General features: G+C 30.2%; 3 protein-coding genes across 4 annotated transcripts; 2 read left to right on the forward strand and 1 right to left on the reverse strand.

Annotated features, from left to right (window-relative positions):
* The first annotated feature begins 22,675 nt into the window (after positions 1-22,675).
* On the forward strand, positions 22,676-36,797 carry Tango11 (transport and golgi organization 11). The gene is made up of 3 exons (XM_016067141.4): positions 22,676-23,047; positions 25,490-25,685; positions 36,556-36,797. Exons 1-3 carry the CDS (start codon positions 22,849-22,851, stop codon positions 36,764-36,766), a joined length of 606 nt encoding a protein of 201 aa, XP_015922627.2. The 5' UTR covers positions 22,676-22,848; the 3' UTR covers positions 36,767-36,797.
* Positions 36,798-55,262: 18,465 nt separating this feature from the next.
* LOC107451144 (PRL-1 phosphatase) lies at positions 55,263-102,872 on the reverse strand. Of its 2 annotated transcripts, XM_016067153.4 has the most exons (6): positions 102,759-102,872; positions 95,607-95,995; positions 71,452-71,544; positions 71,249-71,379; positions 68,556-68,630; positions 55,263-56,701 (listed from the first exon to the last, which is right to left on the reverse strand). In XM_016067153.4, exons 2-6 carry the CDS (start codon positions 95,721-95,723, stop codon positions 56,593-56,595), a joined length of 525 nt encoding a protein of 174 aa, XP_015922639.1. In that variant the 5' UTR covers positions 95,724-95,995; positions 102,759-102,872; the 3' UTR covers positions 55,263-56,592. The 2 variants fall into 2 exon arrangements, with proteins under 2 accessions (XP_015922639.1, XP_042911360.1); XM_043055426.3 differs by lacking the exon at positions 95,607-95,995.
* Positions 102,873-104,686: 1,814 nt separating this feature from the next.
* Positions 104,687-117,056, forward strand: LOC107451078 (uncharacterized). The gene is made up of 5 exons (XM_016067067.4): positions 104,687-104,900; positions 105,806-105,889; positions 106,841-106,924; positions 111,811-111,975; positions 116,798-117,056. Exons 1-5 carry the CDS (start codon positions 104,766-104,768, stop codon positions 116,945-116,947), a joined length of 618 nt encoding a protein of 205 aa, XP_015922553.2. The 5' UTR covers positions 104,687-104,765; the 3' UTR covers positions 116,948-117,056.
* Positions 117,057-125,583: the final 8,527 nt, after the last annotated feature.

Raw genomic sequence — 125,583 nt, forward strand, 5'->3', positions numbered from 1 at the left:
CAAACTTCTTTACCCATGGCGCTAACAAACACACCACGACTCACACGTTGCTTCCACGAATATATAGCTTAAAAAACTTCCTTCCGGTTCATGAACAAGATCTATTTTGGCCCATTATGTGCCTCCTAATTAGTGTATAAAAATTTCCTTCATTACGATTGTTTGGTATATAAAACTCTAATTTCTGGCAGAGTTTGAAAATTATAAGTTAATATTAAAGGGAGTTACGTAGTGAGTCGTGTGCGTAGCTCCGGAGTCGAAATTTATCCGTTTTTAAGCTATTATTCCCTCTTTCCCAAAGAAAAATAATTATTTCTATATATATAACACTTTATTCTCGTTGAAATATCAAAAAATAAATTTTAAAAATAAAATAAAGTAAATAGAAAAAAAAAATAAAAATTAATCCGTGACCAGGACCGAACCCCTGACCACCGAGTCTACAAACTTCTTTACCCATGGCGCTAACAAACACACCACGACTCACACGTTGCTTCCACGAATATATAGCTTAAAAAACTTCCTTACAGTTCATGAACAAGATCTATTTTGGCCCATTATGTGCCTCCTAATTAGTGTATAAAAATTTCCTTCATTACGATTGTTTGGTATATAAAACTCTTATTTCTGGCAGAGTTTGAAAGTTATAAGTTAATATTAAAAGGAGTTACGTAGTGAGTCGTGTGCGTAGCTCCGGAGTCGAAATTTATCCGTTTTTCCGCTATTATTCCCTCTTTCCCAAATAAAAATAATTGTTTTTATATATATATAACACTTTATTCTCGTTGAAATATCGAAAAATAAATTTTAAAAATAAAATAAAGTAAATAGAAAAAAAAATTAAAAATTAATCCGTGACCAGAACCGAACCCCTGACCACCGAGTCTACCAACTTCTTTACCCATGGCGCTAACAACCACACCACGACTCACACGTTGCTTCCACGAATATATAGCTTAAAAAACTTCCTTCCGGCTCATGAACAAGATCTATTTTGGCCCATTATGTGCCTCCTAATTAGTGTATAAAAATTTCCTTCTTTACGATTGTTTGGTATATAAAACTCTTATTTCTGGCAGAGTTTGAAAAGTATAAGTTAATATTAAAAGGAGTTACGTAGTGAGTCGTGTGCGTAGCTCCGGAGTCGAAATTTATCCGTTTTTCAGCTATTATTCCCTCTTTCCCAAATAAAAATAATTATTTTTATATATATATAACACTTTATTCTCGTTGAAATATCGAAAAATAAATTTTAGAAATAAACTAAAGTAAATAGAAAAAAAAATTAAAAATTAATCCGTGACCAGAACCGAACCCCTGCCCACCGAGTCTACAACCTTCTTTTCCCATGGCGCTAACAACCACACCACGACTCACACGTTACTTCCACGAATATATAGCTTAAAAAACTTCCTTCCAGTTCATGAACAAGATCTATTTTGGCCCATTATGTGCCTCCTAATTAGTGTATAAAAATTTCCTTCATTACGATTGTTTGGTATATAAAACTCTAATTACTGGCAGAGTTTGAAAATTATAAGTTAATATTAAAGGGAGTTACGTAGTGAGTCGTGTGCGTAGCTCCGGAGTCGAAATTTATCCGTTTTTCAGCTATTATTCCCTCTTTCCCAAATAAAAATAATTATTTTTATATATATATAACACTTTATTCTCGTTGAAATATCGAAAAATAAATTTTAGAAATAAACTAAAGTAAATAGAAAAAAAAATTAAAAATTAATCCGTGACCAGAACCGAACCCCTGCCCACCGAGTCTACAAACTTCTTTTCCCATGGCGCTAACAACCACACCACGACTCACACGTTACTTCCACGAATATATAGCTTAAAAAACTTCCTTCCAGTTCATGAACAAGATCTATTTTGGCCCATTATGTGCCTCCTAATTAGTGTATAAAAATTTCCTTCATTACGATTGTTTGGTATATAAAACTCTAATTACTGGCAGAGTTTGAAAATTATAAGTTAATATTAAAGGGAGTTACGTAGTGAGTCGTGTGCGTAGCTCCGGAGTCGAAATTTATCCGTTTTTAAGCTATTATTCCCTCTTTCCCAAAGAAAAATAATTATTTCTATATATATAACACTTTATTCTCGTTGAAATATCAAAAAATAAATTTTAAAAATAAAATAAAGTAAATAGAAAAAAAAATTAAAAATTAATCCGTGACCAGGACCGAACCCCTGACCACCGAGTCTACAAACTTCTTTACCCATGGCGCTAACATCCACACCACGACTCACACGTTGCTTCCACGAATATATAGCTTAAAAAACTTCCTTCCGGTTCATGAACAAGATCTATTTTGGCCCATTATGTGCCTCCTAATTAGTGTATAAAAATTTCCTTCATTACGATTGTTTGGTATATAAAACTCTAATTTCTGGCAGAGTTTGAAAATTATAAGTTAATATTAAAGGGAGTTACGTAGTGAGTCGTGTGCGTAGCTCCGGAGTCGAAATTTATCCGTTTTTCAGCTATTATTCCCTCTTTCCCAAAGAAAAATAATTATTTTTATATATATAACACTTTTTTCTCGTTGAAATATCGAAAAATAAATTTTAAAAATAAAATAAAGTAAATAGAAAAAAAAATTAAAAATTAATCCGTGACCAGGACCGAACCCCTGACCACCGAGTCTACAAACTTCTTTACCCATGGCGCTAACAAACACACCACGACTCACACGTTGCTTCCACGAATATATAGCTTAAAAAACTTCCTTCCGGTTCATGAACAAGATCTATTTTGGCCCATTATGTGCCTCCTAATTAGTGTATAAAAATTTCCTTCATTACGATTGTTTGGTATATAAAACTCTAATTACTGGCAGAGTTTGAAAATTATAAGTTAATATTAAAGGGAGTTACGTAGTGAGTCGTGTGCGTAGTTCCGGTGTCGAAATTTATCCGTTTTTCAGCTATTATTCCCTCTTTCCCAAAGAAAAATAATTATTTTTTTATATATATAACACTTTATTCTCGTTGAAATATCGAAAAATAAATTTGAAAAATGTAATAAAGTAAGTAGAAAAAAAATTAAAAATTAATCCGTGACCAGGACCGAACCCCTGACCACCGAGTCTACAAACTTCTTTACCCATGGCGCTAACATCCACACCACGACTCACACGTTGCTTCCTCGAATATATAGCTTAAAAAACTTCCTTCCGGTTCATGAACAAGATCTATTTTGGCCCATTATGTGCCTCCTAATTAGTGTATAAAAATTTCCTTCATTACGATTGTTTCGTATATAAAACTCTAATTTCTGGCAGAGTTTGAAAATTATAAGTTAATATTAAAGTGAGTTACGTAGTGAGTCGTGTGCGTAGCTCCGGAGTCGAAATTTATCCGTTTTTCAGCTATTATTCCCTCTTTCCCAAATAAAAATAATTATTTTTATATATATATAACACTTTATTCTCGTTGAAATATCGAAAAATAAATTTTAAAAATAAAATAAAGTAAATAGAAAAAAAAATTAAAAATTAATCCGTGACCAGAACCGAACCCCTGACCACCGAGTCTACAAACTTCTTTTCCCATGGCGCTAACAACCACACCACGACTCACACGTTGCTTCCACGAATATATAGCTTAAAAAACTTCCTTCCAGTTCATGAACAAGATCTATTTTGGCCCATTATGTGCCTCCTAATTAGTGTATAAAAATTTCCTTCATTACGATTGTTTGGTATATAAAACTCTAATTACTGGCAGAGTTTGAAAATTATAAGTTAATATTAAAGGGAGTTACGTAGTGAGTCGTGTGCGTAGTTCCGGTGTCGAAATTTATCCGTTTTTCAGCTATTATTCCCTCTTTCCCAAAGAAAAATAATTATTTTTATATATATAACACTTTATTCTCGTTGAAATATCGAAAAATAAATTTGAAAAATAAAATAAAGTAAATAGAAAAAAAAATTAAAAATTAATCCGTGACCAGGACCGAACCCTGACCACCGAGTCTACAAACTTCTTTACCCATGGCGCTAACATCCACACCACGACTCACACGTTGCTTCCACGAATATATAGCTTAAAAAACTTCCTTCCGGTTCATGAACAAGATCTATTTTGGCCCATTATGTGCCTCCTAATTAGTGTATAAAAATTTCCTTCATTACGATTGTTTGGTATATAAAACTCTAATTTCTGGCAGAGTTTGAAAATTATAAGTTAATATTAAAGGGAGTTACGTAGTGAGTCGTGTGCGTAGCTCCGGAGTCGAAATTTATCCGTTTTTCAGCTATTATTCCCTCTTTCCCAAAGAAAAATAATTATTTTTATATATATAACACTTTTTTCTCGTTGAAATATCGAAAAATAAATTTTAAAAATAAAATAAAGTAAATAGGAAAAAAAATTAAAAATTAATCCGTGACCAGGACCGAACCCCTGACCACCGAGTCTACAAACTTCTTTACCCATGGCGCTAACAAACACACCACGACTCACACGTTGCTTCCACGAATATATAGCTTAAAAAACTTCCTTCCGGTTCATGAACAAGATCTATTTTGGCCCATTATGTGCCTCCTAATTAGTGTATAAAAATTTCCTTCATTACGATTGTTTGGTATATAAAACTCTAATTACTGGCAGAGTTTTAAAATTATAAGTTAATATTAAAGGGAGTTACGTAGTGAGTCGTGTGCGTAGTTCCGGTGTCGAAATTTATCCGTTTTTCAGCTATTATTCCCTCTTTCCCAAAGAAAAATAATTATTTTTATATATATAACACTTTATTCTCGTTGAAATATCGAAAAATAAATTTGAAAAACGTAATAAAGTAAGTAGAAAAAAAAATTAAAAATTAATCCGTGACCAGGACCGAACCCCTGACCACCGAGTCTACAAACTTCTTTACCCATAGCGCTAACATCCACACCACGACTCACACGTTGCTTCCTCGAATATATAGCTTAAAAAACTTCCTTCCGGTTCATGAACAAGATCTATTTTGGCCCATTATGTGCCTCCTAATTAGTGTATAAATATTTCCTTCATTACGATTGTTTGGTATATAAAACTCTAATTTCTGGCAGAGTTTGAAAATTATAAGTTAATATTAAAGGGAGTTACGTAGTGAGTCGTGTGCGTAGCTCCGGAGTCGAAATTTATCCGTTTTTCAGCTATTATTCCCTCTTTCCCAAAGAAAAATAATTATTTTTATATATATAACACTTTTTTCTCGTTGAAATATTGAAAAATAAATTTTAAAAATAAAATAAAGTAAATAGAAAAAAAATTAAAAATTAATCCGTGACCAGGACCGAACCCCTGACCACCGAGTCTACAAACTTCTTTACCCATGGCGCTAACAAACACACCACGACTCACACGTTGCTTCCACGAATATATAGCTTAAAAAACTTCCTTCCGGTTCATGAACAAGATCTATTTTGGCCCATTTTGTGCCTCCTAATTAGTGTATAAAAATTTCCTTCATTACGATTGTTTGGTATATAAAACTCTAATTACTGGCAGAGTTTGAAAATTATAAGTTAATATTAAAGGGAGTTACGTAGTGAGTCGTGTGCGTAGTTCCGGTGTCGAAATTTATCCGTTTTTCAGCTATTATTCCCTCTTTCCCAAAGAAAAATAATTATTTTTATATATATAACACTTTATTCTCGTTGAAATATCAAAAAATAAATTTGAAAAATGTAATAAAGTAAATAGAAAAAAAATTAAAAATTAATCCGTGACCAGGTCCGAACCCCTGACCACCGAGTCTACAAACTTCTTTACCCATGGCGCTAACATCCACACCACGACTCACACGTTGCTTCCTCGAATATATAGCTTAAAAAACTTCCTTCCGGTTTATGAACAAGATCTATTTTGGCCCATTATGTGCCTCCTAATTAGTGTATAAAAATTTCCTTCATTACGATTGTTTCGTATATAAAACTCTAATTTCTGGCAGAGTTTGAAAATTATAAGTTAATATTAAAGGGAGTTACGTAGTGAGTCGTGTGCGTAGCTCCGGAGTCGAAATTTATCCGTTTTTAAGCTATTATTCCCTCTTTCCCAAAGAAAAATAATTATTTCTATATATATAACACTTTATTCTCGTTGAAATATCAAAAAATAAATTTTAAAAATAAAATAAAGTAAATAGAAAAAAAAATTAAAAATTAATCCATGACCAGGACCGAACCCCTGACCACCGAGTCTACAAACTTCTTTACCCATTGCGCTAACGACCACACCACGACTCACACGTTGCTTCCACGAATATATAAAGCTTAAAAAACTTCCTTCCGGTTCATGAACAAGATCTATTTTGGCCCATTATGTGCCTCCTAATTAGTGTATAAAAATTTCCTTCATTACGATTGTTTCGTATATAAAACTCTAATTTCTGGCAGAGTTTGAAAATTATAAGTTAATATTAAAGGGAGTTACATAGTGAGTCGTGTACGTAGCTCCGGAGTCGAAATTTATCCGTTTTTCAGCTATTATTCCCTCTTTCCCAAAGAAAAATAATTATTTCTATATATATAACTCTTTATTCTCGTTGAAATATCAAAAAATAAATTTTAAAAATAAAATAAAGTAAATAGAAAAAAAAATTAAAAATTAATCCGTGACCAGGACCGAACCCCTGACCACCGAGTCTACAAACTTCTTTACCCATGGCGCTAACGACCACACCACGACTCACACGTTGCTTCCATGAATGTATAAAGCTTAAAAAACTTTCTTCCGGTTTATGAACAAGATCTATTTTGGCCCATTATGTGCCTCCTAATTAGTGTATAAAAATTTCCTTCATTACGATTGTTTGGTATATAAAACTCTTATTTCTGGCAGAGTTTGAAAATTATAAGTTAATATTAAAAGGAGTTACGTAGTGAGTCGTGTGCGTAGCTCCGGAGTCGAAATTTATCCGTTTTTCAGCTATTATTCCCTCTTTCCCAAATAAAAATAATTATTATTATATATATATAACACTTTATTCTCGTTGAAATATCGAAAAATAAATTTGAAAAATAAAATAAAGTAAATAGAAAAAAAAATTAAAAATTAATCCGTGACCAGAACCGAACCCCTGACCACCGAGTCTACAAACTTCTTTACCCATGGCGCTAACGACCACACCACGACTCACACGTTGCTTCCACGAATATATAAAGCTTAAAAAACTTCCTTCCGGTTCATGAACAAGATCTATTTTGGCCCATTATGTGCCTCCTAATTAGTGTATAAAAATTTCCTTCATTACGATTGTTTGGTATATAAAACTCTTATTTCTGGCAGAGTTTGAAAATTATAAGTTAATATTAAAAGGAGTTACGTAGTGAGTCGTGTGCGTAGCTCCGGAGTCGAAATTTATCCGTTTTTCAGCTATTATTCCCTCTTTCCCAAATAAAAATAATTATTTTTATATATATATAACACTTTATTCTCGTTGAAATATGGAAAAATAAATTTTAAAAATAAAATAAAGTAAATAGAAAAAAAAATTAAAAATTAATCCGTGACCAGAACCGAACCCCTGACCACCGAGTCTACAAACTTCTTTTCCCATGGCGCTAGCAACCACACCACGACTCACACGTTTCTTCCACGAATATATAGCTTAAAAAACTTTCTTCCAGTTCATGAACAAGATCTATTTTGGCCCATTATGTGCCTCCTAATTAGTGTATAAAAATTTCCTTCATTACGATTGTTTGGTATATAAAACTCTAATTACTGGCAGAGTTTGAAAATTATAAGTTAATATTAAAGGGAGTTACGTAGTGAGTCGTGTGCGTAGCTCCGGTGTCGAAATTTATCCGTTTTTCAGCTATTATTCCCTCTTTCCCAAAGAAAAATAATTATTTTTATATATATAACACTTTATTCTCGTTGAAATATCGAAAAATAAATTTGAAAAATAAAATAAAGTAAATAGAAAAAAAAATTAAAAATTAAACCGTGACCAGGACCGAACCCCTGACCACCGAGTCTACAAACTTCTTTACCCATGGCGCTAACATCCACACCACGACTCACACGTTGCTTCCACGAATATATAGCTTAAAAAACTTCCTTCCGGTTCATGAACAAGATCTATTTTGGCCCATTATGTGCCTCCTAATTAGTGTATAAAAATTTCCTTCATTACGATTGTTTGGTATATAAAACTCTAATTTCTGGCAGAGTTTGAAAATTATAAGTTAATATTAAAGGGAGTTACGTAGTGAGTCGTGTGCGTAGCTCCGGAGTCGAAATTTATCCGTTTTTCAGCTATTATTCCCTCTTTCCCAAAGAAAAAAAATTATTTTTATATATATAACACTTTATTCTCGTTGAAATATCGAAAAATAAATTTTTAAAAAAAATAAAGTAAATAGAAAAAAAATCAAAAATTAAATCCGTGACCAGGACCGAACCCCTGACCACCGAGTCTAAAAACTTCTTTTCCCATCGCGCTAACAACCACACCACGACTCACACGTTGCTTCCACGAATATGCTTAAAAAACTTCCTTCCGGTTCATGAACAAGATCTATTTTGGCCCATTATGTGCCTCCTAATTAGTGTATAAAAATTTCCTTCATTACGATTGTTTGGTATATAAAACTCTAAATTCTGGCAGAGTTTGAAAATTATACGTTAATATTAAAGGGAGTTACGTAGTGAGTCGTGTGCGTAGCTCCGGAGTCGAAATTTATCCGTTTTTCAGCTATTAATTCCTCTTTCTCAAAGAAAAATAATTATTTTTATATATATAACACTTTATTCTCGTTGAAATATCGAAAAATAAATTTTAAAAAAAAATAAAGTAAATAGAAAAAAAATCAAAAATTAATCCGTGACCAGGACCGAACCCCTGACCACCGAGTCTACAAACTTCTTTACCCATGGCGCTAACAACCACACCACGACTCACACGTTGCTTTCACGAATATATAGCTTAAAAAACTTCCTTCCGGTTCATGAACAAGATCTATTTTGGCCCATTATGTGCCTCCTAATTAGTGTATAAAAATTTCCTTCATTACGATTGTTTTGTATATAAAACTCTAATTTCTGGCAGAGTTTGAAAATTATAAGTTAATATTAAAGGGATTTACGTAGTGAGTCGTGTGCGTAGCTCCGGAGTCGAAATTTATCCGTTTTTCAGCTATTATTCCCTCTTTCCCAAAGAAAAATAATTATTTTTATATATATAACACTTTATTCTCGTTGAAATATCGAAAAATAAATTTTAAAAATAAAATAAAGTAAATAGGAAAAAAAAAATAAAAATTAATCCGTGACCATGACCGAACCCCTGACCACCGAGTCTACAAACATCTTTACCCATGGCGCTAACAACCTCACCACGACTCACACGTTGCTTCCACGAATATATAGCTTAAAAAACTTCCTTCCTTGTCATGAACAAGATCTATTTTGGCCCATTATGTGCCTCCTAATTAGTGTATAAAAGTTTCCTTCATTACGATTGTTCGGTATATAAAACTTTAATTTCTGGCAGAGTTTGAAAATTATAAGTTAATATTAAAGGGAGTTACGTAGTGAGTCGTGTGCGTAGCTCCGGAGTCGAAATTTATCCGTTTTTCAGCTATTATTCCCTCTTTCCCAAAGAAAAATAATTATTTTTATATATATAACACTTTATTCTCGTTGAAATATCGAAAAATAAATTTGAAAAATAAAATAAAGTAAATAGAAAAAAAAATTAAAAATTAATCCGTGACCAGGACCAAACCCCTGACCACCGAGTCTACAAACTTCTTTACCCATGGCGCTAACAACCACACCACGACTCACACGTTGTTTCCACGAATATATAGCTTAAAAAACTTCCTTCCGGTTCATGAACAAGATCTATTTTGGCCCATTATGTGCCTCCTAATTAGTGTATAAAAATTTCCTTCATTACGATTGTTTGGTATATAAAACTCTAATTTCTGGCAGAGTTTGAAAATTATAAGTTAATATTAAAGGGAGTTACATAGTGAGTCGTGTACGTAGCTCCGGAGTCGAAATTTATCCGTTTTTCAGCTATTATTCCCTCTTTCCCAAAGAAAAATAATTATTTTTATATATATAAAACTTTATTCTCGTTGAAATATCGAAAAATAAATTTTAAAAATAAAATAAAGTAAATAGAAAAAAAAATTACAAATTAATCCGTGACCAGGACCGAACCCCTGACCACCGAGTCTACAAACTTCTTTACTCATGACGCTAGCTACCACTCCACGACTCACACGTTGCTTCCACGAATATATAGCTTAAAAAAACTTCCTTCCGGTTCATGAACAAAATCTATTTTGGCCCATTATGTGCCTCCTAATTAGTGTATAAAAATTTCCTTCATTACGATTGTTTGGTATATAAAACTCTAATTTCTGGCAGAGTTTGAAAATTATAAGTTAATATTAAAGGGAGTTACATAGTGAGTCGTGTGCGTAGCTCCGGAGTCGAAATTTATCCGTTTTTCAGCTATTATTCCCTCTTTCCCAAAGAAAAATAATTATTTTTATATATATAAAACTTTATTCTCGTTGAAATATCGAAAAATAGATTTGAAAAATAAAATAAAGTAAATAGAAAAAAAAATTAAAAATTAATCCGTGAGCAGGACCGAACCCCTGACCACCGAGTCTACAAACTTCTTTACCCATGACGCTAGCAACCACACCACGACTCACACATTGCTTCCACGAATATATAGCTTAAAAAAACTTCCTTCCGGTTCATGAACAAGATCTATTTTGGCCCATTATGTGCCTCCTAATTAGTGTATAAAAGTTTTCTTCATTAATATTGTTTGGTATATAAAACTCTAATTTCTGGCAGAGTTTGAAAATTATAAGTTAATATTAAAGGGAGTTACATAGTGAGTCGTGTACGTAGCTCCGGAGTCGAAATTTATCCGTTTTTCAGCTATTATTCCCTCTTTCCCAAAGAAAAATAATTATTTTTATATATATAAAACTTTATTCTCGTTGAAATATCGAAAAATAAATTTTAAAAATAAAATAAAGTAAATATAAAAAAAAATTAAAAATTAATCCGTGACCAGGACCGAACCCCTGACCACCGAGTCTACAAACTTCTTTACCCATGGCGCTAACAACCACACCACGACTCACACGTTACTTCCACGAATATATAGCTTAAAAAACTTCCTTTCGGTTCATGAACAAGATCTATTTTGGCCCATTATGTGCCTCCTAATTAGTGTATAAAAATTTCCTTCATTAAGATTGTTTGGTATATAAAACTCTAATTTCTGGCAGAGTTTGAAAATTATAAGTTAATATTAAAGGGAGTTACATAGTGAGTCGTGTGCGTAGCTCCGGAGTCGAAATTTATCCGTTTTTCAGCTATTATTCCCTCTTTCCCAAAGAAAAATAATTATTTTTATATATATAAAACTTTATTCTCGTTGAAATATCGAAAAATAAATTTTAAAAATAAAATAAAGTAAATAGAAAAAAAAATTAAAAATTAATCCGTGTCCAGGACCGAACCCCTGACCACCGAGTCTACAAACTTCTTTACCCATGACGCTAGCAACCACACCACGACTCACACGTTGCTTCCACGAATATATAGCTTAAAAAAACTTCCTTCCGGTTCATGAACAAGATCTATTTTGGCCCATTATGTGCCTCCTAATTAGTGTATAAAAGTTTCCTTCATTACGATTGTTTGGTATATAAAACTCTAATTTCTGGCAGAGTTTGAAAATTATAAGTTAATATTAAAGGGAGTTACGTAGTGAGTCGTGTGCGTAGCTCCTTAGTCGAAATTTATCCGTTTTTCAGCTATTATTCCCTCTTTCCCAAAGAAAAATAATTATTTTTATATATATAACACTTTATTCTCGTTGAAATATCGAAAAATAAATTTGAAAAATAAAATAAAGAAAATAGAAAAAAAAATTAAAAATTAATCCGTGACCAGGACCAAACCCCTGACCACCGAGTCTACAAACTTCTTTACCCATGGGGCTAACAACCACACCACGACTCACATGTTGTTTCCACGAATATATAGCTTAAAAAACTTCCTTCCGGTTCATGAACAAGATCTATTTTGGCCCATTATGTGCCTCCTAATTAGTGTATAAAAATTTCCTTCATTACGATTGTTTGGTATATAAAACTCTAATTTCTGGCAGAGTTTGAAAATTATAAGTTAATATTAAAGGGAGTTACATAGTGAGTCGTGTACGTAACTCCGGAGTCGAAATTTATCCGTTTTTCAGCTATTATTCCCTCTTTCCCAAAGAAAAATAATTATTTTTATATATATAACACTTTATTCTCGTTGAAATATCGAAAAATAAATTTTAAAAATAAAATAAAGTAAATAGGAAAAAAAAAATAAAAATTAATCCGTGACCAGGACCGAACCCCAGACCACCGAGTCTACAAACATCTTTACCCATGGCGCTAACAACCTCACCACGACTCACACGTTGCTTCCACGAATATATAGCTTAAAAAACTTCCTTCCTTGTCATGAACAAGATCTATTTTGGCCCATTATGTGCCTCCTAATTAGTGTATAAAAATTTCCTTCATTACGATTGTTCGGTATATAAAACTTTAATTTCTGGCAGAGTTTGAAAATTATAAGTTAATATTAAAGGGAGTTACGTAGTGAGTCGTGTGCGTAGCTCCGGAGTCGAAATTTATCCGTTTTTCAGCTATTATTCCCTCTTTCCCAAAGAAAAATAATTATTTTTATATATATAAAACTTTATTCTCGTTGAAATATCGAAAAATAGATTTGAAAAATAAAATAAAGTAAATAGAAAAAAAAATTAAAAATTAATCCGTGAGCAGGACCGAACCCCTGACCACCGAGTCTACAAACTTCTTTACCCATGACGCTAGCAACCACACCACGACTCACACATTGCTTCCACGAATATATAGCTTAAAAAAACTTCCTTCCGGTTCATGAACAAGATCTATTTTGGCCCATTATGTGCCTCCTAATTAGTGTATAAAAGTTTTCTTCATTACGATTGTTTGGTATATAAAACTCTAATTTCTGGCAGAGTTTGAAAATTATAAGTTAATATTAAAGGGAGTTACATAGTGAGTCGTGTACGTAGCTCCGGAGTCGAAATTTATCCGTTTTTCAGCTATTATTCCCTCTTTCCCAAAGAAAAATAATTATTTTTATATATATAAAACTTTATTCTCGTTGAAATATCGAAAAATAAATTTTAAAAATGAAATAAAGTAAATAGAAAAAAAAATTAAAAATTAATCCGTGACCAGGACCGAACCCCTGACCACCGAGTCTACAAACTTCTTTACCCATGGCGCTAACAACCACACCACGACTCACACGTTACTTCCACGAATATATAGCTTAAAAAACTTCCTTTCGGTTCATGAACAAGATCTATTTTGGCCCATTATGTGCCTCCTAATTAGTGTATAAAAATTTCCTTCATTAAGATTGTTTGGTATATAAAACTCTAATTTCTGGCAGAGTTTGAAAATTATAAGTTAATATTAAAGGGAGTTACATAGTGAGTCGTGTGCGTAGCTCCGGAGTCGAAATTTATCCGTTTTTCAGCTATTATTCCCTCTTTCCCAAAGAAAAATAATTATTTTTATATATATAAAACTTTATTCTCGTTGAAATATCGAAAAATAAATTTTAAAAATAAAATAAAGTAAATAGAAAAAAAAATTAAAAATTAATCCGTGTCCAGGACCGAACCCCTGACCACCGAGTCTACAAACTTCTTTACCCATGACGCTAGCAACCACACCACGACTCACACGTTGCTTCCACGAATATATAGCTTAAAAAAACTTCCTTCCGGTTCATGAACAAGATCTATTTTGGCCCATTATGTGCCTCCTAATTAGTGTATAAAAGTTTCCTTCATTACGATTGTTTGGTATATAAAACTCTAATTTCTGGCAGAGTTTGAAAATTATAAGTTAATATTAAAGGGAGTTACGTAGTGAGTCGTGTGCGTAGCTCCGGAGTCGAAATTTATCCGTTTTTCAGCTATTATTCCCTCTTTCCCAAAGAAAAATAATTATTTTTATATATATAACACTTTATTCTCGTTGAAATATCGAAAAATAAATTTGAAAAATAAAATAAAGAAAATAGAAAAAAAAATTAAAAATTAATCCGTGACCAGGACCAAACCCCTGACCACCGAGTCTACAAACTTCTTTACCCATGGGGCTAACAACCACACCACGACTCACATGTTGTTTCCACGAATATATAGCTTAAAAAACTTCCTTCCGGTTCATGAACAAGATCTATTTTGGCCCATTATGTGCCTCCTAATTAGTGTATAAAAATTTCCTTCATTACGATTGTTTGGTATATAAAACTCTAATTTCTGGCAGAGTTTGAAAATTATAAGTTAATATTAAAGGGAGTTACATAGTGAGTCGTGTACGTAACTCCGGAGTCGAAATTTATCCGTTTTTCAGCTATTATTCCCTCTTTCCCAAAGAAAAATAATTATTTTTATATATATAACACTTTATTCTCGTTGAAATATCGAAAAATAAATTTTAAAAATAAAATAAAGTAAATAGGAAAAAAAAAATAAAAATTAATCCGTGACCAGGACCGACCCCCAGACCACCGAGTCTACAAACATATTTACCCATGGCGCTAACAACCTCACCACGACTCACACGTTGCTTCCACGAATATATAGCTTAAAAAACTTCCTTCCTTGTCATGAACAAGATCTATTTTGGCCCATTATGTGCCTCCTAATTAGTGTATAAAAATTTCCTTCATTACGATTGTTCGGTATATAAAACTTTAATTTCTGGCAGAGTTTGAAAATTATAAGTTAATATTAAAGGGAGTTACGTAGTGAGTCGTGTGCGTAGCTCCGGAGTCGAAATTTATCCGTTTTTCAGCTATTATTCCCTCTTTCCCAAAGAAAAATAATTATTTTTATATATATAACACTTTATTCTCGTTGAAATATCGAAAAATAAATTTGAAAAATAAAATAAAGTAAATAGAAAAAAAAATTAATCCGTGACCAGGACCAAACCCCCGACCACCGAGTCTACAAACTTCTTTACCCATGGCGCTAACAACCACACCACGACTCACACGTTGTTTCCACGAATATATAGCTTAAAAAACTTCCTTCCGGTTCATGAACAAGATCTATTTTGGCCCATTATGTGCCTCCTAATTAGTGTATAAAAATTTCCTTCATTACGATTGTTTGGTATATAAAACTCTAATTTCTGGCAGAGTTTGAAAATTATAAGTTAATATTAAAGGGAGTTACATAGTGAGTCGTGTACGTAGCTCCGGAGTCGAAATTTATCCGTTTTTCAGCTATTATTCCCTCTTTCCCAAAGAAAAATAATTATTTTTATATATATAAAACTTTATTCTCGTTGAAATATCGAAAAATAAATTTTAAAATAAAATAAAGTAAATGGAAAAAAAATTAAAAATTAATCCGTGACCAGGACCGAACCCCTGACCACCGAGTCTACAAACTTCTTTACCCATGACGCTTGCAACCACACCACGACTCACACGTTGCTTCCACGAATATATAGCTTAAAAAACTTCCTTCTGGTTCATGAACAAGATCTATTTTGGCCCATTATGTGCCTCCTAATTAGTGTATAAAAATTTCCTTCATTACGATTGTTTGGTATATAAAACTCTAATTTCTGGCAGAGTTTGAAAATTATAAGATAATATTAAAGGGAGTTACATAGTGAGTCGTGTGCGTAGCTCCGGAGTCGAAATTTATCCGTTTTTCAGCTATTATTCCCTCTTTCCCAAAGAAAAATAATTATTTTTATATATATAACACTTTATTCTCGTTGAAATATCAAAAAATAAATTTTAAAAATAAAATAAAGTAAATAGAAAAAAAAATTAAAAATTAATCCGTGACCAGGACCGAACCCCTGACCACCGAGTCTACTAACTTCTTCACCCATGGCGCTAACAACCACACCACGACTCACACGTTGCTTCCACGAATATATAGCTTAAAAAACTTCCTTCCTGTTCATGAACAAGATCTATTTTGGCCCATTATGTGCCTCCTAATTAGTGTATAAAAATTTCCTTCATTACGATTGTTTGGTATATAAAACTCTAATTTCTGGCAGAGTTTGAAAATTATAAGTTAATATTAAAAGGAGTTACGTAGTGAGTCGTGTGCGTAGCTCCGGAGTCGAAATGTATCCGTTTTTCAGCTATTATTCCCTCTTTCCCAAAAAAAATAATTATTTTTATATATATAACACTTTATTCTCGTTGAAATATCGAAAAATAAATTTTAAAAATAAAATAAAGTAAATAAAAAAAAAATTAAAAATTAATCCGTGACCAGGACCGAACCCCTGACCACCGAGTCTACAAACTTCTTTACCCATGGCGCTAACAACCACACCACGACTCACACGTTGCTTCCACGAATATATAGCTTAAAAAAACTTCCTTCCGGTTCATGAACAAAATCTATTTTGGCCCATTATGTGCCTCCTAATTAGTGTATAAAAATTTCCTTCATTACGATTGTTTGGTATATAAAACTCTAATTTCTGGCAGAGTTTGAAAATTATAAGTTAATATTAAAGGGAGTTACATAGTGAGTCGTGTGCGTAGCTCCGGAGTCGAAATTTATCCGTTTTTCAGCTATTATTCCCTCTTTCCCAAAGAAAAATAATTATTTTTATATATATAAAACTTTATTCTCGTTGAAATATCGAAAAATAAATTTGAAAAATAAAATAAAGTAAATAGAAAAAAAAATTAAAAATTAATCCGTGAGCAGGACCGAACCCCTGACCACCGAGTCTACAAACTTCTTTACCCATGACGCTAGCAACCACACCACGACTCACACATTGCTTCCACGAATATATAGCTTAAAAAAACTTCCTTCCGGTTCATGAACAAGATCTATTTTGGCCCATTATGTGCCTCCTAATTAGTGTATAAAAGTTTTCTTCATTACGATTGTTTGGTATATAAAACTCTAATTTCTGGCAGAGTTTGAAAATTATAAGTTAATATTAAAGGGAGTTACGTAGTGAGTCGTGTGCGTAGCTCCGGAGTCGAAATTTATCCGTTTTTCAGCTATTATTCCCTCTTTCCCAAAGAAAAATAATTATTTTTATATATATAACACTTTATTCTCGTTGAAATATCGAAAAATAAATTTGAAAAATAAAATAAAGTAAATAGAAAAAAAAATTTAAAATTTATCCGTGACCAGGACTGAACCCCTGACCACCGAGTCTACAAACTTCTTTACCCATGGCGCTAACAACCACACCACGACTCACACGTTGCTTCCACGAATATATAGCTTAAAAAACTTCCTTCCGGTTCATGACCAAGATCTATTTTGGCCCATTATGGGCCTCCTAATTAGTGTATAAAAATTTCCTTCATTATGATTGTTTGGTATGTAAAACTCTAATTTCTGGCAGTGTTTGAAAATTATAAGTTAATATTAAAGGGAGTTTCGTAGTGAATCGTGTGCGTAGCTCCGGAGTCGAAATTTATCCGTTTTTCAGCTATTATTCCCTCTTTCCCAAAGAAAAATAATTATTTTTATATATATAACACTTTATTCTCGTTGAAATATCGAAAAATAAATTTTAAAAATAAAATAAAGTAAATAGAAAAAAAAATTAAAAATTAATCCGTGCCCAGGACCGAACCCCTGACCACCGAGTCTACAAACTTCTTTACCCATGGCGCTAACAACCACACCACGACTCACACGTTACTTCCACGAATATATAGCTTAAAAAACTTCCTTTCGGTTCATGAACAAGATCTATTTTGGTCCATTATGTGCCTCCTATTTAGTGTATAAAAATTTCCTTCATTACGATTGTTTGGTATATAAAACTCTAATTTCTGGCAGAGTTTGAAAATTATAAGTTAATATTAAAGGGAGTTACATAGTGAGTCGTGTACGTAGCTCCGGAGTCGAAATTTATCCGTTTTTCAGCTATTATTCCCTCTTTCCCAAAGAAAAATAATTATTTTTATATATATAAAACTTTATTCTCGTTGAAATATCGAAAAATAAATTTTAAAAATAAAATAAAGTAAATAGAAAAAAAAATTAAAAATTAATCCGTGACCAGGACCGAACCCCTGACCACCGAGTCTACAAACTTCTTTACCCATGGCGCTAGCAACCACACCACGACTCACACGTTGCTTTCACGAATATATAGCTTAAAAAAACTTCCTTCCGGTTCATGAACAAGATCTATTTTGGCCCATTATGTGCCTCCTAATTAGTGTATAAAAGTTTTCTTCATTACGATTGTTTGGTATATAAAACTCTAATTTCTGGCAGAGTTTGAAAATTATAAGTTAATATTAAAGGGAGTTACGTAGTGAGTCGTGTGCGTAGCTCCGGAGTCGAAATTTATCCGTTTTTCAGCTATTATTCCCTCTTTCCCAAAGAAAAATAATTATTTTTATATATATAACACTTTATTCTCGTTGAAATATCGAAAAATAAATTTGAAAAATAAAATAAAGTAAATAGAAAAAAAAATTTAAAATTTATCCGTGACCAGGACTGAACCCCTGACCACCGAGTCTACAAACTTCTTTACCCATGGCGCTAACAACCACACCACGACTCACACGTTGCTTCCACGAATATATAGCTTAAAAAACTTCCTTCCGGTTCATGACCAAGATCTATTTTGGCCCATTATGGGCCTCCTAATTAGTGTATAAAAATTTCCTTCATTACGATTGTTTGGTATGTAAAACTCTAATTTCTGGCAGTGTTTGAAAATTATAAGTTAATATTAAAGGGAGTTACGTAGTGAGTCGTGTGCGTAGCTCCGGAGTCGAAATTTATCCGTTTTTCAGCTATTATTCCCTCTTTCCCAAAGAAAAATAATTATTTTTATATATATAACACTTTATTCTCGTTGAAATATCGAAAAATAAATTTTAAAAATAAAATAAAGTAAATAGAAAAAAAAATTAAAAATTAATCCGTGCCCAGGACCGAACCCCTGACCACCGAGTCTACAAACTTCTTTACCCATGGCGCTAACAACCACACCACGACTCACACGTTACTTCCACGAATATATAGCTTAAAAAACTTCCTTTCGGTTCATGAACAAGATCTATTTTGGCCCATTATGTGCCTCCTAATTAGTGTATAAAAATTTCCTTCATTACGATTGTTTGGTATATAAAACTCTAATTTCTGGCAGAGTTTGAAAATTATAAGTTAATATTAAAGGGAGTTACATAGTGAGTCGTGTACGTAGCTCCGGAGTCGAAATTTATCCGTTTTTCAGCTATTATTCCCTCTTTCCCAAAGAAAAATAATTATTTTTATATATATAAAACTTTATTCTCGTTGAAATATCGAAAAATAAATTTTAAAAATAAAATAAAGTAAATAGAAAAAAAAATTAAAAATTAATCCGTGACCAGGACCGAACCCCTGACCACCGAGTCTACAAACTTCTTTACCCATGGCGCTAGCAACCACACCACGACTCACACGTTGCTTTCACGAATATATAGCTTAAAAAAACTTCCTTCCGGTTCATGAACAAGATCTATTTTGGCCCATTATGTGCCTCCTAATTAGTGTATAAAAGTTTCCTTCATTACGATTGTTTGGTATATAAAACTCTAATTTCTGGCAGAGTTTGAAAATTATAAGTTAATATTAAAGGGAGTTACGTAGTGAGTCGTGTGCGTAGCTCCGGAGTCGAAATTTATCCGTTTTTCAGCTATTATTCCCTCTTTCCCAAAGAAAAATAATTATTTTTATATATATAACACTTTATTCTCGTTGAAATATCGAAAAATAAATTTGAAAAATAAAATAAAGAAAATAGAAAAAAAAATTAAAAATTAATCCGTGACCAGGACCAAACCCCTGACCACCGAGTCTACAAACTTCTTTACCCATGGGGCTAACAACCACACCACGACTCACATGTTGTTTCCACGAATATATAGCTTAAAAAACTTCCTTCCGGTTCATGAACAAGATCTATTTTGGCCCATTATGTGCCTCCTAATTAGTGTATAAAAATTTCCTTCATTACGATTGTTTGGTATATAAAACTCTAATTTCTGGCAGAGTTTGAAAATTATAAGTTAATATTAAAGGGAGTTACATAGTGAGTCGTGTACGTAACTCCGGAGTCGAAATTTATCCGTTTTTCAGAAATTATTCCCTCTTTCCCAAAGAAAAATAATTATTTTTATATGTATAAAACTTTATTCTCGTTGAAATATCGAAAAATAAATTTTAAAAATAAAATAAAGTAAATAGAAAAAAAAATTAAAAATTAATCCGTGACCAGGACCGAACCCCTGACCACCGAGTCTACAAACTTCTTTACCCATGGCGCTAACAACCACACCACGACTCACACGTTGCTTCCACGAATATATAGCTTAAAAAACTTCCTTCCGGTTCATGAACAAGATCTATTTTGGCCCATTATGTGCCTCCTATTTAGTGTATAAAAATTTTCTTCATTACGATTGTTTGGTATATAAAACTCTAATTTCTGGCAGAGTTTGAAAATTATAAGTTAATATTAAAGGGAGTTACGTAGTGAGTCGTGTGCGTAGCTCCGGAGTCGAAATTTATCCGTTTTTCAGCTATTATTCCCTCTTTCCCAAAGAAAAATAATTATTTTTATCTATATAACACTTTATTCTCGTTGAAATATCGAAAAATAAATTTTAAAAATAAAATAAAGTAAATAGAAAAAAAAATTAAAAATTAATCCGTGACCAGGACCGAACCCCTGACCACCGAGTCTACAAACTTCTTTACCCATGGCGCTAACAACCACACCACGACTCACACGTTGCTTCCACGAATATATAGCTTAAAAAACTTCCTTCCGGTTCATGAACAAAATCTATTTTGGCCCACTATGTGTCCCCTAATTAGTGTATAAAAATTTCCTTTGGTACGATTGTTTGGTATATTAAGATTGATTTATAAAACGTGAAAATTCAATCATTAGATCGAAATCTATTCAGGGTGGTCTGGCTTTTATTTTGTACACAATACATTGAGTTCTGTGAACAAAATGTTCTTAAATTCACTCCAAAGATATGATGAAAAGAACTGTGGGTCTAGGTTTTGAATCCACCCTGCTGTAGAGCGGGTACCAGCTTGTCAGGGAAATAAAGGTGGTAGGTGCACAATGCTGATTTTATTTTCACCATCACTCCTCGTTAGTCATAAATCGTGGAGTCTTAATATCGATGACCCTCTAGCTCACAATAGACTGTTGGGCGAATTTTTTCTGCACATAAATATTTTAAATAAAATTCTCTTCGCGCGAATATTTTATTGCTATACCATAATTAGGTTTGCAATAAGGTAAAATGAACGAGAGAAGGCCCCACATTTTAAAGGAACCGCAACGCATAGAACCCCTAAAGCCAAATTCGAGAAGGAAAAAAAATATGTAACAAAATATTGAAGAGTCAATTTTAAACTCCAGATTCAAATTTTATTTATTATTTTAATGAGATTGTTCGAATGAAAAGTTTCTAAAAAAGAACTATTACTTGTACTTGTGTCGAGAAACCTTTCAAAGAAAGTTTTCGTATTGTACTTTCGCAGACGTTAAGAAAACAATCCAAAATCATGATCTTATGCTCGTTTATTTGCTTTCCTTTAAATGAGGCCCTTTGCAAAATATTTTCTAATTGTTTATTAATATTTTCGCTGAAAAGGTTAATATTTGCTTTATTTCGTTTCCTTTGAAAAAGGTTTTCGCTTAATATTTCTGCTAATCTAATCATGACAGCAAACAAAAATGCAAAAAATAAGGTTTACAATTTGCTTGTTTTTTAACCTAAATAACAATATTTTTAAAAAAAGATTTAAAAATCATTAGTTTTCCTTTAAGGAGGAAAGGTTGGAAATTGCAATATTTTTACGTCATTGAAAAAAGGTTTTTTCCGCAAACCTTTTCGTAACAATGAAAGTAAAGTTAAAACTCAAGGTTGTCGTAAGGTTACATGCTTTCTGGGCATCTCTCCAGATAGCGTATGATTCATTGTGATCGTGATTGAAAATATCATCCATTGATGACGGTCTGGGTTGTTGTAGTACATTTACGTCGCACTAGAGCTGCACAATGGGCTATTGGCGACGGTCTGGGAAACATCCCTGAGGATGATCCGAAGACATGGCATCGCAATTTTGATCCTCTGCAGAGGGGATGGCACCCCCGCTTCGGTAGCCCGAGTACCTGCAGGCGAAGTCGAGCACTTTACGGTAGAACAGTTTAACGAGGACCAATACCGCACACCCTCGGTCCCTACGCATACTGATCCAAGTGGTCACCCACCCGCACACTGATCGCAGTCAGTGATGCTTGACTTCGGTGATCTGCTGAGAACCGTGTCTTAACGATCATTCCACTGCGGGACGATGACGGTCTGGGAGGCATCCCTGAGAATGATCTGCTGGAGACAACTTATATACGTCACATCCCGTTTTACAGGGAGGACACATTTACGCACACCATCCATCCACAGACCGTAATTTTGATTTATATCCGAGCACGATCTGTCTCCGATTCATTACCTCCCTTGTTTTTTTAAGCTGGTTACAACTAAACTTTATGCATTAAGATTTCATAATCATGAACTCGCTTTGACTTTGACCGTATCGGAGGACAACTATAAACATCAAATGATAAAAAGAAAGAAAAATTCCAGATCCAGTTTTTAATCGAAAATTTACTAATTAATTTATTTAGGCCCTTTTCCAAATTTCTTAGCACTTTATTATTAGTCTTATCCATTAATAAAATGTCTCATAATAGCAGTCCAGGTCACACATCTCCTAATTCTTTCTACGATCCAACTTTTACTGCTGAAATGACATCAAAGATGCGAGTTCCGGATAAAATATGCGTTGTTGGAGGAGCTGAACCACCAGATCTCATTTTACCTCAACATTCTGAGATGAAATCAAGAATGAATGTTCCCGAAAGGATAATTGTAGCCGGTGATAATTCTCTTCTTTTGTTGTTTTTCTACATATACTAAGTCGATTTTATTTTATTTATCGTTCTTTCGAGTAACGAAGTGGTTTAGTTTTTATTGCCAGTGCGAACTTTGAATCTTTTTTAGCATATTGAACTTTAAATTATCGTATTGCTTCAATATGTCAATTTCATATAAATTAATTATTTAAACGATGGTACAACCTAACTGAGTTACAAAAATACAAATCATATTGTTTGGTTAGATTGATAGAGAGATTTCCGTATTGTGATCTGTGGCAGAATAATCGCCAAGTCTTGGAAACTTCCTGGCAGTAGACCACGAGAAACTAAAAAATATTACAGCAACAGGAGCAACTGGAAAGGTGTAACTCATAGCCACCCTTGGGCAAACATGTAAATGTTTTTTGTTTTTTTTAAATTTGCAAGTTTAAAATTTATTTGTCACCTTGGCGACAGAAACATCCTCAGACTGATAATGGCGATAAAGTAAAGCAAATGATTGAGAAAATTTTAACACTTTAATTTAACCAGAGATAAAATTATGGGGCGATATTTCTGTATTGCAATCTGTCACGCCGACTACAATCACTAAGTTGTCACATAGATTTTAAGCTCACTAATGTTTTTAAAAGAAATATGTAGATGTTTGCCCAGAGTTGGCTACCTTTCAAGTTTGATTTTCTCTGTGTAATGTTTTTTTTTTAGTTTCACGCAGACCGCTGAAGTCAAGACCTAGCTATTATTCTGTTACAGAACACTGTGCGGAAATCTCCCAAATAATTGGATGTAACAGGGCCAATAATTTTTTTTAAAAAAAGTACTTGCTTCTTTCTAGTGTTAGCTGTTAATTATGAAATTTGCTGTGTAAAATTTTAATATGTTTTAACATTCTCTGTGGTTAGGTTTATAAAATTACAAATCTAATGTTTAAATTCTACCTAAATGGATATATCTTCCCAAGTTTAATCAATAAAATTAAAACCCCAATAAATGAGTCATTCTTTGAAATAAAGGATATTTCACTGATTGCTATTACAATCTTTTAAAATATGACTGTATGCAATTTTTATTTCATGTATACAGTCGGACTACTATTCAAGTAACTTCTATTTTGCAAATTTGTCTATTTGTGGTTTTTTTTTTTTTTTTTTTGAGGAACTAAGAACATTATGGAAATTTCTTCGTAAAATAACTTCAAAATAGCGATGTGAATTTTCTGTTTAACGAACTTTTCTTCGAGATCCACTTTCCCTATTTCCCAAAATATTTCAGAACATTTCAACAAATTTAATGGGGGAAATAACCTTAAATTGATTTTTACAACCACTTAACTTTTAGGGGAAGCAGTAAAATTTGTTTGCATTTCATACATGAATCCATGTCAAAAATCAGTTTACGAGAAAGCATAACAAAAAATTTAAAGCACGAAACTAGATCTTACAGATCGTACTTTTCGTAAGAGTTTTGCTAAAGCTGAATTCTTAGTCAATGTGGAAAATTTTTATAGTGCAGAGGACCAGTGGGATATTCTTTTAGAAGAACTTTTAAAGAATGTGGTAACAGCTAATAGAGAACCACGAAATGAACAATAGGATGCGTAGCATAATTGTTGAAAGGTACTTATTTTTTCTTTACATTTTTTAAAACGCTATCTCCTGTTTACCAATATATTCTCCAAGTTCTCCGTATTTGTTGAAGAAATTAGAAATAATTTTTTTTTAATAAAATACTTCTCTTATTCCTCAACAGAAGGTGCTATTACAGTATGTTAAGTCTTTATATCTTAAGTAATTATGAATAATGTTTTTAAAAAAAATCTTCTTTAGATTAAGATTTATATACATATTTTTACTATGCTAAATGTAAGTGCTTATGTATGCTATTCTAAATGTAAGTTCTCTTCAAGTTAAATCATAAGTCTGTCTAGGTTTATCTGAGAGGTGCCACCTATATTGTGAAAACTTAGACATAATTTGTCAAAATTAAAAATTATGTTACAAAATCAACACAAAAATACGGATCTATCGTTTCCTATGGGATACAAAGAAAAAGTATTTTATGAAACTACCGTTTTTCCTAAAGTTGAATTTGAGAAGATACCTCTAAACGGTAGTAAATTTGGCCTGGACAGACCCCTGTATATGATTATGCATGATGTATCAGAACTTTACTCGTAGCCTGAAAAATGTTGCTAGTGCAATCTACGTTATTTTATTTTCCAAATGTTGGCTGGTATGTAATGGCTAATATAATCAAAAAAGTAGTTTTTTCTCAGAAGCTAGTTATTTTATCATAATCTGGTTAAGTCTTTGAAAATTATTTTGCTTTTTTTTTAATGTATCTAGTGCTTAAAAATATTTTTTGAGTGATTAAAAGGTGCTTATTTTTTGTTGAAAGATTGCACCCCTGTTGCCTCTTCTAATGTCTATTCATCTCTTTAGGTGATAATAAGCACATAGCTGTGAGAGAATCTGTCCCAGAATTGAAGTTTGATACTCCATTTCCAAATTATTTGCCTAACCTCGTACTTGCACCTCCCCCGAATGTGTTGACGGTAGACGAGTATCCTGCCGAGGTTAGCAAACCTCAGAAGCCTGAAACAAGGAAAGAATATGACACTAATAAGGATGATGTAGGGTAATATATTTTATTTAATTTCACGCTGTGTCTACTACTACAAAAATACAATTCCAATTCACTAGTATATAAGACACATTAACTCGATTCTATGTTGTCCACCCCTAGGGGTCTGATCAAGGTGAAGTTAGTCCCTGTAACTGAGTGTAGGGAGCAACCAACACCTCCTAGATAAGAGCAAGCCTCAGCATGGGTTACCATAAATATCCTTTAGTAGTCCAAACGTAATGACATATTTCGTATTTTCAACCACTGCGCAGCTTAGTAATGACATCTTTCTTATTTTTCATCTACTGCGCAGTTAACTTCGTTTGATCGGACTACTAAATTCATCCATACTGAGGCCTTCCTTCTTCTAGGAGGTGTTGGAGAAACCTGGCAGGAGTAGTAATTACCAGGATGGCCGGGTCTCTACTTTAACAGAGCCACACCTTTGTACACTCACAAACATTCTCACTCACTTTTAACTCACCAATTTTTATTGTATATATTTTTGATCTGTATATATATGTTATCTATTCTTTAGTGTATTTTATTCTTTACAACATTTTTTCACTTGTATTTTTCACCCAATTTTTGACTTTGCCCAATAACTTGGCAAGGCGCCATACATTCATGAACTCCATTTTGCGCCCTGTTACTTTAACTGTTATCATGCATCTTTTACTCTTTTATTTTCAAGATAAATGGGAAAAGGGCCACAAGGCCTCAGATGCCCAGTTCCAATGCAAATTATGATGATCTATGTTGTTTACCTTTTCATAGATGAACATTGACATTGTAGATAACTACTCGCCTAACACACTGTACAAAAGTTTAAACTTTTGTTTTCAAAGTTACATTTAAATTTCTTTTTCTACCCTCTCCTCCTAGTTCATTATTTTAAAATCGTATAAATTTTTTTCTTCTATAATATGTCGTTGATTTTGCTAGATTCCAGGTTCTTTAGACCCAGGGTATATTAATTTACTAATATATCCTTATAATAGGAACAGTTCTCTATTCAAAATAATACAAATCTTTATTCTATTTTAAAATATTATATTGGGTTGTTCTGAAAGTAATTTAGTTTTTTTTTTTTTGGAATAATGAAAGACAATTTTTGTAAAATGAATAAATATTTTATTTAATTATATATTGGCCATTCTGGTCCAACACATTTTGCCATCTTTCTGGTAGTAGCATAATTCCACGCTTATAAAAATTTTGGTCTTTGCTGGCAAAAAACTGACCCGTGTGATTTTTGACCTCTTCATTTGAGGTAAAGGTTTTACAGTCCAAAAAATTTTGCAATGACCAGAACAAATAATAATCCTAAAGCGTCAGATTTGGAGAATATGGTGTTTGTGGCAGTGTATCTCATTCAAGCTGTAAAAACTTTTGGCGAGTGACCAAACTTGTATCAGGTATCGCGTTATCTTGGTGGAACCCTTTTCTGTTGATTAATTTTGGACTTTTCTGTTGATCATTCAGTATGTCCAGCTGACGACAGTAGACTTCCGAATTAATTGTTGTGTTATCCGCTAAAAGCTTTAAAATATATATAAATATATTTCTTTAAAATCCCACCAAACATACAGCATCACCTTTTTTTGAAGGATATTGGCTTTCGAAATGCTTTGAGCCGGTTCATCTTTTTTGCTCCATGATCTTTTTTGTTTGACATCGTTATAGGCAACCCATTTTTTGGCCCCAGTAATGACCTTTAAGTGGTCATAAACAAGTTGCATTCAATAAATTGAACTTCTCACCGATCTCACTTGTTGTTATTTGCCGATTTGCATCAACTAATGCCTTTATCGTGTCTTTATCAGCTTCAACCGGCCTTCCAGAATGTTGTGCATCGTCGACATCAAAATTTCCAGGTCGAAATTTTACAACCATGTTCTGGCACTGGCGTACTATCAACTCGTCTTCTCCTTACACATCGGTTCATTTCTTTCTGGCATGATTACCTTTTCTATAGTAAAAAAGTAAAATATGACAAAAATGTTGCTTCTTGCTCTCCATATTTAAAAGGGCAGCAACCAAAAACTACTGTGTAGAATTAATTGAACTTTTTCACTCACAAGCCTTGCTATATCAGCTCTCAAAGCATATAATGATAATGCGGCTTAAGTGAGAAGTTGGGTTCGAAAAAATACAGTTAAATCCACTGTCGGAAAAATGAAATTACTTTCCGAGCATCCCGATAAATCTCTGTGAATAGTGATTGATTTAAATGATAATTGAACTAAGAATTAAAACCAAAATTACTATACTGTATCGATTCAACTCAAAATAATTTTAATTTTCTTTAAAAAAAAATTAAAAAACTACAGTTCAGTTTAATTTTGCCTTTATGAATCTGTTGCAGTGCTGATTTCTTTCTTTCTTTTTCATGGTTGAAAATTTAACTTCACAGAGACGCGCCATAACTGTTTATGGCATCCCATCTGTATTCAATTTTCTGGGTGTTTGAAATGTTTAAGTGGAATCATTGATATGCTTAGAGTTTATTGTGGATGTATTGATTAGTATTTAAAAATCAAATTATTTTTATTACGTAATAAATATAATGGTGCTTTTTTTTGTACATCTAACTTGTGTGACCCAAATTTATGGTACTGTTGAATTTTTAAAGTTTAAGCAATATCCTTGTACTCTGTATCATTTTAACGGAAATTTGTTGTAATTAATGAATTCAAAAGTTATTTTTAGCAGTTATGCATGATTATAGTAAAATTTATCATAAATACAGAGCATATTCATGATTTTGACTTATTCTGTCAAAAAAATTTGTTTCTTAAAATTTTAAATATGTCTATTTTAAAGAAGAATAAGTTATTAAAAATATTCCGATTTTACATATTATTTGATTTGTATTGTAAAATAAATTGTTCCCGAGTCTAATTAAGCAGTGATTTCCAGCAGAAAAAAAATTTCTTATTTTTTAAATCAAAAATTATCTTAAATATATATTTGTCCCTTCTGTTACAATTATTATTTTAAGTTTATTTAATTCATTACACAAGAAACCTTTTAACTGAATAACTGGCTAAGCAATAAAGTTTATTAGTACAATCATGTTATATTTTCTTATTTATTTTTGTTTAATAAAATTTTAAAGTTTCTCATCTAACAGAGGAGAAGTAACAGAGGACGAAACTAAGTGTCCCCTCAGTTACACAAAATGTAAGCAAAGCTGATTAGTTGACTATTAAAAAGGAACTCTAGGAATGTAAACAAGTGCTAATGCATCCAGATTTAACTAGTTTAAACCAGTTCCTCCACTGTTAGAGCACACTTTTTATACAAAGATGTGCCATTTCTATTTGATAGTATGTTTAGTTTATAGTTAAGTTTTTTGAGTGAGTAATCAATATGGGAAAAACTGCAGCAGAGAGAATATAGAATTTGAATGTACCTAGAAAAAAAGGTATTTGTAATAAGAAGAACATAAAACGAAAATTTATGATAACAGAAGTATTTTCAAGAGAAATCTAAACAGAGAAATAGATAAATTGAAAATAAAAAAAGCACTGATACAAGCAGTAGAAATTCAGGAAGGATATTCTCTTTATAATACTCCTTAGACATTGGAAAAAGCTTTTAAGAAAGCCAAATGTGCATCACCTGTACCTCCAAAAAAACATTGTACAGTTCTGCACATACTCTGTACCTTACTACCAAAACAAAAGAAACAGCTTAGTAACAAAGCTTCTGATGAAACAAAAAAACTTGTAATAAATTTCTAGTCCTCTGGTAAGCTTTCTTACCAGACATCTGGTAGAGCTGAGTGTATGATTGTCAGAGAAAATGGACAGAAAGTCACAAAGCAAAAAAAAATTATTTGCTGTGCACCTTGATGGAAGCATATCAAGTTTTAAAGCAGATGCATTCAAACATGAAATTTGGCAAATCTAAGTTTGCTGTACTACCACCTATTTATATTTTATGTGTAGGTAAAACACCATATTATTTGTGTGTGCTATTTGTGAAAATGGGAATTTACTATTAAAAGCACATGGTTGATTGTCTAATAATTACATAGTATTACTAAATGTAGCGACTTGCAACAATTGCTCAATTAATTTATTTTATAACAGTCATTGGGCAGCCAACCCAATTTTGAGTTTACGGCTACCAATGTTCAACTCTGTAGCCTTGTAATTTTGAACCCAATCCAAAAGATGTGGGGACTCCTTGATCAGTAACCCCAGAGGTACTGATTTGTTTGGGGAACTTAGAGGACTTTGTGACCTTACAGATTTAACATGTCCCAGTCCCCATTTAAACATGAGGATTCTTTTGATGTTGCAATAGATAGTTTTGCTAGTGTAAAAAGCTCAAAAAGAAAAGGTTAGTTGATTTTGTTGCCCAAATAACTGAAATTGAGAAAGAAACAAACAATGTGAATGTTGTTTTTTTAACATAGTTTGATAAAATCAAAACTTTCAAAGATAACTACAAAGATGTAGCATGATTTCACATGTCAGATATTATAGCAGTTCTGCCAACTCTAACTTTAAATAACCGAAGAGTCACTTTTGACAATATTAACTATTTTTCAAATTTGTGTGACTCTGTTACATTTCATGTCGTCTCTATTATGACACATTATTTAGACTTCATAAAAATGTGTTGCAATTTTGAAAGTCTTATAATAATTTATTTTACTTTGAAATGGGATGATTTTAAAAAAAAATTACAGATAATGTTTAGGATGGTCCAAATTAAAGAATTTAGTATAAATAGCATGCATGTCAAAAATGTAGGATTTTATTTATCCACTCTTTTACAAGTACTTTTAATTAACTTGCAATTTAATCTTGAGGCTCTTTTATAATCTTATGTAAACAGTAGCATATTCTTATACAATTTTTTGTTTTCAGAAAAATTTAATGTATGTTTTAGAATTAAATGCTTGTGTGATTTCCCCTTTATTATGCTTGGAATTCAACAGTATTTATTTAATAGAAACTTTTTTGGTGTACATCACGCTCTGTTAACAACATAAATCCCTAAAATAATGACTTCTTTTTAAATTGTTTTGATATATAATGAAAAACTTTTCAAAAATTTAAGTTGATTTATAATTGTTTAGTAACAGGAATTTACTCTTAAAATTTTACTGTGAATTACATTTAAATTCAGTTGTTGTCTGATCTTAAAGTTTAGATCTATATTGTGCTCACACCTATTGAGAATGATGTTTGAAAAAGGCCAGGTCACTTAGGCTTTTAATGAAAAATCTGGCTCTTTCTTTTTCTACTGGCCTTTTTGTCTTTCAAACTATAAATTTTTTACATTTTTATAAAGTCCTTAATGAGTTTGCTGGATTTGCTTCTAACATAAAAGTTTAGTGTTTGTTATCACTTGTTTTGTTGCAACTATATCCATTTTTTATTTTTAAAGGTTGTGTTGCTATGTTATTTTTATTTTTCTATGATTAACAGATTGATACATAAAAATTTAATGTTATTCAATTAAAGATCCCAAAAACTTTTTATTGCATTATCAGAGATATATTTCCCAAATCTATTGTGATAAATTTAAACTTAAGCATTTTGCTTGATAACCATGGCAACATAATCTACAATTTTATTTTCTGAATTTTTATTCAACTTTTGGTTAATCATGATTAGTTAAATATTCTTCTCCAACCAAATTGTTTAGTGAATATTTTAAAGTTAGTTATTAGTAAATTAATTTATAAAATAATTATAGTTTTATATAAAGCTTATTATAAAAGTAAATATAGCATATTTACTGTTTAATAATAGTTAAATACTTTTTTTTATGTGTTTTTGTAATTTTACAGGATTACTTTACCATAAAAAAAGTACCATATTTAGTTTTCAGCCTTTAATTTGGAATAATAATAAAAATCAAGTCTTAATAATAGTGAAAAACTTCTTGAAAGGATGATTAATAAATATTGCAAGTAAATATTTAAATAATAAATAAATAATTTATAGGTAAAAAAAATACCTATATGTTTTTAACTAATGTATTGAATTTTTCTTTTCTTTTTTTAATTGATTTTTACTTATTTTATAACAACCAAAGAAATCTAGATCTTTGTTAATTTAGGAACTGTACTATGCAATTTTCTGGCCAGTTGTTTTGACCATTTTATTTACAGGTTATACCTTGATAAACAAAACATTTTGAATATTAATTACACCTAGAAATTCCCTAAATGTGAAACATATTGTTTCAAAAAATAAATTTTCTTATGTCATTTTCATACTGTAAGGGATACTATAAAAATATTTATTGCAATGAATTTAAATAGTTTTAAACTTAACCTAATGGAAAAAATTTTAAAAAAAAAGTTATAGTGATTTGTAGTGACTGAAAATTGATAAAGCCTGCATTTACCTGGGATAAAACTTTATTTATCATAACATAGTTAAGTAAAATCTTATATTAAAAATTTTAATATTACTTTTCATCATAGTTGTTTTAATATGCACTTATGAATAAACTCTTTTATTTAAAAAAAAAAAACATTATTTGTCTAACCGAATATTTAATAAGATTGGCCCAAAACATAAGTATTTGGTGCTTTGTTTCCATAGCAGTAAAATAAAAAAAATGTGTGCGTTTTTGCTTATAAATTTTTCGATGTTTTCTTTTCTAAACTTCTCTCTTTACACTATTTTTAATGTGCAAAATTGTGGATCTCAATTTCCCCATTTAGCAATAGAATTCAGAAAAAATTCGTAAGATTTTAATTCGATTTCAATAAAATCATAAAAAATGAAATGCTACTTATGTTTCATGGATGATTAAAAAAATATAAAAGCAGTTTTTTTATGTTCTATAAAAATATATAAACTTACATTTTTGCATTTAATGTATTTTCTTTAGCAAACTCTTATTAAGAATTAATAAGAGTTTGCTTAAGAAAATTCAATAACTTTTTCCAGCTACATAAATAATTTATTTTATAAAAATTGATGACTTTTCGAAAATAAAATCAATCTATTTTAATTATTTAAATCGTTACAGTCTGTCTAGAAATTCTGCAATTTATATCATATTGAAAGTAGGAAATTTTGATATAAAAACATAATAGTAATAATTTCATGTAAATAAAAACAAATTCCTAAGGTTTTACCAATCTCCAATGTGTTCTTCATCAATTACATATCCATCCGTATTAAATAGAAGCATGTCCCGTTTCAGAATTGTGTTGACATTGTTGCAAAACATTACAGACTTTTTGCAAAAAGATTTTTCATTTGGTAGGGTGAAAATTTCCATTTTCCTTTCTGCATAGTTTTTTGAATTTTTTTCAGAGATGTCTTTCTTGCACATCAGAGAGAATATAAATAATCATGATTTTTCTATTCTTGTTTGAGATTTTTAAACAAAATTGGAAATGACTGGCTTCAGCTAGAATTTCAAATTAATAATTTAAAATAAAAAGTTCAGAAACCACACTGGGTTCAATTGGACAAATCCTAATTGAGACTCCTTTATCGTAGTTTTATTAAGAGACTGAATTGATTCCATTATTTTTTTTTAATTGCCAAATAATGATGCCCCTGCAAAATTTGTGTTTCGAAAATTTCTGGAACAATACCTACCTATATAAAAGTGCCAATTTTTCAAACTAGCTATCAGTAATTAGAAATATATACAGTAATCGTTTACGAAATTCAAATCTATGCAATCTCAAGGTGTAGTAATTATTCCATATAGATATGATATTAATAAGGTTATACAGTACTTATTTTTTGATATGCACCAGGGCTCGAAAAACCATCCGCCTGTCCTCGGCGGTCAAAAATTCCCCGCAGACAACTAATTTTTCGAATCCGCCGTCCGCCCGGAAGGCCATTTTCCCGTTAATGTTTGTGATGCATTTTCAATTTTTATTATCTTACAAGAGCTCCTCACTTCTAAAATGACCCTCTAATCTAGAAATACAGCAGCATACTGCGCATGGTGGAATTGATGTTTTCTCTGTCTGGGACTGCTGCAGTGGTTGAAAGGGGCTTTTCAGCAATGAACTTGAAAAAAAAAACACATTACCTACTGGTCCTAAACAAGAAGCGTTAAACGCAATTATAAACATCTACCTAAATGGAAAACCCCTTTCAGCTTTCTGTGCCGAAACCTCTGTAAATCATTGGCTTGATTGTGGAACTGGCAAACATATTTGATTCATTTAAACACAGTACCCTCGGATAAATTGACCTTTGTCATTTAAATTATTTCATAAAAGAAATACTAGGTTACTATTAGTAACCTAGTATTTCTTTTATTACTGTATATTGTAATTCTAGTACAGTAGAACCCGTTTAAGAAGTTTTTCAAGGGAGTGGAAAGAAACGACTTATTAAACGGGAAAACTTATTAAACGGTGAAACTTAAAAACACATTAATAAAAAACTAAAAAATTTGAAATTGTGTAACTTATATTAAATTCTCAGCCTAATGAAATAAATATTGAATTTTAATATTCATTTAGAAAAAAAATTGCTAATAAATAAAAACAAAGTAACCTACTTTATTTTTTGTTTCATACAATGTAATATACGTTGTTACAATAATTGACTAGATTTCTGTGAGAAAAAATCGTGTAAAGTGGTTTGTTTTTGTCTTTTCTCACCTACCTTTAAGTGAAAATTGTCCAACTGCTGTAAAAATTTAAACATTTCCGGGGGTACATTTTCAACAGTGTAAATAAATTTCCTAAAAGTATCCAGCCCTTTCCTGGCATCAGAAAAGCTAGGTGGTTTAGCAATATCTTCTTCAGTTTCACTGAATTCTTCTGTATCATTTGTAACATCACAAATATCCTCTAATGTCAGCATATCACAAGGTAAAATTTCGTCGTCAACGGATACATATTCTTCAAACGATGCTGTGAAATTAAGTTTATTTTTGAATGACTTCCAATCATTAACAAAATTTACGTTTGTTTCTTCGTCTTCATCTGATATTTCATATTCAGCTTCTAAGAGATATTCTTCAGTTGTATCTCCGTCAGAGAATCCAGCTTTCCGAAAACAGTTAGCAATGGCAGATGGTGTTATTAATTCCCATGCTGATACAATTAACTCAATCGCTTCTAACATATTGACTTTTTTTAGCTCTCCAGTATTTTCAAGTCCTTCCAGCATCCGTTTCACAAGTCGCATTTTATAATGCTGCTTAAATACCTTAATAACTCCCTGATCCATTGGTTGTAGAACAGAAGTAGAATTTGGTGGTAAGAACTGCAACTTGATGTTAGTGTACTTATTCTCCTTGGAATGAGCAGCGCAGTTGTCTACGAAGATTATGATGTTTCGTTTTTCTTTTCGCATCTTACTGTCTAATTTTTTCAAATACGTTTCAAAAATTTTAATTGTCATCCAGGATTTTTGATTAGTGTCATAATCACAAGGCAGTGACTTAACATTTCGAAAGCATCTTGGTTTTTTCGATTTACCGTTAACTAAAATCGGTAATTTTTCTATACCATTCATACTGGCCCCAACTAAAATTGTCAAACGTTCTTTACTGTTTTTTCCGCCATGACAGGGTTCACCTTTAAAGGCAAAAGTTTTATCTGGTAAAAGATTGAAAAACAGTCCACATTCATCCATGTTAAAAATGTTCTTTGGTTGATACCCTGAAATAATTTCAGGTAATTTAGCTTTCCATTCTTCAGCTTCTTGTAAATCAACGCTGTTACAATCTCCTTTAATTGTTTTATAAACTAGACCAGCTCTTTTTTTCATCCGATCAATCCATCCATTGGAAGGCGTAAAATCAACATTCAATTTCTCCGCAATCTCTAATGCTTTTCCTCTAAGAAGAGTTCCGTTGACAGGTATGTTGGCGGATCTTGCTTGTTTAAACCATATCATCAGTTTCTCTTCAATATTTTCGTATTTTCCTTTCTTCACTTTTTTTACTTTCTGGGATGCACCGGAACAAGAAGAGTTTAAGATGATGTCTTTCTTAGCAATAATGCCATTTAACGTAGTAACAGGAAGATCTAAATTTTTTGCTATTTGAACTCGTGTTAATTGAGGATAGCTGTCAACAGCTTTTAAAATTTTTACTTTGTCATCAATAGATAGAGCTTTACGCTTAATGCCTTTACAGGACATTTTCCACAAAAATCAAACTTTTTACGATGATTTTTAAGATAACAAAAGCGCCTACACTAAGAAAATTTTCAACGAAATGCTGCTAAATGTTTAGATGTATCTTTCTCTTCAGTTATTGAATGGGTGTGGACAGCAGTGAAGTTCGTGAGTCACCAGGCTATTCATTTAAGGTGGACACAATGACAAAGCTATTCCCTACATTCTTATCAGTTTCATAGTTCATCTAAAGGTTCACATTCCTTTGCTCACACCTGTTCCTGATAAGTCACCTTTTTTTGTAACAAAGGAGTGATGAAGGTCAGTGGTCAGTACCCATACATGTGTTTGTAAGGGCAAGTTAAAACTAAATAAGACATTTTAAATAAAATTTTAAAAAATTGAAATTAGGAGTGGAAACTTCTTAAACGGGAAAAAAACTTCTTATAAAAGTAAATTTAACATTATGGTAATTGGTTTTTTTAAAAAATAACTTCTTACGCGGGAAAACTTCTTAAAAGGGAACTTTTTAAGCGGGTTCCACTGTATTTGTAATCCTAGTAACTACTAATTCATTGTGCAATTTATATAAATGTTTGTAATAAATAAGGGAAAATTATATTTTTATTCATATAGAAGCGACTGGTTAGTTTCAAGGAGGACGGGTACATTGTTGGACAAGCCGTCCTTTGGGACGGGTAAAATTTCTGAGTTTTTTCAAGCCCTGATATGCACCCTGCTTTATCTTAAAGCTGTATCAACACCCTTTTGACACAATTCTTCTCTTTTATTAGATTAGGTGATTTGCAAGATACTTCATTAAGCATCTACGCTGCGGATGACGATCTGACCAAGCTCCGTGTGCAGTTGCGCCACCTTTCTCGAAGAGTCTTAGCAATTGAACAAGAGAACCAACAAAGACAGCAGAGAGAAATAGTTATGTATGCCATCGGGGTAACTTATATACTAATGAAAAGTCTTCTGTGGATCCATAGACATTTGTAGTCTCTTTAATAAATAAATATTGTAATGGTGACTTTTAGCAGACTACATTTTGATACAATGTATTGCGAACCAATATAATTGTAGATTAAGATTTATTTTATTCTGCTTCTTTATTGTGTCTGTTTGTAGATAAGTGACCGAAATAGTTCTCTTTTTTATTTATGAAGTAGAGGCTTTTATATATCGAATTCTTTTCTATATTTTCCCTTAAACATTTATTAAAAATATGTACACGGGGTTGCCACTCCACAGGGAAAATACAGGGAATTTTGTTTCTTATTTTATTGTAGATTAAGAATTTTCTTTATTTTATTCTACTTCTTTATTGTCTGCTTGTAGATAAGTGCCCGAAAATTCTATCTTTATAAAGCAGATGCTTTTAAATGTCGAGTTCCTTTTTTTCTTAAAAATTTATTAAAAATATGTACACAGGTGTGGCTTGCCACTCCACAGGGAGAACCTTGAAAATACAGGGAACTTAAAAATAACAGGGATTTTTGTCTTTGTAAACTGGGAATTTTGTTTCTTATTTTAAAAAATGTGCAATCTATGGGATATTTAAGGATGATATTTCAGCTATATTAAACTAGTTCATTAACTGTAGCATTAATTGTTTTAAGTACGTTCAGCTGTTCCTTTTTTTCTCTAAGTTTTTTTTAACAATTATAACAAGTATAGTTAGCCTAATATAGCTCATACAAGAGCATAGTAATTGTTGTGTTTCTGCTTAATGTATTGTATATAATATGTACAGGGAATTTCTTTACTCCAAATTTGAGCGGCAACCCTAACACCAACACTATGAAACTCTTACTGCAGAAAGGAGACTGAAAATATAAAAATTGTTCGATTGCCTTAAAAGAAGCTGGGGGGGTAGTGATTATTAACAATATCACCTTTATTCCCTACATAAATCTAACCGGTTTTGATGATTTCAGTCCCGGCTTTGATTTATTAAATTTTTTTCCTTGTGTTTTCCAATAATAACTTGATGTGCTACCTTCTTTTTTTTTTTTTAATTTCATATTTGAAAAGTATTCTAAAATTATGCATTAAGAATATACATCCTGTATTACATATTTATCTTGATTTATTTATTAGAGCAGTTACTTATTATGTACTTAACTTAAATACTTGTGTTTCGATTCAAATGATGTTTGTTAGTTTTCTTACTGTCTGATAAGTTGAGTTCATATAGTTGCGCTGTATCGGTTCTGAGAATTTTTCTTTTTAAGATCTGTCTGTTTAAAAAAATATATAAGTGCTATTAATGTCTGTCTAAATAATTTTACAATAAAAAGCCAACTGCACTAATATTACAGCAAGTGACTGGGGGGGGGGGAAGCAGTGTTAATTTTTTTTTTTCTGATACAAGTTTTGGATTTCTTATTGACCTCTTGATTATTGTGACACTCTATGCAATTTCTAGACAATCCTAATTTTTCACTTTTTTTCATTGAAAATAAATTTAATCTAGTATTATGAACATTTTTTTTTAAAACTTAATACTGTTAAATCTCATCTTGTTGTCTGTGATAAATAAACTCCCACTTTTAATCAAATATATTTTTCCTTTAGTTTATAAAAATATTAATTGGGTATAGAATCGCATTGTTCAAAAAAAAATCTGATGTATTTGGTGTGATTTCTTTATTTTTCTAGTTGTAAGAATATTAGTAAGATTCAAGATATTTAATAATATTTCACAATTATTCAGCATGTTGGTAATTTGAATAGAAAAGCTCTTGGCAAACATATAATGTACTTACCATTCTGAAATATATTTGATGTTATAACTTCCATTTTTATCTTGTTAAAGAATTTTTGTTATGAAATTTGATTAATTATTTATCACAAAAGGAATTAACATCTTATAATAATTTTTAATCATAAAAAAATTAGATATAATTTTTTTCCCTTCATATATCGTTCAAAATATACACATCATTTTGTGAATTTAACTTCGACAATTGCTGATGTGAATATTTTGGGCCTTCTATACAAAAAAGATAGTTTTTTTGTTTTGTTTTTGAAGCGTTTAAAGTAAGATAGTGTAAAAAGTATATGCTCCTATGCTACACTTATATTATTATAAAAGCTTAGTAACATAAGTATTAAGTGTTACGTACAACCAAATTAAATTTTAACTAAATATTTGTGTATTTAATTGAGTCAGGGTTGCCACTCTGCAGGGAATTTAAAAATCATATAAAATAAGTGGGAACTTAGAGTTTTTCCTTACATGCTGCAAAAATGCAGGGAATTTTAAGTTTTTCCTTACATACTGCAAAAATACAGGGAATTTTGAGTTTTTCTTTACAGACTAGAAAAATACAGAATATTCTTATAATTTTCGAGTTAAAAAAGAACATACAGTAATGGAACAGTGAGCCAATTTATAACCAATAATTAACATCTTTTCACTTTTTACTAGCAATTGGCATTGTTTATAAAGAAATAAAATCAAAATTCTTCATTACTTTCTCGGACTGGAATGTGTGGTTTTGTATGCACATGAAAAAGCGAATTGCGTTTACTAAAATTATTGTGTTTAATTTCCTAGTTGAATAAAAAAAAAATCATATTGTTGCATTGAAATTTCCTAATTTTTATTATATAGAAAGAATGCAAGTAAAAGTATTTTGTGAAATTATTAGAGGGATGGTTCGGTGGTTAAAAGTTATAAAATACAAATACACAAATTGAGAAAATACAGGGAATTTTTATTTCTTATTTTCGTCTTTTAAGAAATGGTGACTACTCAAAGGTCAACCTATGGGATATTCATGGATATTTCAGCAATACTAAACTATTTTATTTACTATGGCATTATTTAAGTAAGCTCAGCTGTAAGTTTTTTCAACAAATAAAACTAGTATAATTAGCCCAATACAGCTCACACAAGAGCACAGTTATTGTGTTTTTCCTTTTTACATTGTGTAAAATATATACAGGGAATTTTTTATTACAGATTTGAGTGGTGACCCTGAATATGTAGTGATTCATATTCAGGAAAACTTTTCATGCAGGTGGCCTTCTGTATGGAAGTTTGTTTTTTTTCCCAAACGTTTAAGGTAGATAGGTAGTGTAAAAAGTATTTGCTCCTATGCTGCACTTATATTATTATAAAAGCTTAGTAACATGAGTATTATATAAAACCAAATTAAATTTTAACTAAATATTTGTGTATTTAATTGAGTTTATATGGTGAATTTTGTTTTCAATTGTAGCATTTTTCTCTGTTACGGAAATATTTGAATGTTTTTTTTAAATAGTTATTTGTATATGATGCCTTTATGTATAAACAATAAATATAAAACAAATATTCTTTTCCATTGTACAGAGAAATTTTTTTTTTTTAAATTGAATTGTTTCAAGCTTTTTATTCTTCTAATGCCATCGTGATATTTCATGAAAGTCATTTTTATGAAATAAAAAATATTTTTTAAAAATTATTACTACCCTCAAGTTTTTGTAACTTGATTTTTGCAATAACTTAGTCTACTTTTCAATGACTGGGATATTTTTTGAGTTTCAAATACGTTCATTTGTATAGAATATTCATACGTTGATAATGTTAAAGATTTTTTTTTTATAATTGACGAACAATAAAGGATAATAACATACCATATCTGCCAAGTCTACTGTTTTTAAAAGAAGACTCCCTTATTTTACGACAATCTGTCCCTTACGTATATATTCTTGAATTTCTCCGTATCGACCGAGAATGCTGCTGCGATTCATCATGTGTAATCGTTTTTTCTCCAATAACAAACTCCTTTATTTATCTACGAGAGTCTGGTCATAACTTCGTTTGTTTGCATTGTATTTTTACCATAAACATAAATTTCTTTTTTTAAAAGTATGACAGATATTATGTTATGTATCCTATGCATTCCGCTTAGTAATGTAGAGTACAAGATAATTTTGGCAAAAGTTTAAAAAAATTCTCTCAAAATTTCGCTTATCATTATCGTCATAGGCTCGACAGCCCAGGGTGGGCCTTGGCCTTCTCAAGAAGTTTTTTTCCCTGCTAGCGTTTCCCATTTTTTACGACCAAAAGGTTTTTTCTTAACCATCTATCCATCTCAAATGTGGCCTGCCTCTTTTCTGTGTGCTAACTGGTCTGGCATTAAAAATGCTTTTTGTGGTACGGTTTTCATCCATTCGGATAACGTGGCCTGCCCATTTTATTCTTTGTCGCTTAATAAAGTTAATAATGCCTGGTTCATTGTATAAGTGATAAAGCTCTAACTTTGTTCATCTAAGCACCACACTATTTTTATTTTTAATTTCTCCAAAAATATATCTCAAAACCTTTCTCTTAAAGGTACCCAACATAACCTTATCCATACAAGATATGGTTCAGGTTTCACAACCATATGTTAAAATTAATAATCTTAAAAGATATTTATGTAATAAAACGTTTGTTTTTCTATGAATTACATTAGATTTAATGTATTGATTAATATTGTTCCTGTTGTTGATAACAGAACTACCCATTACTTTCTGACGAAACGCTTGAAAGCTTTTTTTTTTTTTTTTTTATGATTTTAAGTAATTCCCCCTGGTAACTTATGTACAGAACTTTGATAAATATTTCCTATGCAAAGCCAAATCAGCTACTTATGTTTGAAATATGAATTTGTAAAATAAAGCTAATTATTTAGATGTTGAGTGTTTATACTTTAAGTAATTGTGAAAAAAATCACTTCTTTTTTTTAGATTAAGATTTATCTACTTATTTTTTACTTCACTAAATGTAAGTGCTTCCATTATTTCCAAATTTGAATTTCACTTTTTGACTTACATGATGTATCAAAACTGTACGTGTAGCCCAAAAAATGTTGCTAGTAAAATCTCTGTTGCTTTATTCCTCCAATGCTGGCAGATGTGATATACAAACAGTTAATTTCATTAGATTGCATTCATTAAATCTGATATTTTAACACTTTTCTGAAGCTTCAAAACTGATTAAGTGAAAAACTTTTAGAACAATAGATAGGACAAGATCCTATCAAGTTTCTATCCCTTTGTCTACGGGGTGCACAACTTTTTTTCAGTGAAGGGCCACATGAGCATGTTGGCAAATATGATCATTTTTGTGTAAACATTGGTACTCTTAGAACTAAATTTTTTTATCAGTCAACTTGCAGAAAAGAAGTTATAAGAATTTTTTTTCTTCAAAAAATTGGCGATAAAATATCCACTGATGGCAAAAATACTTCTCTTATTGCTCAACAGATAGTGCTGGTCACTCAATGAGATGACCCCGGTTTCGATTTCCGCACCCAGCTTGAACCAACCACAATGCCGACATAAATTTTTCTCAGTGGATCATGGGTTCCTTAGCCGTCAGGCTAACCGTGGGGGGTTTTCTTTCATGTAACACAAATGCGGGTTATTCTTGATCCCATAGTTCCCTTGTCTTTTGGATTGTGTTCAAAATTACAAGGCTTAGGAGTTGAACATTAGCAGCCAGAAGCCCAAAAATTGGGTTAGCGGTAATAAAATAAAATAGTTTAAATAATTATAAATAATGGTTTTTAAAAAAATCTTCTTTAGATTAAGATTTATATACATATTTTTTACTAGGCTAAATGTAAGTGTTTATATTTCCTCTTTCTACAGAATTATATTTTTAAAAAAATTCTTTTTTTGCATCCAAGAGGTGGATTAAACGCCATGATGAATTTTTATTTATTAGAAAGGATTAGCTATACAAATATTTTTTAAAACAGGAGAATATCGTCAAAAATATAAGAATATGTATTATTGTATAATTAGATTTTAAAAAAAATACTTGTATTTATAAAAAATATATATATATATTGTTCTATTCTATACACGAAGGCTTTTTTTTTTTTTTTTTTTTTGCAAACAGGAAGCGCTTCTGTTACTTTAAATTAGTAACATATGTATTTGGTACTATTAAAAATGTCTTTCAGAAAGGTATTAGTACTGGAGAAAATTCTGCCATGGGGATTATACGATCGACGTGTAAAATTTGAATCACGCACCTGAATTTTTTTGACTTGCTCGATTTGCACAAAATTCATGAGAAAATCAGCAAAAGCCAAAGGAATCAAATAGGCGGAAGAATCGCATCTATGTAAATGTCTAGTTAAAGAGATTTAGCGTAAGTTTCAAAATTTTGTCGGATTACAAGTTTTTGATTCGTAGAAGTCCGCTAACCAGTGGTCTTGAGATACGTGGGAATCTGCGATATTCGAGAGAAAATCACATGCCCTGCTGATCCTAGTTCTTGGACCAGTCCTAGGTTGAAAGAAATCGGCATAAGAAATGAAAAGGCGCTAGAATACAAAATAAATAAATCAGAACATTTTGACCTAAAATCATATTTTCGGAAAAAGGTTAAAAATTCCGAACAAATACGATTTAATCAGAACAATTGGCAGCTACGTGTTTGATTGTTCCGTTAAAGTACATTTTTAATTAGAATATTTCAAACTAAGTTTGCACATGAAAATCCAATCATTAGTACAAAAATTAATTAGGGTGATTTTTTTTTTTAAAGTTCAGTACACAATGCACATAAAAACTTGAATAATTTCAATCCTGTCCTAATTATTAAAAGGATACTTTAATATGTTTTTATATCTGTTTTGTTACAGTAATATTTTTTCTGATTAAAAAAGAAATTTTTTTTTTAATCTTCAAAATAAAAAATATGATTGAGTGAGCAAACATTTCAAGTCCCCCAAGTGATATATTTAATTGTAGTGTTTCTTACAAAATCTCTCATAGCTATTTTAGTTTACACTCAGGGCCGGATTAACCACTAAGCACGTGCGAGTACGGCACCTGAGGTAAAAGGGCACAACAGAGTATTAAGGAAAAAAGCATTTTTTTTCTATAAATATATTTTTTTTTGTTGCACATTTTAATTCGATTATAAGTTCTAACATGAGCCGACAGGTCTGTGTAGGGGACAGGGAACTGTCCTTGCATCAGAAAGGTTCTGGGTTCGAATCCCGGGCAAGGCATGGATGTTCTTTCCTTTTCTGCACTATAGTACAGAAAAGGAAAGAACATCCATGCCTTGCCTGTCCTCCCTGTGAGAGTGACGTTGGCCAATACCTCCTAGAGGAATCAAGCCCCACAACGGGTTACTATAGGCGATGATGACGTAGTAGAGTTAGGCCCAGAGGAAAACCAGTCAGGGTAGCTATTTTTTCGAAAAAATCCGAATCTGATCAAACGAGCCATTGGCGATATTCTGAAGTATTGTAACCTGTGTACGCATTCAGCCAATTGGCGAATATTTTTGATTAGAATTTGTAAACAACCGTCGGTGTTCTGATGTAAACGTTCTTCGTAAAATTTATATTTATTCTACAAATGTTATAAATTTCAGCATTAATTTAATTCTTAGTGTTATGAATAATGGTATTTAAATGCTGTGTACCAAACTGTAGAGGAAATTACAAAGTTGATGGTACAAAAGTATCTGTTTTCGGATTTCCCAAAGATGAAGAATTACGTAAGAAATGGCTTGCCGCCATACCAAGAGATTTTGAAGTTACAAAGAATTCTAAAGTGAGTAATATTTGTTTTTATTTTTAAAAATGTAATTATAATTCTTTATTATATTTTTACTTAGAGTAAATTATTTTAAATTGTGGATAAATTAATCGTAATAATTAAGTTGTTCTTATCAATCATATCGAAACTATTGTAATAAATTTTGTGTATAATGACAAAATAACTATATAGCTATTTTTATATATATATATATAGTTATTTTTATAGAGTTTTATTTTATAAAAATATTAATAATTTTAGTATTTTATTAAATTTTTGCTCAAACTTTAAAACATTTTTGTTTGACCGTAATATAATGTAACTGCTTAAAGCAAATTTTTTTTTATTTGATTTTGAAATTTAAATCTCTTAATTTTTCTACAAAAATCTATTAATTTTTCATGCATGAATATAGTATATAATATTTATTTTAAATGCACATATAAATAATGTATTCATTTTGTTATAGGTATGTGAGATGCATTTCAAGGAAAATGACATTAGGAAAGCTGTGGAATTTGTTCGTGAAAAAACTGGAAAGAAAACAGTTGTGCCCTATGAACAACCAAGGTCAACAAAGGAGGCTATTCCATCTATATTTCCTGGATGTCCAGAATATATGACCAAAAATGAGCCAATTCGAGAAGAGCCAGAGGCAAAGAGAAAAAGAATAGAAATGTGCCAGTTGGAAAGCGTCCTTGCTGAAAGTTTAGAACTTTATGAACAGCATAATGTAAAATTTAAAGTAGATACTCTAATAGAACTGATAGAAAAATCTAGTTTAGTGGATTTAAATGGTGTTTTTAATCCGGTAAGTATTGAAAATAGTTTTTCTTTTGTGAAAATCAAATTTGTTGATCAGGTTCCCACATATATTACTGTAATAGTTGATCAAAATCTATCTTTAAGTGTTTTTATTGATAATGTAAAGATTAAGAAACTTCATGATTTAACATTTCCTCTAATCATCAGTAATGTTCAGCAAATTTCAAATGTTTTATGTTATTTAAATAAGTCTAATGATCTAAAGTTTGATAATATTCCAAATCTTATTAACTCTATAACTGTCCAACTTACAGAATTAGAAAACTTAAGCTCAGATAATCAAAAATTAGGTATTAACTTTCTAAAAGAGCAGCTATCTTTACTTTTTACTCAAAAAAATCAAAACCGATACTCTACAGACTTTCTCATTTTTTCTTCATTGTTTTTATCTATATCTCCTCATGCATATAATTTTTTGAGAAGCAGTGGTTATGTTATTCTACCGCATCATTCAACTATAAAAAAATTGATTATGTCATATATTAGTCCTAAAAATGAATCCACTGAGGAAAACTTCTTATCTTACATTAAACAGAAATTTGATTATTTAACTGATGCAGATAAAACCGTTACTGTTATGATAGATGAAGTCCATTTAAAACCTTTTTTTGACTTTAAGGGTGGCGATATATTAGGAGCATCATATAATTCTATTGAGGCTGCTAACTCTGCCTATGTTTATATGGTGCAGAGTGTGGAATCAAGTTTCAAAGATGTTGTAGCAATAATGCCAGTAAAAACCGTGAATGCTGATGCACTCTATGAGTTTATTAAAAAGACATTAATTGGTCTTGAAACTATAGGTTTTCATACATTTTGTGTCATAAGTGACAATAATTCTATAAACCGCAAGGCAATGTCCAAATTTTCAACACCTCCTAAAGTTCAGGTTGAATATCCACACCCATTTGATAGCAGTAGAAAATTATTTTTTATTATTGATAGTGTTCATATAATTAAGTGTGTTAGGAACAATTGGCTAAATCAAAAAAATTATAATTCTTTTATGTTTTATCCAGAATTTCAGGTAGATGTTACTAATGATATTGCCACTAATGATAATGTAAAAAATGTACCATTAAAAACTGCTTCATTTCAAGCTTTACGTAAGTTACACGAATTTGAAAGGTCTAATTTGGTTAAGTATGCACCCACATTGATTACAAAATCTCTTTTTCCTTCTAACATTGAAAGACAAAACGTAAAACTTGCTTTAAATATATTCAATAGACAGTTAATAGGAGCTATAAATTCACTTAAGGAAAAATGTAATATTTTAGATCTAATATCAACAGCAGAATATATAGAAATTTTTGTAAATTGGTGGGATATTATGAATGTTAGAACAGTAACTAAAGGATTTCATAAAAGGAATGAATATCAAAAGCCCTTGAGATTAAACGATTTTTCTTTTAGATATTTAAGCGCATTTCTTGAATGGTTATCATTATGGGGCAAAGCTATTTCTGATACTGGTAGATTAACCTCTGAAACTCACTTAGCCTTATCTTTAACAACACAAGGCATACAAAAAATTTGTCGCTATTGCACTGAAGAGTTAGGTTTAAAATTTATACTGGCAGGTAAATTTCAAACTGATAGTTTAGAAGCAAGATTCGGTAAATATAGACAATTAGCTGGCGGCCAGTATGATATATCAATAACTCAATTATATGAATCAGAAATGAAGCTGAGGCTTCAATCTACTTTGCCATTGATTTTAAAATCAAATGTTTTTGGCTATGTTAAAATAGATTTAAACAATATTGAGAACGAATCTGAATTTCTTAACAGTAATTTACTATGCAATAACAAATTTGAAATAAATGTAACAGAAGAGGATTTGCAACAATCTAATAGAATTATGCCTGTTATTGTTTACCTTGCTGGTTATGCCGTTCATTCTACATTAAAATTCCTTAAAAATTGCCCTTTTTGTAAGTTATTGTTAACAAGAGATGAAGAAATTCTTTATCTTGAAAATAACATTTTGATTCACCATCAAGATCGTGGTGGACTAAAGTACCCTGTGGAGGAAGTTATAACTATTGGTTTGTACTCTTATGTAATTATTTCAAAACTATTAACTGAATTTGAAAAAAATTTTTTAAAAGTTCATAATCAGAGAATTATTTCTTTAAACATAATCAAAGCTGTATTGAATGATGAAGAGAAACACTTAAATTTTGATTATTGTGATAATGAACATTCTTCAGATGTTGTCATTCATTGTATTGTAAAGAAATTTGTAAACATCTTATTAAATAACTATTGTAAATTGAAAAATGATAGCATTTGTTATGCCTCCCATTCAAAAGCTAAAGAAAGAAAATTAAAAACACTTATGAAATCCACTAAATATCTAAGTTGATAGGTAAAAACTATACTTTTTTAAATGTTACTCAAAGTTTAACATATTTCAGTAAAATTTGTGTTTACATTTTATTTATCATTTTTTGAATTTGCTACTTAATAAAATATTTGTTATGTAAGGTTGTGATGGGTAAAAATTATTCTTTTTTAAATGTTACTCTAAGTTTAACATATTTCGGTAAAATTTGTGTTTACATTTTATTAATCATTTTTTGAATTTGCTACTTAATAAAATATTTGTTATCTAAGGTTGTGATGGGTAAAAATTATACTTTTTTAAATGTTACTCAAAGTTTAACATATTTCAGTAAAATTTGTGTTTACATTTTATTTATCATTTTTTGAATTTGCTACTTAATAAAATATTTGTTATCTAAGGTTGTGATGGGTAAAAATTATACTTTTTTAAATGTTACTCTAAGTTTAACATATTTCAGTAAAATTTGTGTTTACATTTTATTAATCATTTTTTGAATTTGCTACTTAATAAAATATTTGTCAAAGGTTGCTTACTTTATTTTAATTTATTAGTGTGATGGGTAAAAATTATACTTTTTTAAATGTTACTCTAAGTTTAACATATTTCAGTAAAATTTGTGTTTACATTTTTATTTATGATTTTTGAATTTGCTACTTAATAAAATATTTGTTATCTAAGGTTGCTTACTTTATTTTAATTTATCACTTCTAACAATCACACTTCCACAGGAAAAAAATACAAATTATAATCATGCTTTTGATATGTTTTTTTTTCTATCTAAACCTTGTTTGAAGACTGCATTTGATTTTCTAAATTTTCCTAAGCTCATTTTATGTCATTGTTTAGATACAATTTCTAGTTCTAATAACATGCAAAACATAATCATTAAAATCCGAAATAATCATCTACTAAAAATTTAAGTATCGTATTATAAAAATTAGATCCCTTCTTAGTTTTATGTCAAAACTATAATAATAATAAATGTGCAAAATCCCTTGAAAAATATATTTCCTTGTTTTTAATCCATACATTTTAAAACAAAAAGCTAGATAAAATTTTCCAATTTATAAAATAAAACTGGTATTTAATGCTTAAAAATATATATTTTTCATTCACACATCAGTTATTTTTGTTAGAGTTGCTTTATTTTTATTGTTAATCATTTCTGAAAACAAATAAATTAAGCATTTTTACACAATTTAAGAACATTTAATCTAGACAAAAAAAAAAATATATATATATATAATAATTTGTAGCAAGTAAAAATTAGTAGAAGAGTAACGAAAAAGTGTCGAGAAACGGAAGAAAAAAAAACCCGTCATCGCCAGAAGTGATCAGCGAATCTGGGCCTAACTGTATGAGTCATCGTTTTGCGTCCTTCGGCTTTCTTCCCATCTAGGAGGTATTGCGTTGGCCCACCTAATATGGTGCCCCTGAAAGAGAGGCCAACAAAATCGCCCTGTAAATGCCTGAAAAAAGTTCGAACATGTGTTCATGGTTTAAACTAAAATGCTATTGTGTTATAATCATTTCAATCCCGCGGAAACGGAAAAAAAAGGTTATGTATTGCCCATCACAAAATGACCATTGCTTTTTCTTAACAGACGGACCATCTACATAGTCGGCGAATAGCTGAGATCTGAAATACAAAACTAGAGCAAGAAGAAGCTTTTTTTTTTTTGTAAACAAGCGGAACAAATTGACTTTTCACACAAACGTGCCAAAGCATCCTTTTTTTTCTTCTCTGAAATATCTTGGGGGAAGAGTAATGCCTTTTTTTTCCAGCGAAAAATACTATTCCTCTGTATACTGAAGATAAGAGACAAGCTTGAAATTTTTAAATTGTGCTTCATTGTGGAACTCCTGTTACTGAAAAGTGGGGTTTAGGATGGCTAATAAAATAGAGGTTAATTGATTAATAAATTTTTTTAAAAAACCAATTACATGATTAGGCAAATTGAACACATAAAACGTTGACAGATTTTAGAGTGCGACTCAGTGAGTGTTTTGTTAATTTCAAGGAGACTTGGCCAGGGCACGACTTAGCCTAATTGGAGACCTCTGCTTCAGTAAAGAACTTTATGGAGGTATTTAAATTTTTAACCTCATTACACATATATAACAAGAAAATTGACTAGAACCTAAAACAGCTATAAAGTCCCACCTCCAATGATAAGAAGAAACATCGTTCTGTGTCCATTTGATTAATTTTCTGACAATTCCATGAATATCATCATGCCGAGTGCAGCCTTGTGATTGTTAACTTTGTCCTCCTCTAGCTGCGAAAAATTCATATCCTTTCTGACATTAGAGCGGAATTCAGCTAAATTTTCGCAATGACAATGGCTCACTTAAGCCAATCAGAAGCCTGCATTTTAGTAAACACATCGCATTTTGCTATATGTAAAAATACAGGCTTTTGATTGGCCAAATTTTTCCAATGTAATTGCGAATATTTAGTCGAATTCCACACTAGAAAGCCATGGATTTACGAAATATAGATTTTTCGTGTTCATACCATAGATTAATGAAGAAGCTAACATAAAACTGACGGAATTTTTTACACTGTATTGATATTTTGTTTAAAAAAATTTCATTAACGAAGGAAATCTAAAATAAATTTTCAATTCGATTTGGGGGACCCCCTCTGATGTGGGGCCCGGGACAACTGTCCCTGCATTTGCCAGGCTCTGGTCTTAGCTTGCTATATACTGTGCTCAAAATAAAAAGCGAAAACTCAGAATTACTTTGGGGCCGTTCAAAAAGTACGTACATCCCGAAGGGGGGGGAGGGGATTTGCTATTATGTACGGTTTTGTACGATGGGGAGGGGGGGAGGTATTATACAAAGTACGTACTTTATAAACATACACCAAATTTAAATTTGACTTTATCCAACACATTCCTTAAGTAAATATTTAATTTTATTTCAAACATAATTATTTTAATTTTTATGAAAAAGGGGGGTAGACTAATAAAATGTACGTACTCTAAGGGGGGGGAGTAAGACCTTATGTACGGTAATGTACGAAGGGGGGGGAGGGGTTTAAAATTTCTCCATTTTTGTGTACGTACTTTTTGAACGGCCCCTTTTGGTATAATCTAACGACCGGATTTTCACCTACTCAATCTTAAAAGTTAGAGGACTATAATTGTTAATGAGTAATGCTGACGATATTTTAAGATGTGAAATCAGACAAAAAAAAAAAAAAATTATAATCTCGACGAATTTGGTTTTTTGACCCTTGAAGTGTATGAAAGGGTTAGCCACAATTCGGAAAATAGGGTCCCAATAATTTATACAAGAGAGTGATTAAAAGTTTTGACCCCTTCAAAATAATTTCACTTTTTACGTATTTCGCTTTATCTCTGGAGATAAGAGTTTTAGCACATAATTATAAAATTCATTTATCCGAATGTAATTCTATGTAAAATAATAATTATAATAATTTATTTTATCTAGTGAAGGGAATTTGAATTGCAAAGTATTTTATTGCTAAGTATGTAATTTTTATCGGCAAAATACAAAAATTTAAAAGATGTTGTTGATTTGCGTCGCAGCTGCACATTGGGCTATTGGCGACGGTCAGGGAAACATCCCTGAGGATGATCCGAAGACATTTAAATGTAAAGCTTTTCATTCTACCAGCACTGAATTAAAAGAAATAATAAAAATTGCTTTTGTCTCTAGTTGGTATTAAAATCTACTTCTAGATTAGTTACATGAAGTATCTGTATTAGAATATTAAGTAAGTTTTCCCCTCGAATTTCAGCAGGAAGTAAGCTTGATTGTGGTCAATTTTAAATATTGTGAGTTGCCTCGACCAACAGCGTTATGTCTGATGATACTGAATACAGTTAAATCTTTATTTTAATGGGATAACATGTTTTGCTAAATCTAACAATGTAAAATTCAGAAGGGCAACAAATAATAAATAAAACATTTGAACAATTTTAGTTTTATTATTTGTGTTGATATTTGTCTAAAAGTTTTGTGCTGCATTTTGTAGTGTTGTTCAGTATTAATTGCTGCTGACTTCGCCCCCCCCCCCATGTGAAGAGCGGGTATTCTGATAGTTAATTAATAAATAGTTTTTTGTTAATATTTCTACAATTGCGTTTTGTTATTTGTTAAATGAAAATAGCGTTTTAAATTATGTTTCTATTTTAGTACTTACTTTTTTAAAGGGTAGATGTTATATGACATATGGATCATTATTCTGCCAATAAAAGATGTTTGTGTTTTAACGTACTTAGTATGTAATTATTTTTACCAGTATCATTACAGTCAACAAATAATAGTATGATAAAATAAATATCAGAAAAAAAATACCAAAAATAAAGACAGCAAAAACGAAGTACACAACAAATTGATCTATCTCTTTCATTAATTTTTGGTAAATTTGATCTTAAGAATTAGCAGTACAGATATTCAAAAGAAGATAACGTTAAAAAACATGTGAAAATCAATCCTTATTAATAAAAAAAATATTATTAAATAAGGAAAAGAAAATATCTTTAATGAAAACATTTATAATTTAACCACCTGAGAGCTTACATACCTTGAACTTTTCGCAAGGCAAAAGGCCCAGAACAAACAAAGTGGCTGCTTCCACCTACTCACTACCTACTGGTATAACTACTAGGTGGTTATGCCTGTTTAGGGCTGGACTGGAACGACATTCATTCCTCTCCCATTCTGGTTTCGGACTTCCTAAATGTCAACGGATTTATTGATCTGATCCGATTCCGTCAGACCAGAGGAGAATTAGCAACAACATAATTTAAATCAAAACAAAGCCCATCAGGAGGTGTTTATTTTTTTTCCTTTCTTTTACATTCATTAATATTTTATTCCTCTCACTGAAATTTGTATTTCTTTATTTGCTCTTATCTTTTTAACAATTCTTTAAGAGTGCTTATTGGAGTGTAAATGTACAAACCACTACATGATTGTTTTTAAAACTTTGCTAGTTAAAAAAACCCTTTAGCACCTAAGCGATGATTGTTGGTATGCACAGGGACTGTTACGGAAATATTCTCATAGCACTAGAATCAGAAATATACATGGGAATTTTTTTTCATTGCATCTTCATCAAACGCTAGAATAATGCATATAAAACGGCGGAGCAAACAAAATCTGGCTTATCAGGAAGTTAAAAAAAATTTTAGATTTAATATTTAACAAAGCTTTAAATCTTAAATAGCGTCTTAGATTCATTTTTGCTTAAAAACTTTATTAAGAAAAGTTTATTTTTCTTATCCAGCCATGAATTTTAAGCACACCTTTTTTAAAAACAAGTAAATATTTCACAGAAATATAATTATTATTATTTAATAAAATAAATTATTTTATGTTAATTTTTTGGTCATTCTACCTAACGTAACTCTTTAATAAGCCCCCAAAAAGGCAAATAAATGTGAAAAATACTTTTTATGGAGCATTGCAGCAATTTTTTTACAACCTAGTTGCGTTTGTGATCATTTTTATTAATTAATAGTAGTATGAATTAATCTTCATAGTTTTCTGGTGGTTACCAAAAATCAATTAAGGGTCTACAACCAAGTATTTTAATTGTTTGTTTACATTTATCCTTAATATTTCTTCCAAAAAACAGACATCAAAATTAACAAAATATAAATCTCTATTAATACATTTCTGTCGTTGGCAAAACTCTGCAGCCGCAGATAATAATTGGGCACTTGCACTCTAAAAAGAAGACAACCAATATCCATGCATGCTACCTATGGCATCAGCACCAGCTTATCTTTATCGGCAATATGGATGTTTGAATTATTTTACTCGAATCCCAATAACGGATTACTGGTACGGACAATTTTAAGACTAGTTATTTTCCAGGTACAATGTATCAATATTCCAGGTTTTTGTACAAAAATTGCAGCTTTCCCTGATTTTTAGAGTTAAAATAAAATTTCCTGACGCTTTAGCATAACAAGTGGCGTAAATCGACATAAAAAGAAAAGAAAAATCTCATTTTAGAAAAGGGAAAATTAAGCACTTTTTAAAAACACCAAATGAAAAAATGCAACTTTAAGGGGCCACGGTACCCGTGCAACATATTTTTTAAATAAAGGTGTAATCATTCATTTTGGGGATGCTTTACATGCTCATTTAACTTATATTCAATAATTTATCTTAAAAATAGTTAAACTGTTAAATTTTTAATTAAAAAAAAATTGAAAAAATTTAAATCGTAAGGCTTTTTTATAAAATTTTTTTCTTTCTTAGTGCTTACAATATTCATCTTAGTAATTTTGTGCATTCATTTGTAGATATATCAATTAGAACATTTTTTATAGATTATTTTGTAAATAAGTAGAAAAAAAAGGTTATGCTGTAAAAATTGCTATACCTCATTTATTCCATGCACAGTTTAAATAAGTGTGTTCAGATAAAAAAGTTTACTTCAAATCCCTAAGGAAGTATTTCAGATTGAAACACAAAATTATCACCCATGAGAAAAGGCACTATATAAAGCCTGTCTGCTGATCAAGTTTCTGTATCAGGGCAATCTAAAATCTTTTCATACATTTTTTAAAAATTAGACAGAGAAATGATTTCCTTCATAGTTGCCAACCTTAGGAATCAAAAATTTGGAACACTATATGCGACGCACCAATTACGAGAGCAAGACAAAAATTTAACTATTAAATAATAACATTAATAGACATATATTTAAATATCCTATGTAAATTAATAAAACAAAACTATAAACACTATCTTTTGTGGGAAATTTATATTAATATTTTATAATTAGGAATACCGGTATAATAGTTTAAAAACAACCATTACCTATTAATATATAAATATTCTCCAAATTATAAAACACAGGTAAATAATAATCTACATCATAAACAAATATTTCTGATGCAAGTGTTTAAGTACTACAATAAATTTTTTTAAAAATAATAATAGTTATTTAAGATTCAGTTTAGTGAAATGATCAGTGCGTAACAAAATCTTTGAATCAAAAATAAGCACTTTTTAAAAACTTTTCAAGCACTCAAAAAATTCATATTCAATCAATGACATTATTGAAAAACAATAACTTTTTATAAAAATTCAATTTTATGAAAATACGGATTTTTTATAAATTAGGAACAAACTGAAAATTCTGAACAGTTGGCAGCTATGTTTTCTTCAGTGCATATGAAATAGTTCGAAGTTTTATTGTAAACAATAATAATAATAAAAAAAAGATATATTGGGTACTGAGACCCCCTTAAAAAACGAAAATTAGCACATTTAAACACATTTTTTTAAAAAACGCTACACACCATGATATGGCATTTAGAAGGATAGTCTGAAGACACAAAATTGAGACAATGTTTTTTACTCAACTATGTTTATTAAAATACACAAAAACATGTTGCAGTTACAGAGATCCAAATTAAATGTGAAAAAGCTGACAACATGTTAGGGGGATAGCTACACAGTAATGAGTACAAGTATAGCTTTGCCTTTTTGAGTCATGAATAGAAATTCTATGTCGGACAATTATCAAAATTTTTTTTTAATGCTTTTACAAAATGTAGTTACAAATTCGTAAAAACGGATGACTGCTTTATATAAAAAAGAAAAAAAAGTGTTTTACAAATTTATTGCGCACTACATTCAATAAACATTGTATTTCAACAGAGTTTTCAAAGTCTTATTAAATGCCCTTTTTTTTTAAATATTTTTTAACTTATAGTCACTCTTCATTAAAAAAAAAAAAGATACACAGAGGTTATAAACACAAAAAGGAAAAAATTATTAAGACTAAAATAAAAGCCCGATTTGAAGCTTTGTAGAGTTACTCACTAGTTCACATACATTTAAAATATTCAGAAAAGCTAAAGCACATATGAAGCTTCTAAAACGAACACGTACCTATTTGCAGTTTTTACCTATTTTTTTTTTTTTTTAAAGACCACAACATGCAAGAACATACATTTTAAAAAAGTCCAAGAAGAATTAAAAAAATTCATTAAGATCTGGATCTTTAACATATTAAGGGTGGCTCAAAACTCAATTAGATATCTAACATATTCATACAAATTAGTTTTTATGAATTGCAATTTATCATCTTTAAAAGTTGGAACTTCATATGAAAATTAGTATAACAAATAATGACACATTTTGAATATGACTGAAAAACTAGCTGAATTAGATTGACAGGGGTCTGCCTAGGTTTCCCCCCCCCCTTTTTTTGAGAGGTACCTATTATTTACTTTACATGATCATGATAAAAAAAAAACCAGTTCCTGACAAGAACTCTTTTCTCGATTATATTAGCTATCGTAAGATGACCGAGAGATTTTTCGGTTTCGACATCAGAGACTGGAAAATGAAGCCTGAAATTGAGAACATCAAGCAAAATGCGGCAGTTGCACAAGAGAGTGCAATAATCTCACCGAACCCAACTCGGTAGACGCACATACGGACTATGAAGTATTTTCATCAAACACTTTAAATGAATGGCGCATTCATACGCTACGGACCGACAGTACGCCAAAATGATTTGTGGTTGAATGAATTGTGAAAACGTTGAATAGAACAATGTGAAAAACATAGTTGTGTAAATCAAAAATAAATACTTTAAGCACATTTTAAGAAATCTACGCTACATGTTATTTTATCCAACAAAAAAAATTAATTTATTTATATTTCTTTATAGCAAACAGAAATAAAAAATTAATAATAAAAACAAACAGGAAAGAGATTAATTGAATTACTTAATCTCAAGACAGTCCTCGGAGAAGTGAAGAGTTGCACCCATGTTTGTAATCCATAATGAATGAAAAGATTTTAACAACGGTTCAAGAACATAAATCGGTAGTAAATACATAAACGTACAGGACAAGAAATTAATTCCCCTAAATAGAAATTTGAGCCACCCATAAAAGTTCTGATGGAAAAAAGAAAAAAAAAACATATTGCAGAAAAAGATGAGAAATAAGAGAACAGCAGATCTAGGCAGAAGAAAATGAACTACAATAGATATACATAAGTAATAAAATACATCAACATTACATTTATTTCTGAGTACGATGATCGATCGGGGAGCCTTGATTATTTACACTTAAGGTAGAAAATAAATTCATTGGATAACACACTGTTTGTGGCCGTTCCTTATCTTCAATCGAGATTTTGGACGATACTTCTCCAAGTATTGCAACTGTTTGGCATTAATTGCACCCCTTCTCTTCCTACAAAAGATAACAACACAATCAATATCCAAACAATGAAACAAAATTATTACCATTCATTTATTCAGGGGTGATCAACTCAAAAATTCTGAAAATTTCATGAGTAAAATCATTAACGACCCATTTCAAAAAAATAAAAACCTCTGTATAAATTTAAATCAGTGATATTTTCAAAACACTTAGTTCTAAATAAATCATATGTAGCATAATTTAATTCCTTATATAATTTTTTAAAATTTTATACCTGTCAATGAACGGGAGATTTGATCCAACGTGCGTATCTTACTGTGAATGACTGATATAGGTGACGTTGACTTCCACCGGTAAATGTTGAGAATCGCTTTGGTAAAAGTCAGACACATTTAATTTTATAACCAACGTTGAAAAGCAGACCCAATTTCGGGTTTACGGCTTCTTATGTTCGACTCAGTAGCTTAGTCATTTTGAAGCAATCCAGGAGACAAGGAAACTCCTGGATGAGTTTCCCCAGAGGTATTGAGCTGTTACGGGAACATGGAGGACTCGGTGAGATGACAGATTTAATGTGCGACTCGACAGATTTAATGTGCATCCGTCACCACTTACTGCACAGGGAGTCTTCTGCCGGCGGGGATCGACCCATGCAGCATAATTTAAATGAATATTTATGTATAAGTTTACTTTCATTTCTAGTCGCATTTATTATTCCACAGGGTTGGGTTTTTGACGTCAAAAAGTGGTTTTTGACATGACCCAAGAAAATATATTAACTTCAAAACTACCAACAGTTGCCATGCATTATATTGAAATTTAATTATACTATAGGTAATCAGCAGGTTTTAAAATATTTTTTTATTAAAATTAAGGTAAAATAACAGATTTAAAATCTCAGAAATTTATATTCAAATGCATGTACAGAAAAATTTTGCACAAAAATTGTTTAAATATTTATATTAAAAAAAATTTTTTTTTTCTTTTTGATACTTAAGAAAATTAAAAGTTTATTACTATGCATTTTTGACATATAAGGAACATATAACTAATATTTATAAGGAACTTACAAGTTATGTTGTATAAATACAAACTTGATATAAGATACAAGTGTATAAAAAAAAATTTTAATGTTATACCGAATATCTTTATTATCCAGTATGTTAATTTGAATTTAAAAGTAGTTAAATTTATGAATAATGATAAATATAATTCATATTGTTTATTATATTTATTTATAATTATTACACTTATCATTTTAAAACAATTTTTATCTCTTAATTTTTTTTTCTCCACTTGTATTAAGAATACAAATAATGCATATCTTGAAAGCAAGAAGTAATTATTCAACAGCTGAATATTTAGATATTCAACAAAACTACATCGTATTCAGCAAAATGAAATTCACAAGTATTTGGATAAACTAAATTTTCAGCATAGTAAATGAATAGGCTGAATATACTGTAAATCGACACTAACTACTCTGTGTATTTAACAGAAAGCACTTAAATTTGTATTGTCTTATGTTAAAAAGATTATTAAGAAGATTTAAAAGAATATTAAAAAGAATTTTCTTTAAAAGAAGATGTCTAATGTACAAAACTGCTAATGTTTATCTTTAAAAATGTATAATTTTTAGTATAATCTATACTATACACTAAATTTGGTTATAAATAAATTTCTTAATAATATCACTGCAGATTTTCAATAACACATGAAAATGAATGCAGAATATTACAAAAGATGTGAGTTTTAATAACACATGAAAATGAATACATAATATTACAAAAGATGTGAGTTTTCAAAAGTACAAGATTTTGGTTACTATTCAAAATATAAGTGTTTCTTCAAAATTTTAAATTTATTTTTTCTAGAACATATTTAGAAACACTATCCTTTAAAAAATATATAAATTTTATGTATTAATTAAATTTCACATATGAATATAGGTTTTTGACATTTTCGACATTTTTGACAGTGAGGTTTTTGACGTGACGGTTTAAACCATGGTTTAAACTGTCAAAAACTGTCACATGTCAAAAACCTGCCAACCCTGTTATTCCACCAGAAAATATATTTACAAATGAAAAAGATGCCGAGCATAAATTCTAATATGTGTAAATAAAATATACAAGAATTTTTATATGTAAATGTGATCGATGATCTCTTGAACTTTCTGGAACTTTGATTTCCGGATTGCGGTTAGAGAACCGCAATCCGGAAATCACAATTATCTTTGTATATTGAATTGGCAAGAAAGTAATTTTAGGATTTGAAACCAAATTTCACTTTTGTACCAAAAATGAAGTTTAATCAGTCATATATATGCTTGCTGATCATATTCGAATGAATAAATAGAAATAATAAACAGACAGAAGTCAAATAATCGTTTAATTAAATTTAATGTGCAACGCAAGAAAAATATTACATATACATAATAGAGGAATTCAAAACTTGAAAAAAATTCAAAGAGATTATGTATTCAATTAAAGATGAAATTCTTTAAAACTAACAGAGATAAGGGAATATTTTTTAGGAAATGTTTTGAAACATAAAAACTAGAAACAAAACAATAAAAATTACAACTATTTGAAATTAACTGAATCGCAATGTAAAAATATAAATAATGATGCTTATTTTTATGCAGACTCTAATGTTATAATTAAAATAACTTGTTTTCTTTAGTAAATCTTTTAAACAAAATAAGTTTCAGCATAAAAATGAAATGATAAAGCTGTTTAAACTATAATTTCTTAAAAAACTGAGGTAGATTATTAATAAAAACTGTATAATAGTCCAAAAAGAAAAACTCAACTAAGGAGGTGAGATTATATTATAAGAAATTGTCCAAAGTTTTTTTTTTCTTCATAAAATGTTTCACTACTTAAAAGCTTGATAATTTTGTTTAGTTTTAATAAAGCTTTTACAACCAATCAATTCAGGGCTGGAGTTTTGGACGTCCTAAACTGGTTTTGGACATGAGGATTTTACTGTCCAAAACCTTGAACATTGGCAAAAATTCTATATGTGTAACCATTGTACACATAATAATTACATATATTAATAATTATTTAATACTTTTTATACAATTTGCTTTAACTTACGAAAGGAAAATAATATAATAGAATAGAAAAAGATTTATAACTTTTAAAGCTCCACAATTCATTGAACAACAAAAGTGAATATCTTATCCCTTAAATATGAATAAATATGCTTTTAACACTGATAAATAATGTTTTTGCATACGGATAAATAAATGCAATATTAAAAATAATAAACTTTTTTAATAAAAACAAAAACTTGCCTGCTTCTTGTTCAAAAATTAACCTTTTATTTTTCATGATATTTTTTTGGACAGGACGGTTTAAGCCACGGATTAATCCATTCAGTCCTAAACCTTGCCTACTCTGGATATAGTACAAGGTAGTTTTCATTTTATTTAGTTGTCTGCATTGTTATTATTATTAAATAAACATATGTTAAGTTTTTATATTTAATTATGAATGTTGTTACTTTCCATTCTTTCATATTTTATAATAAACTTATATTAATTAGAAACTTTTATTATAATATTAATAATAGATATTTTTAATAAAACAAAAACTTTTCCTCATTCTGCTTTTTTTTTTTTGAGCAAAAATTAACTTTTTCTTTCTCACAATATTTTTTTTAAATTGTGACATAATTTAATTAAAAGGGTTTTGGACAGAACGGTTCAAACCGTGGATTAATCCATTCTGTCCTAAACCTTTCCATTTCTGAATCAATTTGTTTTAACTATATTTAAAATACTGAGCATGATTAATAATAAATAAAATAAATTAATTATTTACATACTTCGGTTAAAATTAAAATAAATATTTGACCAAAGTACTATTTGTTGCATCAATAGAAGCACTTTTCAGATAAAAATGAGTTTCTTGAGATTTTCAGAGTAAAATTCTAAACATAGATTCTTGTTATTTAAAGAAGCACAATTGTGAACACAGTTTATAAATTTATTTACATCTTTTTATATGCATGAAGAACTTCTGATAAATTCAAAATGAATTTTTTTTTTTTTAGAAAACCAGAACTATTTCCTACCTAAACTTCCATGGTAAATAAAAATGTGTTTATTAAATTTCATTTAATTGTATAGATGAATTTAAATTAAAAAAAATAATTCTTTAATAGAAAATGGAAGTAACAAAATTATTAATTGCTAATACTACTAGGGAAATCATTGTGTATTCTAAGAATTTAGCGATTTTTTTTTTCTTTTTCAGAGAGTTTCTCAAATCAAATGCATCAAATATCAAACATTTGATATGGCAGTATTATAAACATTTTCTCATAAATTAAAAAAAAAAAAAAAAAAAAAAAAAAACATCTATTTCTCAAGATAGTACTATGAAAAAAAAATTTCTCCATAAAATATTGAGAGACCAAAGCCAAACAAGCCAGTGTTAACTTTCAAACTAAAGAAAATGAATAAAAAAGTATAGGATACCATATGGGGGGGGGGCAACTTTGTTGCAACCACAATGTGTTGAATTGAACCAACTTTACTTTTACATTTAAACTATGTTATTGTATAATAAAGTTCAATAGGCCCAAAAATATATATGGTTAACTTTTCACCATATTTAGGTAGTGGTGAATTTGAATGATATTATGGTTCAACACACATGGTTTACTTTTCAAGAGATATTATGGTTCAACATGTACTTTTTAAGAGAAAACAAGACTATCTCATGAACCATAAGTAAGTCATCTCAATAATATATTTCATTCAAACTTTCTTCTTCACAAGTTTTAGATTTTTATTCAATATATTAAATCTTGAACAGGCACAAGAATTTTTTTTTTATTGGTTTGGAAGAATTATTATTAACAGAAATTAATTAGATAAATAAGATACAGCAGAAAATTGTTTTCCAATTGCGATAAAATTCAGAACTGAAAACTAAGTAACCTCTTTCTGATCAGAACATTATGAGGCTGTTTCTTATCAATATCCAGCACCAATATTTGAACTTTTTAAATAATTGAAAAAATACCTGAAATTTGAGCAAGAAAAAAGTGCACATAGGAAGAATATATCCCTAGAATTTAATCAACATTTTAATAAAAAATATAGATGTAAGATTTTATTTATTTACTTTTTAAATTGCGTAAATATGTATGCCAGTGTAAAATTTTTCAAATCTCGATATTTAATTTAAAAATCACATGAATGCATAGCTCAATGTCTGATTTCAAAATCATGTGAATACAAATTCCAAAGCATAATCTTTAAGCTAACAAGAAACACAATACAAGGCTTTAAAACGGCATGAATATAAATCGCAATATTTAATATAAAATTAAGCAAATTTGAATTACAATGTGTGATGTTAAATCATGTGAATGTGAATTGCTATGTGTGATTTTAAATCATGCAAAGGTTATTTTAAACCGCGCTTGCATAAGAAGAAAAAAGATTATATCTTTTTCATTAAATTGAGAAAAAAATTGGAAAAATTCATTCCTTATACCAGGATGCCAGAAAATCAATGATGTCATGGCATAGCTGCCAACCTTGGGAATCAAAAATTAGGAACACTACACATGACAAAATTATACGCACCAATCACGAGAGTAAAACAAAAATTTAACTATTAAATAATAACATTAATAGAAATATCATTAAATTAGTAAAACAAAAAATTTGTGAAACTTATGTAAATTAGTAAAACAAAACTATTAACTCCATCTTTTGTGGGAAATTTATAATATTAATATTATTTTATAATTAGGAATACCAGTATAATAGTTTAAAAACAACCATACCTATTAATATATAATTATTCATCTCCAAATTATAAAACACAGGTAAATAATAATCTTAATCATAAACAAATATTTCTGATGCAAGTGTTTAAATACTACAATACATTTTTCAAAAAGTAATAATAGTTGTTTAAGATTCAATTTAGTGAAATGATCAGCAACAGCTATTGGAATAGTATTTTCCAATAAAAAGCTACTAAAAATTACTTCTGCGAAATAATCACTGGAAGCGCGCTCGAGTCGATCAGAACAAGGGATTGGTTTAAAAGCAAAATTACTGCAATTTCACGAAAATTCAGATTTTTTATAAAAATATCAGATTTGATTTAAAAATTAAGAACAAATCCGAAAAATTCTGAACAGTTGGCAGCTATGTAATGGCTGCAAAAGTGTGGCTGTGTGAAACAGAGAAAAAAAAAATTCTCATATCAATCTCCGCCAAATTGACCTGCGCAAAGGATCAGGGAAGCTTTTACAGTTTTTTTTTTCTTTAATGACTAATATTAAAAATGTTACACGATGGTGGCAAATTTTCTGCAAACAGCCTTTATGTGTTCGTGCATATTATATATACATCTAGCAGCAAGCTCCATCAAACACCACCATAAAAAACTAACAGCAAAACATGCAACAGAAAGTTGAGTTGAATGTAGATGGCACAAGAATCCCACTCAATTTTGAAGAAAAAAAAATTCAAGGATTTCTCAATGACTTTCAAACCTAAAGTCAAATTTTTCAAGGACCTTACAGCATTACAGTTAATATACTAAAGTACATGCCAACCAGATTTTACAATTACGGGGAAGCAGAAATTGTATATTTTTAAAGCACAATGCTTATTTGACAAAAAAAATAAATAAATAAATAAAATTAAATTTATCCACTACTAATGCAAATGGTTGATAGTTATATTGCTGCTTCAAAATCATTTCTAGTATCAGTGAAACTTTTCATGAAATAAATTAGAATTAATAAAAAATAATATTACATTAAACAAGCATTGTATATAATTGATGAAGTTTATGTAATAGCGCGGTTATTAAAATATAAATACTTTTTTCAGTATGTTAAATCAAACTTTAGGTGGCATGAAATGTATATAATTAGAGAAATATCAAAATATATCCATTTAGCATATCTCTTTCAATTTTAATAACACATTATCTATTTTTTTTTACTTTAGAACATCAGTAATGTATTTTGAACACAATAAAATGCATTGTAGAACAACAATTTACAGAGAACTAAGATTTACTGAGCTTTATTTTCATTAAAATAGATCCATAAAATGTGAAGCATGACTTATAAAATTTTGTGAACATGTGTAATTTTCACTATGTGCAATTTTTAAAAATCACTTTTATACGAATCTAGATATGCTATATGTAAATCAAAATTATATGAATGATGAAGTAAGTCTCGAAGATTGCATAAATTCTATATAACGATGTGTGATTTGTAAGTTGAAATGCTGTGTATCAGGGTAAATGCTGAGTACCAGATTTCTCAAGGACCTATTCGGTATTACAATTATATGCTTCAACATGTCAACTAGATTTTACAATTCGTAGAAGCAGAAATTGTATACTTTTAAAGTATAATGCTTATTTGACAACAAAAAAAATATTATTTATTAAATTTATCATCTAATAATATAAATGGTTGATAGTTACATTGCTGTTTTCAAATCACTTTGAAAAACTCCAATTGACAAAAAAAAAAAAAAAAAAAAAAAAAACTCCAATTGACATAGGATATTAGCCGATATTTAAAAACTAGCATCAGTGAAACTTTTCTTGAAAAATTTAATAAAGTGAATTTAAATTAATGAAATTGAATTAATGAATAATGCATATTACATTGCACAAGCAGAGTAAATAATTGATAAAATTTGTGTAGTCGCACGGTTATTAAAATATAAACACTTTTATTTAATATGTTAGATCAAATTTTAGGTTACAGGAAATGTAAATAATTAGTTAAAATATCAAAATATATCTATTTAACATATCTGTTTCAATTTTAATAACAAATTATCTATTTTGTTACTTCAGAAAATGAGTAGTGTATTTTGAACATAATAAAATCTTTTGTAGAACAATATTTTACAAAAAATTAACTAAAACTTACCCAGCTTTATTTTCTTTAAAAAATATATATCCATAAAACAACGAAGCGTGATTTTTAAAATTTGGTGAATATGCGTAATTCTCACTAACCGTAATTTTTAAATCACATTTATACGAATCTAGATATGATTTGTAAATTGAAATTGAATTGCGGTTTATGTTTCTTAAATCGGAACAACATGAATAGCAAATGATACACTATAAATTCTGTTGCTTGATTAGCTAATAGTTTTCAGGTGAATTGTGATCATTATGGTACAAATTGCGATTTGTGAATCGAAAGGTGCTTAATATAGAAAAGCTATGAGTGATTCTTAAATCATTTTGATGAGAATTGCAAGTGATAATTCTCAAATCTCTTTTTTGTGAATCGCAATGTGTGATTTGTAAACTACTAGAATGAAAATTGTTAGGCATGATTCTGAAATTACTTAATTACGTATCATGTTATATGATTCAGAAATAACTTTAGTTGGAATCATGATGTGTGAATCCTGATGAATAATTTGCAAATCACTTTAAAGTAATATTCAATATATGATTCATAAATCACTTTCATAGAACATTTTATATGAATTCCGATCCGTAAATCAAGAATCAGTTTAATGTGAATCACAATTTTTATTCATACTCAATGAAACCTGTGAAACTAAATTTTATTAATTAGCAGTAAAAACTAAATGTAAAAATTTGGTTATAAATAGGGCCCTATAAATTATGCGGAAATTTTTTAAAAATTATGCGGCTAGGATGCGGCGATTTTTAAAAATTATGCGGCAAGGATGCGGTGTCTTTTAAAAATTATGCATATCGGTTGCGAATGACCCAGAAAACAATTGAAACTGAAAAAAAAATCTCTTAAAAAAGTTCAACTTTCTTTCCTGTTTTAATAAATAAAAAAATTTCAATGAATACAGAAAATATTTCAACTAAATTACCTTCTTATGCATTGTACATCCATTTTCTACATCAGAACAATTATTAAAGTTTATTAAAATGGAGAGAAGTTAGTCCAGAAGCTGCGTTTTCTTTCAAACTCTGTCTTTGTTTTGTAAAAATTTGGCCGTAGCAGGATACTGCTCTTTCACAATCTACTGAATTAGGAAGCACTGAGAGCACTTGTCTTGCCTTTTTTGTAAGTTCTGGAAATCTCTCTGAGACTACCTCTGAATTCCAGAATCTAATTATGTCCTGGTTTGAACATTCTTTTACATATTCTTTGTAAGCAGCATACTCGAGTTTTATATCTTGACCACTCATTCCTGGAATATTCTTGAATACATCGTCGTCTTCAATATTGAGGTTGACTATTTGTTCTGGATCGAAAACTCGAGCAGTTTTCATGAAGTTTAATGCAGGTTGACTAAACTTGGGCCCGCGTTTTTTGAATACGTCTAGTTCTGGAGAGTAGTAAGTATTCAACTTTGCAATTGTTTTGTGAAACACTTCTTGAAGAAATACGTTGCGCGAATCTTTTCGTGAGTATGATGCCTGAGAATTACATCGAAGTTTAGACCGCAGATCAAAAATCTTATTGTAAGCTTTATGAATAGATACACCACATGTTTCGAAAAAGAGAAGAGTATCCATTAATAACTGAGCGTGTTCTGCAATGAATTGAAAATCTTTGCAAACGTACTTGCTTTCCACCAAAACTTTGCACTGATTGAGACAAGCAGTGTCAGGAGTAAGGTTTATTTCACTGCTAAAAAATTCTATGTAAACATTACAATATTCAGCATGATATTGCACTGATTTAAACCAAGAATTCCACCGTGTCTTTATTGGTACTGGACAAAGTTTAGCTTTCTTATTGTTATCCGTTAAAAACTTTAAATAGCGGCGCTTTCTTGCAGGACAATGCTTGAACAATTTCTTAAAGTTTCCTGTGAATTTGTCAACCTCTGAAAAATGTTCACGCCACTGATCAGAAGCTAAATTAAGAATGTGAGCATTGCAGGTCATGTGCACTGAATTGGGCAGTAGAGTACGCAACACTTCCTTGTATGCCCGAGTCATGTAAGTTGCGTTATCTGTTAAGATTGCTGAAACTTTGTTGAAATCAATCTCCATATTTGTCAAGCACTGCACTACGGCTTGAGAAACTGTAGTCGATTGTACAGCTTCAAGATGAATGCTATCAAGAAGATAAGGATGCATCATTGCAGTATCTGTAAATTGCGGGACAGCTAAAATATGTAAAACATAATTGTCTTTATCATCACTGCCTTCATCGAAGCCGATGCAGAGTGAATCAGTAGTACGAAGAATTTCTTTCAATTCATTCTTCTTTACTTCAAATACTTTTGGTAAATAATTTTGGCGAAGAGAATTAGCACAAGGTAAAGCACCTGCACCCGAAATATTTTTCGTCAGAAAATCTCTCATTTTGGGGTGATCCAGTTTTTCAATCGGAATATTAGCACTCGTAAATGCGTCAACAATTTCAAAGTTTAAAAGATTGCGCATTTCAGCACATTCGGTTTTTCTCTTGAACATTGATGACACGGTTGCTTGTTTTTTTTTCTGCACTTCGCTGTCCTCTTGTTCATTTTTTCTTTTATTTGTTATGTGACGATTACTATCCAAATGCTTATCGATAACACACTTTCTTGTGTGATCCACGGCAATATTACACGAGGTACAGAACATTATTCCATCCGAAGCGTGAAAAATACTCTGATATTGCTTACATCTATCCTGTGCAGAAATATGGATGGCATTTTTTTTAATTTTAGATAGAGACATGTTTACAGTGACTATTTGTGTGGAAATGAGTTAAACTAATTTCAAATCAATAAATGAAAAGATTCGCATGCATACTCGAAGAATGAATAAAGCGGAATGCATGGCCCTCAAGCAATATCTTGTGGAGTTCCAGGAACTACAAAGAAAAGAGGTGGGACTGGAGTTTGGGGGAGGGTCATTCTTCCCCAACTTTTTAGCTCTGTGGTCTATACCATAGAGGTGACCTCTATTGTCTATACACCGCGAAAGCTGTTCAACCAGCTTCCTATTGAAGATAATGGCGACTGATAAGAAGCTATGTGCCGGGGGGGGGGATTCTTGGAAAGAACTGACCACCTGACCAAAAAGATTCTTGGAATTGAAAAAGAAGATATATTTCAATTGAAAAAAAACCCTTAAGGAGAAATTTATCTGGTAAACGAATACATTTTGCTGAAAAGTAAAAATTATACAGATATGCTGCAATTACGCGGAAAATTGTAAATTATGCGGGTTTCCGCATCCTCCGCATCTTCGCATAATTTATAGGGCCCTAGTTATAAATGATTAATTAATTACACTTCATACGTAAATTAAAAGAACAAATAGGATAACAATATTAACCTGTTGTAATAACGAAGTTAACACATTGAGCATATTTTGAAATCGATTAAACACTATATATATCAATCGAAAACTATGACTACAAAACATCAAGAGAGATGAACAATAATCGGGTGTGAAAAATCTAGGAGAGAAAAGTTTTGCATCTTTTCACTTCAAGCATTAAAAATTGTACCTATCAGAATTTCTATAATTTTCCTTTGAATTTATTTATTATTTTTTTACCGCTTTTTTGCAAGATTTTTTCCCCAACAAAATTCAAAGACTTTCAAGGTTTTTCAAGTACCATGGGAACCCTGTGGCACAAGATTCAAAAGAGGATATGCTGTGCCAAACAGTATGTTAATGCAGATTAAAATGTAAAATGCACGCTATAATTCTATTTTTGGACATGGAAAATCGTTAACAGTTAGAATATATTTAATAGTCAATAAAATCCTATAAAAGGCGTAGTTATATAAAATACAAGAGATAGGTAAAACGGTGCACGGATAATAACAGAACTGACATTTAACAGAACGATAATGACAAACTGTAAACAAACAGAACTGAAACAAATTATTTATAGAGTACAAATTTAACTAACTTACTGTCTTATCAATTCTACTGCATCTTCATACTTCATTCCCAACTCAATTAAAGCCAGTGCAACCAAAACAGGAGCTCTGAAAGGGATAAAACAAAGCATAAGAATTTGAAAAGAAAGCTCAAAATATCTATTTGAATTAAAATTTTTATTTGAAAATTTGAAGAACTATATTTTTCAAGAACTAAAAAAAGAGAAAGTAATTATATTTTTGTCACAACAACAACAACAAAAAAGTGTATCTGATATGCTTTTTCATTTTAGGCGTGACAAACATATAATTATCTTTTTCTTATTTTTAGTATACAGGGTGCGTGGCCAAATATTTCAATAAAAAACAAGCACCTTTTAAGTAAATTTTAAACACTCAAAAAACATTTTTTAAGCGCTATATACAGAAACAAAATGCAAAATTATGTTCAAAGATTTTACATGATCATGACAAAATAACTAGCTTCAGACAAAGAATGCTTTTCTTGATTATATTAGCCATTATAAAAACGATCAAAAGATTCAGGGTGCGTAGCCAAATATTTCAATAAAAAACAAGCACCTTTTAAGTAAATTTTAAACACTCAAAAAAACATTTTTAAGCACTATATACAGAAACAAAATGCAAAATTATGTTTAAAGATTTTACATGATCATGACAAAATAACTAGCTTCAGACATAAAATGCTTTTCTTGATTATATTAGCCATTATAAAAACGATCAAAATATTTTTCGGTTTGATATCAGAGGGTGGAAAATGAAGCCTGAAATAGAGAATATCTTGAAAAATGCAGCAGAGTTGCATATGAGAGAGCAATAATCTCACCGAAACCAGCTCAGTAGATGCACAAGCAGACTCACAAGTATTTCATCAAACATGTAAAATGATTCGCGCAAAATGTAAAATGATTGAAAACGTTGAATAGAACAATTTGAAAAGCACACTTTTGCATAATACGTGGTAAGAAAAAAAAATCTCATTTTGGAAAAGAGAAAATTAAGCACTTTTTAAAAACACTCAATGAAAAAAAGCATCTTTGAGGGCTTTTAAAAAACGAAAATAAGCACCTTTAAACACTTTATAAAAACGGTACGCACCACTGTATATCTTAAATATATAGTCTTCTAAATTTCTATTTTATTTATCAGTAGTTTAAGTCAGATGGTCAAAATATTGTTAGGCAATAAAAGATCAAATTTTCCAAAATTGAGATCAAATTTTCCACAGCATTTAGATTTTTTTTTTTAAATTTCTATTGTTATCAGGCACAAAGCTACATTTAAATTTTTAGCACCCTAGCAAGTATAATCATAAAATCTATCTGGCGATAATATTGTGATAATTTCTACCATGAACTAATTCAAATAAATATTTTCTCAACTACAGAGCTATAGATGATCAAAAGTTTGATCATAAGATACCAGCCTCAGAGTAAAAATACAATAAGTAAATTTAAATAAGTAGGTAAGAAGGAGAATTATCTCTTCTAAAATATGCTGATCAGCATAAAACTGAAACCAGCTTTAGAACAGTAAAAAGAAAAATTATTCATAAACTAATGCGCTGCTAATCAGCAGATTTTTCTAATTTTATCCAAAATACATATAGCCTTGAAAAACTAAGCAAAATTAAAGTGTAGATTTTTATTATTTTCAGGATAACTGCTACATTTCAGATTTTCAAATTCAAGATTTTCCATGACTTAACGAAGTTGCTACTTTCTCAGACAAAAACGCAACAATAAGTTTAAAAAAGCATTATAATAACATTAATTGAAATGATAGGTATAACCAAAACTGTTATACACTGCATCTTCATATTTATACATTTTAAATTTGAAAAACAGAGTAAAGAAAGAGTTGAAACAATAAAATAGCTGAAAAGAATACAATAGCAAATAATTTCTTCCCTTTTTTTCTGCAGAATTATATTCTAAAGATACTTTTCTTGTTCATCAGAAAGGAAAGAAATATTCCTCATTTTTCTGTTCTCATTTCAGAATGAAAAAAAATTCGCCAATGACTGGTTTGCTTCAACTAGAATTTTAAATTGATAAAATTAAAAAAAATAATAATAAAAACCATAACTGTTATACTCTGCATCTTCATATTTATACATTTTAAATTTAAAAAATAGAGTAAAGAAAGAGTTGAAGCAATAAAATAGCTGAAAAAAATGCAAAAGTAAATAATATTTTTCTTCTTTTTTTCCAGCAGAATTACATTCTAAAGATACTTTTCTTGTTCATCCGAAAGGAAAGAAATACTTCCAATTTTTCTGTTCTAATTTCTGAATAAAAAAATTTGCGGAAATCAAAAATTCGCTTGCTTCAGATAGAATTTTAAATGGATAAAATTATAATAAAAAAACAACAAAAATTCTGAAATTACAGAAGTTTATTAAAGATAATTTGCCCTAGAAATGTTTTTTCTTTCCATTTTTTGGAAGAACATAATCTTTAAAGAACAGAATAAAAACATTTTATATTTTAATAAAATATAACTGAGTGGGGATTTTGTTACAAATTCAGATCACATTTTAAAAATTAGATTTTTCAGCAACCTAAATCCATGATTTTTTAAAAAATAAATAATTAAAATCGTGACATTTCATGACAAATTTTGTTCAATACAGAAATTCATGACTTTCCAGGTTTCGCGGATACCCTGTATTTAGGAACTGAAACAGTGTTGCAAAAACTTACCGCCCAAGGCCTGCAACACAGTGAACAGCAATGAAGCTGTCAGGGTAGTCTCGAAAACGTGTGCGAAGGAGATCAAACCAATCGTCCACTATCTTTGCAGGAGGTGGAAAGCCATCATCAAATGCCCAATCCTGTTAAATAGAGAAAAATTGTAAGAAAAAGAGATTCACATTATGATAGTGTTAAAACACAAATTAACCTACCAGTACTCTGATTCCTTCAGTCTCCAACAATTCAGTGCTGTAAGTAGGTTCACAGACTCTAACAACATCTTTCACATTCCGTTTCCTCAACTCCTAGACAAAGTTTAAAAACAAAATTTAAGATAAAAAGAAAAGCAGCCAACAGGAAATGTAGTTGATAATACAATGCAATAAAAGGTTTAGTGCAAACAATTCACACGAGAAATTAAGGATTTTTTTTTAGTAAGCAATAAGCATGGGTGATTGTGAGCCCAACTCAAAAATCCTGAAACTTTCTTGAGTGAAATCATTAATGATGCATTTCAAAAAAAATTAATGTCTTTATAAATTCAAATTTATGATATTTTCAAAACATGGAATTCTAATTAAATTATATGCAGCATAATTTAAATGGATAATAATGTATAAGTTTACTTTTGTCAAATCACAGTTATTATTATACTCGAAAAAATATTTACAAATCAAAGATATGCCCAGTATAAATTCTAGTTCTAATATTTCTAAATAAAATATACAAGAATTTTTATGCATAAATGTGATGGATGATTTCTTAAAACTTCAGGACATTAGGTTTCCGAAAACTTCCGGATCGCGGTTAGCAAAAAATCCTTAAATACGGATTTTTTCCAGAGCACAATCATCTCTGAATAAGAGAAATAAAATAAGAAAATTATTTTACACTAACTACACTGTGGAAGAATTTTTTCGGGCTTCCAGTCAAATACCTCTCCAGTACTAATATCTTTCTGCCAGACACTTTTAATAATAACAAATACATATGTTACTAATTTAAAGTAACAGAAGTGCCAACTTCAAAAAACTTTTCAGATAAAACAAAAAATTTTTTTTAAATTGAACATGTAATATTTATTTTATTCTACTATTAAGGGCAATATTCTTCTCTCATATTGTAGGGAGAAAACACTAATTATTTCCTTTTTCAAGGTGCGTTGCAAAATCTTTCAACAAAAAACAAGCACCTATTAAGTATTTTTAAAGCACTGTATATACATTAACAAAATGCAAAATAGTTTTCAAAGACTTTACATGATCATGATTAAAATAATTAGTTTTGATAAAGAATTATTTTATTGAATATATTAGCCACCATAAAAAGATAGAGATTTTTCGGTTTTATTTCAGAGGGTGGAAAATGGAGCCATAAATTGAGAATATCTTGCAAAATGCAGCAGATTTGCGCATGAGAGTGCAATCTCACCGAACTCAGTTCGGTAAATGCACATGCGGACTCGCAAGTATTTCATCAAATATGCAAAATTATTGGCGCTTTCATATGCTACGGTGAAAATGTTGGAAATGCATTGTGAAAACGTTGGATAGAATAATGTGAAAACCAAGCATTTGCAAATGTAATAAGCGGCGAAAATCAACATGGTAAAGAAAAAAAAAATAGTTTTTGAAAATAGAAAATTATGCACTTTTTAAAAACACCCAACAAAAAAGCACTTTTAAAGCCCTTTAAAAAAACGGAAAATCAAAAATATGTTTAAGCACTTTTTAAAAGCGCCACGTAACCATGTTTTTAGCATTTTGTATATCATCATGACATTAAAAAAAAAAATCATAATATATTTTGAAATCTATAACTTACAAAATAAAAGATTGATTGCAAAATCACTCGAATAGGACTTTTCAAAAAGGGGTTACTAAACACGGGCTTTCATTTTGAGAATAAGATGTTGCAATAAATAATATCGTATTAAAAATAATGACTTTAAAAAACTATGAGACTCAATAGTAATAAATGCATTAAAAAACAGAATTCAGCAGAAAAGAAAACAAATTTTTTTACTTCATTATTATTAAATGAGAATAGAAAAATTATAAGCTCTTTTTTCCCATTCAGATGCGTAAGAAAGGCATTTTTTCGAATAATTTTGAAAAAAAAAAAAATCTTTCGAAAATTTCTGAAATCGCCACAATTCTGCAACAGGATTAACTACAAGTTTAAAAGCAGCAATAGTTAAAGCAATAAAGTTCAATCTTTTCCCTTTGGCCTTGACTAAATGAACTATAGTTGAGTACCTAGAGGCAGAATCGTGGCGACACTTCGACATTGTAGCAGAATATTACAGATTTCTTACAGAAATTTTTTTCTTTTGGGAAGTAAATAATTTTGGTGGTGTTTTCTGCAGAAATTCTTATCAAACTGCCATACATATTTATATATTGTAACTTCGACGTTTCCATTTCTTTAAATTAGTCACATGTGTAGTTATTATAATTTTAAGTGTCTTGCAGAGAGATATTAGAGCTAGTCCGTTTCGTCGCAGAAAGTTTAAAAAAATTCTGCCACAGGGATTGAGTATAATTATTTAAGATGCTTATTATATAAATAAATCACTTTTATATATAAAAATATTTAGTTCATAACAGTCGTTGAACAGCTGACATACCATGAAACATACTTTTTTCCCAACGGATTCGGATTTCTGACCCCAGAAATATACGGGATATTATTTTATTTCATAACTGTTGTTGAACAGCCAACCCAATTTTTTAGGTTTACGGCTACTAACGTTCAGCTCTGTAGCCTTGTGATTTTGAACCCAATCCAGAAGACAAGGGAACTTCTGGGTCAAGTATTGTGAGGAATTTGCCTTTGTGGAGGACTTTTTTGATGGAACTAACCCGCATTTACGTTACATGGAAAGAAAGATCACGAGAACCTCCCACAGTTGGCCTGGCGGCAAAGGGACTCTAGCCCGTGATGCGTCTACCACTGAGGATATTTTACGTCAAAACTGCGGGAGATGTGAGCCGGGTACGGAATTCGTATTGACCAGTCATCGATTGGATTCGAACTAGGTTCACCTCATTGGAAGGCGAATGCTCTATCCCCTGAGCCATCGCCGCTCAGATAAAAATATTAAAATAAGTATTGACAGTCCTAACACATCTTTGAACAACATAAGGTAGCAATTTTAATTATAACACAAAAAGAATCAGTTTCTTCCAAGAAAAGAAACTTTTTCAAGAAATACAAAATATAAATTTTTTTTAAAAAATTCTTTATAAAAGCAATCTAGTTTAAATAATATTTATTTCCAAGCTATTTAAGATATTTTTGAATACATAAAAAGTAAAAAACAACAACAGAAATTTTTTTTAAAAATGAATTTAAAAAATCCAAATAACTAGTCTTTCAGAACTTCACGTAAAAGTATAAACTTATTTCATAATTACGTTACAAAGTGTTAAAATAATTAAATTTATTTCAATTAACAAATTGCATACTAAACATAATACATACACTACTACAAATCACATATTTAATTAACAATTATAAATAACATAAAAAATTTTATAATTCAATACTGTTACTAAGTATTGCATTCATTTTCAAACGCCAGTGAATTTGATTGAAAATAAAAAATGTTAGGTATGGAAGTTTTAGAACATCAAATTTTGCTTACAAAGAGCACCAAGTATTACAATTTTACTCATTTTTGTGCATTAAAACAAACAAAAAATTTATCAGCTCTTTTTTAGTCTACTGTATTGCTTTTTTTGTGTACTATTGGTATAGATTTTTATTTTATTTAACAATCTTCCTTGAACAGCCGACACAAATTTCTAGGTTTATGACTACTAATGTTCAACTCTGTAGCCCTGTAATTTTGAACCTAATCCAGAAGACAAGATCATTCCTGAATCAAGTATTGGTAGAAATTTGCCTTCGTGCCTACTTTCTGATAGAAATATCTCGCATTTGCGTTACATGGAAAGGGAAACCTCCCACATTAGCACGGAAAAAAAGTTCTTTTTGCTCTGCATTCGCAGCGACATCTGGTGACAGTTTTTATTATGAGGACTTGGGACCGGGGTGCCTGAAAGGGGTAGTTAATTCATAAAATGTAAATCACACTCCCAAAAATTATAGCAGGGGTCTGTCTAGGTTTTTTTAAAAGGTACCTATTTTGTGAAAATTTAGAAATAATGTGTGAAAATTAAAAAATCAACCACAACATGTACACAATATCATTTTAATTAGTATTTTACTAAGTACTCAGGACACTTAGTATATTGAGATAACAGTATACTGAGACAAATTTTTAATATTAACATACTCAGACAAGTTTCGACGTCATACTTGGTTAATACAGAGTAGTTGTAAAAATAAAAAAATTTAGAAGTATAAATTAAAATGAATATTTTTAGAGATGAAAAAAAGAAATATATATTCAAACATAAATTTATAGCAAAAAATACATAAAACTACAATCAACTTGAATAATAAAATTTGTTAAAAATAATGCTATTCATCTTTTGTTAAATTAGGATAAAATTTAGAATTACAAATATAACTGGGCAAAATTGACATTTTAAACAGAGTATCTTGCATCCACATTTTCAAAAATTACACAAGATTTGCTGTGTATATAAATTTTGAAAAAAAAATCAATTATATTTTTTATCAAACATCATCTTAAAAGTACTAAGATCAAAACATTAACAGGCATAAATTTTGTAGATTATGTTTTTAACACTTAAATTTCCGACATTTAATTAAAATTTGTGTGGTACAATGCCAGGCCAATGGTGACAAAATATTTTTTTTAAATTTATTTTTAAATTTTATTTTTAAAATATTAATAATCAGGGTTGGCAAGATTTTTCCGCAGATGGAAAAAACCATGGTAATAACCGGTAAAAACCGTCCTGGCAGAAACAGGTTTTTGCCAAGCAAAGTGGCAAAAACCTATATTTTCCAAGATGAGAGGACAAAAACACATTTTTGATATAAAATTATTCCTAAAATTGAAATATATATTATTAATATATATATAATTAAAAGAAATTAACAAAATTGATGATTTATTATTCCATAATTAAATCATAATGTATTAATATATCATTTTAGTAGTTTAAAGCATTATTGATCGTAAAATTAGTGATTATTCTCTTTTTTCCAGTGAAATGAACTTATTTAAAATTAATATAACTATAATTTAAAGCATAAAATATCTATCAACATGTGTAGTTAATTAAAATATACAAGTATCACTGCAATTTTTTAAATTTGCGCAAATTCAATACTTTATTCATCATCACAATACAATTTGTGCTGTCTCAACATAGCATAACAGAACACTAGTTTTGAAACATTATTTACAGTCAACCCATTCCGAATTTTAGAATGTACAAATAAAAAAATTCGAAAACAATCTTTCAATGGCAGCACTACTAGAAGGACACGAGTATAAATGAAACATTAATTCACAAAATTCTCTGGAAATATCACAAGAATTTTGCACACTCCTCCACCATTTGCTAGCATCAATTGCGGCTATAACTTTGCTCTGAGAATGTTTTATTGAATGGTTTTTCTTGTAATTCAAAATTCAAGACATATGAAACAAATAAATTTATTCCTGCAAGAAATTCTCTGGCCTTCTCTTTCTGTACATTGCTGAGAAGCTGCCCTTTATATTGTGGGTGTAATAAATAAGCGAGAAGGTGCCAAGGTAAAATTGATTGCACAAATCTTTTTTTTTTACTTGTATTTTATAAGGCTGTAAATTGTCATCTTCTAACAATTTACACCATATATGGATATGTAAGAGTGATATAATTTAAAATAATACATACCAAAAGTTATTATGAAGAAGTAAAAAAAATACAATTCGTAGAAAAAAACATTTATTTAAGGATTCTAAAATGAAAAGAGGTCAAATACTCTTAATCTTTTAAAAATAATTTTCTCATGTAATGTATCAAAATTATTATTCCTTAAGATTGATTTAAATTTGTTTAAAGTATTTTGTAATAATATTTAATCAGCAATTTAGATCATTTGGTTTTTGCCACTGTCCTGGCAAAAATCCCTTTTTGCCAACAAAAACTCCAACCCTGTTAATAATGATAAATATTGCGTAAAAATTATGTAAACCTAATATCTTCCTAATCCCTGCGGCAAAATCACGGTGACATTGTCGAAGTACATAACAGAGTTCTTGTTGAAAGAATTTCCCTTTATGAAGTAAAAAAATTTGGTTTCAGTTTCTGAAAAAATTTTCCTAATTTTTCTGTCTCAAAAACTATATTTAAATGGTGCCTTTTTCGCACATCGCAAGGGAAAGACATGTTCTTAATTTTTCAATTCTTATTTGAGAAAAATGAAAAATAAAGAATATTAAAGCAAAAAATTTCTTTTCTGTAGAAATGTTTGAAAGATTTTTCCCCTCCACAATTATACTCAACAGATACCTTTTCCACACATCAGAGGGGAAGAGATGCTCATTTTTTTATATTCCCTTTTGGGAAAAATAAATTTTTTTTTAGTTTTCTTTTCTTTCACTGATTTTACGAATTTTTTTTCTTTTTTTTAATGTGAGGATGATTTACAAAATGCAAAAAAAGACATAATTAGTGAGTCTTCCTCTTACAAAATGTGAGAATATCACCTATGATACAAGAATAAAAAAAATATTACATATTCATTAAAAAAAAAATACATACAATTTTATTATATCCAAATAGGCTTTTCTTGGTAAATACATTTCCGTTACTTTAAATTTAATTAATAACATGTATACTAGTGCTAGAGAGGTTTGCTGCGGAATGCCCAAAAAGTTCCGCCATAGGGTCTTTAATTTCAATCATTATTGTTCGATAGGCTTTTCTTTTGTTGTTTTTTCTTAAATCTAAATTTGCTATTAACTATTCTAAATTACTCTATGTCTTATTATGCATAAATTACTTTATCATTTCTTTTTCTTACTAAAAATAAAATGAGATTAAATTAGTAATAATTAACAAATATAATTTATAAAGCAAGACGTTTTTTTTTTTTTTACTTAATAAAATTAAAAATTTCTAATTGAATTTCTTCAAAACCTCATTCAAACATATTTTACATCTTTACCCAGTAGCATGTTGGTCTACTGTTCATATTTTTTATACATATATGTACATAAAAAATTAATACAAATGTTTTCTGCAGAACATTAAAAAAAAAATCATGAATAGTAAAAATTAAGCTGTATATCTCGTCGAAAACAAATTAACATTAAAAATAATTTTTTAGTGACATAAACCAGAAAAGTGGTCCAACTAACCCTGGTTTCCACGTTATTTTTGTAATGGAATGAACATTACCTATAGAATATATATTAAGAAAGAATTCAAAATAATTAAAGCAATTAAAAATATATTTTAATTGCTAATACGAAAATTAAAAAAAAATATTTCGGCGTTAGGATAACGTCGGTATCGCCTGCTGAATTGGAAATAAAAAAATTTTAAAATTTGCTTCCAGTGGAAAAACGAGCTATGCAGCTAATAACGATAAAGCATCGAATTTTGTATTATGCGTAAGTATTTTTTAAAAAAAATATTGGGGAATATAATGCTAATAATACTTGTTTTAAATTAAAATAAGATAGAAAAGTTATTGAAGAAAGGATTATTGCTTTTAGTAAAAAATTAATATTTAAATCGAATAGAATTACTTTTCCATAATTATTTCCTATAGTTAATTTTAAATTAAAGGAAGATAGAAAAGTTATTACAGGGCAAGATCAAAGTCTTGCCCCGGTTAAGCATTTCTATTAATGATGTCACTATTTTCATGTTCATTTTCTTCCATCTGCAGAAATTAGGGGTGTTGTTTTTTCGTTTATTTCAGTTTAGTTGTTGTTTAGCAGTCAGTAGTTCACTTTAGTTATGGGATTTATGTTTCAAGTAAGTTTAAGTGTGTTTTATTGTTATGTATTTGTCTTGATTTTATTCTTATGCATTTGTCTTTATTTTATACTTTTGTATTTTATATTTTGCATTTTATTCTCTTCCTGGACTTGGGAAAAACCTTTGGGGTACAGAGAGAGCAATTTAGACATTTGTCAGGCTCTCTCAAAAGAAAAGGTTTTGCTTTTATGGCTTCCGGAGCTGGTACCCCCTGAAAACGTTTATTCATTTTTTATTGTTTCTTTTGTTTCATTACCTATAGAATTTTCATTCCAGTTGAACTTATTAATAATTTTCCGAAAACAAAACTTATATATTATTTTGTTTCCTGTATATTTAATTATTACACAGAGAATAAACATTTACCAGAAAAATTTAAAAACTGGTTGATAAAGAGCAAGTAAATCAATCATTTTACTCATTTTCAATCCTAAGTTTTTTTATATTCAGCAGTGTTGTAACTAACTAGCTGAATTTATATAATTGATATGAAATTGTAAAATAGTTGTCATCAATTTTAAAATTTTACAAGACTAAGGTCACCTCACAACCTGTACTTACTTGTTACTATATGGCTTTTGAATTTTAATTTGGGGAAATTTTCCATTAAAATATAACATTTTGAGTGTTTCTTTATGAAGTATTACTTACTAATCTGAAAGAACTTATTGAATAAAAAACTATTGCTTCCCCCTCCCCGCAAATTTAGAAATTTGCATTATATTTAAATGGTTATACTATTTTTTTGAAATTGAATCGGAGTGTATATTTGAAATAAATAAGAATTGCTATTCGTTCCATTCAAACATTTACAAACAATTTTTAAAAATAAATATTTATAATATATAATTTTGATTATTTGTGGCAAAATATTTTACAGTAAGTAAAAATATATATTATGCCTGAGAAATCTATCATAAAAGCAATCATTTAAGAAAAGAATTGTATTTTACATCTATTATTAATCAATCTTGTTTAAATTTATAGACATTTCAAATTCTTAACTTTGAACTATAATGAAATAATAAATTTTAAAATATTAACTATGGATAACAATGTATATTATATAACAAAGGGTTTTCAATATAGTCAAATGTATCAGACATGGTACAATAAATTTTTTTAAACTGATAATTGAATTTACCAATTAATATTCCAGATCATTTAAAACACTTAGCAGTAGTAACCCTATCATCACTATCAGCGGTGTTTATAATTATTTACATCATTCCAGGGGTCTGTCCAGGCCAAATTTACTACCATTTAGCGGTACCTTCACAAATTCAACTTTAGGAAAAATGGTAGTTCAAAAAAAATACTTTATTTCAAAATTTTATTTTTGCATCCCGTAAGAAACGATAAATCCATATTTTTGTGTTGATTTTTTAATATAATTTTAAATTTTCACAAATTATGTCTAAATTTTCACAAATTAGGTACCTTTGAGAAAAAACTAGACAGACCCCTGCATTTTTAATTAACACATTTTTGATAAGCGTACCAATTTGAAAAACATATTGTTATGGCATTATCAATTGCGTTTCCAATTATCGACCACAATGCGATCATTAAGATATTAGAGCCAAAATTTTTTGTCAGGAAAATTTCTGTCAGGACTTTGCTTTTTCAAACTTCTGAACTTTTATCGAATATTTTTTGTTTCTGCTTGTTTCTACATCAATCATTTCTCAACAAAACATTAACTGTGAATGATAGATATAAGAAAGCAAAGAATCCCGGTCAATATAAAATGCTGAGTCAAAAAGTATGACAAATAATAAAGAGGTAATGCAGTTAAAAATTGGTAAATTTACACAGGGTGTAGCCAAATATTTCAACAAAAAAATAAGCACCTTGTTCAGCTTTTAAAACTTTTCATCGATAGATCGCGGGATTTTCAGTTTTAATGAAAATACTATTTTAATGGCATTAAAAATATTCAGTTAGAAATTGGCTGCCATTGAAATCAAAGCTAATTGATTTTGTTCCTAAAATGCCAATAATGAATCGTAAATAAAATAAAAAATCGAATTAAGATAGTAAACTTCTTAGTCGCATTTCTTGGTATATTTGGAATTCATATTTTTCAGATAAATCATATTCTTTTTTTTATCACAGCAAGAAATTACAGGTAAGCTCATTTTTATGTCATTTCATGTTCATTCATTATGTATTTTTTAAACATTCAAAATATATTTTCAAGCACCATAAACATTAACAAAATGCAAATTAATTTTCAAAGACTTTACATGATCACAATAAAATAATTTGTTTCTGACAGAGAACTCTTTTTCTTGATTATATTAGCGATAATAAAATGATCTAGAAATCTTGCGGTTTGATATGGAAGGGTGGAAAATGAAGTCTGAAATTGAGAACATCTTGCAAAATGCAGCAGAGTTGCACACGAGAGAGAGTGCAATAATCTCACAGAACCTAGAGCAGCAGACGCACATGCAGACTCACAAGTATTGCTGACGTTTGACAACTGAGCTGATACTTTTAAATTTTTGCAATCAGATGAGAAGAAAATCATCTCAAAATAAGCAATAAAAAATGAAAAACAATGAATGCATTGAAATAAGTTTTTTAAAAAATGCTAGTTACATGCTAAACAATATATCACTCTTGTCTTCAAACAGCTTTATAGAACAACTACCATTTAGAGATTTTGAGGAAGAGAGCAAACTCTGTTATTCTCAATTACTGCACTAACTGAAAACTGCTGTGGGTATGTAACAAATACATTAATATAAAAATATATGGAGCATTTACAGATACTAGTTTTACACAGAACAAAATTAAATATACAGAATATTGCATCAATTTTGTTTTCAATATACAGAATTAAACATAACATTAGGGATGTAACAAATACTGATTTGGCAGGATATCGAATATTTGGTATTCGGTATCCTGCCAAATCACTATTTGTGATTTGGCAACAAAAAAAAAAGAGGCTCAAATAGCAAAATTTTTTTAGAATATAGTAGTCATTGAAAAATAATCAAAACTTAGCTGTATTATTGTTCTGGCATAATGGTAAAAAAAACTTTTATAGAAATGTTTAAGATAATATAGTGAGATGCTATTTAGCCCTGTGACAGAATTTTTTAGGGTTTTCTGCAACAAGCCCCTATATCTTTCTGCAAGATACTTTTAATGATAACAAATATACATGTAACTAATTTAACGTAACAAAAGTGTCAACTTCAAAAGAAAAAAAAAACTTTTCCGAAAAAGCGTAATTTTTTAAATTAAATATGTAATATTTCTTTTATTATAATATTTTAAGTGATATTCTAGCATTTTATCAGAAGAAAACAGACTAATTATTTCCTTTTTCCTCTTCTTTGTAAGTCATCATAAAAATTTTTTAAAAATTATAAAAAAGAGTGAAATCCATAGCAGTAACTACCAAAAAAAAAAAAAAAAAAATTTACTCACTGAACTCTTTAAAGAGTGGGTTACAAATATGTGTTTTCATTTCAAGATTCAGCTGTTGTAATAAATAATATTTAAAATATCGGATTTCAAAAAAATGTGAGGAAATCAACTGACAAAAAAATGAAACAAAATCTTCTGCAGAAAAAAACCAATATTTTTACTTCATTACTCTCAAATGAGAATAGAAAAATTATAAGCACTTTTTCCACTCCCATGCACAAAAATAGCATCTTTAGAATGTAATTCTGAAGAAAAGATATCGTTCAAAAATTTTTGCAGAAAACAAAAACCAAAATTTTTTACTTCCCAAAGGAAAAATTTTTCTTCAAGAACTCAGTAACATTCTGCAATAATGTCGCCGTGATTTTTCCACGGGGCATTTCGAATTATCAAAGATAAAAATGTTTTCCATAAAATATTAAAAGAGATAATGTCTATCAGAACAGAAACTCTTTTAAAAATGCAGCACTATCATAAAAACGCCAATAAAAGACAAAGATCATATACAGAAACAAAACAGAAAAACTAAAAATCAATCTTAATTTTTGAACATTTTTTTTAAAGCTAAACAATTCAGTTTTCAGATTACAATATTTTAAAAAAGATTTACATATAATAGAGACCTTTTTAATTGCCACGTCATAACTAAAACGTGTGGCGTAACTACCACTACAAAAGTTTAACATCATTCACTAGTATATAAAGCATGCTAACTTGATTCTATCATGAGGTACCTTTTGATAGATGACAGTTGGTATTGTCGATTAACTCCACCCCCCACATTGGTGACCTGCGAATGTGATTTGCTCACGCAAGTAACGCCCACTTCGCAATCTCTTAACGGTTACGCCTACTTCGATGGATAGTCCACATTGTACGGTAGACTTGCTATTTGTGAATGCATGATTCACCTCCTACGCTGTTGCTTCTCAGTCTCGTCTAGAACATTCACACAACGTCTACACTCTCAACGCCTGCATACTCTCGACTGCTAATGGCAACACAGGAGCTGCGACTTCGACTGTGACGTTAATACACCTCTCACATTCAGCACTCAAAAAAATCCGATGACTCTCTCCCGGTCTTTCACAAGTACATCAACTAGTGAGATCTGTTCATCGAATTATATCCCTGATAAAATTCTGGTGGGGGAGTACTGTGGCGTAACTACCACTACAAAAGTTTAACATCATTCACTAGTATATAAAGCATGCTAACTTGATTCTATCATGAGGTACCTTTTGATAGATGACAGTTGGTATTGTCGATTAACTCCGCCCCCATAAACGTCTATAAAAAGCTTTGGGGGAAAAAAAGCTAGATAAGAATCAAAACAAAAATCGTTCTTAATTTTTAATCAGATTTGTGGACGACCATGTCAACCTTCATCTCTGAAAAGGTACCCCACCCCACCATAGAATCAAGTTAACATATCTTATATACTAGTGAATTGCAATAATATTTTTGTAGTGGAAGATATATTACAGATCTCCCCCACCAAAATTATATCTGTGATAGAATTCGATGAACGAATGCCACTAGTTGATTCATTGCTGTTTCGTGAGAAGTCGGAGAGCTGTATTAAGATCACCGTACTTTTTGAGTGCTGATCGTGAGGGCTGTATTAAGTTCACGGTCGTGGTCTTTCCTGTGTTGCCTTTAGCAGTAGAGTATATACGTTGTGTGTAATCGAGACTGAGTAGCAACAGCTCGAGGAGACGGATAATGCTGCAGTCACAAGTAGCAAGCCAACTGCTCAACGTGGACCATCCATCAAAGTAGGCGTGTTCAAATTGAAGTGGGAGTTTCTGTAAAGGTAGACGTGTTCACTTCATGTCTGGGTTAACAATGTGAGGAGGGTTGTTATCGACCATGTCAACCTTCATCTATGAAAAGGTACCCCTCCATAGAATAGAGTTAACATATCTTATATACTAGTAAATGGGAATTATATTTTAGTAGTGGTAGATACACTACAGATTTAAAGCTAAAAATCTTACTTCATCTTCCTCACATTGCTGTATCTTTAGAAAAAAATTACAATAGAATAACATTCATTAGAAAGGCTCTTCTGACATAATAAACATGCTGATAAAAAGAAAAGCTAATAAAAAATCAAAAAAGAAACAGGAAAAAAAAGTTCTTTTTTTGAATGATAATTACTATTGAGAATCACATTATTCGATGTTTTATCTGTTTTAACCAGGGTTGGGGTTTAGGACGTCCTAAACTGGTTTTGGACAGGACGCGTGGGTTTTACTGTCTTAAACTGGGTAAAACTGTCTTAAAGTGTCCAAAACCTTGAACTTTGGTAAAAGGTAAAAATTCTATAGGTGTAACCATTGTACACATAATAATTACATGTATCAATATATATTTGATATTTTCTATACAATTTACTATAACTTATTAAAAGAAAATAATATAATATAGTAGGAAAAGGTTTATAATTTTTGAAGCTCCACAATTCATGGAACAACAGAAGTAAATACCTAATCCTTTAAATATAAATATGCTTTTAATACTGATAAATAATATTTTTGCATGAGGATAAATATGGCAATATTAAAAAATAATAATTTTTCTTAAAAAAGTACTAAATTTGTTCAAAAATTAACCTTTTATTTTTCACAATATTTTTTTAAAAAAATTTTATAATTTCTGCATCACAGGATAATAAAAAAGACATCTATTTTTTAAAAAAAAAGTGTTTTTAAATATAAATATATTAGTTTAAATTGAAAATACAGAATAACTGAAAAATATATTGATAGTTTTGAAGGGCATAACATCAGTTTCAGTTACTGACACTGGTGATGTATCACCACTATGCTAAAAGAATTGAACATGAATGAAATAAAAGTATTCTTGTATAGTACTATAGATAAATAAATCTGTTTATGATGAACCAAGCACTTAGTCCCTAATATTTTAACCTGTACGGCAAGGCAAAACTTCTGTTATGTACTATTGAATGAGAGGACCAATTGAACTTGATTACTGATTAATCTTCCTTTGTTTAAATTGATGAGTCAAACAATATTAATAAAACATTTTACTTTTAAAAACAAATATTCTCTAGTATATCTAATTATCAATATGTTATTAGTTCTATGTTTATTTTACCTCTTAAATATTGTTCAGATAAAATTGTGACATAATTTGAGTAAAAGGGTTTTGGACAGTTTAAGACAGTTTTGGACATAGGGGTTTTGGACAGGACGGTTTAAACCGTGGATTAATCCATTCTGTCCTAAACCTTGCCAACCCTGGTTTTAACATACAAGAAAAAAGTCCTATGGCAGAATTCTTTAGGCTTTCTGCAACAAACTTCTCCATTACTAATATCTTTCTGATAGATACTTTTAACAATAACAAATACACATGTTACAAATTTAAAGTTAAAGAAGCGTCAACTTGGAAAAAAAACTTTTCAGATTTTTTTTTTTTTTTTTTTTAAATTGAATATGTAATATGTATTTATTCTAATATTTATAGGCAGTGTTCTCACATTTTGTAGGGAAACAATTTTTTTTACTTCCCATAAGAAAACTCTTTCTGCAAGAATTTGATATCGTTTTGCTTCAATGTCGCCATATAGCCACGAGGGAAAAAATTGACAATAAAAGAATAACAGAGAATAAAAGAGTATGACAATCACCCCATTAACATGTTTCACATTAGTTAAAACAAAAAACAAGCAAAAAAAGAAAAGAAAAAAAAAGAAAAAAAATTAAAAACAGTTTTCAATTTTTAAAACATAAGGTGTTGAAAATTAACTTGCCTGAATTTAAAAAAAAAACTCAGCATTAAAAAACTTAGAATAAAATAATCTAGTTTGAATTCTTCAAATTTCGCTTTTCCAAGAGTCTCTCAGAAAATCAATTAACCAACTTAACAAATATTTGTAATAACTATTTCGAGTAATGTATACCAAAAACAGGGTGCTTTGCCAAATCTCTCAACAAAAAATAAGCACTTTTTAAGTACTCTTTAAGCACTCAAAAACTATCTTTAAGCACTATATACATTAACAAAATGCAAAATAGTTTTCAAAGACTTTACATGATCATGATAAAATAACTAGTTTCTGTCAAATAACTATTTTCTTGATTGTATTAACCATGCTAAAATATCAAGATTTTTAGGTTCAATATCAGAGGGTGGAAAATGAAGTCTGAAATTGAGAATATCTTGCAAAATGTAGCAGAGTTGCACACGAGAGTGCAGGAATCTCACCGAACCTAGCACAGTAGACAAACATGCGGACTAGCAAGTATTTCATCAAACATTTAAAATGATTGGCGCTTTCATATGCTAAAGACCAACAGTATGCTGAAATGAATTGTGAAAACGTTGCATGAACGTGACGCAATGGACAACGGTATGCTTAAATGAATTGTGAAAACGTTGAATAGAACAAATTGAAAAGCACGCTAATGCATAATATGTGGTGAAAATCAACATGACAACGAAAAAATTTAATTTTTGAAAATGGAAAATTAAGCACTTTTTAAAAATATCCAATGATAAAAGTACCTTTAATGGCTTTTACATAACGAAAATCAAAAATAAGCACCTTTAAGCATTTTTTAAAAACGCTACGCACCATGAAAAAATATGATTTTAGATTCTTTTTTTTTTTTTTTTTTTAAATTCGTTTAGAATTTATCCCTGAAAAACTCTGTTGAAAAATAATTTTCCAAATAATACTTAGCAGAATATTCGGCAAAAGGGACGACTACCGATATGTATGGTTGACTATGCAAAGCGAAGCAGATTCCGGCATTCGCTAGGCGGTTAACTTCTGGGTCTCTACATCCGATTGATTTTAACGCCTAAGCTTGAAAAAGGGTGTCATCAAATATTATTATACTTGCAGTGTTTACAATATACAGGGTATCTGCTGCATTTTAGATTTTCAAATTCATGACTTAACAAAGTTACTATTTTCTCCGACAATAACACAACAATAAATTTAAAAAGCATTATAATAACATTAATTAAAATGATAGGTATAACCATAACTGTTGTAATCTACATCTTCATATTTATTGATTTTAAATTTTGAAAAACAGATAAGGAAAGAGTGGAAGCAATAAAATATCTGAGCAAATAATTTTTTCCTCCTTTTCTTCTGCAGAATTATATTCTAAAGATACTTTTCTTGTTCATCGGAAAGGAATACTCCTGATTTTTCTGTTCTCATTTCAGAATTTAAAAAAAAATTCGCCAATGACTGGCTTGCTTCAGCTAGAATTTTAAATTGATAAAATGAAAAATATAAATAACAATTCTTAAATCACAGAAGTTTAAAAAATACTTCGCTCTAGAAATGATGTTTTTTCCTTTATTTTTTTAAAGAACACCATAATTTTTAAAGAACATGATAAGAATTTTTTTTTGTTATTCTTTTATTGGAACACCATGAAAAATAAAAGCTCCACTTTAAAAATAAAATTTTTCGGTGACCAAAATCCATGACTTTCTATTATTTTTTATAAAAAATAATTAAAATCGTGACATTTCATGACAAAATTTGTTTAATACCGAAATTCATGACTTTCCATGATTTTGCATGACTTTCCAGGTGCGTGCATACCTTGGAATATAACACAATTTTTAAATTTTAACCAAACAAACATAAGAATTTGGAAGACTCCGCAAGCATACTACACCCTGCAAGATGTAACCCAAAAAATAGTTACCTGTGATATTTTACACAAATATAACCATATAAGGAACACTCAAAAGACGGCAAACCAGTTAGAATTTATAATTTACGGGAAACCCTTATGAATGGTAAAATTACACACAAATCAGGCATTTAGAAAATCAATTTCCAGCATGCTCAATTTACGCCAATAGTATCGTTAATAGATGTAATGTTCCGATTGTATTTTCGACAGTTATTGAATTTCACATGGTTTTTAAATATCCTGATATATTTCAAACATAATGGACAATTCGAATAGCACATTTGAGTATTTACTTTTTAGGGCAACGATTCTATCGATTTTTTGGCTGCTATTGTTTTCTCAATAGTTTTTAAATCTGATATTTTAACACGATATTTATTACAATCATCTAATCTTGAAACGAAACATGTATTCGACCAAACCCCTTTTTGCGGAGTCCGAGTGGCATGATTTCGTTGGTTACCTTTTTTTTGGCAATCACGATTTTTTTATTGTGATTATCATTTGAAAAAAGCGAAGTAATTAGTGCATTTTCCCTTCAACAAAATGCAAGAATATCACCCATAATATTAGCTGTGTTTTCATTACAAAAAAGAAACTTCTCACCCTTTCTCAAAAACTGAGTGAGATTTCTAAAAATTAAAAAAACACGAATAGACTTGGGAAAAAAATATTTCTTTAATTATAATACATTTTTAACATCTTCTAATTTCTAAACCATTGAATATTTTTGCTGCATCATCATATCGAAAATGTTCTACATCTACTTTTTCATCAGCTACTCTCATTAGGTTGCTCAAATGTTCATCAGTTACAATATTTTGTTTTAATTCAGTCTTGCGTGCTAAATGGCAGATGCTGAACTATTCGAAATCACTAACGAAATTTGTAGCATTATGCACACACTTTCCTATCCTCTACATCTGCCAGCATAGGCTTTTCAATTATTTCTGCTATAGAATAGTGAAGTGCGTGGAGGTTATTTCCATGTTCATACTTCTTGTTAGGTCTTCCAGCACTGTTTTCACAGACTTCAACTTTTACACATTGTTGTAAATTGTCGATGAAGGAGTTTGGTAATTCATTAACAGCTAAAAATAGAACTTTAAACAACTTATTATAAAGGACACATCCCCCCCCTCAACACTTGACATAGATGTTTTCATGTCTTTTTCAAAATGTCGGATTTTATTAAAAATGGCGGAAGACTAAATTTTTTCCAAAATTCGAGAGACTCGTGCATTTTAAAATCGATTTATACAGCGTGCGAATTTCTCGTGTCAATAATTTTTTAATGCGAGATTCTAGCGTTCTCGCGCTGTAGTGAGAACACTGATTAGAATAAAAAATTTATATAGTTTTTAGTAGTATAGTAGGGATGTAACGAATATTCGGCCACTATTCGGCCCTTTAGCCGAATACTGAAGTTATCCGGCCGAATAATGAAGTATATGCTATTATTAATTATTTAAATTTGTGAAAGCCTTATTGGTGGCATCAAGATATTTAAAATATTACAAAAAATACATCATGTTGCTAAAGTTTTTTTAAAATATAGAAAGTTTAAAAAATAAAATTTGTTAATATTTATTTCATTTTTAATTTAAAATTTGAAAATTATTTCATTACAAAATTAAAATTTCAAAAGTGAAACTTTTTAAAAAGTTGTTAATTTTCTGAGTTTTAATAATTTTTCTGATAAAAAAGAAAGTTAAGAATAGATGTAATGAGTTCTTATCTATACATAATAATAAATGCGGCTGTGTGTGTGTCTGTCTGTCTGTAATCACAATATATCGCCCCAGAAGCTTCGCCCAGGCACGAAACTCGGCACATAATTGTGTTTTGACATAATGAAGAAGTACTTTTTTTCTTTTTCAAAAATTTTGATTAGTTATTTAGTTATCAGTCATTTTGTAAGTCTATGCTTTTCGTCTGCTTTTTCGTCTTCAAAGAGCCATATTCAAAAAACTATTAAAAATGCATATACTTTTCCCCACTCTTATAAATGTATGCTAATGCGAACCTCACAATTGAAATATTAATTTTCGACAACTTAAACCAATAATATACGAAGGAATTAATAATTTAATTGTAAAGTTCGCATTAGTTTACATTTATTAAAGTGGAGAAAAGTTTAACTTCTGTATTAAAAATGTGGCAACATATTCGATACGTAAATAGAACGCTTCGCTTTGATATATTTGTCGCTGCTCATAATTGTTATAATAAGTTTTTCTTCTTCTTTCCACGCTCTATTTTTTTTTTCTTAAGCGAAGACGATAATTTTTATAGCGATATTGTAGTACTTTGTACAACTAAAAATTCTTTTCACAACACTTTAAAAATATTTACTTTATTTTCTTTATATATACAGAGAACAGTCGGCAAAGAATTCGATTAGGTTGAAAAACATTTCGCTAAAAAGGAACGAATTCCAAAAGAAAAAATAAACAACTTAAAGAATAAAAATGCTGATGCCAGCCAATTTTTTGAAAGTTAACTTAGAAATAACAAACCAAACGATGTTAAATAACAAACCAAACGATGTTAACAAAATGACGTAGAAAGCGCAACTAGATCAAAATTATACAAGCACAACTAGATCAAATTATAATACCTGAGTGCTTGACGTAACAGATATAGAAATAGAATTTGATACTATAAAAAATTATATAGAAATAGAAATTGATACCATAAAAAATTTATTCGTTTTCGTGTTCTTTTCATGTATTTAGCATTTTAGTTTTTTTTTCTTAAGCGTTGTAGCTATATAATTTCAAACATCCTCAAGAGCTATAACACATCTGCAGCAGAACTGGATATGAAGACAAAATTGCTGGACAGGAACACTTTAATTGTCCACTAATCTTCAGATTTCCGGCTATGTTTTAAAAAACTTTATTTGTGAAAACCTTTAGCTTGGCGAACAGCTGGGCGCCTTTGGCGGCTAGTCTTAAATAAAATAGCATATAAATTACAAGTATAACTATAACTAAAATATGCTATTATTAATTATTTCGATTTTAAAATTTTTTTATTATTAAAATTTTTTTAAATATACAAAGATTAAAAAAGCAATTTTGTTAATATTTATTTCATTTTTAATTTAAAATTTGAAAATTACTTTAATTACAATCAAAAGAGAAATTTTTGAAAAGTAAGTATTCGGGCTCCATCACTATTCGCTACATCGCTAGTTTTTGGTAAACATGGCGCGTTTGTTATTTTAAATGAGTAACATATATGTTTGGTATTATATAAAGTAACTTGCAGAAATATATTACTGCTAAAGTTTTGTTGCAGATAGCTTGAAAAAATTCTGTCACTAGGTTTCCTGGAATATTAAGCCGGTTTACACATAGCCTCGTAAGCATAACACGAGTGGGACACACCTGAAGTTTTCTACCCGTTTTAAGAAGCTTTTAACATTGTTTACATTCAGTCACTCATCCTCGTGACCAAATATTTGTTACATTCAGTGGTTGGAAGTAGCAAAACTACTGCAATAGCTACTTTTTTCGTAGTGTAGTGGGCTACTTTTTAAAAGCATTGTAGTGAGTAGTGCAATACGAAAAAACAGTAATTTGTAGCGATTCCTAGCAACTACTTTTAACAGTAGTTAAATAAAATAAAAACAAGCTTCAAACGGGGAAAAAAATTTCAAATCTGATTGTTCAAATCCTTTGCAGGCACATCAATGTACACAATGAAAATGCTTCTGTGGCAGAGCGTTAATATGATCTACATCTGATACTTTGAAAAATCAGTTGAGTTGTTCCTGAGAAATCTAGTTTTAAATATCAGACATTTTTAAAATTCGATTTAACAGGAACTATAAAGCACATTTTTGTGTAAATATTTTTTACATTAATTATTTAGCATATTTGCGGTTATCCTCTCGAGCTATTAAGATTGAGTCCTAGAACGTAAAGATCCTTTCACTGGATCAAAACTTATCAGGGTGCGTAGCTAAACCTTTCAACAAAAAATAAGCACCGCACTATGCACATTAACAAAATGCAATATAATTTTCAAAGACATTACATGAGCATGAAAAAATAACTAGAATTTGACAAACTCTTTCCTTGATTATATTAGCCATTAAAAAATGAACAAAATTGATTCTGGTTGAATGGATTGTGAAAATGTTTAATAGAAAAATATGAAAAGCAGGTTTTTACATAATATGTGGTAAAATTAGACATTTACTTTCAGAAATCTCTTTTTTGGAAAGGGAGAATTAAGAACTTTTTAAAAACACCCAATAAAAAAAAAAGCACCTTTAAGCACTTTTTAAAAACGCTACGCGCCATGTTTATTCAGGGTGGTCAGTTTTTTTTTTCACATTGTATGTGTGTCTATCTTGTTTACACATTGATGCATAAATTTTGGGTACAAACATGTGTACATATATTTTAAGCAAATACATATGTTTACATTTTAGTTACACACCAGGGTGGCCACTCATATCAGATTTCAAATTTCCCTGATTTTTCCAGGTTTTCCAGATAAAAATCTAAAAATTTCCAGGTTTTTGTTTCTTTTTTCTTATTAAGTGTAGGATGTGTACAAGAAAAGTGTCTATATTATAAAATATTTTATTCAAAATGTTATTTTGACAATTTGGCAAGATTTTTTATTTATTTTTCAAATGTTTTGGTACAAAAGTTTGAATCAAAAATCATATATTGACCAACAAAAGAGCAAAATTAAATATTAATATATAGTTAGTTCTTAAAAAAAACATTTTTTAAAAATATGTTATAAAAGGTTAAAATGAAATAGAAAAAATTAGCATTAATGCAACAATTGTAACGATTTATCGACAAACATTGCTGTCAGCGATGGTAAAAAAATTTGTGATTGGTTGGCTTGCTGAGAAAAAATAATTCACAGATTTCCTTGAATGGGAGTAGAAAAAATTTCAGAAAAAGAGTGCAATATAAAATCTATTATCAAATTATAACCAACTAATTTTTGGAGAATTTTATGAAGTTAAAAATACAAAAACATTTTGTCAAAATAGAAAAAAAAATTACCACCAAAGCATCGGAACAAACTTGAGCCATAAATGGATTCAGCCCAAAGACAGTATTTAAAAATAGAAGCTAATATCCTAAATCTTTTTCCACCTACACCAGAATCTTCCCTAAATTGCACAGTCCCATAGCGGTCAAAGGTTTCTGCATTCGTTTAGCAACAGTAACAGAATTTTATGTGGCATTCTAGTTTAACAGCTGTAATGGAGCAAATTTTGATGCAAGCAAAGTGTAGCTAAATTGATGATATTTCAACTGTTTGGCGATACATTTCCGTTAAAAAAGGTGGATATAATGGATGAAATAATTTAAATTAAGAAAATTAGTAAATAATTTAAATTAGTGAAATTAAAAAAATTATCAAAGAAAAAATTTCCATCTTTTCTTTAAAATTCCCTGATTTTTCCAGGTTTTTATCCAAATTTCCCTGATATTTCCAGGTTTTTTCCAGTATAAAAAAATTCCCTGATAATTCCAGGTTTTCAAGGTTTTCCAGGTGGGTGGCCACCCTGCACACATACTTGCAAATGTAATACGTAAATATGCATATAATTTATAACTAATACATAAAATTTATAACAATCTGAATTGTATAATATAATGATACATACTGTACTTCTTATGAAAGATATAAAATAAGCATTGATCACTTAAGTCACACTAGTTTGAAGGTAAAAAGAACAAACTCGTAAAAGCTGCTTTAGAATAAAAAAACTTTTTCACGTAAAAATGAATTAAAACATTTTTAGTATCTCCTCACATTTAATCAAACAAATTTTTTTATTCAAAATCATTTTGATTATTGGTGAAAATCAAGTCTTCCAATTAAGTTTGTCTTGTAAAAGTAGCGAAGTAGAGGCTATATTTCGAAAGTAGCTTATAATTGCTACATTTAAAATAAAAGAAAAGTAGTTATAATTGTAGGTAACAACAATTGTAATGAAGTAGTTGTAGTTAACTAAAAAGGAAATGTGGTTTTTCTGACCACGGTTACATCCCAACATAACAAGTAATATACAGGGTATCTGCTGCATTTCAGATTTTCAAATTCATGACTTTCCATGACTAATTCCAAGAATTTTTCATGACTTACAGAAGTTACTATTTTCTTCAACAAAAACACAACAATAAATTTAAAAACACATTATAATAACATTGATAGAAATAATAGGTACAGTATAGAACCCGTTATCCGGAAATCAGAAAACCAAAAAACCGGAACAAAATTTGATACATTTTCCTGCCATTCTTTAAAAAAAAATTTTTTTTCCTCACAAGATTTTAGGATTTTTCTTGCGGATTAGGAAAGATGTTTACCTTAAAATCATTTTGGAAATAATCATTAGTGCATTGCTCCATCGTTTTTTCTTCTTTTTAAGATTATTTCTAAATTTTTTTTTCAGTTGGGTTTAAGAATAAAAAAAACTGCTTTTTGTAGCAATTCAGAAAACCAGAAAAATCAGTTATCCGGAATAGCGATGGCCCCGATCGCTCCGGATAACCGGTTCCCTACTGTATAACCAAAACTGTTATACTCTGCATCTTCATATTAAAAGACTTTAAATTTAAAAAACAGTGTAAAGAAAGAGTTGAAGAAATAAAATAGCTGAAAAAAATACAAAAGCAAATAATTTTTTCTTCTTTTTTTCTGCAGAACTATATTCTAAAGATACTTTTCTTGTTCATTGGGAAGAAAAGAAATACTCCTGATTTTTTTTGTTCGTATTTCGGAATAAAAAAATTTGCCAATGGCTGGCTTGCTTCAGCTAGAATTTTAAATTGATTAAACAAAAAAATAAATAAATAACAAAAATTCTGAAATCACAGAAGTTTAAAAGATAACTCATTCTAGAAATGTTTTTTTCTTTCATTTTTTAGCACTATAATTTTTAAAGAACACGATAAACAATTTTATATTTTAATAAAATATGACTGTGAGAGGGGGCTTTATTACAAATTCAGATATTCGGACCCCTATGAAATTGGGGAGGGGGGGGGTTCCATTTTAAAATTTAGATTTTTCAGCAACCTAAATCCAGGATTTTTTAAAAAAGTTAAAATCACATTTCATGAATTTCCAGGTGCGCGGATACCCTGAATATAGAATTATAATTCATCATCAAAGGCTCGACAGCCCAGGATGGGCCTTGACCTTCCCAAATATAATTACAATGTGTCAAGCTTAAATCACTGATAGAATCAAATTTATATAAATAAGAGCAGTTTTTTTAATGTAAAATTTATCTAAGAAATTTACCTCTAACAAGACGGGAATGGTAGCATCTGTCGGGCGATCCATTATGAGAAATTTCATGTTTTTGTAGGTTATTTCGGATGGTCCAGGTCGCATTGATTTCTGCTTCATACTGGTCATTCCTTGTGTTCCCCACTTAATTTAGAAAAAGAACAATTTACAAGAAATTTTGTTCAAAAGTACTTTCTTGCTTAAAAATGTTTTTAATTTTGGACGTAATTTAACCCATATGTAGAGGCTTTGGAAGTATAGGTCTCTGATAAAAAGAGTAAAAACAATATATACACTTAATTTTTCACTAGATTTGGCAACGCTTATTTGTGCTGAGCACGGCAATATTCGTCACTTCCTACCAGCACTTCCATCAATAAGAAAGATTGATTTTGATTAGCCTGAAAAAAAAAATTTATTTTATCAAAAACACATAACTCAATCTTATCAACAATAACAAAAGCTATAGTGCGGCTTTCAGGAGAACTCCCCCAGACACTAGTCTGGCGGTACCATGGTTACTAGGAAAAGTCACTTCCCATAGGGTTGTGGGGTGAATAGTTTTGTCTTGATCTTGGCATAGGTCAGTGTTTCTCAAAGTGTGGTTTGCGTACAGGAACAATTTAGCGGGGGTATGCGTTCTCATGCGAAATATCTTGCAACAAACGAAAATTTCAAAAAAGATTTTTTAAAAACAAAGCTACACATGAAAATTTACGATTACGTATTTTTCTATCGGCTATTTTTTGCAGAGTTAACAGTTAACAATTAGCGGTGTCAACAGCCAGTTGTGATTTTCAACTTTTGTGCAATCTTTTTTAATGGTAAAAAAGACATTCAATTTTTTATTAGTGGTAAAAGTTTAGAAAGGGTACACAAAAGTCTTAAGTTTGGGAAACACTGGCATAGGCTATCGTGAATAAACCTATCGCCACCTTCATTCCTCTATTGCCCCCTCATTAGAAATGGGTTCTTCCTCATTACCATAGCAACAGACAGCCACAGATTTTCTGTCTGTAGGAATTCTCCTCAAAGCTCAACAGTAAATGTTCCTTAGAGATTAAATAAATACACTAAACCATACAACTTTAATAAAAAATAAATACACGTTCTTAATACAATTCTGAAGAAAAGAAAAGCATAATTTTCTTATTTCCTAATGGAAAAATCCTTCTGCAGGAATTCGGGAACGTTCTGCGACAATGTCGCCACGGGGATCTTAACATTGGCAAAAGACATTTAAGAACTCTAAGTGAACATCAAGAAACTAATATAGGAAAATAAATAATCTATAAAAAAAAACTTCTTATGGGTTTTAAAAACAATTTCTTGAATAAGTATATTTCTAAGAAAGTGAAATAATCTTGGACAGAGAAATATAATAAAAGTACAGAACAAAGGAAGATTTCGGCAGTGTTTTCATTATAGAAGAAAAACGGTTCCATGTTCATACTTCTTGTTAGGTCTTCCAGCATAGTTTTCCAACATACTTTTACAAATTGCTGTAAATTGTTGATGAGGGAGTTTGGTACTTCATTAACAGCTAAAAATAGAGCAAACTTTAAACAACTTATTATACAGGACTTTTTTTTCTCAACACTTGCCGTAGCTGTCTTTTTCAAAATGGCGTAAGACGAAATTTTTTTCCAAAATATGAGAGATTCCCGCATTTTAAAATTGATCAATAGAGAGCGCGAACTTCTTGGGTTAATAATTTTTTAATGTGAGAAAAGAAAAAAATATGAGAGATTCTTGCGCTGTAGTGAAAACATTGTCTCAGCAACTTCCAGGTAATGGCCAAAAAGAAACCAGGGATGAGAGTAGTCAGAAAGTAAAAAAGAGGAAATCCAAAAAAGAAAAGAAAAAAAAAATAATATATATATATATATATATATATATACATATATATATATATATACATATATATATATATATATATATATACATATATATATATATATACATATATATATATATATATATATATATATATATATATATATATATATATATATATATATATATATATAAATAAACAAAAATTTGACAAAAAAGTGCGATTTTTAAACTTGTAAACCATGTGAATATAAATCCCTATATAAGACTTTTAAATCACGTAAATATGAAACTCTACATCAAATTTAAAAAATGCGAAAATACAAATCATGATTTTTTAATTTTTTGATCAAGATTCATAATTTTTAAATCGCGCGATATTACAACCACAAAAACGAATCACGATATTGGATTTTAAGCTCACGTGAATACGAATTGCTACATAGGGCTTTAAAAGCTCGTAAATACAAATCGCGATATTGATTTTTTAAATCTCGTAAGTAAGAATCGCACTGTACAATATTTAAATCGCCTGAATAAGAATCGCAACGTTCAACTTTTAAATCAGGTAAATACGAAAATCGAGATTTGATAATAAAATCGAGATTTTAAAAATGCATAAATACAAAACACGATATTGGATTTTTAAATGTCGTAAATAAGAATCATAATATACGATATTTAAATAGCGTAAATAAGAATCGCAATGAGCAACTTTTAAATTAGGTAAATACGAAAATCGATGATTGATATTAAAATCGCGTGAATAAAAATCGAGATCTGAATTACGAAAATATGAGCTATCCAGACGACGGATAAAAAATACGGAAAATCTTATTTTCTGTGCCTGAAATCGGAGAAAATAGCTAAAATAAGTAAACATGCGGAAGGGTTAGCAGCTAGGGCGTAGATTGAATTTTCTGTTTATCTTTGAAAATCGTAAATAAATATAATTATTTTACTTCAATGACTGAATTTAAAAAAAAAAGGGGATATTTATTTAAAAAACGAAACTTTTAGAGAATCGGAGTTTTTGATAAAAAGGCTGAAATTCGAGAGACAAAAAAATCTCATCCCTGTATAAAGGTCAACCAGTTTTATCCCAAGGAAATGATTTTTAGAGAAACTTCAGAGGGAGGAAAAGGGACTTCAACAATTTCCCTCCGCGTAAAATTAAATTCCTCATAAAACATTTTAACTTGGGCAAAAAAAAATTTAAGCGGAAATTAGCGGGAAAAATGGAAAAATCTGAAAAAAAGCGGAAATCCGCGGAAGAATCTCATCCCTGAGAAACTGAACTAAAAAAATCACAGAAAGAGACAGAAGGTAGAAATTGTAACCAACCCTGGGCAAATGTTGACACGTTTTTATTTTTAAAAACAATTAGCAAGTTTAAAATCCATTTGACATCATAGTTATTGTAGTTGCGCGACAACTCACTTTAAAGAAATATCTCCTACAGCCAGGAGTCTGCCCAGACATTTTGCAGGGATGAGAGTAGTCAGAAAGTAAAAAAGAGGAAATCCAAGAAGGAAAGAATATATATATATATATATATATATATATATATATATATATATATATATATACAGTACAGAACCCGTTATCCGGAAATCAGAAAACCGGAAAACCAGAAAACCGGAACGAAATTCGATAAATTTTCCCGCCATTTTTTAAACAAAATTTTTTTTCCTTATAAGATTTTAGGATTTTTCTTTCTTTTTTGAAAGATGTTCACCTTACCATCATTTTGGAAATAATCATTAGTGTATTACTTCATCGTTTTTTCTTCTTTTCAAGATTATTTCCTAAAAAAAATTTTTTTTTAGTTGGGTTTAACAATAAAAAAACGGCTTTTTGTAGCGATTCAGAAAACCGGAAAAATCAGTTATCCGGAATAGTGATGGTCCCGATCGTTCCGGATAATCGGTTCCCTACTGTATATATTTATATATATATATATATATATATATATATATATATATATATATATATACACACACACACAAAAATTTGACAAAAAAAGTGTGATTTTTAAACTTGTAAGAAATGTGATTATAAATCCCGATGATTAATTTTAAAATTGTATGAATATGAATCCCGATATGAAGCTTTTAAATCACGTGAATATGAAACTCTATATTGAATTTTAAAAAATTGCGAAAATACAAATCATGATGCATAATTTTTAGATCACGTAAATACGAATCAAGATGCATAATTTTTAAATCGCGTGAATACAAATCACAATGTCTAATTTTTAAAGCACGTATAATTACGAAAACCGACGTTTGATATTACAACCGCAGTAGCGAATCACGACATTGGATTTTAAGCTCGCGTGAATATGGATCGCTACATAGGGTTTTTAAAAGCGTGTAAATACAAATCGCTATATTGGATTTTTAAATCTCGTAAATAAGAATCGCAATGTACGATATTTAAATCGGCTGAATAAGAATCCCAACGTTAAACTTTCAAATCCGGTAAATACGAAAATTGATGTTTGATAATAAAATCGTGATTTTAAAAATGCATAAATACAAAACACGATATTGGATTGCGTAAATAAGAATCGCAATGTGCAACTTTTAAATCAGGTAAATATGAAAATCAATGATTGATATTAAAATCGCGTGAATAAGATCGAGATCCAAAAAAATACACATTCCAAAAGGCTTGCTTGTATTGTTTTTGTTTAGACCTAATAAATAGAAATTTTCAAGATTAATTGAATGAGCAAATAAATATTTTCACCGCAAATCCACGTCTATATTTTTTTCCCAGTTTGCTTTTACGCCAGACAACAGAGTCACAACGTCAGAATTGCGAAAATACGAGCTATCCGGCGGACAAATAAAAACACGGAAAATCTTATTTTCTGTGTGTAAAAGCGGACGAAATAGCTAAAATAAGTAAAAATACGGAAGGGTTAGCAGCTAGACATAGTTTGAATTTTCTGTTTATCTTTGAAAATCGTAAATAAATATAATTATTTTATTTCAAAGACTGAATTTTCAAAAAAAAAAAAAAAAAAAGCGGGATATTTATTTTAAAAAAAACGAAACTTTTAGAGAATTGAGTTTTTGATAAAAAGGCTGAAATTCGAGAGGCAAAAACGAAAAATCTCATTCCTGTATAAGGTCAACCAGTTTTATCCCAAGGAAATGAGTTTTAGAGAAACTTCAGAGGGAGGAATGAGGACTTCATTACTTTCGCTCCGAGGAAAATTAAATTCCTAATAAAATATTTTAACTTGCTCAAAAAAAACTTTTTTTTCGCGGAAATTAGCAGGAAAAATCTGACAAAAAGCGGAAATCTGCAAAGCCGCGGAAGAATCATATCCCTGATTTTGTGATAGGTCCGGTTTATTGCAAAATTTTGAAAAAATTACTCTTCATCTGTGAATATAAACTAAGAGTTAGGTCACATTCCTTCAACCAGGGTCCTGTTTTTATGAATTTGTGCAAATAGGGTCCGATTATTGCAAAAAACTTTTTGAAGGAGTTTTTAAATTATAAATAGATAAAAGATTATGCTCAGCACTGTGAAATTATAATAAAAAAAATCTGATTGCAAAAATAAATGGCAATTGCTGCTTCAAAATTAGAGATGCAACATACAAATATTTGATATTTAGCCTATACTGCTGAACGCAGAATATTCATTTTGGACGAATAAAGGAAGAAACGTCTGTCAAAGACAAAACTTAATTCGTTTGCATCCGTATTTCTACCCCCCCTCTTCCTGAGAAGGGTTTATTTGATTATTAACAAAACAATAATGAAGATAAACAAATTTGTGAGGGGTCCGTTTAATAGAAAAATCATTTTCTGAAGGGTCTGTTTTTAAGTTAAAATATTTTGTGAAGGGTCCGTTTTTATAAAAAGATATTTTGAGAAATAGAAATCAAGAATTGAATTGACAGAAAGAAATTTAAATTTATTAATCATTAAAAAGCAACATAGTTAAGAACTGTAAACAAGTGAGGGAAAAACTATTACAGTCACTAAGTTAGTACCCTTCTTATGGACTTGATTTGCATTGTCTTTAAAGATGCATAATGGCTGGCATATTATAAATTGTTCAAGATATCAGCGTAAAATTCAATATGGGATTGAAACAAAATTAATTAATTGAATGAACATATTATACTTTCAAAATGATTAATGCTAACATATTAGAATATGAAAAAATGGAAAGTAACATTATCCATAATAAAATAAAATAAAAAACACTAATAATAATAAACATAATAAAAAATGTATGTTTATTAATAATAAAAATAAACATATGTTCCTTATTTAATAATAATAACAATGCAGACAGCTAAATAAAATGAAAACTACCTTGTACTATAACCAGAGTAGGCAAGGTTTAGGACAGAATGGATTAATCCACGGTTTAAGCCGTCCTGTCCAAAACTGTGTGAAATTATTCAAATTTAAAAAAATATTCTGAAAAATAAAAGGTTAATTTTTGGACAAAAAACAGGCAATTTTTTGTAATCATTAAAATAGATTATTTTTAATATTGCATTTATTTATCCTTATGCAAAAACATAATTTATCAGTAATAAAAGCAATTTGTCCATATTTAAGGAATAAGGTATTCACTTTTGTTATTTAATGCATTAGGGAGCTTCAAAAGTTATAAATATTTCAATGTAATATATTATTTTCCTTTAATAAGTTAAAGCAGATTACATAAAAAGTATCGAATATTTATTTATATATGTAATTATTACATGTACAATGGTTTTCACACATAGAATTTATACCTTATACAAATGTTGAAGGTTTTGGACACTTTAAGACAGTATAGGACAGTTTTAGTCAGTTTAAGACAGTATAACACAAGTGTCCTGTCCAAAAACCCAACCCTGACTAAAACCATTCCTACATACTCATTACGAAATTTTGATATACATGCAAGCATTCGCAAAGTAATTAAAATAACAGAAAATTTAAACTTTCAGAGAAATGAAAATTAATTTCAATCGAAAAATTTTACCAGTAGAGAGGGAACATTAAGAAAGTAGCATTCTGTTAATCAATAAAACAAAATTTGTAATTCTGCGCTCAGCTCATGAAAATCACACAAATTGACTGAAAATTTGGAATATGGGTATCAACACAATGATGTAAAACAATCCATGTAACAACCATTCATTAAAAATTAAGCAACCAATGTTATGAATGTCAACTTTCATAATAAATGCCATGACCCTGAGGAAGCCAGTGTAATTACAGGAAATGAAAAGCACTAGTTTTGATACATACAGTGAGATATTGTAAATTATGATTTTTAACCATTAAAAAGTCTTACGTCTAAGTCGATACACATTGAAGCGTCCAGCATGAAGGAAATCCAATGCAAAGAAAATTTTTGATGTATTCAGACCATTCGTCGCGACAATGGGTCAGTTCCCCGGTACGCAACTTTCGGTTCCTGCTCCAAACTGTTCTGACGGTGGCGTTCGAAAACAAACTGAAAGGAAGAGAGAAGTTTCCTGTCTTTAGCGATTTTGAGCAGAATTCAAATGTTTTAAAAAAGAAAAGAAAATTATATTAATGCAAAATATTTCTCAATGCCACACTGACAATATCTTTTGACATTTTTACAACAGAATAAAAACTTATTTAAAGCATATATTTGGAAATTAAAAATTTGGTTGGTGCATTTAAAGTAGAGCGATCGAACCATATTCAGTAAGAATGGTTCCTAAGTTCGTAAAAATCATGAATTGAATTACATAATTCTTTAGAAGCTTGACTTTCTTATTGTAGTTTCATTTTCTAAAACATATGCTTAAAGTATTAATAAAAGAATCATTATTAAATGAAGGATTATGTCGTCACATGAAATTAAACGTCAAACAACCGTCAACCATAAACTTCTCAGAAGTTGAAGAATTTGGAGCGGGCTCCAAAATCTCAATACCGTACAACAGGCCCAAATAACGTCAAAATTCTGTGCTCTCTTCCAAAACGGTTACAGGCAACTTAAATTTTTAACCGTTAATAATATTATTGGAACCTTAGGAACCGCTTGATTCGCGAACGCAACGGTGGCGAAGGGAAAGTCGCATGTAGCCCATTTCGATCGCATTTTGCGCTTATTAAATTAGAAAAATAGTTGATATTCCTTCTTATGCAAGTGACAATATAGACTATAGATCTCGAAGTAGAATTTCTTCTTTTTTAAAGAAGGATTATCCAAAACACATTGGAAAAATATTTGTAAATAAACAAGGAAAAAATTTATTTATATTCTTATAAGAGAGAAATCCTAATTTTATTTATAATGAGAGATTACAAAGACAACTGTAAGCAATACATGCAATTCTGAAGAAAAAAAGAATGAAAAGGGAAAAGCAATAACAAAATAACAGGGTAGTCCATAGAATTTAATTTGTGTCTTCTGACCACCTAAAGTGATCCAACCCAATAACGACTCAAATGAAGAGCATTCACTTCCTTATGACAAATGGCAAATTCAAACAACATCTATCGGATGCAGGTGCTTTAATTAGACAGAACTTTAATTAGAAGAAACTTGATTACGTTACAAACTATCCGGTAATCAAACAAGTTTTGTTTTTCCGCTCGGAATACTTCGCTGTTGTTGTTGTCTTATGTTACTTGTCAATAATGACAATCTTGCTTTTTAAAGCGGAGGTGCGCGCTTCTTCTTGCATTTCAGTGGCGCCATCTATGGCCAAAAATTCGACTTCTGCATCACACATGCGTTACAACCCGTTTTGAAGGGAGGACACATTCATACTCCATTCATCCGCAGATCGTAATTTTCACTTAAACCAGATCATGATCAATTTTCGATCGAGTGCTCCCAGAGGTATTAATTTGTTATGGGAACGTGGAGGTATTTGTGACCTCGGCTGACGACATCTTGGACATGGGCCCTACGCCTTACCAAGCCGGCTGCACCAGTCCCATAATTCGTTAGAATATGTTTTGAATGCAAAATATAAAAATAGATAAGTCCATTGAGATGATTTAATTTAAATCTAAACTGTATTATTATTATTTCAAAAACTATTTTATTTATATTATAAGTGCTCATTTAGATGAATAATTTGGGAGTTGGTTCATAGAGACATTAATAAAATATTTTTAAATAATTGTGAAAAATTATTCCATCAAAAATATTTCTCATTGTGTAAACTAGTATTAGAAAATCGTTTGCTTTAAAAGAAGAAAACGATTCTTAAATTCAATGTTTAACCTTTTTTAAACAGTTCAAAGGAAAACTTTAACTTACGCGACTGAAGCATTTTAGAATCTCTTCACAAAACTAATTTCCTAAAATATAATGGCTGCCTGTCCAAAGTTTACTTGGCCATTAAAAAAATATGCAAAATTCCTGAAAAATGATGAAATGAAGAATTTTCAAGATCAAGATGAAGAAACAGAAACCATGGCCGTTGCATGTAATGGTGGTTGGAAGGTGAGCTTGATTTTAATCAAGATTATGATAAATATGTGAGACTAACAGGGATTGTCTATTTTTTTTAGTTACATCTTTTATAGAATACATTTTAAATACTTCGTTTTCAGCATAAACTCGGGCGAGGAAGAAATTTGAATTCTTTTCCGAAACTTAAAATTATGTTCTCTCAAAACAGCGTTTTTCATATTAGCAGACATGATAATTGATATCTTTCACAATTTTAAACCGATGCAATTAAAAATATCATTAAATGTGCGGTCCCTGACCAAATTATTAGATGCACCACAAGATTCTATGCAAAATCTAAATTATCAGGTGATATTACTCAGCTTTATGCGACTTTTTTATGCGACTGAAACTGGTTTGCACTTGCTTACGTTCGTGTTTAAAATATTTATTTTTTCATAATAAATATTCAGGTCCGAGAAATTTATTTTTATCAAGCGAAGATAAACTTAAAGAAAATATCTTAAGTAAGCCTAAGAAAATATCTTAGCTTACTTAGCTTGTTGAGAAGGCCAGCTTGTTGAGAAGGCCAAGGCCCATCGTGGGCTGTCATGCCAATGAGAAGAAGAAGATAAACTTCCAGCAGGAATTCAAATCTAGTAACTTAAGTATGTGGCGTCACTACCACTACAAATATTGAATACCAAATAACTAGTATATAAGACATGTTGACTGGATTCTATCAAGAGGTACCTTTTGATAGATGAAGGTTGACATAGTCGATGATTAAATTCTCTCAAGTAGTTAATTAGCATTTCTCAGCATACTCCAAGCATTTTCGTTTTATAAACTCTCCTTTTACATTTTTATCAAAATATTTTTTGAAAAAAATAACAAAATTTATATTGTGTTACTGAATTATGATTTTTTAAAAAAATCCTGTTCTTTCCCTTTAGCTTTATTCAGGAGAAAAGGGCGATTTATTTTTGTCCTACTTGGCATCTGATCACTTGCTCCTGACAAAACAAGACGTGATCATGGTAAGTTATTAATTATAGCTACAAAATTCAGCCAATAGACCTCACGTGAGTTTTATTTATTTATTTATTGTGATGCAGCAAAAGTAACTACTAACCAAATTCATATATCATTTTCACAAGCAAACTTTCTTAAGTTTGATTGTTGTTATAGTTAATTTACGTCACACCAGAGCTAAACAATGAGCTATTGCCAAGGTCTTAAATTTAAGTTTCCTTAAACAGGTTATTTGAACCTTAAATCTTTCTTAACCTGCTTCTAGAAACGGGGTATTATTAGCTATAGCAATACTCGAGCAAGCCATCAGGGGAAAAGACGGGTTCCATGTCTTAACCCTTTCCCATTTTTATTTTCGTAACCGTCGTTGAACAGCCGACCCAATTTTTTTTTTGGGGGGGGGGGTTTACGACTACTAATGTTCAACTCCGTACTTGTAATTTTGAACCCAATCCAGAAGACAAGGGGACTCCTGGATCAAGTATTGGGAGAAATTAGCCTTCGCGGAGGACTTTTAGATGGAATTTACCCGCATTTCCGTTACATGGAGAGCAAGACTACGAGAACCTCCCTCGTTTAGCCTGACGGTAAGGGTACTACTCTAACATACGATACATCTACCACTGAGGATATTTCACGTCAGCACTGTGGTCGGAGCAAGACCGACGATCTGCAAGCGAGGACGAGCTATTTACCGTAGAACAGTTTAACGAGGACCCATACCACACACCCTCGGTCCTTACGCAGACTAATCCAAGTGGTCATCCACCCTGATGCTTGACCTCGGTGATATGCTGGGAACCGTGTCTTAACGATCAGTCCACAGCGGGACTCGCCAGTAATAGGAGGTGCGAGCTTCATATGAAAATGGCCCCTTATTATTATTATATGGTAATATCGTTTACGATTTATACCCGAAAGTACCTTTCTTTTGAATAAATTTGTTTGCATTGCAGGAAAGTTTCTCACTCCCCTGTTGCAAAGCGTGTCTAAAGGGTGCTGCTAGATCAGATAGCATTCTCATGTTGTGTAAACTTCAAGTAAGATATTCAATTCTTAATATTTTCCTATTTATATCTATAAATGGTGGACTGAATTTGCTTTCTAAATCCGGAAAACATTTTAGAAAACTTCCGGTGTATCCTTCCGCTTATGTTATGCTTGCGAGGCGATGTGCGAACGGGCATAAAATTCCATGAAGTTTTATTATGGTAATTTGTGATTAAATTTGAGCGTAATTTTTCACTGTAATTTAAAAATTCTAACTGATGGCTGTGAGCTTAAAACAAATGTAAGAAAATTAATAAACTGCCATGTTTTTTGGTTTGCCATGTTTTGAGTGCTATCCCTTATTTGTTTATATTTCAATGAAATAGTACCGTTTGATATTGTTTGAGTTGCATCATAGCGTGTTTGCGAATATCTTTGTTGCTTGTTTAATTGAAATTTGAATTGAAAGAACGCGTTATATTGTAAACATTATTAGTATAATAACATTGGATAGCACGCTTTTTCACGTTTAGGCGTAAAAATAAAGTATAACGTATAAAAGTATAAAAATAAATTATAATAAGTAGTAACCCGGAAGTCTTAAGGCGAATTTTAACCCCTAGCGTCATTTGTGCCTAGCTTCACACAGTCAACAATCTATTATACAATCCGAATTATCTAATACAGTCAAGCCCCGCTATAGTGAACCTTCAAGTAACCGAAATTTCGGTTCGCTATAACCGGGAGTTCACTATATTCACTACTGCAAACAATTATCACTAATTTTTCCGAACTGGTCCCTTTTATTACACATTATTTAAATAAATGACCCATAAAAAGAAGTACAAAATTGATTAAAAATCAATATGTAGTAACAAAAAATGCGTTAACTTTTATTTTTTATTGCTCTTCGTCTTGCGCACAAAAAATTTAGGGATGGCTTTTATTTAGAGATGGTAAACTGAGATAGAAGAAGCAAACAAGAAAAAAAAAATGCTTATGGCTGCATTACACTCAATAGATGGTTTTATAAATCGGTATAAGTATTTTATGTAGAAATTTCAAAATTTTTTAAAAAATGAAGAAAAAAATCAATCGTAGACAGAAAAAAGTGCATAAATCCAATTTTCTCTCTTCTTTTGTTTCAATATATCCACAAAAAATATTATTATGTGTGTATAACAAGGCACGGGAATGAACATTTCATTCACTATATCCAGGAGTTCACAATAAACCATGCTCACTATAACGGGGTTTGATTGTAATTTCATTTGAAATGATTAATTTTTCTCCAACGCGATCAGGTTCTGGGTACATTTCTAATGAAAACACCATCCATACTGAAGATTGAAGTTAACAGTACTTATTCAAAGATAAAAATTGAAGTAAATGTTTACATGTTGCAATATATTATCTGCAAATTGAAGTAGAAGTAAGTAAAATATGACTGTATATATGATTCAGATATTCAATTCCTATAGCACTTAAGAAGGTATTTGTAAGCACTAGTGGGCTGCGCCCCCTGCTCGCTAACGCTCGCCAACCTCAGAAAATTGCTACGCAATCTTTTTTGGTTTGCATCTCAAACCAAGCTCGCTTCACTCGCTACTAACTTAGGTACATTGCAAATGCACAAAATTCTAAGAATTCAAAACAATCATTCAAATCCATATAACAACTTCTTCTTTTAAAAAAAAATTACATCTTTTTAGTAAATACTAAGTCATGAAAATAAATTTTGAATTCAAATAAATGACATGTAATTCGCTAAACCTATTAGACATATGCTATAGTATAAAATCTTAAGCTAAAATAAATTCGTAATATATAAATTCGTGAAAAAAAAGCGCTTTCGACAAAATACTAAAATAGAGATCTATCGACAAAGACTACTCACTTCTGCCTAGCTTAATAGTATGAGATTGCCGCAGCTGGAGATTACACTTTGGGAGAATGCTCTCTCTGGTTATTTCAGTTTCCGTTTTTAAAAGCGCTATATGTTGAGCCACCTTAGCTAGATTTGGCATGTGACATTTTTAGCGGCTATCATTGGTCGATTTTCCAGCGTTGCCATTCGGGGAGTTGTAATGAGGCTTTTTCTTGTCGCCTTGAAAGAGAAATATATATATATATATATATATATAGATGTTGGGGTAGAAAGTAGATGATCGAAAGAGATCAAGTTGGCATAAAAACGTTTTAGTTTAGGTAACTTATATTTAAAATTTACCACTATCAAGCAACTTTTTCCCGTTTATTCGAGGAACCATAAAAGAATATCTTTCCTCAGTCTCCATCATAAAAATGTACAATATTGATGCAGTCACCGAATTTACTCATAAAATACTTTGTACCTATATAAGAGAATATTTGTCGCATATTATAATCACGTTAAAATTTTAATAACGCCAGGAGTGCCTTCAAACAACATTAAGCATCATTGATGTCAATAATAGTACGGCGACTTTTTACGGTAGTCCATAACAGAGAAACACATTTTTTCCATTAATTGTGCTGCTTAGTATATAACTTATTTTTTTTTATTTCAATTAATATGCATTAAAAAAATTGATTAAGGCTTTGAATATTCTGACCTGCCCTCACTCGGGCACACGGAAGGATGTCCCGTCGTCGCGACAGTTCCTGTGTGGACTGTGCCTAGCCGAGCGCCAGATCACCTAACTCCACCCGTGGCATTTATTAAAATCCAAATAAAAATTACAAGAACGCGACATGGCAACAGAAGTTTTCTTTGAGGGCCAATCAAACTATAAATACAGGTGCATAGAACATAAGGTGGTGCTCCGGGAGGGCCGCCTTATAGTGCTTAAAGGAAAAATTAATTAAGCATCATTTTTTTTTATTTCATATTTGATAACCGTTGTTGAACAGCTGACCCAATTTTGTGTTTACGACTGCTAATGCTGAACTTCGTAGCCTTGTAATTTTGAACCAATCCAGAAGACCAGGAAACTCTTGGATCAGTGGTATGATTTATTTTGGGAACATGGAGGACTTTGTGACTCGACATATTTAATGTGTACCACTCGCCATTTACTACACGGGGAGTCTTCGGTTAGTAGGGATCGAACCCACGTCTTCTTGGGTATGGACCCAGTGCCCTACTAACCAGGCTATCCCCACCTTAATTACGCATCATTAATGTCAATATTAGTTTGTCTATTTTTTACTCGCTCTTAAACGAAAGAGTGCCATTTCGCCATTGATTTTGCCTTTTAGTACATACCTTATTATTTTACTCCAATTAGTAAATATTATCAAAATTAATTATCATTCGCATCAATAATAATATTGGCATTCATTAGCGTTTATCCTCAGCGAATAAATACAATTTCTTTCATGAATTTTGATTCTCAGTACAATATTTATTTTTCATTTCATTTACCGATGATTCTAAATTATTTAGTTTAACAGTAATGCGTTTAGAAGGCATAACTATAAACCGAATAAACATATGGATAACCTTGGAAATAATAATTTGTAACGTGTTCCACCCTTGCAACAACAATCACGTTAATTAATCTAATAATCTAGCAGAACGAATAAAAAGTAATTAAGTATTACAATAAACTGATTAGAGCTATAAGCTAGCCAATATCATTGATGTTATCTTTAAAATATTGCACAAAACTGAATTGTTCATAGTTTACTTTGAAACAGTAGCTTCCGCTAAACAAATGAGAAAATATTTATCAGACTTCATTCTTTGTGTACATGGCGCAAAAAACGGATCACCCTGAACAACTTTTGATCTAATGATCAAATTTTCGTGTTCTAGGTCTCAATGTTAATGGTTCGAGGGGGGGGTGACCTCAAATATGTTAATTAGTGCAGACTATACTTTAAGTTACAAAATCATCAGACACGAAAAAGTGCTTTCTCAGGCTAAGCAATCTTAGAACACTGATAATAATGCCCGTAATGATTATAAATCATACCACCCCTTGAGCCTCTTAAAAAAAAAGACTGTAAAAAATTTCAAAGAGTTTAGAAAAAAATATATACGTATATAGCAGATTATGAAAGAAGAAATGAGAAAGTTTTAAATTATGGATAAGGTATTATTTTAACTGAATAGTATATAAATAAAACATATAATTTCAGATGGAAAAAAAGGAATTAAAAGTACAAATAGTAAATCTATAGATTATCTTCAGGAATACGAAGATATTGATCAATATAAAGTGGCTTGTAAGAATAGAAACTCCATATTTTTACATTGTGAGTCGTGTTCACCAAGATGGTGACATGTCGCCACTTTATCTGCGTATCCGGGGCCTTACTCTCAACAGCTGTCAGGTCTTGATCAGAAAATCTCCCGTGAAAATATGTTTTAAAAACAATTGCGAGATTAATGAAATTTAATAAGGATTTTTTGCCCATTGGCAAAATGGGCCTTTGTTTTGATTCCATGGCGTCCACACATTTTTCAACTGTGTTCAAGGGTAATTGTGAACAGTGCGCATGCGTCGTCATTGAATGAGTTGTTATGGCGACAGCTGCTGCTTTTCTTTTTCTTTTCACCAGCAGGTCTTTTTCATGTATTTACATAATAATAATTTAAAGTATTTTTGTGTTCTTTTTATTATTAACGTATAATGATTGGCTTGTCGGTGATTTCAATATAAATATGAATGCTGCAGAAGGAAAAGTATTGAAGCACGTACATAGACAGGATAGGAAAATCAATCCGACGACAAACATCCATTGAGACAGTTTTTGCAACCCATGATTTGAAATGTTGTGGAGTTTAACGCAGTCAATCCAGAAAGAAAAAACATTTGACCAACCAGTGGACGTAATAAGACGATCACAACTTTTTTGTTGATTTTTTTTAAATCTATATTCTAATTAGTAATTTTAATTTAATTTTCTAAATGATGACAATTAGTACAAATGAACTATCTGTTTGTAGGATGGTACGGTGAGAAGATTCAGAATCCAATTTGATGATCATGATAATAAAAAAGGAAGCGTGAATAGAAAACAATGCACCACTTTGATGAAAAAATTTATTAGAATTGATGATTATGATGATGATGATGACAGTGAAAAGCAAGAGACTGTTGAAATAAACTATGTAAGTAATTTTCAATATTTTAATACCCGACGATAATACAGTTAAACCCCGCTACAGTTAGTGAACCTTCAAGGGATCGAAATTTCGGTCCACTATAACCGGAAGTTTACTATATCCGTACTGCAAACAATTATAACTAATTTTTCCGAACTGCTCCTTTTTATGACACGTTATTTAAATAAATCACCCATAAAAGGAAATACAAAAATGATTTAAAAACAATATGTAGTGACAAAAAATGTGTTAACTTTTAATTTTTATTATTCTTCGTCTTGCGTACAAAAAATGTAGGGACGGCCTTTATTTAGGGATTGAAAACTGAGATAGAAGAAGCGAACAAGAAAAAATGCTCATGGCTACATTCCCCTCAATAGATGGTTTTAAAAATCGGTATATGTATTTTATGAAGAAATTTTAAAATTCCAAAAAAATGAAGAGAAAAATCAGTCGAAGACAGAAAAAAGTTCATTATATCCAACTTCCTCTCTGCTTTTGGTTCACTATATCCACAAAAATTAATATTATATGTGTATAGCAAGGCACGGGAACGAACATTTCATTCGCTATATCCGGGAGTCTATTATAAACCAAGTTCACTATAACGGGGTTTGATTGTAATTTCATTTGAAATGATTAATTTTTCTCCGACGCGATCAGGTTCTGGGTACATTTCTAATGAAAACACCATCCATACTGAAGATTGAAGTTAACAGTACTTATTCAAAGATAAAAATTGAAGTAAATGTTTACATGTTGCAATATATTTTCTGCAAATTGAAGTAGAAGTAAGTAAAATATATTGATTGATGGATTGATAATTATAGCAGACTATTGGTGATTTACAATATATGACAAGAAGGAAACGTAAAAAAAACTTTCTATTCTATTTGGGGGTCCTCTCTGATGTGGGGCCTGGGGCAACTGCCCTGGGCAACGATAAGGCTAAGTCGGGCCCTGACACTATCACCTGAAGAAAGACAGGAAATGTATAAGTTATTCACCTAAGAAAATTTTTCAATCACTGATAATCCTTTAAATTTTAAGCAACGATAAATTGGGTAATTTTGATTGTAAATGATACAAATATTATGGGATAGTCACTAAATGTTCTAAACCTTCGCTTCGAAATAGGTGTAAACCACATTAAAATTATTATTTGTCATTCAGAATGTTTCGTATGGACTGCCCTTAATATGCATTCTTGGAATTCCTATGAACATTACGATGACGAATTACGATGCAGGAAGCGAGTGTAATGTACAGCAAGAGAGGTTTGATAGCGGGAGAAAAAAAGTGGGTTCGAAGAACGATTTTTCAAGCACCTTCACATTACTGTCTGAAATTATACCAACTGTTTTTGATATTTACTTTCACTACAGTAATTTGTCAGATTCCTTTAGCCTTCTCGCTTTTTAAAAATTAAAATATTGATTTGCGACCTCTTTGTGCACATTTTTTGAACAGAAACTGAAATATTAGAGTCTATAATCTTAGATTCTATACAGTCACTAACCATATTATTCACGCACTCTAGGTAAATTCTAAGTTAAAAGGTGATACTTTACAACATTATTCTTTTCACGCGGATGCAACCGGTTTGCACTTGTTTACGTTCGTGCATCAACTGGTCAAATTAGACGATATATTATATAAGTATAGAATATTTATTACATCAGGTATTGTATTAGTATACAGAAATAATCAGATCAAATTATTCGACGCACTGTAATACTTTAATAATTACGTGTTTTGCAGTATTTATAAGCAGTACTTTTATATTTAAACATACATGTAGTGGGTTTATATTCAGGAGATTTTTTAAATACTTCCTACTTGTATTTATTTTTAACGCATTGCATTGCAATGTTAACTAATTGATACACGAGCTTAAACACAAACCAGTTTCAGTCGCGTCAAAACAATAATGCTGTATACAGTGATGTATTACCCATTAGGCCAGGCTAGGCCATGGCCTGGGGCCCCCCAATGATTAGGGACCCCCTTAAAATGGACTTTTTGAAAAAAAATTTTAAAAAATGAAGAAAAACAATTATTTTTTAATAAAAAAATCAATTTCAAATATATATGTTATGATTATAAAATATTATGATTATTTTTCAGTTCTAATTTAACAAAATAGAGTGAAATTTAATTTATTATTATTAACTAGTGGGGTGCGCCCCCTACTCGCTAACGCTCGCCAACCCCCGAAAATTGCTACGCAATCTTATATGGTTTGCTTCGCTCGCTACTAACTTAGGTACATTGCAATTGCACTAAATTCTAAGAATTCAAAACAATCATTCAAATCCATATAACAACATTTTTTTTTAAAAAATTACATCTCTTTAGTAAATACTAAGTCCTTAAAATAAATTTGAATTCAAATAAATGACATGTAATTCGTTAAACCTATTAGAAATGTGCTATAGTATAATTCGCGATATAAATCAAAATTCGTCAAATAAATTCGTAATATATAAATTCGTGAAAAAAAGAGCTTTCGACAAAATACTGAAATAGAGATCTATCGACAAAGACTACTCACTTCTGCCTAGTTTAATAGTACGAGATTGCCGCAGCTGATAGGGGGAATTTCAGAAGAGATCACATTTGGTGAGAATGCTCTCTCTGGTTATTTCAGTTTCCGTTTTTAAAAGCGCTATATGTTGAGCCACCTCAGCTAGATTTGGCATGTGACATTTTCAGCGGCAATCATGGGTCGATTCGCCGTGTAAGAGAAATAGTAACGTGAACAAAACAAAGCAAACGTTGCCATCGGCGGAAAAGAAATACAGTCAAAATTTGGGAGTCACGTAAGAGAATTATATATATTAGATTTTTATTTTAAGTATGCTTTCCTAAATGAAAAGATATATAAATACTTTTATATTCGAACAAATAAAAAATATACGAGAAAAAAATTTAATCCAAGGGCCCCCAAAAATTTGAATGTCCTAGGGACCCGCGTACGCTTAATCCGGGATTGGCTGTATAGTGTCACGTGATAATTAAGAGTTTACATAGAATCTTAGAGTGCGTCTAGTAATATGGAAAGGGGCTCTCATTTAAGAATCTAAAAAGTCATATTAACACTAAACATACCAACACTTAATCTATACCTACTTCTACCATAGCCGGTCAAATGTTTATTGATTGATGTTCTTGATTATGTTTCTTGATTGAATGTATGAAATGTGGATGTTATTAAGGAAATAAACTAAAAAAAACTTAATCATAATTAAGCAAAATTGTATAGTGTCAATTTTTATGTGCCACAAACACAAAGAATAGGAATTTTTAATTCATCGCTCAACGCATTTTTTACATATATTTCAAACATATTTCTTCTAATTATTATTTCTTCGATAATTCTTATAATTATAAGAATATATATGAGAATTATAATTCTGATAATTATTCTTATAATTAATATTATTTCTTCTAAAAACTTGTGCTGTCTTGATTGTTTCGACATTTTTCTTGGTTAAAAACTAACACACAGTTTACAGTTATTCTGATTGAAGTAACTACGCAACAGTCTTTTGCAGAAATATGCAACTCATCGAATGCAATACGTTGAACACGCATTGCATCGTAATTTCAGATCCGATAACCTTATAAAGCAATAAATGGTTTACCCGGTTAAATGACCGGTTGTGGTAGAAATAGGTATACGACAAGTATTATTCGAAACAAACAAAATACAAAATAATAATAGAATATTAACTGTAGGGGAGAGTGGGGTCAATTGTAACAGGGTAAGATTGTAACAGAGCAAAAATTTCGAGTGTTTGGTTCTAGATTTGGTTCCTAGGTGTTGCACAAGGTGTATTTAATAAATCTACATGTACACCCCTGCTGGCAACCATTCTTATGTACTTTTGAAAGAGTTACATCACAAAAGATATTTTCAAGCTACGTAAGTACTTTTTTTGGTATTGGAATATTATATTGTAACAAAGTAATTTTGTTAAAACAAGTAAAAATTATTAACCGAATATATAAGTGGACACCTTAATTAACATTTCAGAAAAAAAGATTAGTTTCGTTAATTAACTAGCATTGCTTTTAACAAATGAAGCTGAAATGGCGACTTGGGGACGATTGTAACAATAAGTAAAGGGACGAATGTAACAGCTGAAAATAAATAATCTTATGTTTACAAACCATTACTTAACTCTTTAAGAACCACCAATAGTTTTCTATATCATTTATATTATGTTGCATGTGCATTATTTTATTTGTCACCTTTCACAGCATAAATTAAAATTTTTAACCCCTTAAAGTTAAAAGTAAACCCTTTAGGTCTCTGCTCATTATTATTTTTACTCCTAAAATAACACTACTATTTTGATCAATAAAAAAAATATATCACAACTATGATAATATGTATAATTAACTATGTTTTAGTTGAATTTATGAACTGTTACAATTGACTCCGTAAGTGGGGACAATTGTAACAAGTGCACGACTGTCAAAATTTGTTAATAACTAATATAATAACATTTAAAATAAGATATTTATTTTTTTTTCCTAGTAGAGGATAGTCTACTTTACTCGTCTGTCAATTAGTACTAATAATATATTGGATTTTTTGCTAGTTAAAAACAGTTAAGTAAAAAATGTTACAATTGACCCCACTCTCCCCTACATAACTGTTAGAAAAAGTCATGAAGTCAAATGTGCAAAAACGATAAACGCATTTTCGATGCCAAAGTTCTTAAACGGTCATTTGACTGGTTATGGTATGTTTAGTGTTAAGGGTAGTATTTACGGCACACTCTGTATACATAATTTTCCATTTTCTCTCCGTTACCAGGCACTCTTCGATAAGATGATACTGCGCAAGAGTTACGCTATTGACGTCCCGAGAGAAAACATGCAAGAGATCCTGACCTTGTGCATGACTGACATAACCTTCCCCTCATATGTAGCAGAGATTTCGAAAATGCTGGATTCGAACAACTGAAAACATCTCTCCGTCGGAATTATTCTCAACTCAAAACAGTTGGATTGATTGTAATCATTGGATTGTAATAAAGATAAAACACGGAATGTTTCGACAAATAAATACTGAAACTCACAAATACCGTATTTGCTTTAAAGATTCTTAACTCAACCGGATCAGTGGCTGATCCAGCGGGGGAGGGTTATAGGGGTCATGACCCCCCCCCCCAAAATTGAAAAAAAAAATAGAAATAATAATTTTTTAATAGTTTTCAAAAGAAATAAAATATTTTAAAAATTATTTAAGGTGGCATACTCACCTAGGATCAGAGTTGGCCGTCGATTACAGTAATCGATTACAACTGTAATTGATTACAGATAATTACAGCTATGTGATCAATTACTTGTAATCACGATTACAAGTAATCAACATTTTTGATTACATCAGAGTAAAGCGAAAATGTATTCGATTACATTTTTCAATTACAGTAATCAATTACTTACAATCATGATTACAAAGTTTGATTACAGCTGTAATCATGATTACAATTTTGATTACAGTAATCAATTACTTGTAATCGTGATTACAACTTTCAAAAAATTTTGATTACAGCTGTAATCATGATTACAATTTTGATTACAGTAATCAGTTACTTGTAATCATGATTCCAAGTAATTGCGATTACAAGTAATTGATTACTGTAATTAATATTGCAATCATGATTACAGCTGCAATCAAAATTTTTGAAAATTGTAATCATGATTACAAGTAATTGATTACTGTAAGCAAAAAATGTAATCGATTACATTTTTGGCCAACTCTGCCTAGGTTGCCCAAAGATCTTTCCACGATTATTAATGCCTGTGACATCGATTTGTACCCATCAATCAATATGTTGTTGAGAATTTTAATAACTCTGCCAGTTAGTGCAGCAAGAGCAGAACGTTCCTTTTCAACTCTTCGACGTCTCAAAACTTGACTTAGAGCAACTCAAAATCAACAACTATTAAATGGACTCGCATTATTAAACATTCATCGAGAAATTGATTTGGATGTCGAAAAAATCATTGACAGATTTGCCAAAGTTTCTAAAAAACGTATTACATCTATTATTTACAGATTTTGAATACTTGAATTATTTATGTATTGTTCTATTGTTCATTATGAACAAAATAAATGAGAAGACTAACTTAAAAAACCCCAGTTTTTCTTTCTTTTCAAAAAAAAATATTAAAAATATTTTATTGTGTGTGGGGGGGGGGGGGTAATCTGAGTCTATGACCCCCCCCCAGGGAAAATTTCTGGATCCGCCCCTGAACCGGCCACCCTTTTCCATAATGAAAAGAAAATGATTCGATCACAGCAAAGGTCAAGGTGTAGAATAGTATGAAAAGCATTGCATGATTAATATTATATAGCATAAGTTCCGCAATTGATAGACGAATCAAAATGGTTCTTAAAACTACAATTATACAAATTTCATGGCTCAAAGTCAATATTCTTTTTCTATAACGAAAGCCTATATATATCCCTTAATGTTAACCCATAATATTTATATTGGACCCGGTATTATATTACCGTATACCAGTGTACCCTTCCAGGGGAAATAATTCGAGGCTCATTAGGGATCCTTCAATGTAGTCTTATAGGATACTGTATATATTCATATAAGATTGAGTTAAATAGCGTTAAAATGAGGAAATTCGAAGTCAATATTCTGTTTTAAAACATGGTTCTATATCACCCCTTAAAATTATCCCGTAATATATGACCGGGTACTAGTGTACACTACCAGGGGAATCAATCATAGGTATAATAGGGAGCCCACAATGCAGCCCTATAGGTTATTATGCATGTATATATTTAAAAGTGCGTTAAATAGCGTTAAAATGAGGAAATTCGAAGTCAATATTCTTTATTGCTACTTATTCCTATATCTTCCCTTAATATTGACTCATAAAGTTCATATTGGATCAAGTATTATGTTACCGAGTACTACTGTACCCTACCAGGAGGAACAATAATAGGCATAATAGGGCCCAACGATTCGACCCTATAGGTTTTTTATAGAGCATTTGGCATAGTGGGTGAAAAACTTTTATATATGTCTGACCGGGAGAGGGTTTTTTAAGCTAAATATCCGTACGAAGACTATGTAAGGCATGGCCTGGTTTGTAGGGCATTGCGCTTGTAGCTGGCGTGTGGTATTGGCGTGGGTTCGATTCTCGGCGGTGGTCAATTTTAATTTTTAAATTTTTTTATTTGTTTCGTTTATTTTAATTGATATTATTTTGTGAGTGTAATTTTCGATATTTGAAGGGCTCTATATCTAAAAAAAAAAATTTTTTTTAATTCGGGAAAAAGCGCATAATGCGCAAAAAAAAAACGGGATAATTTATTTATTTTATTTTGTTTCCACTTCTTTTTCACTACTTTCTATATTGGAGCGAAAGTAAATGCTTTCTACTTACAGAGACAAGTATCTTTCTTTGTTAAAGATGCGAATAATGTATATAATGGTAGAAGAAGCGTCCCAAATGAACCGGGGCAGGGCGAAAACTTTAAGACCACGTAACGACCTTTAATATTAAGCTATAATGTTCAAACTCGGACCAAAAGTAGGACTCCATGAGCCGAACACCCATGCCAATGGAAAATTTTTCAGAGCAACTAGGGGGCTCACAATGAGCAAAAAACTTTTATATAGGTCAGACCGGGAGAGGGTTCTTTAAGTTAAATATCAGTGTGAACACCATGTATGGCGCTGCCTAGTTGGTAGGGCATTGCGCTGGTAACTGTCGAAATTGCTTTTCACGGTGACTCGGGTTCAAACCCGAGGTCAAATTTAAAATTTTTAAAATTTTTTTTTGTTTCCTTTCTTTTAATTGATATTATTTTTTTAATGTGTTTTTCAATGTTTCACAGGGTTCTATATATAAGAATTTTTTTTTCCTTCGGGAAATTCGCGATCGCAACGAACTATAGGGGACGTTGTTGTATGAGACGAATACCTGCAATTTCTATATGAACAGTCATTCAGTTACTCTGGAGACGTCTTTAATGCAGCGTGTAGCATTGTAACGTTCCTACTTTAATGTTGCTTATTAAATTTGAAAAAGAAAAATGTTTGATATCCTTTCTTATGCTGTTGTTGTTAATTTTACGTCGCACTAAAGCTGCACAATGGGCTATTGAGGAACGGTCTGGGAAACATCCCTGAGGATGATCCGAAGACATGCCATCACAATTTTGATCCTTTGCGGAGGGGATGGCAACCCCGCTTCGGTAGCCCGACGACCTGCGCGCGAAGTCGAGCACTTTCAATAGCACAGTTTAACGAGGACCCATACCGCGCACCCTCGGTCCCTACGCAGAGTGATCCAAGTGGTCACCCACCCGCACACTGACCGTAACCAGTGATGCTTGACTTCGGTGATCTGCTGGGAACCGTGTCTTACTGATCAGTCCACTGCGGGACTCCTTTCTTATGCAGACGGAAACAAAGTGGTATCTCTTTTTTTTAAAGCAGGAACATCCAAAACACATTGGAAAAATATTTGTATATAAACAGAAAAAAATATTAATCTTCTTCTACCACATTTTCGCTTTAAAAGTTCTTTCCTCTCATCTTCGCAATGTACATTTAGGGGCCCACTGTGACCCCCCTAATTAGCATATAAAAATTCTCTTCGGCAGCCTTGTTTGGACCATAGACCCCTACTTAGGGTCCGAGTTTGAAAATTATACCTTGATATTAAAGGGAGCTAGGGGGTCTTCAAATTTGAACCTTTCTCGAGCCATTTTATTTTTTTATTCTTTTTTTATTATTCCATTATGCTTTCTTTGCTGGATTTCACACTCAGAAAACACCCCATGCATTAAAGAATATCCAAAATGTTACAATAGAAGTCGAAAAAGAGCAAATAAGCTGATTTTCCTGGATTTTTACAGTTTTTTAACATTTTCCCAGTAGAAAAAAATTATTTCCTACATGCAGGACCCTCCAGAATATCGAAAAACACATTAAAAAAATGTAATTTAAAATAAACAAAAAAAAAAAAGAAATTTTTCTGAGAATTTGACCGTCACTGGGATTCGAACCCAGGATCCCTCCCTCCAGTAGCGAACTTGCTTGTCTGGTGGCCTACCTTCCAGTCCACGGTGATAAGTGAAGCCTACCACAGTTTCGCTTCAAAAGCTCTCTCCTCTCATCTTCGCAAAATATCTTTAGAGGCCCACTGTGACCCCCCTAATTGGCCTATAAAAAATTTATTCAGCAGCCTTGTTTGGACCATAGACCCCTATATAGGGACGAGTTTGAAAATTATACCTTGATATTAAAGGGAGCTAGGGGGTCTTGAAATTTGAACCTTTCTCGAGTTATTTTATTTTTTTATTCTTTTTTTTTATTATTCCTTTACGCTATCTTTGCTGGACTTCACACACAAAAAACATCCCATGCATGCTAGAATATCCAAAATGTTACAATAGAAGTCGAAAAAGAGCAAATAAACTGATTTTCCTGGATTTTTCCAGTTTCTTCCTTATTTCCCTATAAAAATTCCCCCCCCCCCCCCCCCTACATGCAGGAACCTCCAGAATATCGAAAAGCACATGAAAAAAATAATGTAATTTAAAATAAACAACAAAAAAAAGAAAATTTTTTGAAAATTTGACCGTCCCTGAGATTCTAACCCAGGACCCCTCCCTCCTTCAGTGAACTTGCTTGTCTGGTGGCCTACCTTCCAGTCCACGGTGATACGTGAAGCCTACCACAGTTTCGCTTCAAAAGCTCTTTCCTCTCATCTTCGCAATATACGTTTAGTTAACCAACTTAACCAACTAGAAAAACTTAATCAACTAGAAAAACTTAATCAACTGAAAAAACTTAATCAACTAAAACAACTTAATCAACTAAATCAACTAAAAAAACTTAATTAACTAAAAGAACTTGATCAAATAAAAAAACTTAATCAACTAGAAAAACTTAATCAACTAAAAAAACTTAATCAACTAGAAAAACTTAATCAACTGAAAAAACTTAATCAACTAGAACAACTTAATCAACTAAAAAATCCTAATCAACTGGAAAAACATAATCAAACTTTGAAAAATAAAAACATGTGAATAGAAAAGCTTATAAAACAGTTTTTAGAAATTCAAAATTCGTCCAAAATAAACAAAATCTGCAGTAAATGTCATACGTGGACACTTGGAGAATTTTTTCTCATTTTTCGCACAGCAAGAGTCATTTGTTTTTTTTCTTCCTTATGCAAGAGGAGACTCAAAGCGATTTCGAGATTTTTATTAAAAGAACAGGATTTTTTATCGTTAAGCGCAAAAGTATATGGCTGTACAAAATTATAACTTTATACTACAATCAATTTTCCCTTTACATGAAAAAACACAGTCAAGATTACAAGACATAGAGGAAACTACACGAATTTTTTTCCTTAGTTAAAAACTTAATCAACTAACAAAACTTAATCAACTAAATCAACTAAAAAAACTTAATTAACTAAAAGAACTTAATCAAATAAAAAAACTTAATCAACTAGAAAAACTTAATCAACTAGAAAAACTTAATCAACTAGAAAAACTTAATCAACTAGAAAAACTTAATAAACTAAAAAAACTTAATCAACTAAAAAAAGTTAATCAACTAGAAAAACTTAATCAACTAAAAAAACTTAATCAACTAGAAAAACTTACTCAACTAGAAAAACTTAATCTACTATAAAAACTTAATCAACTGGAAAAACTAAATCAATTAAAAAACTTAATCAACTAAAGAAACTTAATCAACTAAAAAAACTTAATCAACTAAAAAAACTTAATCAACTGAAAAAACTTAATCAACTGAAAAAACTTAAACAACTAAAAAAACTTAATCAACTAGAAAAACTTAATCAACTAGAAAAACTTACTCAACTAGAAAAACTTAATCAACTAAAAAAGCTTAATCAACTAGAAAAACTTACTCAACTAGAAAAACTTAATCAACTAAAAAAGCTTAATCAACTAAAAAAACTCAATCAACTAGAAAAACTTAATCAACTTAAAAAACTTAATCAACTAACAAAACTTAATCAACTAAATCAACTTAAAAAACTTAATTAACTAAAAAAACTTAATCAACTGGAAAAACTTAATCAACTAGAAAAACTTAACTAGAAAAACTTAATCAACTAGAAAAACTTAATCAACCAAAAAAACTTAATCAACTAAAAAAACTTATTCAACTAGAAAAACTTAATCAACTAGAAAAACTTAATCAACTTAAAAAACTTAATCAACTAAAAAAACTTAATCAACTAGAAAAACTTAATCAACTAAAAAAACTTAACTAAAAAAACTTAATCAACTTAAAAAACTTAATCAACTAACAAAACTTAATCAACTAAATCAACTAAAAGAACTTAATCAAATAAAAAAACTTAATCAACTAAAAAAACTTGATCAACTAAAAAAAGTTAATCAACTAGAAAAACTTAAACAACTAGAAAAACTTAATCAACTAGAAAAACTTAATCAACTAAAAAAACTTAATCAACCAGAAAAACTTAATCAACTAGAAAAACTTAATCAACTAAAACAACTTAATCAACTAGAAAAACTTAATCAACTAAAAAAACTTAATCAACTAGAAAAACTTAATCAACTAAAAAAACTTAATCAACTAGAAAAACTTACTCAACTAGAAAAACTTAATCTACTATAAAAACTTAATCAACTGGAAAAACTAAATCAATTAAAAAACTTAATCAACTAAAGAAACTTAATCAACTAAAAAAACTTAATCAACTAAAAAAACTTAATCAACTGAAAAAACTTAATCAACTGAAAAAACTTAAACAACTAAAAAAACTTAATCAACTAGAAAAACTTAATCAACTAGAAAAACTTACTCAACTAGAAAAACTTAATCAACTAAAAAAGCTTAATCAACTAGAAAAACTTACTCAACTAGAAAAACTTAATCAACTAAAAAAGCTTAATCAACTAAAAAAACTCAATCAACTAGAAAAACTTAATCAACTTAAAAAACTTAATCAACTAACAAAACTTAATCAACTAAATCAACTTAAAAAACTTAATTAACTAAAAAAACTTAATCAACTGGAAAAACTTAATCAACTAGAAAAACTTAACTAGAAAAACTTAATCAACTAGAAAAACTTAATCAACCAAAAAAACTTAATCAACTAAAAAAACTTATTCAACTAGAAAAACTTAATCAACTAGAAAAACTTAATCAACTTAAAAAACTTAATCAACTAAAAAAACTTAATCAACTAGAAAAACTTAATCAACTAAAAAAACTTAACTAAAAAAACTTAATCAACTTAAAAAACTTAATCAACTAACAAAACTTAATCAACTAAATCAACTAAAAGAACTTAATCAAATAAAAAAACTTAATCAACTAAAAAAACTTGATCAACTAAAAAAAGTTAATCAACTAGAAAAACTTAAACAACTAGAAAAACTTAATCAACTAGAAAAACTTAATCAACTAAAAAAACTTAATCAACCAGAAAAACTTAATCAACTAGAAAAACTTAATCAACTAAAACAACTTAATCAACTAGAAAAACTTAATCAACTAAAAAAACTTAATCAACTAGAAAAACTTAATCAACTAGACAAACTTAATCAACTGAAAAAACTTAATCAACTGAAAAAACTTAATCAACTAGAAAAACTTAATCAACTTAAAAAACTTAATCAACTAACAAAAACTTAATCAACTAGAAAAACTTAATCAACTAAAAAAACTTAATCAACTAGAAAAACTTAATCAACTAGAAAAACTTAATCAACTAACAAAACTTAATCAACTTAATCAACTAGAAAAACTTAATCAACTAAAAAAACTTAATCAACTAAAAAAACTTAATCAACTAAAAAAACTTAATCAACCAGAAAAACTTAATCTACTAAAAAAACTTATCAACTAGAAAAACTTAATCAACTAAAAAAACTTAATCAACTAAAAAAAGTTAATCAACTAGAAAAACTTAATCAGCTTAAAAAACTTAATCAACTAGAAAAACTTACTCAACTAGAAAAACTTAATCTACTATAAAAACTTAATCAACTGGAAAAACTAAATCAATTAAAAAACTTAATCAACTAAAAAAACTTAATCAACTAAAAAAACTTAATCAACTGGAAAAACTTAATCAAACTTTGAAAAATAAAAACATGTGAATAGAAAAGCTTATAAAACAGTTTTTAGAAATTCAAAATTCGTCCAAAATAAACAAAATCTGCAGTAAATGTCATACGTGGACACTTGGAGAATTTTTTCTCATTTTTCGCACAGCAAGAGTCATTTGTTTTTTTTCTCCCTTATGCAAGAGGAGACTCAAAGCGATTTCGAGATTTTTATGAAAAGAACAGGATTTTTTATCGTTAAGCGTAATAGTAGATGGCTGTACAAAATTATAACTTTATACTACAATCAATTTTCCCTTTACATGAAAAAACACAGTCAAGATTACAAGACATAGAGGAAACTACACGAATTTTTTTCCTTAGTTAAAAACTTAATCAACTGAAAAAACTTTATCAACTAAAAAAACTTAATCAACTAGAAAAACTTAATCAACTAAATCAACTAAAAAAACTTAATTAACTAAAAGAACTTAATC

Source organism: Parasteatoda tepidariorum, chromosome 8, assembly GCF_982258835.1.
Source record: "Parasteatoda tepidariorum strain Cologne lab strain chromosome 8, Ptep-v5.0, whole genome shotgun sequence".
NCBI classification, from domain to species: Eukaryota; Metazoa; Arthropoda; class Arachnida; order Araneae; family Theridiidae; genus Parasteatoda; species Parasteatoda tepidariorum.

Bases quoted from the DNA above. Each gene is read 5' to 3' on its own strand.
- Tango11 (XM_016067141.4), top strand. From the start codon at position 22,849: ATGTCTCATAATAGCAGTCCAGGTCACACATCTCCTAATTCTTTCTAC. The intron at 23,048-25,489 runs GTGATAATTCTC...TCATCTCTTTAG, and splicing joins CGAAAGGATAATTGTAGCCG to GTGATAATAAGCACATAGCT. The intron at 25,686-36,555 runs GTAATATATTTT...CTCTTTTATTAG, and splicing joins ACTAATAAGGATGATGTAGG to ATTAGGTGATTTGCAAGATA.
- LOC107451078 (XM_016067067.4), top strand. From the start codon at position 104,766: ATGGCTGCCTGTCCAAAGTTTACTTGGCCATTAAAAAAATATGCAAAA. The intron at 104,901-105,805 runs GTGAGCTTGATT...CTTTCCCTTTAG, and splicing joins CATGTAATGGTGGTTGGAAG to CTTTATTCAGGAGAAAAGGG. The intron at 105,890-106,840 runs GTAAGTTATTAA...TTTGCATTGCAG, and splicing joins CAAAACAAGACGTGATCATG to GAAAGTTTCTCACTCCCCTG.
- LOC107451144 (XM_016067153.4), bottom strand. From the start codon at position 95,723: ATGACCAGTATGAAGCAGAAATCAATGCGACCTGGACCATCCGAAATA. The intron at 71,545-95,606 runs GTAAATTTCTTA...AACTTTGTCTAG, and splicing joins CCATTCCCGTCTTGTTAGAG to GAGTTGAGGAAACGGAATGT. The intron at 71,380-71,451 runs GTAGGTTAATTT...TCTATTTAACAG, and splicing joins CTGAAGGAATCAGAGTACTG to GATTGGGCATTTGATGATGG.